Here is a 144179-nt window from a genome sequence, read left to right as displayed (position 1 = left end):
CTGTCACTCTTCAAAGTGGGCCCCACCCAGCTGCCTCGCCCCACCTCGCCCCGCGCGTGCGCACAATGGCCCGTTCGCAGGGGGCGGGGCCTGAATGAGCTGAGCGCTCAAGCCTCGCCAGGAGTTGCGAGGCGAAGCAAGTGCCGCCTAGGCCGCGACAGTTGGCCTCCCGCTGGCCCGGCCCAGACCACGGTTACCGAGTAGAGAACACGAGCACCGCCGGGCTCACCTGCGAGCTCCCAAGCGGGCGCCCCAGCCTCTCAAGGACGGCCGAGCGACGGTTACCCTGGAGAGCTCGACCCACGGGTGAGTGGGCGCGCTGCCGTCCGGCCGCCTCCTGCCGACCCCGCCCCGCCGCCCAGGCCCCGCCGGTCCCTCGCCTCCGCCGCTGGATGGGTCCCGGGGTTTGCCCGCCTCGCTCATCTTTTTTCTCGTTTCCTCTTTTTAGGAAGGGTATTTCATTTTGATTCTCTGTAGTTTCTGGGCGGCCCCGCGCGCCCTTTGGCTGTAGGGACTCCTTTCCGAGATCCTCCCGAGGGCCAATCATTTGATCCCGTTTTTAGGACACTTTGTGCATCTCAGCCTTCTCTAAGAGGACTTTACCTTGCAGGCGCGATTGATGATTTCTGGCAGGGAAAAAAAAAAGTTTGATGGACCGGAGAAGCCTTGTTAATCAACTTGTGGGGTCCCAGAAAGGAGTGGTTTATGCTGCACAGATGCCGACCGACACACCTGGACCGTGGACCACAAAGGCCTATTTTGGGAACCAATTTTGTTTTTCAACTAAACACCCAAAATCTTTGGGAAGGGAAGTGTGAGAACTTTAGACTGTCTAATGAGACCTTTTCACAGTTCAGGAAACGGAGACCCGGGTTACCTGCTAGTTAAAGTGCTTCTCTGCCATACCCTGCTGTGCCTAGGAACAGAAAAAAATTAAATGGGGAAAGAAATGGGAGACTAGGCATACTGATACCCTTGGGGTTTTAATACCACTATAAAAGTAAAGGTACTTTTCAGAGAGAGAAGAAGGTGACAAATTTTTGCATAGAAGGGCGTTTGAGATGGCAGGTTACATCTTCTGTTAGATTAGAACCTCAGACTCTCAGGAATTTGATACTGGTGGGATTTTTTAATACCCATATAAACCCTAATACTGTTTAATAAAATTTGATTTCTGCAAATTAGAGAGTAAGGCATTGCCGTTTCTTTTTGTTACAGATACAGCTTAGGAGTACAGAGGTCAAATATATTTTATATTAATTTTTTTGCCACAACTATCATTAAAGAAATAACTACATTTCAAAGTGCTGAAGGTTACTAGCAGAAACAGTGCTGCCACTGAATTTCCTCAAATCACTGAAATACTTAACCAAGAAATTTTGAGTTGATCTTTCCTATTTTTAGTTTCATTCTGTTTTTAATCAATAGTAAGTTGTAAGAGAGACCAAAATAAAAAACAGGGGGGTGGAATTTGCGTCACCACCAGATAGTATAGCCACTAGGGTTCCTAAAAGGGTGAAAATGCATTCATGTTCCTTTAGGTATTTTGGGAGAGTTTTGAAATGCCTGATGTGCCTAGAGTATGCATATTTCTCCTGAGAAAAATGGCGATTTCCCCATTCAGTTCAACTGAATGCAGAATATTTTCTGCTCTATTAAATGTAGCATTTTTATATTTATAGTTGACATGATTGTTTTGTTTGAAAGTGACAAAAGGTTACATAGGTAACATTCACGAACATACTCTTTGAATGAATATGAGTAAATAAAAGTATTTTATTATATATCAAAAAGCCAAGCCTAAAGCAGAAATGGCTTCAGTAAAACAAAAGTTAAGATTATACCACTGCTCTTAGAAAATTGGAAAAGCAGTATTAAGTACTACATCCATTAAATTCACATAAAAACATGGCTGATTTTAAAACTATTTTTAATATAGTAAATTTGCGCTTTCTTCTTTCATGTTTCTCCATGTCATTTTTTTTCTGTGGAATATGTATATATATATATAATGTATAATTATATATGTTAATGGATTATCAGGCTGTACCACATACATCCAACTCACTCATTGGTCATAATTAGTATATTGTGCAGCAGTGAAGCAGTGAAACTTCCATTAAAATCGATGAAACTGGAAGACAAAGCTTTCACTGAAATGTGGCTTATGTATTGTTTTGTCAGGTATTCCAAATTTTACATAAATTTATGCAATAGTATAATGACATACTGCCTTAAAATGCAACATGAGCCTCAACTTAAATGAATAAATAAGCATCAAAGTTTTAAAAAAGTCAAATATTAACAATACCTTAATTTACTTCGGTCTAGTCAATATATATGTTGGCATGCACGTGGGAGAAATGCAAACAATGGGAAATCCATTCAGGTAATTGCTATTGTCATCAGAGTGAGAGCTGTATGACTCAAGTAACTTCATTTAAATATGGAGCTAAGTCCAAACTACTGTGGAAATCATGATTTCCAAATAGAACTGTAAATGCGATAACCCTTAGAATGTTGCTTAAGTAATGAAACAAAAACCTAGAGGAGGTAGGAGGCAGCATAGGACCTTATTTTTCATAGAACTAAGTAAATCAGATTTACACATAGACTTGAAACAAATGACTCTGAGCCTCCTAACAGTCTCCATTATCTTTTTTTTAAATTAATATTTAGGGAATTTGGGGGCTACATCTCTCATCTTGAAGAAACATTTTTCTGAAATTCTGTCAATTTTATTTCCATCTCCTATTTTTTTCTCCTGGTAAATCTAGGTAAAGCTAAATTTATTACTGTTGCAAAAGCATTTATTATGGTTCCTTTTTGTAAAACTTTTAAGTCTGTTCTCCAAACTCATCATTTGGTTGGGGTGGTGTTCACCGGATGTTAAGGATGGATATTTCTAATTGATGTGACGATTATTTTGCCTTTTCCTATTTGTACTTTAATGCTTTGCTTGACTTCTTTAACATAATAAGCATTTGTCATTATAATTGAAAACATTAAAAAATATGAATTCATTTACAGGGTCTACTTTGTGAGGTCCGATTTTAATGTATTTCAGCCTATAGAAACATATTTAAATAGAAGAATGAATTCAAGGGATCATGGTGAAAATTCTGGGCACTTTATTTTAATAAATGACTATAATATATATTAATGTGTAATAATTATATAATATAAGATATATAATATAAACATGTTATGTATTATATATAATATGTAAAATATAATAATATATAATAATAAATGTTAAATGAGTGATATAGTTTGGCAATAAAAGAAGAAGTCCGAGAAAACAAGTGCTAGATTATGTCTTCGAAAAACTGGCTGTACAGGTTACATGAAGTAGAGCTGAAAATTGAATTTCAAGGACTACATTGTTTTAAAATCAGTGACTCAGGATCACAACAGCCAGTTTCCACTGATTGCATCATTAGCCCATCTCCTCACCTTGGACCACAGTGATCCCAGTTCATGACCTGCAATGATTGCATGTCTCCAAGCAGTTAAGAAAAGGCAAAAAGGAAAACCATTGCTTCACAGCAAGAAGGAAAGGAAGACAGTGAGAAGACTGATTTTAAATTCCCCTTTTTAGGGAAAAAAAAAAAGACAACATTCTGATGATGATGAAATAGTGGTGGGATATTTTGACAATCTACTGAGCAGTTACAAATAAGAGTGTGATTTCAGAAACGTGTCAACTCCTGAAATCCCAGAATTAGTATGCAGTGCTTAGGTATCAGTCCATAACTCCAAATTTGATGAAGAAGTAAGCAATTTTCTATATCACTTTCAGGTTTTATTTTATTTTATTTCCACAATAGAGCATGAATCCTTCTCCATCTTGGAATTGAATGTTTAAAATGTGATTATATTTAATGAGATTCTCAACTTTAATTTTTTTTAAATGCTGGCTTTGTTTGTTTTTAAAGGGCCTTTTGAAACTGTCACTGTTATGTTATCTATTAATGTTGTTTTAACATCTTTCAGGAATAAGTGGTAATAAGACCTCAGTAGCCATGGCTAGTTGTGACGTGAAACCAAAATCAGTAAGTCATGCCAAAAAGTGGTCAGAAGAGATAGAAAATCTGTACAGATTTCAACAAGCAGGATATCGAGATGAAGCTGAATATAAACAAGTGAAACAAGTTTCTATGGTAAGAGTTATGCCTCTACAAACCTGAACTCAACGTGAGTTTGTTAGATGGCAAAAAGCATTGAAACAACACAAAACAAAACAAACCACCAGTGACAAAGAATCAGAGAATACCGAAAGGGACTTCTGCTCCAGTCCTCTCATTTTGTTGATAGGAGACTGAGGCCCAGGAGAAGGATTTTCAGGCAGACTGGGGCAAGAGGTAGTTCCTCAGCACAGAAACATTAGTAATTTTCTCGCTTTTGCAGAGCAACTGGGCTGTGTCAATTAAATCTTTTATGGTTAGACCATAAAAGCAGAGTCTTTCCCCTTTACTGGGTAATTTTGTTATCACATATTCAGTTTGCTGTGTCACTATTATTTCTTTCCTGTTTCTTTTTAATTTTAACCACGAATTAGAAAGGGGTTAAATCCTGTTTTCAGTGACAAAAATCTTAGTGATGAACTCCTGACTTTGGTTGTGTATTCCAGGCTTTTTTGAGAGATGAGAGACATGGTTTTGCTTTTCAAAGACTAGACAGAATTCTAGACATGGCGTCATTTATAATGTCTTTTTAAAAATTCATTTATTCTACTAAATATTAGGAGGCTGACTTTTTAAGAACATTACACAATATGACATAGTATTCATAATTTAATTTGTATTTATTTTATTTTTTTTGTTTGTTTTTGGGGGATGGGTAATTAGGTTTATTTATTTGTTTATTTGTTGTTGTTGTTGTTTTCAATGGAGGTACTGGGGATTGAACCCAGGACCTTGTGCAAGCTAAGCATGCCCTCTACCAGTGAGCTATTCTGTCCCCACTGTGTTTCAATTTTTAGATTGAGGCTATAACAAAGTGTTTATTATTAACTGGGTTTTTAAAATTTTTTAAATTTATTAATAACTCACTGTTTTTCACAGACTTAATTCATGTGTGGGTTTTCCATATCTCAATAAATTCTTTCTCTTCCTTCATTTGACTCTTTGATCTCTACCTGATACTCAAAAAAGTAGACAGGAAAAAGAGTGGAGCCAATAACAGAGGTGAAATGTAATAGACGCTTTCATTTAATGGATGTTAGCTTAACAGATTATTAGAGTTGGTGAGGAATGAAATTAAAAATACTTATCAAATGAAAGATTTGATTGATGACCATGACTTTCATATATCAGTTTTCTCATGTCTACTAGCATTTTACTCTTTGGTCCCTGTTAGCAAGAAGTAGTTTTGTATTACTCTATCGTCCGTGGCTTTTAAATAGGTAAAACAGAAATTAGCACTTTAAAGCTGTTAAAAAATAAGCTTTATACACCTTGCCTTAAGTTTGGGATGCCCCTAAAAGATGTCTGAGAACCAGGGTCATAGAGGCAAGGTCATCATACAGGCACTGCTGCACCCCAACCCCAACCCCAACTGTCAACTGACATAAGATCAGATGTAAGGGGACGCAAAGAACGTTTTAAAAGGGGAAGTCCCCAAGAGCACCTGAGAGGGGTGTGTGTGTGTAATGAAGGGAAGAGCAACCTTATCCACTGTATGACTTGATAATTAGAGACATTTTGCTTTTTATTTCTGTGCATATTTACTGGGTTCCTACCACATCCAAATTTCTTTGCCAGGTGCTTTAAGAAGATAAATACATAAGCAGGTGCCTGACCTCAAGAAATTTAGTGGGCCACTGGGAAGAGTACAGGATTTGAAGTCAGTCTTCCCAGGCTTTGCATCCTGGCTCCCTTCCTTGGCTGGGTAACCCTGAACAAGTTTTGTAACCCTCACTGAGCTCAACAGTGCCTACTTTAGAAAATTGTCATAGGAATTAAATGAAAGAATGTGTTGAAAGTGCCTGATATTGTCTTGCTCAACAGTCATTTGTCAGGTGAATGAATGGTGTTTGGTGAATGATAGCTTTTATTATTCTTACATATTGGAGTGGAAAAGATTAAAAAGGACAAGAACAGTAAAACCATAGGCAAGTGAAAATAGATGCCAAAAAAATGAAAGAAGATAAAATTGCTTCCTTTGGGGACAATCCTCCGAAAAGGCTTTATGCCCCCAGAGGCATTTTCTGTGAACTTCATAGGAGGGACAGAATGATAGCTGAAGGCTTGCCTTGATGGGCAGTGGCCTGAAGGGTCTGAGCGACATTCTTTGTCCTTACCTGAAACATGTGTTCTTACAGACGCTGTTAGTGCTTACTGACCTCCCTGCCTGAGGAGACTCAGCTTGAGGACCGTATCCCCCTTCCACCATTCTCTAAGGAAAGAAGGTTTCCTCAGCTGGATGGGAGTGATGGAGTAGAAAGCCAAGAAGGAAAAATTATGAAACAGCAAAGGGGGTTATAAAAAGAAAAAAGTCTAGAGGGTGATGAGACAGAAACAGTGTAGCTGTTTGGAGCCCTCCACCCCCGGCTCTCACACACACACACACACACACACACACACACACACACACACACACACACACACACACATACACACATTAAGTGGCTGTAAGTCCCCTGAAAAAGCAGCAGGTGTACAGTTTCTTCACTGACTGAAGTGGTTTTGGGGGCCCGAGTAAGTGAAAGAGCCTGCTGTTGGCACCAAGAGGAAGACAGTGGTCATGGTTTCCTGAGAGTATCTTCTCTCTGCCGAGGGTAATGGAAGCAAAAGGAGGCAGGTTCGACCTAAGGGATGGAAAGCATCGCTTCTTTCCCTGACACACATGTCGGCGAGCCTGCTGAGGTCTGTCAGATATGCCACTATCCGTTTTTGCTAATTCCTAAACAAAGGAGGCGACAGAAGAAAGAGCAAGTGTGTTGTTAGAAAATAAAGGATGTGTATTCTTTTGTATTCATGGCATTTTCATAGTCCAGCTTGGAAGCTTTTGATTTATCAGTGGGGAGTTGGAGGATGCAGAGCTGCCCGTAGGAATGGTGTCAAAGAACAGGACTTGACTGATGTTCATGGCATGAATACAAAGTCTGAACAGTAGGTTGTTGGCAGTGGTAGAGTACCTCTCACAAAATCCAGAAGAAACATACCTAACCACAGCAGCGATGCAGTGACCTGATCAAAAAGGTATAATTCATGAATCGGAGGAGAATGTCCAAACTAGATCAAGCCAAACGATCATGTAAGCAAACCAATATGGCAGGAGAAGGACTAGTGGGGAGAAGGTAAGAAGAGATTGCTGAGGCATGTATTCATGACCTTGAGTTTCCATCATAAATTGAGCTTCAAGGTATGAACTTGAAATACAGACTTGAGAAAATACATACGCACCTTTAGGTATCTCTAGCCTAGCTGCTTCCTTCTGTCACTCCTGTGGCATCAACCACCAGTAGTAGGTTTTTTCAGAATGAGCCCTGGGCCGAGTTCCTCCTTGGGTATTATTTTTAGAATTTAGTAAGTAATAAGGCTTAAAATCGTTTGTAACCGTAAGAAGAATAAAGTTGACTTTGAATGGTTTATCTTGGTCACAGAGTAGAAATTCTAGAAATTGGGATCTCAGAAAAAGCACTGAAACTGTTGTTTGGCAGGATAAGGTTGCAACCTAGTGTGGTGTGTGTGTGTGTGTGTGTGTAGATGTCTCTAAGAGACCAAGTATTTTTAAATTTAATTTCTACTTTAATTTTTTGATGTGGTTGTACTTTTAACTGTTTGATAGTAAAATATTACATAAAAGTAAAACCGGTCTTACAGTATTTGTATTCTGGTTTTTGATACACAGGTAGATCGTTGGCCAGAGACAGGCTACGTGAAGAAACTTCAGAGAAGGGACAATACTTACTATTACTACAACAAACAGAGGGAGTGTGATGACAAGGATGTCCACAAAGTGAAAATTTATGCTTACTAGTCCTTCCTCTTTGTATTACTTGACAGTTTCTTTTCAAAATGCATTGCTTCATTCCGTGTCATGTCAGTGTTCCTCATTTCACAAAATACTCCAAAATGCAGACTTCAGTGGAATGTTTGCGACACAAAAACCGTGGAACTTGGTGTCTCTTAATCATCCTTTTCCGTTCTAGCCGGTCATGCCCGCCTGGGTCTGGTTCTCCCTGGTTTAAGGATAGCGCACAGCTGCGACACAGGGGAAGGAAGAGCCCTTTGTGAAGCCTTTCCAGGGGTTGTAAAGACGTTCTGTAGAGGTTCACAGTCCCCCTACCCCAGCCGTCACATCTTCACCTTGAACCTCTGATCTACAGTTTGTGGCCTGAGGGCTTTCTCTTGCCTCTGGAGTCCTTTTCCTGTTGCTAAGTTGCCTGGAAACACCAAGGAATGATAGCGCCTGGGGCAGACGGTCATCAGATCTGACCCCTGCCACCCCATACCCCAGGAGGAATCAGCCTGACACTTATCTTGTCACAGGCAGCAGCGTCTCACTGGCTGACAAAGTCTGTTGCTTGTCTCCGTTCCTTGCTCCTCCTCCCACTTCCCTGCCAGGGCTTCATTCCCTTCTGAATCACCTCCTTGCACTTGAAGCCGCATCCTGGGGTCAGCACCTGCCCCCCCCACAATGAACAACACGTTCCAGTGCTGCCTAGACTCACTGCAGAAACAGCCCAAATGCTCACAGGCAAGGAAGCTGATAATTAACCTGTGAGACTTGTGAAGTCACCCCAAATTCGAGAGTCTTGAGGGCTTGGAGATTAAATGGATGAAAGATACCTCTTTTTTTTTTTGTCACTTTTTTGGTCACTCTTAAGACTTTTTATTTATTACTATTTATTACTTTAAATAGATTGGGGGGTAGGGGCTCATATCCGTCAATTCATTCAACTTCAGATCCCATTTTCCAGAACTGTCTGCACCGTGAAGCTCCATTAGTTTTTCCCAGCTCAAAGTTGTGCTTTTGTTAGAGCAGGCAGATAGCTAGATATGAGCAGAGAAAGGGGGACACAAGCCAAATGGCAGGAATTGGGCAAAAAAGGAGGGGCACAAAATGCAGGAAGCCATACATCACGTAAGCAACAGGCACCCCTGGGCAGACAAAAGCAGGAATCTCTGGGCTGATAAAAATCACACGTTCCATGGTGACAAGTGGCCCAGAGGCTGAAGAAGGTGGGGAAAGATAGGAATCTCCAGTGTCCAAATGTAACCTTTTGCTCATCATGCCCTCATTTCAATAAAATTAGCCTTGCAGATCAGAAGTGCCCATCATGCACCGACGCCAGGACACTCCCCATCCAGACTGAGTAAGGACAGAGATCCCTCCTGCCCTCAGGAAGGTGGAGCTGGGATGGAAATTAGGGAGTAAGACCCCCAAACCCTGCTCTCTGCAGTGGATATTCCGCCCATTCATTTTTACACCCTGTATAACCAACTTGGCCAAGGAAACTCAGGGCAGCTGCTCACCTGAGTCTGCCCGCTCTCTCCTTGAGAGTGTACTATCTGACACTTACTAAATCCTCACTTTACTTTCTTGAGATCCGTGTCTGTTCCCTAAATTCTTTCTGTGATGAGACAAGAACCTGATCCCTGGCTACATGTTTTCAGAGCAGGCGCGTCGTGGAATGGATGAGGAGACTGGCAAGCCTCTCTCAGGTCTTTCCCAGTGCCGCCTGGGATCATCTTATTTACTACTTCTTTCAAGACATTTATTTTTCTGCACCTCTCTGGCCATGATTTCTATCACCATCTTCTGGGTTGGCAGATGACTAGGAGTGAGTATAAGAGGTCTTCTGAACCAGCTGATGCTTTTAAAAAGAAATCTACTGTGATGAAAGGATTGCCCCCAAAGACAGCCATGTCCTTACCCCCGGGACCTGTGGCTGTGGTACCTTACATGGCTAAAGAAACATGGCTAGTGTCATTTAGTTAAAGAACTGGAGATGGGGAATTTATCCTGGAAAACCTGGGTGGGCCCAGTGTAATCACCGGGGTCCTTAAATAGGGCAGCAGGCAAGTCAGAGAAGGAGATGTGATGATGGAAGCAGAGGTCTGGGGGGTGCAAGGAAGGAGCCACAAGCCAAAGAACACATCCAGCCTCCAGAAGCCGGAAGAGGCCAAAAAATGGATTCACCCCATAGAGTCTCCAGAAGGAAACAGGGTCCTGCCAACACCTTGGTTTTACCAGATGACACCCATTTCAGACCGCCGGCTTCCAGATCTGTAAGAGAGTAAAATCGTGCTGTTTTACAGCACTCAGTGCATGGTGACTGTCACAGCAGCAGAGGGCATGACAGTCCTACAAAGACAAAGACAAGATGGACAGGCGAGCATCCACGGTCGTGAAGTCAACGTGAGCATCAGTCATGCCTGCCAGTTTCCCCCCCATTTTTTAAATTGAAGTATAGTCAGTCTACCACACTGCGTCAGTCTCCAGTGCACAGCACAATGTCCCAGCCACACGTAAACACACATACATCCCCCCCACACTCTCTGTCACCACAGGCTAAAAGATGCTGAATACAGTTCCCTGTGCTACACAGTACAAACCGGCTGCTTATCCACTTTATACATAGTAGTTAGTATCTGCAAATCTCAGACTCACAATCTATCCCCTTCCTTCCCCACCACCCACTACCCTGACAACCACAAGTCTGCCCTCTATGTCTGTGAGTCTGCCCCTGCCCTGCAAATAAGTTCATTTGTTTCTCCCCTCTAGATTCTGCATGTGACATCACACAGTGTTCCCCTTTCTCTCTCTGGTGCATCCCACCCAGAACCACAACCTCGAAGTCCATGCACATGGCAAACCACACCATTCTACCCTTTTCATGGCTGAGCAGCATTCCAGTGCACAGATACGCCGCAACTTCCTCATCTTGTCATCCATTGACAGACATTCAGGTTGCCTCCCTGTCCCGGCTACTGTAAATACTGCTTCTATGAACACTGGGGTGCATGCATCCCCTCAAATCAGATTCCCTCCAGACGCATGCCCAGAAGTGGGTCTGCCAGATCACGTGGCAAGTCTGTTCTTAGTTTTCCAAGGCATCTCCACACCGTCCTCTGTAGCAGCTGCACCAAACCACATTCCCAGCAACCCGGTCGGAGGGCTCCCTCCCCTCCACGCCCTCTCCCGCATTCCTTGCCCGTGGACTTTTTAACGTTCGGCTTGCCGTTTTTGACCACGGATGTTGGTCAGGCAGTTGTTGCCTAGAACGCTCTCAGTAATTAGCGCGAATGTTCTAAATGCCATCGTATCTTTCTGCAGTAAGACTCACTTCAGAAACATGGCCCTTGGGCCCACAAGATGCAGTTTTGGCTCACTGAGTCCCCGTGACGAGTGTCTTCCCAGTGTGCCTCATGGTGAGCGTAGCTGGTTCTTTCACGCTTTGCCAGCTTCTCTCAGAAAACAGATCAGCCACTTTCTTCTCGGCTCCTTTCTGGGCCACTTTCCCTAAATGCGTGTTACCACCACGGTGTGGCTGACAGTGCTGTCTGCAGTCGTCGTAGAACGTCTGTTGGGTGGTGGGACTCGGTCCACGAGGCCATCAGCCTCCCTGTCAAGAGAATGCCAGTCCTGCTCCCTGCTAGACGCTGGGGCCCGGCTTCAGGAGTAGCTGTTCTACCCAGAACACGCGGTCGCCAGTTCCAGACTGCAGACTGAAGCAGCAAGGGGGCCAGGCCGTCAAGCTTGGCTCTGGCTTCCGCAGTCCCAGCGATCACTGTGGAGAACCCCTCTCCCCCGGGGATCGGGGATCGGGGATCGGAAACCTCTTTGGATTCTTCCATTAAATTGCACATGACAATGCTTGCCAAGAAGCTGCTGCTCACCCACGAACCCTGTGAGCTGCTCTTGCGAATTAATCAAAGCCAAGGAGGGGGCTGTCGGAAGCTCCAACCTATACTCAGTTGCTCAGAGCCCTGCTGTGAGTCTCCCCACCCTGAGTCTCTTACGTCTCACACAAAACACTTCTGCTCACCATATTCATGGAAGTTCTATCCCCCACACTGAGCAACTTTCTGTGACACCAGCTGGGTGTCATACACTTGAACTCAATCCTGACACTGTCTACCCAGACTGTTCCCCACCCCCACCACATACACTTCACATGCCAGTCACAAGTCTGTGCTTCTGGAAGGTGACATATGTTTCTCAATTGGAATTGAATTCAAGACTCAACACCTTGATGTGCTGCCAGTAAGTCTGGTAAGGAGAAGGTCTTTTCCAACAAGACTTAAGTGCCGTTTTTTTTTTTTTCCAGTAACTTTTCCACCCACGGGGTGGCTTCCCATTGTCCTCAGGGCACCCATTCCAGTCCAAACAATTTAGTTTGGTCCTTGATTCAGAAGGACAGCCAAAGACAATTCTGAATAGTTTTGCTGGTTCATGACTTTAGTTCATCAGCCTCACAGACGGGACAGCACATCTACATGGGAAGGGCAGAGCCTGCTCCAGGGCCTCAGTGAGCCCACAGCCCACTTAACTTTGGAGGAGCCACGGACAGCGATGGGTGCTAATCAGGGCTATTATGGTGATCACTTTGCAATGTATACAAATGTCAAGTCATTATATTGTCCACCTAAAATCGACATAATGTTCTATGTCAAGTTTTATTTCAATTTTTTTAAAAATGAAAATAAAAATAAAGAATGCACACATGAGGACTGAGTTGTGGTATGAAATATATTTCTTCCTGACCTATCTGTCAAGTAAAAAATATTGAAAGTCACAGCTTGATCTCAGCCAACCACACCCTGATTTGATTTTATTTTTAAAATTTTTTCTTTTTTTTCTTGAGGGGGAAGTAATTAGGTTTATTTCTTATATTTTTTGATGAGGGTCCTGGGGATTGAACCCAGGACCTCGTGCATGTTAAGCACACACTCTACCACTGAGCTACCCTCTCCCCACACTCTGGGACTTATCTGCAGTATGTATTCAACCCACCCTTTACCAAGAGCACAAGAAAAATCCTTAAGACAAACCAAAAGTCTCTCTTAGCAGCCCAAAGAGTCTTCCTGTGATTTATTTATAGAAGAACTTCCTCATGATTATCTTAATCCAAAAGGAATCAAAAACAAACCTGCATTCTTTCACTTTGATGTGAGTAGGGGCATAATAAGAAGTCCCTCTTTGGGGACTTATTATTAATATGTCATTTGAATGTTATCTTAAATGTGTTTCTTCTTTCCTCTCAGGAAGGTTCAGTTGCCTGGGCCCCACAACTAAGGGTCATTTTTGATTCCATAATCTTCCTTGCCTTCCAAATGCTAGTGATTGTCACCAAAGAGGATATGTCTCCAAACTCCCCACGATTTCCATCTCCACTGTGACCAAGAGAGGCAATTAGGCAGGCTTACTGACCTTGGCTGATTAACAAGGGGAAAATGTGTCAGGCTGTTTAAAAAAAAAACAGATTGCTTCTCTTATCCCACAGCTGGCTCCTTGGGATACAGTCCTTGGGATACAGCTGACACAGTCCTACAACAGGACGACTTGTGTCCCACAACTACAGCATCAATCCCAGGGACATACCCCAGTGTCTCTTTGTTCCCTTTCTTCCCCAGGAAGTTCCTGTCTTAGGGCTGAGCTCCGCGGGAGGAAAGAGCCCTTAATAGAAGATGACTGGCAGCACCCGAATGAAGATAAGGATGGCAGAGCTTTCCAATAAAAGACCCCTCCACCTGATTAGGGCTGGAGTTGTCTCCACTGGCCAACTGGCTGATGGCTCCTTGCTTGAGTGTTTTCTTTTTTGCTTTTTCCCTCCCTTTCTCTCTCTAAGCAATAAAGCAGCTCTCTTTTCACTTTCTTCCTCTGCCTCTACTGAAAATTCTTTCTCAATTGGCAGGCAAGGACCCACAAGTTTGGGGTCCCCCTCTCTGCTAACATCACCACCCTCAGCCGGGCGCATCTCTTCCTCTCAGCGCTGTCACAACTTTCATGCTGGGGTCCCAGCCCCTACTCTTGTCCCTTCTGACCCATTATCCTCACTGCCCCTAGAGTGAGCTTTCTAAACTGCAATTCTGAAACCTCACTCACAAAACTCTTCCAAAGATCCCTATCATTCTTTTTTTTTTAAAAAATTCTTGTATAATTCCTTTTATTGAAGTAGAACTCTAATTCAAAAAGACACATGCACCCCAATGTTCATAGTGGCACTATTTACAAAAATGAAGACATGGAAGCAACCTAAATGTCGATCGAAATAAACCCACAAATGTTTGGTCGATTAATCTTTGACAAAGGAGGCAAGAACATACAATGGAGTAAAGACAGTCTCTTCAGCAAATGGTGTTGGGAAAACTGGACAGCAGCAGGTAAATCAATGAAGTTAGAACACTCCCTCACACCATACACAAAAATAAACTCAAAATGGATTAAGGACTTAAACATAAGACAAAACACTATAAACCTCTTAGAAGAAATCATAGGTAAAGCATTATCTGACGTAAATCTCAGCAATGTTCTCCTAGGGCAGTCTACCCAGGCAATAGAAATAAAAGCAAAAATAAACAAATGAGGCCCTATTAAACTTATAAGCTTTTGCACAGCAAAGGAAACCATGAGCAAAACAAAAAGACACCTTACAGAATGAGAGAAAATACTTGCAAAAGATAAGACTGAAAGGGGCTTAATTTCTACAATATATAAACAGCTCATACAACTTAATAAGAAGAAAAACAAACAACCCAAATCCAACAATGGGAAAAAGACCTAAACAAGCAATTCTCCAAGGAAGAAATACAAATGGCCAATAGGCACATGCAAAAATTATCAATATTGCTAAATATCAGAGAAATGAAAATCAAAACTACAATGAAGCATCACCTCATAGCAGTCAGAATGGCCATCATTCAAAAGTTCACAAATGATAAATTCTGGAGAGGCTGTGGAGAAAAGGGAACCCACCTTCACTGTTGGTGGGAATGTAGTTTGGTGCAGTCATTATGGAAAACAGTATGGAGAGTCTTCAAAAGACTAAAAAGAGACTTACCATATGATCCAGCAATCCCACTCCTGGGCATATATCCAGAGGGAACCCTAATTCAAAAAGATACATGCACCCTAATGTTCATAGCAGCACTATTTACAACAGCCAAGACATAGAAACAACCTAAATGTCTATCAACAGATGACTGGATAAAGAAGTTGTGGTATAGTTATACAATGGAATACTACTCAGCCATAAAAAATAACAAAGTAATACCATTTGCAGCAACATGGATGTTCCTGGAGAATGTCATTCTAAGTGAAGTAAGCCAGAAAGAGAAAGAAAAATACAATATTATATCACTCATATGTGGAATCTAGAAAAAAGATAAACAAACTTATTTATAAAACAGAAACAGACTCACAGACATTAAAAAAATCTTATGATTGCCAAGGGAGGAAGATGTGGAAAAGGATAAATTGGGAGTTCAAGATGTGTAGATACTAACTAATATATATAAAATAGATAAACAATAAGTTTATGCTATATAGCACAGGGAACTATATTTAAGATCTTGTAGTAACTTATGGTGAAAAAGAATATGATAACAAATATATGTATGTTCACATATGACTGAAGCATTGTGCTGTTCACCACAAATTGATGCAACATTGTAAACTGACTATACTTCAATAAAAATACATATATTAAAAAATGTCCATCAACAGATAACTGGATAAAGAAGTTGTGATAAATATATACAGTGGAATACTACTCAGCCATAAAAAAGAATGAAATGTCATTTGCTGCAACATGGTTGGATCTGGAGATTGCCGTTCTAAATGAAGTAAGCATATTATTCTTAGAATGAAGCGTAAATGCCGTCCAGTGCTCTGCATAGCCCTCTTTTCCCTTCTGACTTGGATTTATTAAGAGATAACTAAAGAAAATTGGGATACCAATATTACCATATAATAAGACTTCTCAGAGCACTGCTTCTATGTATTACAACCTGATTAAAAAAGAACAGATGTGATGAATTTTTCTTCTTTTATTAAAAATTAGATAATTAAAAACTAGATACTTTATTGTAATCTAAATTCAAAACAATTTTAAAAATTGAAGTATAATCAGTTAACAATGTTGTGTTAATTTCTGGTGTATAGCATGGTGGTCCAGCTCTACATATACATGCCCTTTATGACCTTGTCCTTGTTTATTCCTCGGGTTTCTCCTCTGACAGCTTCCGACCTCCACACCTAACTGATCTTTTATCAGATTGTTATAACATCTCATTGGCTGCCTCCCACTCTCAGCACAAGTCACCCTGATGCTCTTTTTCTGCTCCAGCTCTTCCTTGTCTGCTCAACTTGGCCATGCTTCAGAGGAAGCCTTTCCTCACTTTCTCCTCCCCCTCCAATCTGGGTTAAGTGTCTTTCCCCTGACGTGTTCTTATAGTACTTTTATTTCAACACTTGCCACACTCTATTCCAAAAATCTGTTTCCCTATGCTCCTTGCCTGCATATAAGACTATAAACTCAAGGAGGCAGAGCCTACAGTGTTCACCTGTCTTTGTGTCTCTTAGCCCTGTAGTTCCAATATGAATGGGCAGGTAGACAGATGAGTAGATAATACTAATACAAAACAAACTTGTAGCAATAATACTAATGACTAATAACTAACAAAATAGAATTCTACTATTAAATCTCAAATTGAGCCCTATGATATAAAGGTAGGAATAAGTTATTACCAGAATAAATTGGAGATATTGGAAAATGGAATCCAAGTGGATTCCAAAATGGAAACACTGGATAAATTTCTTTGTCTTTTTTCATTTAAAAAAAAAGTGATACATGTTCTTTAAAGGACATTTAGGAAATCTTGAGTAGGAAAAATTAAGCCACTCCTGGTTTCATGATTAAACACAGAATATATTACAAGTTTGGTGTAGTTCTTTCAAATCAAAAAGACCACAGCTAACATTTGAGATTCACAAATTATCACTGTAACCCTAACTTAATATGGCAAAGACTCAAATAGCTAGCCACAGGTCACAGAGCTGGTTAAATGGTAGGGCCAGGCGATGAACCAGATGTCTTGGCCCAAAGCCCTCACTAAATCTTTCTTTTTGTTCTAAACTATAGCTACCTATATGGTTTGCACTGAGGAACATGAATTTTAATTATGCTTAAATTATCTTGTTATTTTATGTCTTTCACAGAATGATTTTTAGTGGTTCACGCAAGTTCCTTTTGTTACTATGTATAATCTATAAAACAAGGATGAAAACTCTTTCACAAGAAGGGCCATGAGAGTCATCTGGGCCCCCACGTCTGGCTACAGCCTAGTATCTTTACTCTATTGCCTTATTGCTCATAGGTTAACAGGCAGTTTGCAAATACGCTAGCATAATGCTTCTTGATCAGAAGACAGATAAATCATGCAAGTGAAAACTACCCCACACCAAATTTTGTGACTTGCTGGTCAAAATGCCAGATGCATTAGGCTTCTCACTACTGCCGTTTCTAGCCTGGGAAGGGATTTCTGAAGTGATTCTCCAAAGGCAAGAAAGTCAACATGTTTCTCTTTTTTTTTTTTTTAACATTTTTTTTTATTGAGTTATAGTCATTTTACAATGTTGTGTCAAATTCCAATGTAGAGCACAATTTTTCAGTTATACATGAACATACATATATTCACTGTCACATTTTTTTTCCACTGTGAGCTACCACAAGATCTTGTATAAAATTTCCCCGTAATATACAGTATAATCTTGTTTATCTATTCTGCATATGCATGTCAGTATCTACAAATTTTGAAATCTCAGTCTGTCCCTTCCCACCCCTCTCCCTCTTGGCAACCACAGTTTCTATTCTATGTCTATGAGTCTGTTTCTGTTTTGTATTTATGTTCTGTTTTTTTTTTTTTAGATTCCACATCAACATGTTCTTAAATTCAGAAAAGTGGAAACTAAGTCTGGCTCTACATTTCTATCTCATGTGAAAAACAGCTGGTATCCACCCTTCGTCCTGGTACTATCAAGGAAGGAAAGCATTGAATTCATTCAGCATTTTTACTGACTCTGGATTTTTGTATTAAGCCAGAATGATTGGTAGAAATCAGAGGTTCCTAAATTTTTCAAGTTCATAAATTCAGATTTCTGGACATATTTTATCAAGAGAACAGGTGGCTGTAAAGGTGAAATCCTTTCCTGGGTTAAAATTTAGGAATATGAGCATGTCGGATTTGAATCCACTAAGGAAGCACCGCAGATGGACCCTTCAAGAGGCCCTGGTCCAGAGGCTGACTAACTGTACATTTAAGTCACATCCCTGTCTTTGTGTTTAATTACAGTTACAGCTGTTCCCTGGATGTCAAATACCCTAAGTATTATGACAAGAAAGAGTAATTCATGACTAGCTATCAGTGCAACTATTTGGGCAGGGGGTCTACACAGGCGGGACTCATATCCTGGTGGCCTCCAGCAATACACAGCCCACTCCTCCTGAGCTGTCCACGGGCCATGGAGCATCTGAATGGGGCAGAGGGAGAGTACGGGAATCTTGCATCCCTCAACCCCTGGGCCCACAGTCCCTACATCTGGGAGGCAATGACTCAAGTGGCCTCATCATTGTAAGTGCTGTTCTTCATTCTGTTTGACAGCAACTTTGCCCAAGAGCAAGACTTCTCCCTGCTGTCCTCTATACAGCCAATGCAAAGGGCCAAAGGCCCGGAACACAGCTGGGATGGATTAGGAGAGGCTATGCCCAAGCCCTTGGGGAGACCAGCAGATGTAGGAGTCTTGGGCATCTTGAGTGGTACTGCAGAGATTGCAGGAGAAAGCACCCAAAGTCACTAGGAGGGGATATGGAGGGAACTTTGAAAGGTAGGTTCTCAGAGAATTCACTAATCTAATGTGTCTTCAGCACGACCACCCTGCACTCGCAAAAATGGTCAGCTCATAAAAAAGCTGGAGTCAAATATCTCCCTGTAAAGTTGCACTTGTAGGTGATTTTCTTAGACACTCATCCAATGCCGTCCTTCTGAGACTGTGTCTGCACCCCTTGTTCAGAGTGTGGGGAGCTTACAAAGGGGCCTCTTCCCGGGCCCTCTTGCTCACTTTATACATAGTAGTTTGTATCTCTCTGTCTCAGTAATTTCACTAAGCATAATATTCTCTAGATCCATTCATGTTGCTGCAAATGGCAGAATTTCATAATTGTTCGTGGCTGAGTAATATTCCATCGTGTACATCACATCTTCTTTATCCATTCATCTTTTGCTGGGCACTTGAGATGCTTCCATGTCTTGTCTATTGTGAAGAGTGCCGCTATTAATATTGGGCACATGTATCTTTTCCAATTAGTGTTTTCATTTTTCCAGATATATCACTGGATCATATGGTACTTGTATTTTTAGTTTTTGAGGAACCTACATACTGTTTTCCATAGTGAAATGTATATTGCCATCAATAGTATACAAGGGCTCCCTTTTCTCTACATCTATGCCAACTTTCGTTATTTGTAGACTTTTTGATGACAACCATTTTGACCACATTCCATTGTTGTGAGATGTGAAGTGATATCCCACTGTTGTTTTGATTTGCAATTCTCTAATAATTGGTGATGCTGAGCATCTTTTCATGTTCCTGTTAGCCATCTGTATGTCTTTCTTTGGAAAAATGTCTATTCAGGTCTTCTGTCCAGTTTTTAATTGTTCTCTTTTAATACTGATTTGCATGAGCTATTTATATATTTTGTCTATTAACTCCTTGCTGGTCACATCATTTGCAAATATTTTCTCCCATTCCATAGATTATCTTTTCATTTTGTCAATGGTTTCCTTTGCTGTGCAAACATGTTTAAGTTTTATTAGATCTAATTTGTTTATTTTTGTTTTACTTCTTTTGCTTTAGGAGATACATCCAAAAATTATTGCTATGATTTATTTAAAAAGTGTTATGCATATGTTTTCTTCTAGGACTTTTATAGTTTCAGGTCTTAAATTTAGGTCATTGAACCATCCTGAGTTCATTTTTGTATATAGTATGAGGGAGTGTTCTAATCTCATTGTTTTATAGGTAGCTGTCCAGTTTCCCCAGCACCACATGTTGAAGAGACTGTCTTTTCTCCCTTGTGTATTCTTGCCTCTTTTGTCATAGATCAATTGACCATAGATGCATGGGTTCATTCCAGGCTGTCTATTTGGTTCCATTGATCTATATGTATGTTTTTGTGCCAGTTCCATACTGTTTTGATTACTGTAGCTTTGCAGTATAGTTTGAAGTCTGGGAGAGTATTACCTTCAGCTTTGTTCTTTTTTCCTAAAGATTGCTTTGGCAATTCAGGATCTTTTGTGGTTCCTTATGAATGTTGCAATTATTTGTTCTAGTCCTATGAAAAATGTCACGGGTGTTTTAATAGAGATTGCATTGAATTTGTAGATTGCTTTGGGTAGTATGAGCATTTTAACAATATTAATTATTCCAATCCAAGTGCATGGGCTATCTTTCCATTACTTTGTATTAGCTTCAATTTCCTTCATCAAAGTTTTATAGTTTTTAGAGTATAAGTCTTTCAACTCCTCAGTTAGGTTTATTCCTAGGTATTATATTCTTTCTGATGTGATTTTAAATGAGATTTTTAAACTTTCTCTTTCTGATATTTCATTATTAGTGCATAGAAATACAACAGATTTCCATATATTAATCTTGTATTTTGCAACCTTGCTGAGTTCATTTATTAGTTCTAATAGTTTTTGGGTAGAGGCTTTAGGGTTTTCTACATGAAGTATCATGTCATCTGCAAATAGTGAGATTTTTACCTCTTCCCTTCCAATTTGAATACTTTTATTTCTTTTTCTTGTCTGATTTCTGTGGCTGGTATTCTAATACTATGTTAAACAGAAATGGCAAGAGTGGGCATCCTTGTCTTGTTCCTGAATTAGTGGGAAGACTTTCAGCTTTTCACTGTTAGCTATGTCATAAGTGGCATTTATTATGTTGAGATATGTCTCCTTTATTTCCACTTTGATGAGAAATTTTTAATCATAAAGGGATGTTGAATTTTGTCAAATGCTTTTTCTGTGTCTATTGAGATGATCATATAATTTTTATCCCTCCTTTTGTTAATGTCGTGTGTCACATTGATTGGTTTGGGAATGTTGAACCATCCTTGTGACCCTGGAATAAATCCAACTTGATCATGATGTATGATCTTTTTTATATATTGCTGGGTTTGATTTGCTAATATTTTGATGAGGACTTTTGCATCTATATTCATCAAAGATATTGGCCTGTAATTTTCTTTTTTGATAGTGTCTGTCTGGTTTCAGTATCAGGATAACAGTCGCCTTGTAGAAGGAATTTGAGGGCGTTCTCTCCCCTCCAATTTTTTGGAATAATTTGGGAAGGATAGGTATTAGTTCTTTATAAGTTTGGTAGCCCCTTTTAAGCCATCCAATCTTGGACTTTTGCCTGCTGGGAGTTTTTTTTATTATTACAAGTTCAAATTCACTTCTAGTGATAAATCTGTTCAAATTGTAGCCAAACCATTGTGGTTTGATGATTTTCTTTAGAAGTATGCTTGGGTTCTTTTCTTTTTTGTTTTCTGTGTATCTATTGTAGGTTTGATTTGTGGTTGCCGGGGGGTTCATATACATTGACCCATAATTATATCTATCTGTTTTAAACTGGTAGTCATTTAAATTCCACAACTTTCTAGAAGATGTGCATTTTCCCTCCCCTTCATTTTGTGTTTTTGATGTCATATTTTACACCTTCATACTTATCCCTTAACTGTTTATTGTAGTTATAGTTCCTTCTACAATTTTTTGTCCTTTAATTTTCATACTGGGTTATTTAAGTAACCTTCAGTCCTTACTATCCATCTGCCTTCCCCAGAAAGATTTTTTTCCTTCCTATAGAGTCTTACTTCTTTTCCACTTAGAGAAGACCCTTCAACATTTCTTTAAGGGTCAGTTTAGTATTGATGAATTGTTACAGTTTTTACTTGTCTGAGAAGTTCTTTATCTCTCCTATTCTAAATGATAATCTTGCTGGGTGGAGTACCCTGGGTTGTAGGCTTTCCCTTTCAGCACTTTGAATATGCAATACCGCTCTCTTCTGGCCTGCAAAGTTCTGCAGTGAAATCAGTCAGCCATAATTTCTTCAAATACATTTAAATCCTTTTCTCTCTCTCCTCTTTCTGGAACCTCTGTAATACAAATGTTGGCATGTTTAATGCTTTCCCAAAGATGTCATATATTTCTTTCATTTTTAAAATGTGTCTTTCTTTCTGCTGTTCTGATTTAGTGATTTCCATTATTCTATCCTCCAGATCACTTATGTATTCTTCTGTATTACCTAGTCTGCCATTCATTCCTTCTAGAGTGTTTTTTTTTTTAATCTCAGGTATTGAATTATCTATTTTCAATTGGATCTTTTTTATATTTTCTAATTCTTTGTTAAAATGATCAATATTTAGGTCAATCCTTTCCCCTAATTCAGTTAACATTTTTATTACCAATATTTTGAATTCTTTATCTGGTAAAATCTTTATTTCTGTTTCATTATTTTTTGCAGGAGTTTTCACTTGCTCTTTCAATTAACAGTAGTTCCTCTGCCTTTTTACCTTACTTAATTTTCTCTGTCTCTGTGAATTTAGGTGAAACAGTTACCTCTTTTGGTCTTGAGGGAGTGTTCTTATGGGGGAGTGTCCCTGTGCAGACTGCATGAGCCCAATGCCTTTGGTGGGAGGGCTGGATGTTATGAGGCCATCAGTCTTCTTTCCTCAAGGTGTGCTGGCAGGTATCACCTCAGTAGTGGGTGTGGCTAGAGATGGAGGAGTTAGAGCCTGCACAGGGTGTGAGGCAGGGGTTCCTCTCTGCTCGGTGGCTATCACTGCCTGTCAGGGTGGGGTCTGCTCCCAAGTTGCTGGCACAGGAGCCCTGTAACCAGGTTCAGGCTGGCTCTATTCCTTTCAAGTTATGTTTTTCCTTCTCCCCACACTGTGACCTTTTCCCCAAAGAAGGAGAGTGCTGAAGCAAGTGGGCCTTTACATGGGTCCCATGCTTTCCCTGTGTAGGTGTGCACATTCCACACAGATGCAGTCCATGGTGGCATCTTTTCCCCAGGTGTGGCCACCCCAGATCTAATCCCATGCTGTGGTGTGGAGTGGGCGAGGCTGAGGCATTCACTCCACTCAGGCTGGGGAGGGCAGCAAGGTGGTCATGGGAAAGCCAGCGGCCACTAGAGCAGGCCTCCCTCCACCCTCCCATGGGGCAAGCCAGGACCTGTGCACTCCTCACAAGTGGAGTCCAGGCTTCTCCAGCCTTTCAACCTGTCCCAGCAGTTCACCAGCCAGGCAAGGGGGCTTGTCTTCTCCACGTGGGACATCCAGTCTGTGACTCGCCCTGCTCACTTCCCAGGGCAGGTGTCCACACGTCCAATTTCCCTTTCCCTCTGAGTCCCCTCCGAGGGGCACAGGTCCCCACTTGATACTTTCCTTCCCATCCTACCTGATTATGTGTGTATCTCTCCTACAGCCTTGTTTGTACCAGAGTCCTTCTGCTGGTTTCCAGTTAGTTTTCAGTGACTATTGTTCCACAGCTAGATGCATTTTTCATGTACTCACTGGGGGAAATGAGCTCCAAATTCCTTTGCTACACGATCTTGATCTCTCTCAAGCCTGATTATTCTATTTTTTCACTGTTCAAGAGCTTTGAGAATTGTAATTTGCAGTCTTTTAGCACCTGAAGAGATTATAATATTCTTTTCCACCTTTCTGTCAGTCTAACTGCTACTCCCTCCAAGATAATAGTCCATCCCCACTTTTTCCTCGCCCCCCTCAGCTGCTTTTATTATTTGTCCTTTGTCTGCCTGTCTTTGTCTGTTTCCCAGTTTCATCCAAATGAACCTATATGTAGATTCGTTTCTTTTCAATCTATTCTGCTAGGAATCTGCTGGGCATCTTTTATCTTTGGACTGGTATTATGTGTCAGTTCCAGAAAAATCTAAGCTGAACCTCTCGAACATTGCCTCTATCCAATTCCTTCTCTGGGACTGTAATCAAATAGATGCTTCTAGTGGTTTTCTCTTGAGGGCAGAGTCACAATTATTTCTACTTGACTGTCAGCCGAGGGAGGCTGATGTGGGGTTTTAGGAGGTGAGAGGCCCAAACGAACAAATGCACGAGGAGGTGCCATACTGCTGGGCAGACTTCAGCCGGAGACACCATAGGGTTAACAACACTTTATTGCCACAGGGAGGTGTGCCTATGATGCACCTGTCCTGCTTTTTTCTGTTTTCTGTCAGCACATGCGCAGTCTGAGTTTCTTTGTTCTAAATCTTATGTAATCGACGCATGCGTGGAAATTATTTACTGCATACTACAAACATGCTCTGATCATGGCCTTGGGTCCCACGGCCTTAGCTCATCTCAATGCTCCGATCATGGCCTTGGGTCCCACGGCCTTAACTCATCTCAACACCAGCTCACATTCCACCCCCAAGGTCATGGGAATCTTAGCCCACAGGGCGAAACATTGTGCCCAAAGACCACAACAATAATACAGAGTACAGCATCCTACCAATACACAGACAGCAACAATAGCCAGGACAGTTAGGCTGCATCTCCAGGAGGACGTCAAGGATGACCACCAATTCTTAAGGGGGTTTTGAGTTATGTGATCCAATTCCTGATCTATTTTATGCAGTGCCTTAGCTACTTCCTTCTGGGGATCTGGTATATAGATACAACATTTAATATGTAACATAGCACATGTGCCACCCTGGCTTGCAGTGAGAATATCTAATGCCATTCTATTTTGTAAGACTACCTTTTGCATCTGGGTAGTCTCGTCTAACAACTTCTCTATAGCTCTTTTAGTAACATTTAGTACAGCTGATATGTGCTGAGCTAAAGCTTTTACCTCCAATTCAACACTGATGGTCCCAGCACTAGGCAGGAACAGGGCCATAGGATAAAACCACCAAGCTGCATGCTTCCCCTGCTGCCACCGGGTGTGCAGTGGGTCCCAATTTGTGGGGCACTCTGTTAAAGTGGGCCGGGTATGTCCGGGCAAGTAAGCTGTACCCCAAGCATAGCACCCTGTCCATTTAGCTGGGAGATAAGACCATCCGTGGGTGTCACATACCCACAGATACCCTGGTGGCAGGAAATCAGTGGGTTTTGTGCCAATTAGAGGTCGTCCATCGCACCAGGAGGAGGCATTTACATTATAAGAAATTCTGGCACACAGCTCTTCTGGGAGCCACCCCACTGTGCGATTTGGAGCCTCGTGTTCAAACCGCTGCTCAATACAGAGGGGGCTTAAATTTTTCACTTTTATATGAACACTATTCATTTATCCCCACCCATTCCATACAGTTCTTTTAATTGGGGGGGGGGGGCATTGCCCCGCTCACATTGGAGTATTTCTTCAATAGTCTGCCGCCGCAAGTCCCAGGGCGATCTCTCTGTTCTGTTGGCATTCCATCGAAACAAGGTGCTCCAATTAGCTCTGGACGCGGGGTGGAGGTGCCACGGCAGTCCATCTCCTGCGTCTACAGGAACTTCAGTACAGACCCAACAGTGAGAGACGTTGTGGACTCACGCAAATGTGTGTGCCCAGGAGAACATGGTATTTGCTGTTACCCTGGACGGAAGGACAGAGCAGAGGTGGACACCATGATTGGCAAATCTCTCCCTTCTGGGAGGATGCAAGCCACTTTCTCATCCTGTGAGAGTACTGTGGCAGGAAGGGCTGTTCGCCCTGGGCAGTGGTACCATACCAACCCTCCCACACTAGGTTGGTTACACTCTGAGAGAGCTTCAGGAGCTATCAGTGGAATTGCCCAAAGCCATAGGGCTTCTGCTCCTTTAAGTAGGGACACTCCTGTTTTCTCTAGAGTAACCTGCACATCAAAAGGCCATTCCCCCACTCATGGGGTTACCTGCAGGGCTTTCTCTAGCCCATCGCCCCATGGTTCCAAAAGGACTAGCCAGGGGCCTTCAGTCTGGACCTAATTCTTCCATGTCCAGGTGTCCTGTTTTCCTGAGTTCAACACCCTGGGGGTGCATAATATTAATGCATGCCCCATTATTGAGACATCGGAGGCATCCTGCATAGGCCTAATTTTGAGCCTCCGAATAGTCCCTTGCAATAACTTTTTCAGTGGGCTCATACCTATACGGCGAGTTTGTTCATTTAAAAGACGTACCGCCTGCAGCAAGACACTGTTCCAGCCTCACCCTTGTGGTTTGAGAGCCCTCAGTTTGTCCTTTAATAGGCCATTGTACCGTTCAATCATTTTTGTTGCTTGAGGATGGTAAGGCACATGTAATATCCAGTTAATATCATTGTTTTGGCCCATTTCTGGGTCTCTTGGGCAGTGAAAGGGGTCCCTCTATTACTTTGTATTTCTAAGGGAGTCCCATAGAAGGCCTGTAAAACTTCCAGTGCTCTAATAGTAGAGTCTTGTGTAGCTCGGGGCACATGGTGAGCAAAACCTAGTCCAGTAGCGGTGTCTACCTCTGTCAGCCGGTACCGCAAGCCCGTACTCGAAGCAAAGGGACCCATGTAATCTATTTGCCATACCTGCAGTGGCTGAATTCCCCGTGCAATCTTCCCCATCTGTTGGGGCCATCGCCGCCGGTGCGGGTGGTGCTTAGCACACCATAGACACTGCCGCACGGCATCTTTGGCTTCACTGTGGCTCAGATGCAGGCCCCACCGGTCGGCTACCTGCCTCATTGTGTATGAGCCAACATGTCCAAGTTTCTTATGGAGCCAGGGACCTATATCGGGTCCTGGGACCATAGCCTGTACAGGGCGGAGTTGGGCTAGCGCGTCAGCAGCATCATTGCCTGGTGCCAGGGCTGGGCGGTGCCCTGGTATGTGGTATCTGTTTTCTGTCAGCACATGCGCAGTCTGAGTTTCTTTGTTCATTAGGCTTACAGAATATCTCTAGCACATGCGTACTTCTATTTTCTTTGTTCTAAATCTTATATAATTGGCGCATGTGTGGAGCAATTATTTACTGCATACTACAAACATGCTCAGGTCGTGGCCTTGGGTCCCACGGCCTTAACTCATCTCAACACCAGCTCACACTGACTATACCTCCTATGTTGAGAAATGGCTCCGGACTTTAATGATGGGCCCTCAAGAAATGCCTGTTGAGTAAATTTAAACAGTGGGTAAATGATTACTCCTCCCAAGTATAATTGAGCACAAGGTGTGCCAGTGAAAAGTAAGACAGCAACAGAAAGAGCAAGTTGTACCAATTTCAGTTAGAAAGAGCTGGAGAAATTTAGTCTAATTTTATTGAAATTTTGTAGCCCTCAATAACAGCCTTAAGTTGTAAACACTGAAAATGTGTATCCACTTCTGAAACTGCCTATTTTTCTTAGTAGAAGCATTCATCTTCTCCTGCATTTTTTAAATCATCACCTAAGAATTCAGTGGCTCCTCTGAGGATTTAGGATGACTCCAGGCCATCCTTCCTATGAAAACACTCTGGGTGACAAGAGGATTCCTTGCTCTCTGTGAACTTTATTCCTCTAGTTAAGCAAGTCTTTCTGGTCCTGAAAAGTCGGGAGGCTGATGGATCAGCCTGGGCTCCCAGGAACACTTCTGAGATTCCCAGCTGAGTATCTGGGCCCTTGACACAATTCAAGGAGCTTCTAGGAAGTAAAAGGATAAAAGCCACTATAAATGACAGATTTGGGGGTAATTATTTTCCATTTCTTTTCTGAATATGTGCAGCTTGCAGAATTGGAAGTTTAGCACAGCAGTAATGTCTTTCTTAGACTCCCTCATGCTTCCTTAAGATTTAAAATTTTATAAATATCTAGACAAATTAAAATTTTATAAATATCTAGACAATCCATATTTGAAAAGCAAGCATCCTCTCTGACCCCAGTAGGTATTGGGTGTTTCTGCTTGGTTTGGCTGCAGGGTTGTTTACTTGCTAGAGTTTAGAAATGTTGCACTTTGTCTTTCTGTGTAACTGCTAGAGGTTCAGTTAATGGGAGCACTTACTGGTAACTGAATGTGAACAGAGGTAGGCAACTCCACAGTCTTGAGTTACATCTGTTACATTGTTTCTTCTTCCTTCTTCTTCTCCTCCTCCTCCTTCCTCTTCTTTTAAGCAGGGGTTGCAGCAGTAAATACAGCCAACAGATTTAAAAGTATGCACAAGGCTGACCTGAAGTTTCATACCCAAAGAGGTAGTGAATCTGGCATTGGCCAAAAGGTTGCTGAGACCAGCAATTTTGCACCATCTCCTCATGGAATGGAGAGAAGAGACAAAGCTGAGGCAGCCAGGTATGTCACTCTCTGTGCCACCTGGTTCTTCCCCGCCCCAGGTGCCCCATACTCTGCCTCTGGAAGTTTCCTTTTTCTATTGAAAGGAGCTTCTTAGAGAAACTTCACTTGGTAGGCAATGCCTCGAGTGCAAGGTTTTATAAATGGCACTAACAACTCACTATGTGAAATGGTGTTGACTTGGTGGTGATTTTAAAGTGAAACTGTAAATCCATGACTTGGCCAAAGCACTTGTGTGGATTAGGAGAGGTGAAGGCACTTCAATTTACACCCCAAAGTAGAGGAGTTTCTGTCCCCAACTCTCTAGCCCAAAGCTTCCCAGATATGTTGTCTACTCCCTGCAGCTCAGTGGTCCACTTGCATGTTGATGCTGAGAATACGGGAAAAGGGTTAAGTGGAGAAGTAGCTTCTATGATTAATAGGATTTGAGTTCTAATTCCTGATTTGTCACTAACTGGCTTGGTGACCTTGGGAAGGGGATCTCTCTCAGTCTCAGCTTCTTCAACCACCAAATAAGGAATAATAGGTAATATTCATTTTTGTTTAGCATGTGCCCAAGACCATGCTAAGCATTTTTAATATATTTAATCAAAACACAAGGAAGACACAACTATTATCCTCCTTTTACAGATGAGGGCATTGAGACTTTAAATCACTCAAGTCATTTGCCTAATGTCACATCGACAGGTGTAGCTAGGATTTGAACTTGGATCTCTGTTTCCACAGCCTTAGCCACCAGGATGTAACAGTGGGTTAAATGATTACTCTGATCCCTCTCAACTCTAAAGTCCTAGGATTTTATGATTTAAGTCAAAAATGAAGAAGAGGGAGGTAAAGAGCAGGCAAGTTCAGGTAGAAGGCTTCTACCCAGAGGGTTGGCTGGATGATGTTTAGCTTCTGTTGGTCTTTGGTTCTTCCTCTAGGTAGACACAGGAGGTGGGATGGATGGGAGATAGGTGACAGCCCAGAAGGAGAGGGTTCTACTAACGGTCTAGGCTCGGTAGCAATGAGCCCTCCCCTCCCAGACTTGACCTTCTCATGAGATCTTGATCATGAGCTAACTTTGTAGTGTAGGTACCCCATCCAAATGGATTCTAAGGATCCACTGGGACTGGCATGGCATGACATAAGTACAAAGGCAGCTCCTACCCTCATTCTCATCCCCAACCCAAAGGAAGATGGTTTTACCTTGAAACTAATGATCAAAGGGTCCACACCTAATTTCATATTCATAGCTTGGTATTCTCTTCTTAAAGAACTCCCCTATTCCCGCAAATTACACAACTGCAGCTATGGAAAACCACTCTTGTTCTAACACTAGTTTTTTGTTAATCAGAATGCAGGTAATTTAAATAGACTGCAGTAGAGCTTCTTGATTTTAAAAATAGGGAATTGTTCTAAAGAAACGTTGAATTTGAGTAATCTTCCTAGACTCTTCAATAGCCCAAGAGGTAAGGTTCAGAAAATCACCCATTTATTTGCTATGTAGTTTTTACCACACTGTGGTAGGCTCTGTGGGACGCTTTTGTATTTCTAAAACAAAACAAAACAAAACAAAACAAAACAAAACAAAACAAAACAAAACTCCAGCATTCTTCCAGAAAATAATAGATACCCTGGAAGCTCTCATTTAGGGCTGATCCATTGTTAGTCAATTTGCTGATGATCAGATTGGTTACTAGGAACTTGGCTTTGAGTACCAATGTTCTTCAAAAGACAAAAACCAGTACTTTTAATTTTTATCTTTAAATTAGCAATTATTAACATAAGTGCCCAGATACAAGGCAAAGAGTTTTTCTTCAAAAGTTATCTTTCCCCCAAGAACAGTTTTAACTTGTGCTTCAGTTTGTATAAAGTTTCTCATATTTTTAGTGTTCTCTCCATTATTTTATTATGAAAAACAAAGTCCTCTTTCGAGAACACGTGTGAACCTGAAAAAACCTCAGTCTTTGTTAGTTTTGGATGCTTGTAGAGATCAACTGAAAAAAACTGGCACTTCTTGAAAAAAAAAAAAAAGGAGTCAAAACAGATTTAATCATAATACTAGGGTTGATAATCTCACATTTGGAAAAACTACATATCTATGTTAACAATTTAATGATTAATTTGAAAATTTTATAGGAAACGTTTACCTTATGGAGAATATAAGTATCTATTATATGTAATAGATATATTCAATATATATATTGCTTTTTTTTTAAGACAAGAAATTATCCTAATACTAGGTGACTGGATACTTGGATCCTGGGGTAAAATTTCCAGAGACAACATTAAATGCAGATGCAAAAAGTTGCTTTTATCTAACTTTCAGAAGGGAGTGAAAATTATGTGTTCTGGAAAACTTACAGATGACTTGAAAAGTTGCTCCAGACATCATTAAGACACTGAGATAAAACTGCTTAGATAAAACTAGAATAGAAACATGTGGTTGCTTGGGGGAGGGGGTGGGAAGGGACAGACTGGGAGTTCAAAATTTGTAGATACTGATGGGCATATTCAGAGTAGATAAACAAAATTATACTGTATAGCACAGGGAAATATATATAAGATCTTGTGGTAGCTCACAGTGAAAGAAAAATGTGACAATGAATATATGTATGCTCATGAATAACTGAAAAATGTGCTCTACACTGGAATTTGACACAACATTGTAAAATGACTGTAACTGAATAAAAAATGTTAAAGAAAAAAGCTATTCCCTAAATTGTGAAAAATGTGATTTCTAAACTAACATTTCTATTGCTTTAAGTGTGCATATGAAACATACTTCATAAATGTTACATACAGATACCTGATGACAATTTCACTTATACCCTTATAAGTTTATATATTCTAATCGTCAAAAACAAAACCTATAAAAGCCTTTTTGGCCTTTCTTGTTGGAAAAATTGGCAATCACTTTATATTGGAACATATAATTAATAAAAATTTCCATTAAAACACACCAAATTCAGTTCAGACAGGTTAAGTGATTTACATCATATTAAATATATCTGAATTTTCCCCTAGGATTGAAAAAGTTGTGAACTGCTTATACAAAAACTCCAATGCACTTTTTATGCTGGTTTGCTTTCCCAGTCAGGAGGTGGCTCCACTTATTTTGCCAGATGGGGCAAAAAGTTTCCTAATTCAATAGAAGGTATGTTAACTACCATCATCATCTAAGTGATTTATCAGGTCAGATGATATGTACTTAAAGGAATTTGAAGCACAATAAAGCTTTTCCTTATGGGAAGATTATTAATACTAACAGGAATTCCAGATTGCTCTTCAAGAAGGTGATTTTTATATTTGTAAAGTAAGAAATTATTTTTTTTAATATTTTTTATTGATTTATAATCATTTTACAATGTTGTGTCAAATTCCAGTGTACAGCACAATTTTTCAGTTATACATGAACACAGATATATTCATTGTCACATTTTTTTCTCTGTGAGCTACCATAAGATCTTGTGTATATTTCCCTGTGCTATACAGTATAATCTTGTTTATCTATTCTACAATTTTGAAATCCCTGTGTATCCTTTCCCACCCTCCACCCCCCTGGCAACACAAGTTTGTATTCTATGTCTATGAGTCTATTTTTGTTTTGTTATTTATGCTTTGGTTTTTGTTTTTTAGATTCCACATATGAGCAATCTTATATGGTATTTTTCTTTCTCTTTCTGGCTTACTTCACTTAGAATGACATTCTCCAGGAACATCCATGTTGCTGCAAATGGCGTTATGTTGTTGGTTTTTAATGGCTGAATACTATTCCATTGTATAACTATACCACTTCTTCTTTATCCAGTCACCTGTTGATGGACATTTAGGCTGTTTCCATGTCTTGGCTATTGTAAATAGTGCTGCTATGAACATTGGGGTGCAGGTGTCATCCTGAAGTAGGGTTCCTTCTGGATATAAGCCCAGGGTCATACAGTTAAGTCTATTCCTAGTCTTTTGAGGAATCTCCATACTGTTTTCCACAGTGGCTGCACCAAACTGCATTTCCACCAGCAGTGTAGGAGGGTTTCCTTTTCTCCACAGCCTCTCCAGCATTTGTTATTTGTGGACTCTAGAATGATGGCCATTCTGACTGGTGTGAGGTGATACCTCATTGTAGTTTTGATTTGCATTTCTCTGATAATTAGTGATATGCAGCATTTTTTCATGTGCCTATTGGTCATTCGTATGTCTTCCTTGGAAAATTGCTTGTTTAGGTCTTCTGCCCATCTTTGGATTGGGTTGTTCGGTTGTTTCTTATTGAGTCGTATGAGCTGCTTATATATTCTGTAAATCAAGCCTTTGTCGGTTTCATTTGCAAAAATTTTCTCCCATTCCGTAGGTTGTCTTTTTGTTTTACTTATGGTTTCCTTTGCTGTGCAGAAGCTTGTAAGTTTAATTAGTTCCCATTTGTTTATTCTTGCTTTTATTTCTTCAAGGAGAAAATTTTTGAGATGTATGTCAGATGATGTTTTGCCTATATTTTCCTCTAGGAGGTTTATTGTATCTTGTCTTATGTTTAAGTCTTTGATCCATTTTGAGTTGATTTTTGTGTATGGTGTAAGGGAGTGTTCTAGCTTCATTGCTTTACATGCTGCTGTCCAGTTTTCCCAACACCATTTGCTGAAGAGACTGTCTTTATTCCATTGTATATTCCTGCCTCCTTTGTCGAAGATTAGTTGACCAAAATTTTGTGGGTTCATTTCTGGGCTCTCTATTCTGTTCCATTGGTCCATATGTCTGTTTTTGTACCAATACCATGCTGCCTTGATGACTGTAGCTCTATAGTATTGTCTGAAGTCTGGGAGAGTTATTTCTCCAGCCTCTTTCTTTCTCTTCAGTAATGCTGTGGCAATTCTAGGTCTTTGATGGTTCCATATAAATTTTGTTATGATTTGTTCTAGTTCTGTGAAATATGTCCTGGGTAAATTGATAGGGATTGCATTAAATCTGTAGATTGCCTTGGGCAGTGTGACCATTTTAACAATATTGATTCTTCCAATCCAGGAGCATGGGGGTATCTTTCCATGTTTTAAAGTCTTCTTTAATTTCCTTCATCAATGGTTTATAGTTTTCTGTGTATAATTCTTTCACCTCCTTGGTTAGATTTATTCCCAGATATTTTATTACTTTGGGTGCTATTTTAAAGGGGATTGTTTCTTTACTTTCTTTTTCTCGTTAGTGTAAAGAAATGCAACTGATTTTTGAACGTTACTCTTGTAACCTGCTATCTTGCTGAATTCTTCAATCAGTTCTAGTAGTTTTTGTGTGGACTTTTTAGGGTTTTCTATGTATAGTAACATGTCGTGGGCATATAGTGACACTTTCACCTCTTCTTTTCCAATTTGGATCCCTTTTATTTCTCTGCTTGTGGCTAGGACTTCCAAGACTATGTTGAATAGGAGTGGTAATAGTGGGCAGCCTTGTCTTGTCCCAGATTTTAGTGGGAAGCTTTTGACATTTTCACTGTTGAGTACTATGCTGGCTGTAGATTTGTCATTATAGCTTTTATTATGTTGAGATATGTCCCCTCTATACCCACTTTGGTGAGAGTTTTTATCATAAATGGGTGTTGAATTTTATCAAATGCTTTTTCTGCATCTATTGAGATGATATGTGGTTTTTGTCCTTTCTCTTGTTGATGTGGTGTATTACATTGATTGATTTGCATATGTTGAATCACCCTTGTGTCCCTGGGATGAACCCCACTTGGTCATGATGTGTAATCTTTTTTATGTGTTGTTGGATTCTATTTGCTAGTATTTTGGTGAGGATTTTGGCGTCTATGTTCATCAGTGATATTGCTCTGTAATTCTCTTTTTTGGTAGTGTCTTTGCCTGGTTTTGGTATCAGGGTGATGGTGGCTTCATAGAATGAGTTTGGGAGTATTCCCTCCTTTTCAATCTTCTGGAAGAGTTTGAGAAGGACTGGTATCAGTTCTTCTTTGTATGTTTGGCAGAATTCCCCTGTGAAGCCGTCCAGTCCTGGACTTTTATTTGTAGGGAGGTTTTTTATTGCTATTTCAATTTCATTTCTAGTGATCGGTTTGTCAAGTGGTCAGTTTCTTATTGATTCAGTCTTGGTGGACAGTATGTTTCTAGAAACTTGTCCATCTCCTCTAGGTTATCCATTTTGGTTCCATATAGTTTTTCATAATATTCTTGTATGATATACTGTATTTCTATTTTATTTGTTGTAATTTCTCCATTATCCTTTCTTATTTTGCTAATTTGTGCTCTCTCTCTTTTCTTCTTTGTGAGTTTGGCCAGAGGATTGTCGATTTTATTTACTTTTTCAGAAAACCAGCTTTTGGTTTGATTGATTTTTTTCCTATGGTCTTTTTAATCTGTATTTTATTTATTTCCTCCCTAATCTTTATAATTTCCTTCCTTCTGCTGCCTTTTGGGGTTTTTTGTTCTTCTTTTTCTAGTTCATTCAGTTGGTGGGTTAAATTGTTTATTTGAGATTGTTCTTCTTTTTTGAGGAAGGCCTGTATCACTATAAACTTCCCTCTTAGCACTGTCTTTGCTGTGCCCCATAAATTTTGTGTGGTTGTGTCTAAAGTAAGAAATTCTGTTACCCATTTAAACAAGTTAGTTGATATCATCCAACAGGTCACAGACTGTTCAGTTTTTTTTTTTTTTTTCAGTGGAGGTACTGGGGATTGAATTGAACCTGGGACCTCACGCATGCTAAGCATGTGCTCTCTCAGTGAGCTATTACCCTCCCCTTCTCTGTTCAGTTTTTTAAACCCCTTTTCTCTCTGTGCTTCAGTCTACATTTATTTCCCTATCTGTCCTAGGATCTTCCTTGTTGCTGGATGGGGAATGGAGATCGATCATGGCATGTAATTTCTGATTGCCTTTGCAGCACTGTCTTCCCATTTTTATCTCTCTGGCTCTGTGGGAATGCAAATAGCTCTGCTGGTTCTTGGCCTCTGAGAAGCAAGCCTCAGCCTGGAGTCTAGAACTCAGGACACCTAGCAAGTAACTGATACATCTCCACAGTGGGAAAGTGCCTGGAGGAATCTCAGTCCCCTTCTCCGGAGTTCTCTCTGCAGGGAAGTCCTGGTGGCCTCAGCGGTTCTCTAATGGCTTCAAACAGATCGTGCACACGTATGTGTCTTTGTGTGCCTGTGTGTGTGTGTGTTTTATTCACCTTTATCTATTTGTTCAATGAGAGGGTTCCTCCACTGCAAGATGCTTTTTCACAACCAAAACTAGAAAGCTGGTTCAACAGAGTAATGTAACAAACCATCTGTATCAACTATTCCCTGCCCTTTCCATATGACTATTTCAACATACTTGCTTCAGAATTTTTTTTAACTTGTGATTGAGATCGCCATTTATTTTTCAAAACACGGCTATTTTAAAAATAGCTTTAGATATATATAAACTTTGCAAAGATTGCTCTCACCCAGTTTCCTCTAGAGTTAAAATCTTTCAATGCACAGTTTCATGTCTTATTTGATTTCAGGCAAGTCTGCATGGATCATAATTTCAAATAGTAGTTCTTTTCCAGTATTTTATTTTGTTTACATTTTCTCGAGAGTATTTATTCCTATGCTGAAACTCTTTCCACCTTTTATGATTATACTTCCTTTTGGGATCTTTTCCTTCTTTGTCTTCCTGTTTATAGCTCTTTTATTCTCATCCTCCGCATCCTTTTAAATACTTTGCATCAGTTACCACATGGACAACTTTCAGTCATTTTTGAAATAATTTGTCTTTTTATTCCATTTCTTTCCAGTATTCTGTCAGCTCTTTTCACAATCATTTGTCTGTTTCTGGTCAGAATTTTAGATTCATGGAGTTACAGTGTTGTTTCATTCCTGCAATTTCTCATTTAGTGAAATTTGATTCATGTTGGGGTGTCGGTATTTTCTTCGGCTTGCTGAGTTTTTTAAAAAAGCATTTTCATTTGCTGAAAAAGTTTAATACATATTCTCTGTGTGTTGTGTGTATTTCTGTTCCGGATGAAGTCTGTTGGATTTTCCTGACCCAGAAAACAGGTCATTCTACTGGGGGCCAAGGCGGCTAGGTGCTTACTTTGCTTCTTAGTTCACGAGCGCCCTCTTCTGCCACTATAGTGAAGTGCAGTTTAGAAATTAGTAACTGCACGGTTGGCGGTTCCTCATTGTTCTGATTCTTTGATACCACGTGGTATATGTAGGGCTCTTCTCTTAAGCCGTTTCCTTCCTTTCTTTTTTTGTGCCATCAGGCCTTCAAGAGATGCTTCCCCCTTTCGAAGGTGCCTTTCTCTCCCCTGGAAATGTGCCTTCCGAGCACTACACCTCTCTGGTCCCTCCTGCTTCCGCAGCCCCTTCCCTGCCACTTACCAGTCACCACGACTCCGCCATGGAGGTCTCAAAAAAAAAAAAAAAAAAAAATCCATTCACTGGGAGAAGAGAGCCCTGTTGCTAATGTATAAATGTATTTTTAGAACTTGTTGGAAGCACTTTCATACGAGATTTTTAATCAACAACGGATGGTTCAATACACTCACTTAAGTGCTGCTCATTTAAATAAATTTTTAAATACTTGATATATAACAGTGTCTAAGAAATAATACCACAAAGTTAACCATTCCTACTGTTCCCCTTAAAGAATAAAATGGCACAGCTGAACACAAACCAGGCTACTTGTACTCCTCGCCAACTGTGTCTGCTCTCTCCTCTTCAGGTTTCCTCACATACACACAAGATATAGTATCGTTTTACATATTTCTAACTTTACATAACTTTACATAAATAAAGCACTTGTTGTGTCCTCTATTTTTTGAGATTCATCATGTGGATATGTGTTTCTCTACTTCATTGATTTTAACTATTATATATTATTCCACTGTGTGACTATAATACAATTATGTGTCTATTCTCTTTATAGGCATTAAAATTTCTTTCTTTCTTTGCTATTAGTAACAATTTCTGTAAGCATTCTCATATACAGTTGACCCTTAAACAACACGGGTTGGGGCGCTGACCTTCTGCACAGTCGAAGATCCACGTACAACTTACAGCCAGCCCTCCGTACCTGTGGTTGAGCACCTGTGGGTTTGATCAGCTGTCTTTTACATAGTGCTGTAGTATTTCTCATTGAAAAATGCACATAAATGGACCTTGTAGTTCAAACTCTTGTCCAGGGGGAAACTGCACATGTTCCTGCGTGCATGGGTAAGAGTCTACCTCTAGGAGTGGAATTTCTGGGTGGTGGAATATGAATGTCTTCAACTATAGGAGATATTGTCAAACTGTTCTCCAAAGAAACTGTAATGATTCACTCTGCCAAAGCAGGACATGGGAATTCTTATTGCTCTATCTCCTTGATGAAATGATTGCTAAGGTTTTTGATTTTTTGCCAATCTATGCATGAAATTATTGTGACTGTGTTCTGTTTTTTTCCAGTTTTACTGAAATACAATTGATGAAACATTGTACAAGTTTAAGGTGAACAACATAATGATGTGACATCTATTGCAAAATGGTCACCACCACAAGTTAGCATCCATCACCTCGCAGTTATGGCTTTTTTTCCTATGATAACTTAAAGACCTACTCTCTTAGCAACTTTCAAATATACATACAGTACTGTTAACTATAGTCATCATGCTGTACATTACGTCCCCAGAACTTATTCACAGTAATCAAAACTATGCTACTTGCATAAAAACAGACACATAGACAAATGGAACAGAATCAAAAGCTCAGATGTAAACCCCAGAATATACAACCAACTAATATTTAAGACAGGTGGAATACTCAGGGGAGAAAAGACAGTTTCTTCAGTAAATGGTGCAGGTAAAACAGATATTCACATGTAAAAGAATGAAACTAGACCCATCTCGTCACTCACAAAAATTAACTCAAACTGAATTAAAGAGTTAAATGTAAGGCCAAGAATTATAAAAGTCCTAGAAGGAAACAAAGAGAAACCTCCTTGACATAAATCTCTGTGATGCTTTTTGGATACAACACCGAAAGCACAAACACAAAAGCAAAATAAACAAGAGGGATGATGCAAAACTAAAAAGCTTCTGCACAGAAAAAGAAACAGCCAACAAAACAAAAAGGCCAAGTGGGAGAAAATATTTGCAAATAACGCATCTAAGAAGGGGTTAATACCTAAACTATATAAGTACCTCATACAACACAGTACCAAAAAAAAAAAAACCAATCTGATTTTAAAATGGGCAGAGAAATTGAATAAAGATTATTCCAAACATAACTTACCAATGGCCAACTGGTACATGAAAAGGTGCTCAATATCACTGTCTGGAAAATGCAAATCCAAACCATGAGGTAGCACCTCATACCTGTTAAAATGGCTATTTTCAAAATGACGAGAGGGAACAAGCATTGGCGAGGATGTGGAGAAAAGGGAACCCTTGTGCACTGTTGGTGGAAATGTAAATTGGTGGAGCCATCGTGGAAAACAGTACAGAGGTTCCTCAAAAAATTAAGAATAGAACTACCACATGATCCAGCAATCCCATGTCTGGGTATATAACCAAAGGAAACCAAATTGGTATCTTGAAGAGACATCTGTACCCCTTCCCATGTTCACTGCAGCATTACTTACAATAGCGAAGACATGGGAACAATCTAAGTATTCATCTACAGATGAATGATATACAAAGTGTGGTATCTCGATAGGTCAATAGATAGTGAAATATCACCCAGCCATAAAAAAGGAAATCCTGACATCAAGGATGGAACTTGAGGGCATCATGCGAGGTGAAATAAGTCAGACAGTGAAAGACAAATACTGTATGCTATCACTTAGATGTAGAATCCAAAAAAACGAACTCAGAGAACAGAAGTGGGGATGGAGGAAATGGGGGAAGGTGGTCAAAAGCTACAACTTCCCATTATAGGATAAAGAAGTTATTCTGATTTTAAACTCAATAACCCTTATTATAGGCGAGACCGGGCACCTTTTCATATATGTATTGCTATTTATGTCTTCTTTCCTGTTAGTTTCTTGTTGGCATCTTATGCCCACTTTTCCATTTGATTCCAGTTTTTATTAGCATGTGGAAATTCTTTACATATTCTTGACCCTGCCTGTTCTACATTTTGTGGGTTAAAGTGTCTTTCCCAGTCTGTGCCACTTCTTTATGTTGTGTCTTTTGATTCATAGAATTTTTAAGTTTTAATATAATAAAGTTTATCACTTTTTTGTCTTATATGATTTTAAATTGAAGTACAGTCAGTTTACGATGTGTCAGTTTCTGGTGTGCAGCATAATGTTGCAGTCATGCATGTACATACATATCATTGTTTTCATGTTCTTTTTCATTACAGGTCACTACAAGATATTGCATGTAGTTTTCTGTGTTCTACAGAAGAAACTTGTTGCTTATCACTCTTAAAGTTTGTATTTGTTATGGCTTGCTTTAAAAGTATACCCTAAAAAATAAGGATTCCCTAACCCTCAGTCACAAAGTTATTTCCCTATGTTGTCTTGTCTTCTGTCAGTTCTTAAGTATTATCTAAGCTAGAACTGACTTTTGTATATGGTGTAGGAGCCAGGTATCCAATTGTATTTATTCCACCTGAATAACTAGTTGACTTGGCAGCATTTAGCAGAGGTCTACACCCTTTTCCCACTGATTTTTAAATGAGTTCATTTATAAATTGAGTTTCCAGATACGTGGGATGTATTTCTCAGCTCTCTATTCTGTTCCACTAGTCTGTTGCCTCTGTCACGAGTTTAAAGCACTCCAAAGCCCTGTCTCTCTCAGCCACTCTTGACACCCTATTTTTAATTTTCCTGATATACGCGGCTGACAGCCATTCCATTAGCACACGCTGACTACTAGAATTTCAGTTCCCTCTTATTTTTTTTCCTTCTAGGTGTTCCCTTATCTTATTGTGAGCCAAACTCTATGTATGTGATTCATCTAGTATTTCTAGGTGTTTTTTAGTTGGAGAGGGTTTTTTTCAGATATTTAGTCATCTGTATCTTGTTCTCTTTTTATTAACAAATTCCCAAAGTTTTCTCTCCTTAGAATTGGCCTTTATTACTCAGTTCTTTGAAACTGTTCACATCATGATGACATAAGCCCTTTCCTAGCGTCACAGAATCTCTCTCGCCGTCCGCATGTATTAGATGTCTTTCTCCAACTCCAGCACACGCCATAAGGCTTGCTGGATGAGAAAGTCCGCTTGAGGAATCTTTTGCAAGTGACATCTACCAGGTTGTTGATGAAATTACCTATGCGCTACTGCCAGTCCTCCAGAGTAAAACATTTTCATTTTTTGGCCATAGGTATTTGACATCTGTTTTGAAAGACAGCTGGGGAGTTTCTTCAATCACAAACCCACGGTTCATGTTGCTTGCCTTTGTTTGGGTGACATTGCTTCCTCCCTGCTTAAAAGAATGATTGATGAAATATGGTTACAGCTGTTCTCAAGAGCATCAGACTGAGAAGAGCTCTGCAGTAGGGGCCATAAGCATGCAAATGTCAGGTGATGAGATCAGCTGAAATCTTTCTTTGAGGGGGGGCGGGGTGTAAGTGCAAGGCTTTTCTGGCCTCTTCCCTTTTGAAACTAGTCCCAGCATGTTGGGTAGTTGTGACCAGCCACAATTCTCACAAATGGGCAGCCTGTAGGGTCATTTTACCTTTGTAAGATCAAGACTCTAGCAGCAACTTACAGCCCATTTAGTTTTAAAATTTAAAAAAGTTCTATAAATAGTATTTGTTTCATAATTTACGCTGTAGAATTTTGAGGTTAGTCCATGAACTCTGGAGTTGTGATAACCTCTTACCCAATTTGACCTTTCGCAATTTCCTTAGGTTTCTGAACTAGTTTCCTTCTCTGTAAAGCTGAATGATACTGGTTCCTATTTGTGAGAATTAAATGAATGATAATGATAAATTACTTAGTATATGGCAAGGATGGAATACATTTTGGCTTCTATATTATATAATATTTATAGAGATGGTCAAGCAAAAAATAACAAAGTATCCATCATCCCAGAATTGTGATGGCATTTTTACTTGATGAAATCTACTTTCTATTTTTTCCTGATTTTCCCCCTTACTTACTATTGCTGTGGAAATCTTTGACTGCTCTAAGATTACATTGCTTCAAGACATTTTTGCCCATCTCTTCTTGTGGATATATGAGGTACTTCTATCTTTTTCTGTTATGAAAACACTTCAATGAGCATTTTTGTAGAAAATTTAGTGTACAAGTCTTCTAGGTTTCTTAAGGGTACATTTCCAGAATTTAGGCTAATGATATGCACATGAATAAAGCTCTTGATATATATTTCCAAATTACCTGCAACTTATACACACTCCATCCTCGGTGAACAGAGGACTGAGTTCCCCTTTCTTCATCCTCCTAAAATATTTACAAAAAATTATCTCTGGCAATAACATCTACAAAATATATCCCAAGTATGTCTACAGCAGTTCATACGCTTTTTGGTTGCAACATTGCTTTAATACTTCTAAAAAGCATTGAGGTCCTGTGTGATTTATCTGCCAATACTTACCATGTTAGAAATTAAAACTACAAAACTTTAAAGCTTTTTAACTTATCTTGACATTAATAAACCCCTTATATGTTGACATAAAGCGTATATATTTTACATCAAAGATTCTATTTTCCCCAAAAAACATGGCAACAAGAGTGGCATTGTTTGACACTTCGGCAAATCTGTCCAATGTCTGGATTATCAGAAGGCAGCTAGAGTCCCACTGCTGCTTGTGTTCTCACTGTGGCAAAATCCCATGCCACACATGGGGTATGGAAACTCATGAAAAAGTGAAAGTTCAAGAGGCAAATGATATTTTAGAATTATCCTGAAAATCACCTTAACCTCATAGGCCACCTGGAAAGTTCTCAGGAATTCCTGAGAGTGCCCAGACTCTACTTTGAGAACCACCGACCAATACTGTTAAAGATATAGTGGTATCTGTCTTTCAAGGAAAAGAGCAAATTTAACTTCAAGATGTTGTGGAAATCAATACGAAATCTTAGTTTGAATTACCGAGGATGCCTTTAAACACTTTTTATGCTGATATAAATCACTGAAAATATACCTTTTACAACTAAAGTAGTTATTACTCAGCTAACTGAGGCGTTTCTTTGGACTGTTTCGTGACTATTGCTGTGCTGATGACACTTGTTTTCATGAACTTTTTTGATGGATTGTCATTGGTTTTGTTGAACAGGTACCATGTTTTTCTTCCCCAAATGTAGCATGGGGCCCATCCTGTGTTCCTGATGGCGCTTCACCGAAAAGGAAAGTATGAGCTGCACCCAGTGCAGTCATTTGTGTCAAGTGCAATGCCCCTCATGTAAGTAGCTTCCTTAGGTGGGCGGTGGGAAGGAGGGAAACTGGAGGGAAGAACATCAAGTCGTTATCCTCCGGCTGGTGAACTCTGGTCCAGCACAGGGACAACAGTAGAGATACTGTCAGTTCAAGAACACACTCACACACCCCTTTCGATATCCTCCTCTCTCCCTTCCTCCGAGATGTGCTTAAACTGTTTCCAGCTCGGTGCCTGCACGGCCCTGGCATCTCCCAGCTAATACGGACCATGAGTGCATTTTCTTTCATCCCGAGTCACCTGGGAACTTAACATTCAGCAAACCAACCGGATCAGAGAGTCTTTGTAATCACCAAAAGGGAGCGTGGGTAGCATTAAATGAAGTGTTAGGCTTATGTTGTTAATGTTTCAAATCAAAGATCCGGATTTGCATCCCTGAAGCTGACAGTTTGTCAAAAGAGCAAGTTGTCTGTTTCATAAAGGATTTTGGAGGCATTCCCAATGAACTTATTGATGACAGGGAACTTTTACGACAATGTAGTCCCAAAGTGCTGGCAGATGCACACAGTGCTAGTAATTACATGTAGGCAACCAAGGTTTGTTTTTTTTTTAATGTATCATAGTCTGTGGAAATGGTAGATGGGCAGTTCTCAGAGCCTTCTTACCCAAGAGGGCAGAGTTTCACTTCTTTTCCTTTGAGGCTCACCTGTGAGATTTTTACTGAATTAGGATGGAGCCTGGACACAGAACTTGTATCAATGAAGGATGAATAGGGTATATTTTTCTTAAAAAAACATATATATGGTTCAATATGCATGTTTTAGGGATGGTATAGCTCATGATAGAGTGTGTCCTTTGCATGCACGAGGTCCTAGGTTCAATCCCCAGTATCTCAGTTAAAAATAATAATAAATAAACCTAGTTACCCCCCCCCACAAATATGCATGTTGTATCACACAAGAAATACTTGTTTAATAAATTGATGCCATCGGATCCTCATCTTCTGAGGGGGTCAGCAGATGTGGACCGTGACTTCCTAAGTATGGAGGTTAACTGGGTCGGGGGGAGTGCTGGCTGTTTTGTGAATTTTGCTCCAGGGCACTTAATCACGTTCTGCCTCCTGAGACGTCTCTAATGACACTTGGTTCTTCTGATAGGACTGAAGTCCTAACATTCTAGATGCTGACCTCAGGGATGTGAACCCACAAATGGCTCTTCCTAGCCTAACTTTCTCATAGCAGGTACAGTGGGCCAGCTTTTGGCCCTTAGTCACCATCATATACGGTCATGCATGTCTTCTGTTGTGCCTGGGCTCTGTCTCCTCTGCGCAGGTTACCTGAAGCCAGGTGCTTGGGCGTGTGTTTTATTTCCTGTACAAAGTTTGGAACTGAGTCTAGGGCTGCAACAGGCAGCACCTGCAACTAGAAATTTACACAAATAGCAAAAAAAAAAAAAAAGTGGAGCCAACTTCCAGCAACTTCAGAGACAATCCTGTTTATCTCTGCCACATCACTGCACTCAGTGACCACCATCAATCCATCACTAAGTCCACCATCTGCCTCCCAGTTCTATCCGTCCATCTCTCTCCTTTTCTACCCCAACCATCTGAGCAAGTGTGACCCTTGCAGGGCTGAACGGTCTCTGTTTCTGGCTTAGCAGAGAGTCAGAATCAAAGAAACATCAGTCCGACATCTGCCCCACATGGAAAAGTAATACAAACCACTGTGGATGTGAAATCATGTATGCAAAAGCTACATTTTAATAATTAAGCCTTGCACAACAGTGAATTAAGTGTGCCATCTACAGAGTCTGCTTCCCAGGATCCAAGCCAGTGGCTGACTAGCTGTGAGGCTGGGAGCAGGGGTCTCGTCTGCGGCTCATCTGTCTGCTGTGGTGAGGGTTAAACAGGGTCGCGTGTAGTAAACGGTCTGGCACGTAACAAACCACATGCGATTTTTACAAACAAAACACAACCAAAAAAAGTTCACTTACCCAAGGCTCTCATGACTTCGTTAAATTAACACTTGTTAAGAAGAACCCCGAGTGTTAGAGAGGGAGCTGAGGTTCAGCAACAGATCACAAGAGAAACTGAAATAGAGAAGTTCATGATTCACAGGTCCTGGGGGACGTCCACAGCACACCTGAGGGGCCCCACGGGGAGGTCAAGGCCAGGGTACAGGCAGAGAGGTGGTAGGACCCGAGGCACCTGCCTTTATTAAGGGGTGCTTTATGCATGAGTGGAGGGATGGGGGACGGTCCCGGGCTAAGGCCAGATTGGTCAATTCAAACTGCAAAGAGTAGGTTTTGGTTAGCTTCATGGGAGTCATCTAAGGGACACATGAAGGAAGGCTCTGGGAGGTCGGGAGGAACCTATCACGAGGGCTGTTGGGAGGGTCGTATAAGCAGCTCACCCTTGCTGGTGATTCTGCGTGTGGTTGCAGGAGGGGTACTGTCAGTTCAAGGCTCCCACTGGCCAACTGGCCACACTGTGTAGATGCCAGGCAGCAACATTATACAGTTTTTCAACTAAACTCTCAAAAGTTCTCAAAAGGAATCTCAAAACCAGACATAAAAGAGAAATCACTCACAGGGATATTCCACTCACAGAATCCAACCCCCCCCACCCCCCAAAAAACCCTTACATTCTCACCCTCTCCCCAGTGAATCAAATCACAGTCACTACCCACATCCATTGATTTCCGGTCTCCAGATCCCAAGCATTCTCCCCAAACCCTGCTCTCCGGATTCTCCTCCTCCCTTTGCCCCTGCCCTGTCCCCTTTCTCAGTCTATTCTCTCTTCGCCTCTCTGTAGCTCTCAGTGCTTTCCAATAAAAATGAAACCAGGCCTGACAAAGCCTCTCACCCCTCTCCTTCCCCGCCGCTACCGCCACACTCGGAGCCTGGCAGCCAGACTGAAAGCCGCCCCCAGCTTGCCCAGGCTGCCTCCTCTCTTGCCTGGACTGTTGTGCTGCTCTCTGCTCTCCTTCTGGGGCCCTGACCACACACATACACCAGACTGTTTGATATTGTCCCCTGGCTCTCAGATGTTCTGTCTTTTTCAGACTCTTTTGTTCTTTGTGTTTCAGTTGGATAATTTCTATCAACCATCTTCAAGTTCACTGATTCTTTCCTCAGCTGTGTCAGATCTACTGATGAGACTGTCAAAGGAATTCCTCATTGTTGCTGCTTATTTCTAGAGTTTCTTTTGGACTCTTTCTCACAGCCTTCACCTCTCTAATGAACTTCCTCATTTGTTCATGTATGTTGTCCACCTTTTCCATGAACTCCTTTGACATGTCAGTCATAGAAGCTGTAAGGTCCCTGCCTGATGGTTCTAACATCTGGGTCTTATCTGAGCCTGATTCTTTTGATTGCTTTGCCTCTTGACAATGGAGTTATTATTTGCTTCCTTGTGTGTCTGATAATTTTTTTTTATTGAAAGCAAGATATCGTGTATAAAACAGAGACTGATATAAATATTTTTCACACCTGGACTTGAGCACATCTCCTCTTCTGCCTAATGTGTGTGGAGATGAGTCAGTTGACGCTGGAGATGAGCTATGCTTGGGTTTTGTTGCTACTGTGGTTACTTCAGGGCAACTGCTCCCAAGTTACTGTGAGTTTACTGTGGAGACTGGGTTGCTGGAGAACTTTTCTCAATTTTTCAGTCTTCCCTGCACCTCACAGAAGAGTCTCCAGGTTCTCCTCAGTGACAGACAGCTGTTGCTTGTCACCCTGTGTGTGATGCTGCCTCCAGGGGGACACGGGGAAGTCTTGGACATCCTATTTAGTCCTGAGCTTCTATCTCAGGTGGGCCTTCTGTGCCTGAGCCTCCCGGGTGGGACTTTCTCAGCGTGCCTGCTCCTTCTCCTTGTGTGTGGTTGGTTTGGGGTAGAACTTCCCAGGTCCTCCCCAGAAGTAGAGGACTTCTTCTTGGTTTTTGTATAGAGTTGTGGGCCCAAGGCCATTTCCTATTCCTTTTCCAAGGGTTGGGGGTTAATGCTCCTATCACCCACCGTGGGTCTTCACGTGTGCCCAGGGGGTGGAAGTGTCTGATGCCCCTCCTCCAGCAGCTGCGTTTTTGCTCAGCAGGAAGGAGGGACTTGGGCAAGGGGCAGGGTTAGTGCCCATCTCATGGTCACTAATTTCCTGCTGCCCACCTGCCCCACACAGAGGGCTCTTTCTGGCCTCCTGCCTTTGTCCCAGTCTTTCCTGTGAACCCCTAGAGGAGGCCCAACACTGCACTTCAGTGACGAGCCCGTGAGTGAGCGTGAATTCCATCTGACACACCACCTCACGCTGGGTCTCCAGCATTTGAACGTCTGAGCTGATTTCTTCTTATCCGCATGAACAGCAGACACCCCCTCCTCCCATGCGCTGCCTACGTGAGCCAGTCCACACATCCCGCCTCTCCTTAGAGAGGCCTGACCCTCCTTGGAATTCGGTGTCTAGTTTGCCTTGCAAACTCAGCTCTCTGATGAGTTCAAGGAAAAGTTATGATTCTGCAGTTTGTTGGACTTCTGTTCCTTGCTAGGCTGGGAGTGGCGCTCCTAGTTTTCTGTATTCTGGGCAGAAGTGGGAATTCTTGCCTGGACTATTGAAAGAACCACTGAACCAGTCTTCTCGTAGACACTTTGTCTCCCTCAATCCATTCCCCGCATTAAACCCAAAGGGGTAACAGTCAGGTTTGGTCAGGACATGCTTTACCTTCAGTCCTCGTGGTGGCTTCCTGGCTCTCTTATGATGACTAAAGTCCTTCATGAAGCCTAGATGTGGCCCTGGCTTACTTTCTCTACCTCAGTTTGTCTCAACATCCCATTCGCTCTTGGAACAACAGCCACTGGTTTGTGCTCATTCTATTTCTTCCTCCCCGCATTGCTGCTCTTGCCTTCGCCAAGTCTTTCCTGTTCATTCAGATCTCAGACCCCACTCCATTTCCCAGGGAGACCCTGCCTGACGCGACCCACCCCCCGCACTCCCATCAGGTGTTCACAGACCACCCTGAACTTGGTTCCACATCTCTCTAGTTGTCAAATTACTTCACTAATGTCTGTCTCCCCAGCTGCCAGGAGGAAAGGGACTGTGTAAATGTATCCAAGTGTCCCTAGCAGCTAACTCAGCACCCAGAACCTAGCTCAGTCAATGTTTGCTACTGCTGTGATTAAACTGAGAACAGGTGGAACCAACTCAGGGGCCCTGCTTCCATGAACCTGCTTTTGTTCTGTACATAGCAACCCTCAGCCAGACAATGGAGGGCTGGGAAATAGAGACGTAGTCATATCTGGGGAACGACAGTTAGAGATGCTGAATATAACCAGCCTCACCCCGAGCTGGGCTGGGTGCTCAGGTGCCATCTTGCTGCCACCAGCAGTTTTAGAAGCTAGTTGAGCTTAGAAAATAGCCTGGACCAGAGTGGTTCTCAGACAGGTGCTGACTGGGAGAAGTACCATGGGTAAAAAAAAGTATTCCTGCAAATAGCAAAATGGAAAGAAGTGAGGACACACCACATTTAATTTAAATGAAGTTATTAACAGGAAAAGATTCTGGGGTGTAAATTATAAAGTTACCTTTTATGTTTGCAGCTTTGATACACCCTCGGAGATTGTTCTGTCTTGTGACTTAACACGCTCCACTGGATCTGAAGATACAGTAAAGGATATGCAAGGTGAAGCTGTTTTATGGTTTGGGGTATTTTATGGAAATATTTGTTTGATGATTTTCAGCTAATGTCAACTAGCAATTACTGCAGTGAGGAGAAAATTGGCCCAAGTATTTTTTGAGCATTGATGGAGAGATGTGGGTTGTGTGTAGTAAAATGAAAGAAGGCAGGTGATACCACTGTATCCTGACAGGTCTCAGAGAAATGAAAAATGAAGGATATGCAGAACGTGAGAACTTGGACGTAACTCTACCACTGGCATCAGCTCCTAGAAAAGTTATCTGGAAATAAATCTTTTGTTGTTGGTGGTGTTATTTGTTATTAAATATAATTTTGTTTACTTTTAGCCTGAAAGATGTAACCAGTGGAAGCTTTGACACTCATGTACTTCCAGGACACCACTTCCATCTCGTGCAACCTTCCAATGAGACCTTCCTCACGAACTACATAATCTAGTGTCTGGAACTACTGATGCTCAACTGTTAGGTGTTCTCCCTTCTGGTCTTAAAATAACCCCAATGATCATTTGATACTCTTCTTCAGTTTTCAGTAGTACCTCATGAGTTTTATTCCAAGATTGGAACATGATACATTGGCTTCTGTCTGGGTGATTTGTTATTTACAAATGTCTTTCTCCAAAGAGCACTGAAATATCTGGGGACAAAGGACAAATGGGTCAACAGTATTTCTGGGAGGGTCCTTTGTCTCATTTGAGTCTCATCCTTGTTAAATTTGTCAACAAAAATTCCTGCTTGATCAGTTATCCATTTCTTCCCTTCAATTACCTGGACGTTGAAAATGACAGACAGGGAGAGGCTTGAAAGGATCGCTTCATTAACACACTGTGGCTCACACGTGTTATCATTTTTTGAAATATAGTGTTATCCTATTTAATGAAGAACTATAACCTACCTCTCTGTTAAAATACGAGAGTCCTGAACAATCACTGCCACCCGTCCTGGCAGGTTCTCAGAACTCCCTTGCCCTGGCCCTCTTCTAAGGGGCTCCTCGGACACGGATGACTGAGGCTCTGTGCAGCCCTGCTGCTGCTCTGGTAATGACCCAGGGTGAGCCTCCCATGGACAGCCACTTGAGAGCCTGGCCCCTGGTGGATGGAGGGGTCAAGCTCAAAGGCCACACCCGACAGGCTGTCTCAGCCTCGCGTGATGACAACTAGAATTAGACGTGGGGAGAAAGCGGAACTGCTGGAAACAGATAAAGGAACAAAAAGGAAAAGAAGCAGAAATCGGAAAATGAGCTGAGTTGGAGTAACAGCAGAACACTCCAAATGGGATTCACAGATGCCCACTGATGGGAGTGAAGAGGCACCGTGTCCCCAGTGCTGCGTGGATCCTGTGATCTCTGGCAAATCCCAAATTCCCCCACAATGTGTGTCTCTTGGAATCCTGGCTGTCCAATCAGATATCTTGATTTGTTATCTCCCGCGATCTTCACAACAAACTCCCCTACTTGATGCAAGTGGTGTCTCTTCCTGTGGCTTCAACTGCTTAACACAGCATTATATACTGAAATGTCACCTTTTAAAGTACTGATATGTTTAGGATCATGTAATGTGGGTTCATGTTTTTGTTACAATTTAAAAATAATAGTCTCAATGAATAAGACTAAGGGAAATGCACAAAGGTATTTTTCAGAATGTATCATTCATTTTTAACAAAGCATAAATAATATAAAGCCCATTAAGGGGGGAGGGCTTTGAGTTGGAATTCACCTAATTTGGGTGAAAAGTGACCTCCAGCAAATTACGTTAAACGTTTTAGACTAAAGTTACATCATACACACACAGACACAACATTACCCTTGGAAGAGTGAGGACATGCCACAAAATTCCCCTACTTTCATTTTACTTTGCTTGCCAATTATCATGAAGAAAGTCACTTTGTTAAGAACCTGTAGAGAGCTTGTCTTTCACAAGGGAATTTTAATCATACACCCTATTTAACTATCTCATTAATTTCAACTGTGCAAAATCAACAACCCAGAAACGTGAAATCTATACATGGTAGAGCCGTCAGACCAATCATTTCTGCCAAATGTGGTTTAAACTGAAATCACTTTCCCTAAAAAGCCTGAGCCATCTTCTTTGCATACTAGCACTTTTTAAAATATCATATTCTCGGTTTTATAAGGCTGTTAGCAGAAGCAGCTTTTCTCACTGCTTCACAGATACTCTGTTTTCTCAAGAGATTTCTTATGAGCACTTGCATAGACAATGTTTGAAAGTCTCATGTTTTTGCAAAGTATACTATTTTGTGATGTGTTTTATATTTTGTTTCTCTCATAATTATTTAAAAAAAATTCTTTGCGGGGAGGTAGTTGGGTTTATTTACTTATTTAAACGGAGGTACTGAGGATTGAACCCAGGTAGAGTGCAGAGCTATGCCCTCCCTCCATATTTTGTTGAAAACTCTGTCCACAGTGGTCAAGAAGAAGATACAAATATTGCCTCACACAGATGTACTTGCCAGCATAACTTTGCCTAAGAAATAAAATAACTAAATGTTAAAAAAAAAAGTTGAGTACATGCTGTGCTTTATTCTTTGGTAGGATACAATTTCCAGGGGCACCCTCTGGTGCTAAAGTAATGTGGATTTGTGATTATTCATTCAAACAATTTTCAGTTAAGAGAGTCCACAAATGGGAATCTCACAATGTAGCCAATGCCAGGCTTCTGGGCTGGAGGTGAGGAACACGAGGGAACACCTGGAACTTTCCAAGCCCTCGGTGTATCTCTGCTAATGCCTTCTCTTTGTTGGACATGGGTGTTGACTTCATCATGGAAGACTTCTGACTGTCTTTACGCAAAACTTAGTAAGAGATGAGAATCATCTTTACTTTTTAAAGTTTTCCAGGTGAGAAATCAAGTGAGACCTGTTTTTAATTAAAATTTTTATTTTGAGATAACTGTAGATTCACAGGTGTTTCTAAGAAACGATACAAGTTTCCCCTAATGGCAACATCTTGCAAAACTCTAGTGTAATATCACAGCCGAAGATGACACAGATAGTCAGAATACAGAACATTCCATCACCACTGGATCCCCTCCTCTCACCCCCAATCCTCCTCCTCCCTGGCCATCACTATTCAGTCCTCTTTGTGTATAATTTTGCCATTTCAAGAATGTTACATAAATGGGATCATACAGTGCGTAACCTTTCGGGGTTGACTTTTTTCACTCATTATAATTCCCTGGCAATTCATCTAGTCCATCCAGACTTTTTAAAAAAGTCATATGAAATCAATCTATCCCTCTGGTCATATGACACCAAGTCTGAATCCTTATTCAGGGAATAGAGGTACACAGTTCGAAGGGATTTTTAGCCAGTGGAATCTTAAATAGATTTTAGGACCGTGTAAATGAGATTACCTTTTTTTCAGAGACCATGTGTACAGGCACGTCAGATTGAGAACTGGTCCAGTATGATATTTCAGACTCTGCATTTTTCACTCTGATAAAACTGGATGTAAGAAGCACAGCCACTGTACACTTTATCATCACTAGCTTCTACATTTCAGCTTGATTTTTCTATTTGACAGAAAGGTAAAAATTCAAAGACAAATAGTTGATATTCCCATGATGGCTTTTTTCTTTCTTTGAAGGGCTTCAGATAGACTCGCAAGTTTATTTTTAAAAACTTTGTTGCTTACTGTTACGCTTTATACAGGATATGCTTTAAAATGACGGTAGGATAATCGGTTATCTCATTCCATTCTCACAGCCCTGGGAGACTGATTTTTTCCCCCTTACTCTACAGATGAGGCTAACCAAGCCTAGTGATTTGCCTCAGGTTATCTGGTAAAGACATCACAGGAAGAGGGCTGGAACCAGGAATGTCCGTGACTGCCAAGGCCCTGTGACAGTGGAAACCTCAAAGCTTCATGTGCAACGAGGAAGAGTCTTGTTACTGGTTTTTAATCAGCTGCTTTGATCACACCAGTAAGAACAGCTCACTGAAGAAAAACAGATGAGCTAGAAGAACCAACCAATGTTAATGTTTCTGTGCACATGCGACCAGAGCAATACTTCTGTAAAACAACTTTTAAAACTTGCCTGGTTTTAGCAAGTAAAATTTCACTAAATATGTAGTTTCAGCATACCTCTAGTTAAGAACTGCAATTCGTGTTAATAGCAAAAATACTCATGATACGGAAAGAGTTAATGGCATGTCCCTTCCCTAAATCTTAGGTCATGATACCATTACGAAGGCTCCGAAAAGGGAAATTTTCTCACGCGCTGAATTCTAGATTCCGTATTTTTCTATCAGCTCTTTTGCTTTAGAAATATAGGCACTCATGGCATCATCCTTCGATAATCCTAGAAAGATACAAAAAGACTGTTTCACAGACTGATGTGCTGGGAAATGAGGAAGGTTTGTTTAACTTATTTAAAAATTAACCACTTTTGAAATAATGCTGTTTGCAGCAACATGGGTGGACCTAGAGATTATCATACTAAGTGAAGTCAGGCAAAGACAAGTATCATATGATTATTACTCCCATGTGTAATCCAAAAAATGACAGAAATGAACTTATTCACAAAACAGAAAGAGGCTCACAGAGAAAGCAAACTATGGTTACCAAAGGGGAAAGAGAAAGGGAGGGATAAACTGGGAGTCTGGAAATAGAAGATACTAACCACTATGTACAAAATAATCAACAAGGACCTATTGTATAGCATGGGGAATTATATTCAATAACTTGCAATAACGTATAATGAAAAAGAATGTGTCCATATATATATATAAAGCTGAATCACTATACTGTACACCAGAGACTAACACAACACTGTAAACCAACTATACACCAATTAAAAAAATATTAAGCACCTTTTTGGAGGTTCCAGGCTTCCCATTTAGCCTTGCCTTTTAGATCTAACACTCCTGGACATTCTGCCAAAAGAAGGATAAATGTATCTTCAGGTTTCCTTTTTACCCTATGCTTCTAGAAACACCATTAACAAAGTGCATTGTTACTTTTAAACGACAGCATAATACCAATATCCACGTCTCCCACTACAGACTGTTTGTAGAGCCCGTAGAGGACTTTCAGTTCCTCATCGTCTGGCCTGGTTTTCAGCTTCCTCACGTCGTCAGCTGCCTTATCAAAATCACCCTAATGGAAAAAGAAAAAAAGGCACCCAGTGCACTTGCTGACTTTAAAGAGGAGGGAGGTTTTGTTTCCACCAGAATTATCCTTAGTTTAATTCATGGACACTTCCCCTGGTCCTTACCTGTTGCATACACAGTGTATCTGTGTATTAGATACGGAGAACCAAATAAAATTTTTTTAAACTTTTTTTTATTGAGTTATAGTTATTTTACAATGTTGTATCAAATTCCAGTGTAGAGCACAATTTTTCAGTTATACATGAACATACATGTATTTATTGTCACATTTTTTTTCACTGTGAGCTACCACAAGATCTTGTACATATTTTCCTGTGCTACACAATATAATCTTGTTTATCTATTCTGCATATGCCTGTCAGTATCTACAAATTTTGAAATCCCAGTCTGCCCCTTCCCACCCCTGCCCCCTTGGCAACCACAAGTTTGTATTCTATTTCTATGAGTCTATTTCTGTTTTGTATTTATGTTCTTTTTTTTTTCTTCAGATTCCACATATGAGCGATTTCATATGGTATTTTTCTTTCTTTCTGGCTTATTTCACTTAGAATGACATTCTCCAGGAACATCCACGTTGCTGCAAATGGTGTTATGTTGTCAGTTTTATGGCTGAATAGTATTCCATTGTATAAATATACCACTTCTTCTCTATCCAGTCATCTGTTGATGGACATTTAGGCTGTTTCCATGTCTTGGCTATTGTAAATAGTGCTGCTATGAACACTGAGGTGCAGGTATCATTTTGAAGTAGGGTCCCTTTTGGATATATGCCCAGGAGTGGGATTCCTGGGTCAAATGGTAAGCCTATTCCTAGTTTTTTGAGGAATCTCCATACTGTTTTCCACAGTGGCTGCATCAAACTGCATTTCCACCAGCAGTGTAGGAGGGTTCCCTTTTCTCCACAGCCTCTCCAGCAGTTGTCATTTGTGGACTTTTGAATGATGGCCATTCCGACTGGTGTGAGGTGGTACCTCATTGTAGTTTTGATTTGCATTTCTCTGATAATTAGTGATATTGAGCATTTTTTATGTGCCTATTGATCATTTGTATGTCCTCCTTGGAGAATTGCTTGTTTAGGTCTTCTGCTCATTTTTGGATTGGGTTTTTTTTTTATTAAGTCATATGAGCTGTTTATATATTCTGGAGATCAAGCCTTTGTCGGTTTCATTGTTTGCAAAAATTTTCTCCAATTCCGTAGGTTGTCTTTTTGTTTTACTTATGGTTTCCTTTGCTGTGCAGAAGCTTGTAAGTTTAATTAATTCCCATTTGTTTATTATTGCTTTTATTTCTATTGCTAGACTGCCCTAGGAGACCAAAGAAAATTAATATTGAAAATGTTCAATTTATCTACATTTAAAAACTGAAGACACAAATAAGTGGAAAGACACTCCATGTTCATGGATAGGAAGAATTAATAGTGTTAAAAAGATCATCCTACCCAAAGCCATCTACAAATTCAATGCAATCCCTATCAAAATTCCAGTGGCATTTTTCACAGAAATAGAAAAAGCAACCTAAAATGTACATGCAGCCACAGAAGACCCTGAATAGGTCAAACCAATCTAGAGAAAGAAGAACAAAGCTGGAAGCATCACATGTCCTGATTTTGAACATCACAAGCGATTACAAACAAACCAATATGGCTGTCATAAAAACAGACACACAGATCAATGGAATAGAATTGTGAGCCCAGAAATAAACCCATGCATATTAGTTTATGACAAAGGGGCCAAGAATGTACAATGGGGAAAGAAAAGTCTCTACAATAAATGGTACTGGGAAAACTGGATGGCACACGCAAAACAATGAAACTGAACTTCCTCTCACACTATATACAAAAATCAGCTCAAAATGAATTAAAGATTTGAATGTAAAGCTTGAAACTGTAAAACAACTAGAAAAAGATGGAGGGAGTTGGCATCTTGACACTGATCTTACCAACGACTTTTTGGATTTGACACCAAAAGCAAAAGCAGCTAAAGCAAAGTTAAACAAGAGGGACTACATCAAACAGAAAAGCTTCTGCACAGCAAGGAAACCAACAACAAAACGAAAAGACAACCTACTGAACGGGAGAAAATACTTGCAAATCAGAAAATATTTGCAAAATATTTGTAAACTGATAAGGGGCTAATATTCAAAATATATAAAGAACTCATATGGCTCAAGAACAAACAAAACAAAACAATATGATTTAAAAATGGCTGGAAGATTTGAAGAGATATTTTTCCACAGAAGACATACAGATGGCCTGAAAAGATCACTAATCTTTTATTTTATATTTTACTTTATATTTTAATCTCCACATCATTAATCATCAGGGAAATGGAAGTTAAAACAACAATGAGATATCACCTCACACCTGTTGGAATGGTGATTACAAAAAGATAAGAAACAACAAGCGCTGGTGAGGATGTGGAGAAAAAGGACTCCTTGTACACTGATGATGGGAATGTAAACTGGTGTAGCCACTGTGGGGAACAGTATGAAGTTTCTTCAAAAAAATTTTAAAAAGAACTACCATACGATCTAGCAATCCCACTTCTAGGTATTTATCCAAAGGAAATGAAATTGCTTTCTTGAAGAGATATGTGCACGCCTGTGTTCACTGCAGCTTTATTTATAATAGCCAAGGCATAGAAGCTACCTAACTGTCCACTGATGGAAAATATGGGGTGTGTGGGTGTGTGTGTGTGTGTAACAGAATATTAATCAGCCATTAAAAAGAAGGAGCTCCTGATACTTGTAACAACATGGACAGACCTTGAGAGTATTGTGCTAAGTGAAATAAGTCAGAGAAAGACAAATACTATATGATCTCACTTATATGTGGAATCTTAAAAAAAAAAACAACCTAGTAGAAACAGAGAGCTTTGCTATTTATTTTCCTTAATAAAATTTTTTCCATTCTTCTTCTTTTTTTTTTAAATAAATGGTATTTTATCTTGTGCTATTTGTTTGAAATCAGGAGTAAGCAAGAATTGTCAGCAGCCTGAGTATCAAATAAGAGATGCTCAAAGAGGCATTCTATCCCTGCCCCCTAATTTCTTTCTCTAAAGCCAGACTTCCCCTTTTATCCAAAGATCTGGCAGAGAAAGTGGAGAGCCCACTGTAACATCAGAACCCCAGTGATCTCAGCAGAGTTGCTGGATAAAATTTCCATCTAGCGCCAAAGACAGGGCAGAGCACAACTAGAACAGTTGTTTTGTGATGAACAAATTCACTTGTAAGCCAGAGGCCAGGATCTCTACACTAAATATCCTTGAATATAGCCCAGCCACATGACCAGTCCCTGGAGGGGTCTCAGAAGCATGGGTGCACGTGGCCAGGATGAAGGACAGACTCTCTGCCTCATCTTTCTGAGTTATTTTCTAGGAAACTCTCAGCTGCTTTATAACGTTATGGTTAAGAACACAGGCTTTGGAGCTAGACTGCCTTGGTTTGACTCTCAGCTTCACCACTTACGAGCTGTGTGATCTTGGGCAGGTTACTTAACGTCTCTGTGTCTGTTTCTTCATCTGAAAAATGAGACAATATGAGACAGTAACACTACCCATCCACATGTAAAACTTATCTATGAGGATATAAGTTAACAACATACATAAAATATTTTAAATAATGCCTGGCACATAATGAATACCCAAGAAAGTTTAGCTGCTATTATTTTTATTGTAAGGGTTTTTAGGGGAAAAAAAAACTAGTTTTAGAAAAAACTGGAAAAAAAAGTACTTGCACTGAAGCAAGACATGAAAAATACTTTTTATGATTTAACAAAGAATATGACATTGTTGGTATATACTCAACTTTTAGAAAAATAAAGACTAGAAAGAAATATACTAAAACTGTCAGTACTAATTGTCTCTGATTATTGGTCAGTTTTCTAATTTTTAAAAATACTTTCTATACTCTCCAAATTTTCTGTAATGTGCACTTGTTTGTCTATAATAAGGAGAAAATTAAAAATTTTACATCAGTGCCCCAGGCTTCCTAAGGGCAGGGAAGTGTTAGGCTATTCAGGGAGGAGTGCTGGCAGGTGGTATGATCCCATCTGAGCCCTGTACCTCCTTGTTGAATGAATGAATGAATATGTGAGTGGATATTAGGAGGGTCTGAAAGTTATCATAGGTGAGAAACACTCTGAAATACACAGCTGTTTACACTTAAGGCCAAAGCATTCTGGGCCCAAGGGAAAGCCTGATGATGTTTCTGAGCTGCTGTAAAGCTGGGCTCACTGCTTCTGGTGAGGAATTTCGGCCTCTGTTGAGCTGCTTCTCTGGGAGCTGTGTCCAGGAGTGTGCACATGATTCTCCCCAGCCCCATCAACTGCGCTGGAGGGACTTCAAAACAACTGCCTTAAGGCATCTCCTGAGACCCTCTCCTGTTCATGTTTTCACCACTAGGCCCCCTGACCCCAATTCTGCTGTAGCAGTGACCACAGCGTCAGCAGCAACACTCACACTGGGTGCCTCCTGCCATGCATTCAATGCTCGACATTTAAAAACATATTTCAGAATATTGAGTGATGAGAAACCGTTCAAAATACAAAATGAAAAGAGCAAAACTGTATATAAATAGCAGGATCGGTGGGTTATAAACACGCACATACACATCTGTATGTGCACATCCACGTTTCTAGAACATACGAGAAACTGACCCATTATGTTAGCGTGGTTATCACCTGAGTGAAGGAATTCGATGGTTTTACTTTACATTTGTTCTCTTTCCCCCGAATTCTCACTTGAACATACTCCCCACCCCCACCCCCTTCCCAGATCAGAAAAACGGTGATTTTTATTCATGGTTTTATAGACCTCTGCACTTACTTAGAGAGCCCCTGGACGTACCAAGGATCAAGGGGCGGGGTGAGACCCAACCACCCTTTCCAGGAAGGAAAAAACAGGCGGAGCAGGGACCCTGTGGTCCTCCCGGGGCAACCTGGCGTCCGCCCTCCCCAGGGCCCGTGCCTACTTTGCATCTAACCAGTCCCCGGGGTTCACTAGAGTTTCCATAGGGAACCCAGCGCGCAGTCAACAGGTGGCCCCTGTGCGGACTACCCGCAATAGGAAGGCGCTCCGACGGGGTGGGAGTTTCCCGGGGTGGGGCGAGGACCACCCGCATCAACCGCTCCAAGCGCGGGGTCCGCGCCCGCCACCAGAGGGCCGTCACACTGGCTCCAGGCCCTACTCGTCTTTCCTCCTCCCCAGGAGCACGTCCCACCCATCACAGCCGGCACAGCCCAGGCTCACCTGCAGGGACATGGTGACGGCACTCAACTGCGGCCACACTCCCGGCGCTGGATTCCCCAGATCCCGCCTCCCTCCGCGTATTTAACAGCAACGCGCCACCTCCCATAGGCTCCCATTGGTTGCGCTCCCGGGCCTGGCTGGCTTTCATTGGCAGCTGGCTGTGGGGGGCGGGGCTGGGCGGTGAGTGGCACCCGCTCTGGCCGCGGCGCCTGTGCGGGTGCCCTAGGGCCCTCCTGAGGGTTGTCCGCTGCCAGCCCGGTTGCAACTGGCAAGGCGAAAGGCAAGGAATTTAAATGAGTTCCCCTCAGTCCTTGGCTCGCTCCCCGATTCTTTCTCAAGAAATTGTTTGCAGGAAATCCAGAGAGGTCTCCCCAGGGCACGGACCTCACTTGGGATTCCTTTATATAAATACCTCTGTCTTCCGTATGATTGCTAGAAAGCTGGACGGAAGACAGCATTTACTCAGACCTCACTCTTCCGACCCGTCTCTAGGCGCAGCCCATTGGGAACGGTAAAAGCTGGTAATTTGTATCTCTTCTTTCTAAAAGCAAGACCACTTAACGTTCTGAACACGTGGGGCAACCACCCGAACTCGTTCGCAATTAGAGTAAGGCACAGGACTACTCTCCTATTCAACTTGACCCCGTTCTCCAGGGGAAGAAAACTCAATGTCTCTCCTAGTCTGCAGACACAGAATGGGGTGAGGATTCTTTATTTTAAATGCAAGGCCTCGTGGAGCAAGATGACTGGAAGAAATGGCAAAGTCAATTTTAAGAAAGTTACTGATTTGACAGTAAAAATGCAACAACGTGTAAGCAATTCAAGGCCCCCATTTTAATTTGCTTTTGCGTAAAATTATTTTAAAAACGTATTTGCTACTTTTTCATATACATCCCTTGGTGTTTTATTTTCTTCTAAAAAATATTTTCATGGTGAAATCAGTGAGTTCCCAACCAAAGAACAAAAAGCAAGTATTAGAAAAATGCACTGGGCAGGATTTTTTTTTTCCCCATACGATGGGAAATGCATTGTTAGGCACAAAAGCAAATGACAGCTTCAAAACAGTGAATATTCTGTCTGCTGGAGAGAGCCCCGTTTATCCGTGTGTCATCAGAGAAATACTGCAGTGAGGTCCAATGTTCTTGTGTATCTGCGACTGAGACATTTTGGCATTATAGTCATTATGAGAAATCAGGAGAAGAGAGGGAAGTCACACTGCTCTGTTTTATTCTCTAAGTCTAGAATGTTCTTTTAAGAACACTTTTCAAAACATGTTCTTCTCTTGAGTTGCATCCCCCGACTGAATACCAGAGCCATGGGTGTCCTGTCTCCAGAGCATAAAAAGAAGAAACAATGGAAACTTGTCCTCTATTCAGTGCTAATAATATATTAGATCTAGTGAAAACTTGGCTTTGTGGAACCCTTAGGGAGTGAGTCAAGTTGAACCATCAAGTTATTTTTCATTGTATTATTAAATATCGATTATGTACATATGCATGTAAAATTTTGAAAATAAAGGGCACATTTATGAACATGCCACCAGTTTAAGAAATAGAACATTCCCTTTAGCTTTGTGACTCTCCTGGTTCCATTCCATCCTATCCTCCTTATTCGCTCACTCATTCACTTATTCATTCATTCATTCAAATAGTTACTGAGTGCCAAAATGAGCCAGGCACTCTTCCAGGTTTTTGAGAAACATCAATCAACAAGACAAACAAAAATCCCTATCCTTGTGTTACATTCTGATAGGGGATGACAAATAATAGACACATATAATAAGCAAATTATATAGTCTATTTAAAGATTTTAGGTGATAGGTACTATTTTCAAAAAGAGCAGAGCAAAGGATGGAGAATCTTGTGTATGTGGAGTGGAGGATGTGACTTGATATTATAAATACAGTGATCAGGGTAAGTCTCTTAGGAAGATGACATTTGAGTCAAAATTGAAAGAGGCGAGGGGACTGGCCAGGAAGATCCCTGGGGAAGGGCTTCCCTTGCAAAGGCAGCATTCAGTACAAAGGCCCTAAGGAATAAGCTTCCCTGGCAGGTGTGAAGTAAGGAGTCAGTGTGGTTGGAGCAGAGTGGTGAGAGAGGAGGTCAGAGGATAGGAGATGGAGACCAGATCACAGAAGGCCTTGCACAAAGGCACTTGGCTATAAGCAGGAGTGAAACAGGACCATTGAAAGGTTTTGAATGAGGACTGACATGATCTGACTTGCTTTTTAAAAGGATCACTCTTGTTGCTATAACCTCGAAGAAAAAGATTGGAAGCAAGATTCTTACTGTAATAATAACCCAGGGAAGAATTTATCACCTGAGTCTGCAACTCAGGTGATAGCAGTAGAGGGAGTGAGTAGTAGTTTGGATTCTGGATATATATTGAAAGTAGAGTCAATAGGAGTCCCTGGTAGATTCTACATGGGATGTGGAAGAAAGAGAAGGCAGGATAACTCCAAGATGCTTGGATACTTGGCCTGAGTAACTGAGGTTTGGTGGGGTGGCCAAGGTCAGAGGTTCAGTTCTGGACACGCTATGTTTGAGATACTGGATATCTAAGTGGGGATGCCAAATAGCTGGTTGGATATCCAAGCTTCATCTGGGCTGGGTACATAAATTAGGGACTCATGGTCATAGAGATGGTGTCTAAAACCTTGAGACTGGATGGCCCTAGGAATTGAACGTATGTAGAGGAGAAAAGGAAAGAAGGCTGAAGATTGGGCCATGGGAAATTGCAACATTAGGAGTTTGAGGAGAAGAGGAAGAGAGAGTAAAGTGATTATTGAGGTAAGAGAAAAACCGAAAGAATGTGCTGTTGAGAAAGCATAATAAGGAGAGGGTTTGGTTAGATGAGGACTGAGAATTAACAACTGGATTTGGGTCATTGTCAAGATTATCCATGACCTGAAAAGAAGTTTTAATGCAGTCATTGTGGGGGTGGGGGTCAAGCCTGATTAGAGTGGCTTTAGGAGAAAATGCGAGGAGCAATACAGAATAGTTAGAGTCGTTTTTTGGGCTCTGCACTTGTTTATTCCTCCACCTACATCACACTGTCTTAATCATTGAATCCTCCAAGTTTTGTTCTTCTTCAGGGAGGATTGTCTTAGGCACTCTTCTATATATTATTTTAACATCCATGAGTTTCCATAGAAGAAAATTCTTGAATTTTTCTTGGCATCGCATTGAAACTCCATATCAGTTTGGGGGGAGGAGGGGGAGGCTGATATCTTTAAGCCAAAGTTTTTTTGTTTTTAATTGAAGTACAGTCAGTTTACAATGTTGTGTCAATTTCTGGTGTACAGCTTCAGTCATACACAAATACACATATATTTGTTTTCATATTCTTTTTCACTGTAAGCTACTATAAGATATTGAATATAGTTCTCTGTGCTATACAGTATAAACTTGTTTAACTATTTTGTATATACCAGTCAGTATCTGCAAATCTCGAACTCCCAGTTTATCCTTTCCCACCCCCTTCCCCCCAGACCCTGGTAACCATAAGTTTGTTTTCTATGTCTGTGAGTCTGTTTCTGTTTTGTAAATAATTTTATCTGTCTTTTTTTTTTTTTAAGATTCCACATATAAGTGATATCATATGGTATTTTTCTTTCTCTTTCTGGCTTACTTCACTTAGAATGACAATCTCTAGGTCTGTCCACGTTGCTGCAAATGGCATTATTTTATTATTTTTTATAGCTGAGTAGTATTCCATTGTATGAATATACCACAACTTCTTTATCCAGTCATGTGTTGATGGACATTTAGGTTGTTTCCATGTCTTGGCTATTGTAAATAGTGCTGCTTATGAACACTGGGGTGCAGGTATCTTTTTGAATTAAGGTTCCCTGTGGATATATGCCCAGGAGTGGGACTGCTGGATCATATGGTAAGTCTATTTTTAGTCTTTTGAGGAATCTCCATACTGTTTTCCACAATTAAGCCAAAGTTTTACTATTCATGACTTCCACATATCTTTTTCAATTCATTGTCTTATTATTTAGAGAATATGCTCTAATTTTCCCCAATTGAAAGTCTTGCACATCTTTTGTAGATTTATTTCTAAATAACTTTATAACTTTTGATGTTACAGGTGGCATCTTTTAAAAAATTTCTTTAGCTGTTTGAAACTGATATAGAGGAAGGGAATTGATTTTTGTACCTTGACTCTACCTAGCAGCCTTGATAAATCTTTTTAATTTTAATGATTTTTCAGTAAGTTATTTTGGGTTTTCTCTATAGCAAACATACAATCTATGAATAAATGACAGTTTCATGCCTTCCTTTCTAGTCCTCACACCTTTCTTTCTTTTCACCGCCTCTCTGCGCAAGCTGGGGCCTGTACTATAATACCAAACACTATCATAATAATAGTAATGATATAACTATAATATAATAATGGTCACTCTGATCTTGTTCCTTTGTATAAATATACCACAAATTCTTTCCCCAGTCAGAATGTTCTTTTTCTGATTTTTAGTATCATCATTATGCTAGAACATAAAACAAGTTGAGAAATCATCCTCCCGTTTTTGTATTCTGGACTAAATTGTGTAGAATGAAAAAAAATTACAAACCAGAGGTCACCCAGTAGCCAATGACATTTGAGCTGATTTTTTTGCTTGCTGCCTCCCTCACTTTCAACCCCTTGGTGTTAAAGCCCACTTTAAAAGCACATGGGAAACTCAGTTGTTTATCCCATTGATTCTCCAACCTGTAGCCAGAGTCAGTGTCCTATAATACAAAGGGCACCTGGTTACACGACCTGCTGCTTGCACCTTGCAGGGACACCCCAGCTCTCTTATGATAAACTCCAAACTCTTTTTGGCATAGAGATGGCTCTAATGCTATTGAGGCCCTCAGTAAAAGTCACCTATGGGTTGTCCCAGAAAGAATCCGTTAAGGGTTCTGATACGTTACCTAACTACCGTCCAGCAACACCCACCCACCACCCCAACAAGCGCGGAAGAGCGGGCCCCCTGCTGCAGATGAAGGTCCTGGCGCAAACGTCCAGGTGGGGTGCGGCGGCTCTCTTGTCTCCCTGGAGGCTCCAGGCCTCCTTTTGAAGGTTAAGCTGCAGTGATTTGAAAAGCAGTGTTCTCTAAGCCCGGAGAGGTGCGGCTGCCCACTGAAAAGGAACTCCGTCGAGAGACGGCCCCGACCGTTTGTGCCTCTCCATCCTCCACCGCGGATGCAAGTTTCCTCTTGGCCGGGATGCTCGACATTCAGAACAGAGCAGATTTCCTGTTCAGCTCGCACTGACCGCTGTTTGCTTCTAGCACCTGGCCGATCTCCTGCGCATTCTTATTGGGCTCCATGAAGTTCATGATCTTCAGACTCCATGTCAGTACAGTGAGCGAGGCCTGGCGTCCCCACAGTTTTTCTTTTTCACTGCCTCGGCTGCCACTCCAAGAGGCGTGAGTGGCTCCCATAGGCTTCTGCTTTCAGGTTCCTCCTGGCAAACCTGAAACGTAGATGTCTCAGTATGAACTTGAACTTGAACATGGCGAAGAGGCCACCAGTGGCCCCTGCGGGTCCTGGCTGGTTATCAGAGGGAAGACTGGCGAGGTGGCGCTTATTCTTCTGAGTGTGCCCAGGTGGATGGAGTTTCCTCTGGACACATCCTGCGGGAAACTGGTTCCTTCTGTGGCTCTGCCACTACTTTCTGATGTGCAGGTGGCCAAAGGACCCAAAGGGACCCACTTGGGAGTCTGTGCTGGGCTGGAGACACGTCCCGGGTTCCCTCTGTGGGGCACAGCCCCGAGGCCTGCTTGAGCTGCACCGCTTGGATCCCCGGTGTCAGCGTGGTCTTGTCGGGGACACTGGGGTGTGGAGGGCTGCGGACGCTGTGGAGGCCCCGCCCCTGGCACCATTAGGCTGTTTGCCCTTCTGCATGGAGGACTGGCCAAGGCTGGCCCCCTTCCAAAGCAGGCAATTCCAGCATTGATTTATGCTGATGGCTGACAGTGACTTGGTCGCTGTTACTGGTAGTGAGATGCCCTCTTACTCTCCAGCCGGTGGAGGGACCGGCAGGTTCCTTGGTTTTGCTGCTGCCCTCCCATCCTGACATCGGAGCCTCCTGAGGTGGTTTATGTTCTGAGTTGCTCCTCTGAGTATTCTCAGAGGGGGAATTAGCGGTGGGGGAAGCCAGCTCACTGACGCCGCCCTGCTGTATGTTGGTGGAAACTCCACGTGGGTGCTCCGTTTGCTGCTGTTGGCTTCATCCGCTGAAGCCTGGGGTTTCAGGGCGAAGATGTGCCCCTCCACCTTGGCTCTCTTGCACCTCAGAAGCAAACCGATGGCCATCATTTGGTTGTCCTTCTGGCCATCAGTGAGCCTTGGATCTCTCCCCTATGTCACATGGAAACCTTCCACTCAGTCAGCCAGGGTTCCTGGGAGACAGACAGTGGCTCCACACAAGCTCCACTTTGTCTTCATGACCTGTATTCACCCACAGATCTTTCCTGATGGGCTCTAAGGTGCCTCTCTTGCTGGGATTGAGAATGAAAAATTTCTGGAGCAGTTTTTCCACATTTCCTGGACATGTGAAAGGATATATGGTATATTTCACTGAGTATCCACTCCTGCAGCTCCCTAAAGGCAGGAGTCCATCAAAAGGTGTGGGGGTCTGCTGACCAGTATATATCAGATGACCTGCAGATTCCACACATCTACTGCAGATCCGTCTTATTTGGACCTGGAAGAGTTCCAGGGTGGCACAAAGGGGGTACCAAAGAAGGTATCCAGCTTATTGCCAAAGGTGAATCGTTGGTGAAGCCAAAGTCTTCAAACTTGATTTTCATATAAACATCCAAAAGCAGGTGTTCTGTCTTTAACTTGATGAACAGTGCACACCCTGTGACAGGACTCCCCTGATGGAATTTGCCAGGACCTCTTTTCTTGAGGACTTCTGTGAACTACTAAGTACTCAAACGCATCTCTTCCATTGAGTACTTCCTGACGAGGCAGAGTGGATCACTACAAATAATTGTTTTGGGATGGTTCAAATCCTTCGTGATTCTTACTTTAAGGAACCATCTGTGGTATTTGGACGAGTGTCCTAAGTCTTGTCGATGGTCTTCATGACTTCCTCTTTCCCAGCTCAGGATGTACTGAGCCGACTTCAGCTTGGTCAAGTTGCCCGTGGCAATGGTCTTGAGAACTAGTGGTTGTCAAAATGGGTGTCCTTCTCAGCAGAGATGACTGAGATGCCTAGAGCATGTTGGACTCATTGCTGACCTGGGAGTCAAGGTGTCCTAAGGTCAACTTAAAATTGGGAAAAGCTGATCAGAAACTTGACCCAAATCACCTCAAAAAAAAAAAAAATCACTTCCATACTTCTCCTGATGAGCTGATTTTATAACAGAGTCAAAACACAGTGCCACACATACAAATAAACAAAAACAAATACTAACAAATGAAATAAAAGGAAAAAATACAAAAAGAATCTAAAAATGGGGGACATGAGAAAAAGAAAAAAGTAAAGAAAAGATGAAAATGAGAAAAGAAAAAGAAGAGTAAAGAAAAATGAAAGAAAAAGAACAAAGAAAAAAATGGGGAAAAAGAAGTAAAAATTAGTAATAGACAAAATAGAGAAAAATCCTGCAATGTCAATGAGAAACATTGGTCAGGGTTCTCCAGGACACTGAAAACCAGCTTCTTGAGTTACAAGAACTGAAAAGCCAGGAAGTTAGAAGCTTGATGTTTCATAAGAATGGCTTCTTGCAAGGCCATAACAAGAAATCAGGCCATCAAAGCTGGTCATCATCTACAGTGGTTTTCTCACTTTGGGGATTCTAGACCACTTGTTTCTTTTAAGCAAATTATTGAGGACTCCAAAATGCTTTTTGCTTAATGGGTTATGGCTCTCAACATTTAACTTATTAAAATTAAAATCTGTGGCTTTTTCATTTCTAGTTTGAAAAGCTATAATGATTTTTGGCTTTGAAGAGCTCATACTGGCTACACTGGAAAATAAAATTTATATATGAAGCAAACTGCATTTTCAAAGATTTTCTTTTAAACATAAGATGAAAATTTTCCACCCATTTAATTTTCCTGCTTTGTTACATTTTCTGTGATGAGTTTAATCTATTTTACTAGTCACTAATCAGAAATAGTAGCTTTTTCCCCATAAATGTAAGTGGTTTTAAATGTTACATTAACTACTAAAATATGGCTATTTCTGATACATGGTTTTGTGTGATTGGTTCAATTTGTTCACAGTCTGGTTGGTCTAAATATTTGTCAATGATGAATATTTACAAGTATGGAAGTGAAAAGACTTATATTTGTGTTGTGTATATGAAATGAGTCTGTTAGTACTATCGAATTTGTTACAAACAAATTTGATCCATAGGGAGAAAATTAAAACAGAGTTCCTAATACCTTCCAACTAAGCAACTGGGTCCAATCACTTTTAAACTAGTAAAGTTATAAAGTCAGTGATGTCCTAACACTGGATTAGCGATTATGGTGCATGTGACTATGTCACAACTTTAGATGAATAAATCATTTCCTACAATAAACATTTTAATACATATAACTTCCTGAAGCAACAAACAATGAATACAATTTCCCCAAATGAACAACTAAGTAGACATCACCTAGGCATGGAAAGTTATGTTTCCTGTCATTTTAAAGTTAGGGTATTTTTAAGAGAACTCCTTGCAAAAAATTAACCAAGATGTTATCACTGTAACAAGTTTCAGAGAAAGAATATATCTGACCATATGCATTTTTATCTTCATTTAGTTTAATATTTATATTTTAGAGTTTTCAAAGTGAAAGTTCATAAATATCTTCCACTTTTTACCCAACCTATTAAGATACAATGGTAGCTCAGGGCTTTATCTTCTCAAGGCACCACTGCCAACCACTTTCCATTTGTGTTGTTTCAATGATCATACATAGACAGGGCTGAATTAAAGTACCCATGGCTCATAATTTTGTTCCCCACCATTTAGTGATAATATTGTATGTGTTTTACATGTTAATATCCAATTAACATACTCTTCAACTGAACACCCTTAAACCAAAGGTCTCCCTACTGGGGATACCATTGGTTTCCCACCTAGCAGCCATTTCCCCCTTCATTTTTGTCAACAGTCCTACTTCTGTTTAGTTATGGAGCCATCAGATGCTCAGGGACCATTTCCAGGAGAAGGCTTACAACTGGTCTAAGCCAGTCTTGTTTGATTCATTCATCTCTGCCAGTGACTAGTGTAGGTGTGGGCATGTTAGCAATTGTGTCCAATAAGCCACAAAAGGAAGCCTGTTAGGGCTTCTCAGAAGGATTTTTCTTGCTGATAGAAAGAAAAAAATGCATGAGGGAAAACTTCCTGCCATCCAGTATCACTGGGTAGGATGTGATGATCTACTTCATTTCTTTTAGGAGTGAGTAGTATTCCCTTATATGTATTTATCACATTTTATATATTCATCCACTGATGGATGTTTGAATTGTTTCCATCTTTTGGCTATTGTGGATAATGCTGCTATGAACACTGGTTTACAAGTATCTGTTGAGCCTCTGCTTTCAGTTCTTTTGGGTATGTACCCAGGAGTGTAATTGCTGGGTCATAGTGTAATTCTATGTTTAACTTTTAGAAGAAATTCTATTCCACGGCAGCTGCACCAGTTTTATTCCAACCATCAGTGTAAAAGGGTTCTGACTTCTCAATATCGTCATCAAAACTTATTTTCTGTTATTTTAATAATAGCCATCCTTGTGAAGTGGTATCTCATTATGGTTTTGAGTTGCATGTCCCTATTGACAAAGGATGCTGAGTATCTTTTCAAGTACTTACTAGACATGTGTTTTTTTCTTTGGAGAAACATCTATTCAAGTCCTTTGCCTATTTTTGAATTCGTTTTTTTGTTGTCGAGTTTTCCCTTATATATTCTGTTTCTTTATGTGCTCTGAATTTTAATCCCTTATTCAGATATATGATTTGTAAATATTTTCTCCCATTTTGTGGGTTGTCTTTTCAGTCTCTTTGATAGTGTTGTTTAACAAACAAAATTTTAATTTTGATGAAAACCCAATTTACTTTTTCTTTTGTTGCCTGTGCTTTTGGTATCATATCCAACTTATGACTGCCAAATGCATTTTGAAATGAAGATTTACTCCTATGCTTTCTTTTAAGAGTTTTACAGTGTTCGCTCCTAAGTTCAGGTATTTGAGCCATTCTGAGTTAATTTTTGTATAAAGTGTAAGTAAAGATTCAACTTCATTCTTTGGCACTGGATATCCAGTTTTTCCAGCATCTTTTGTTGAAAAGACAGTCCATTCCCCTTTGAAGGGCCTTGGCTCTCTTGTCAAAAAATAATTCACCACATATATGAGGGTTTATTTCTGGTTTCTGTATTCCACTAGTTTATGTGTCTGTCTTTTTGGAAATACCACATTGGTTTGGTTTATATTGATTTATAGCTTTTTAGTAAGTTTTTAAAATTGGGAAGTGTAAACATTCCAATTTTGCTCTTAATTTTCAACACTGACTTGATTCTTCACGGTCCCTTGAGATCCCATGTGAATTTTAGGATGGGTTTTTCTATCTCAGTAAATAATACCCACTGGGATTTTGATAGGAATCACACTGAAGCTTTAGGTCGCTGTGGATATTACTGTCGAGATGAGCACTTCTGAACTCTGGCTGCGAGTTCAATCATCTGGAGGAAAAATACAAACACAAACCAGATGCCTAATTCCTACCACCAGAGATTTCCAATTTCAAGGTTGTGGAGTAAGAAGTAACCATCCTCAGGAGTGATGCAGCCAGGCTGGAGATCTATTGTCTGAAATGATAACTTGGCTCGCCTCAGAAGAGCCACTGATTAATATATGTGGTGGTCCATGATCTCACTGCTCTCCTTCCCCACAAGCACACACACCCTCTCCCAGGTACGCTGAACTACTATACATCCCCTTTTCTCCAGGTGTCTGAAGAGCTGCTGCTTGTCCACCGTCTGGGGTGCCCTTCCCCTACCTTCTTACCTGACCAATTCCTCTTTTAAGATTCGGCCTAGAGGGTACCTCCTCCAGGAAGCCTTCAGGACAAGAAGTATCTCTAGTCTGATCTACAGCCTGTAGCCACTTCCTCTCTCCTCTCCTCATCTTCTCTCACAGGGTTCCCCCTGCATGGGGCCTCCTTGCTGTTCTAATAGGTCAAGCACCATCTTGCCTGAGGGTCCTCACCTCTGAACACTGTTCCCTGGGTTTCTGCACACCTTGGTCCTTCCCCTCCTCAGGTCTTTGCTCAAATGTCACTACTCAGTGAGGCCTTTTATCACCCCATCCCAGTACCCTCTTCCTTCTTTCTCTGCTTTCTTTCTTTTCATAGCATGTAATCATCTGACATATATATATATGTATATGTATACACATATGTATATTGTCTGTCTCCTCCCTCAGAATTTTGGTTCACTGCTTTATCCTCAACACTTAGAATTCAATAAATATTGCTTTCTGTTGAAAAAAGGAAGGGAGGTAGAAAAGAAAGAGCAATGGTTTCTTCAGTCCTACATAGCAAGCAGCTAGAACATTGCCTAACACATAAAAGAGGCTCAAGAAATATTGTTGCACAAAGTGAAATGTTATTTATATTTTTTTCATCTAATACATATACAGAGACACAGGTGCTCATTTCTATCTTAAAAGTGCTTCTTGACCACTTGCTCTCATACTGTTTCAAAAAGAATCCGGTGATCATTTAATTCACATAAATATCTATACTTTAAATAATTCTAGAAGTATAGGGCCTGTTTATGTATGTCTATGGCTTATTTTGAACAGATTCTTGAAGCCCATTTTCTATCATTTCCACAGTTGATGCTGGTTCTTTAGGACCTAGGGAAAATCTAAAATCTAGCATCTTATCACACTAGGACCCTTCCTTTAGAAATACAAGCTCTAAAAAAATAAAATTTATTAAAAAAATCCCAGACTAACTTTGCGGCCATCTGATTTAAGGTCTTCCAAATTTCTCATTTTTAATAGAAGGACTGCTCTGCCTAGGCCCTCTGACAACCTCACATGTCTCCCCATGACCACGTGGGCCAGGCTTGACTGCAGTCTGACCTGGGTCTTGGCCTAAAGCCTGGCGATTCCTCCTGGGGCAAGGCCTCCGTATCTGATGGGAGACACCCGTAAAAGCATCTCCACTCCATTGTCCTAGTTTCTGGTGAGAGTAGAGTTTGTTGATATATCTCCTACTGGTTCTACTTCTCATCCTGGCAAGCATATAAATCTAACCATAGTCCAATTCTAGAGTGAACATGAAAAGAGTGCTTTATTATTCAAAGATTAAATTGAAGATTTGTAGGGTAAAATAACTGTTAACAGTATCATTAAAAAGTAAACTGATCATTCAGTATAGGATACCAAATACGTAAGAGTTAAAGCGATAACTTGAAGTCTCTGAGAAACATGGAAGAAAAATGCCTACATGGAAAGAAAATCAGAAAACAAAATTTAATCCCTATTATTATTTTAACAATGTAAATACACATTTAAATATGGAACAAGTTAAAAGGGAACACTGAAAGAAAATGTGTTTAGAGGTAACTGGGACGTAGAATTTTCTTCTTTTTCCTTTTTTGCTGCAATGTTTGTGTGGTACAAATGGGAGGACATTATTCATTTTAGTAAAATTCATATTGCTCGTCTTAGAACAGAAGCACTAAAATCATAGGGGCCACAGTTAATTTTTAGTAACCTAATTCTTAATTCAGATCTCACTGGATTCATCAGTTATATTTATTAAACACTTTGTACATGCCAAGCATTTTAAGTAGATTATTTCTTCTAATCCTCAGAACAGGTTCCTATTTTTATCACTTCATAGACAGGGTTAATTAGTTTGCTTTAGAGTCATGTGACTGGATAGTGATGAAGTTAGGATTTCAACCTTAGCTGGTCTTGCTCCAGAGGCGTGAATACTGTGGCTGTGAATCTTCATAGGGCAAATATAAACTGAGATCATGCTCAAGCTATAAATCGGAAACCTTAGGGGAATGAAAACTTACACATATTTCTTTCCCGCTGCTCTAGCATTTCAATCAGACATGTTTCTATTTGTCTTACAGCTTAAAAGTGAGATCTGAGTCTTCTTTTTTTTTTGATATTAAGATATTTATTGGATTATTTTTAAAGATTCACAAATATTTCATTCTTTTAAAATGATAAATAATTACCTTCCACTTTGAATAATTTCTCATCTTTTTAATCCAAAAGTTTTTACTGAGAACTTTAAAGATGTATTTGGTGGCACCACATAAAATGTGATTTATGCTTATCATTATTTAACCTTTGAAATGATACTTTATTAATTCTTAAGTCAGTGTGGGTTCACTGAAGAAGGTTTGAGAGGCACTCTGTAGGACTAAGTCATTAACCTGTAATTTTACAATAGATGAAGTACTATATTTTCATTACTTTGAAAAAAAAATGACCTTGCAATGACTCTTATACTTAACATTTTATTTAATCTCAGCTGTACCACCATTAAACATGACTATTTGCATTGATCCTGTAAGAAGCCAGAAAAAAATCACTGGGCCCAGGTAATCTAACTCAGTATAAATCTAACAAAGATAGCCATACTTAGCAATTTACCAAATCAAAGGCCAAAGTTAAGTTACATTCAAAACTGCGTCCATTTGAGAGTAATTAGCCTTTACTTTGAAAACATTATTTGAGGGGTGGGTGCTGAAGCTCTTTCAAGAGTTTATTAGATGGTACCTAATACTTTTCAAGGGTTGGATGATTTATGAAGTCTAAGCTATTATGAAACATAGCCAGCACTGTTGTTGTACCTACTGTCTTTATAAATCTTATTTCACTTGATTTGCCTTAGGGCATAGGGTTACAGCCTTTAACAGTGGTAGTAATAAAGGCTAGTCCCCACCAAAAATTTTGAGTATTTTATCAAAAAAACCCACAAGACACGATCTTCTTGCCTTTCAATGCCCAAAATGCCCATCTTGTTTCTAAAGAGTAAGGCGGCAGGCATGATAGAAAACAGGGCAAAGCTGAATTGAGAGGGTAAGTGACATTTCAAGAACAGAATTTTGTTGGACATTGAGGGCTTGCTGCCCTCAAAATTCTTTGTGATCTGAGACTACCCTAGAACTGCCATGTTTGCAGTTTATCATGATGATGGTTTGTCACTATTCTTTTTATGAAACAAAAGCCTGTTGTTACACTCAAAGTTGTTGTAAATTTGTTCTTTTTAATTTTTCTAATTGTGATTAAAAAAAATCACATTGTACTTTACCCTGTGTAACCTGCAACACTCTTTGCCCACACACAATAGTTTTGTTTCTTTCTATGGCCAGTCAGGTACTATGTAGGTGATGAAAACTGAAAATATAGAAACTAGATCAAAGAATGGGAAACAAAACGAGCAGTGAAGAGACTGAGAAAAGGATGAAGATGTTCAGAAGAAGTAAAAAAAAATGCTAAATTAGACTGGAAAAGAAAAAGAAAGGGGCTGGGGAGGGAGAAGGCTCACTGAGTCAGAAACAACCTACGGTCTTGGTCTTTCAAGCTCTCACCAAGGGTAAATCAACAGATTCAGATCCCTCACCTTGAAAATGTTCTTCAGCCCACGACTTCCCAGCGACTCCGTAACCATTAAAGTCTCCACTGGCTGGAGTAGCCACTGTGGACGTTTGGGGGAGTTTTCGGAACTGCTGGAGCAGGACTCAAGGAAGCCTTTACAAAATTCCTCTTTCTAGGGGCTCACGGTCGCCTACAGTGTTCCCTCAATCCACTCTCCTATCCCCCATTCATCTTGATTTCCATCGGTGCCGGAGATTCGGCAGGGACTTGGTGATGGAGGCATTGGGTAGGGGTTTTGCGTCCGTCAGGCAAGTCAAAAACAACAGCGGGAGGGGCCTGGATTCTTGCAGGCGCTAAAAGGTAGAAACTCAGTTAAGAGGGAGCGCCGTGAGGCGAGACAACCAACCTCTAGGCGGCTAAGCGAAGCCGACTGGTCCCCAGACCCCGCCCCAGATAACAGGGAGCCGGTTATCCAGCAACGGGAGGTCTCGCGAGACAGATGTTGCGCCTGCGCACTGCAGCTGGAGGGCCTTGTCCGGAGCCTTCCTGTACCGCCCACTCCTCCCCTCACTTTCCCCACCCCTCTCACTCCTTCCCCCAACCCTCCCCATCCCCGCTTCTAAACTTAGGGTTTTTAGAGATCGGGCCTCGCTCTGTCCCGACGCCCTGGTCCGACTCTCGCGTTTGGGAGTGGACCAACGCAGAAGGAGGAAACGAGACGCACTCAGCCTTTCCGCCTCGTCCCGCATCTGAAGGCGGGGCTGGAGAAGGCGCGGGCTCTGCGCACGCGCCACGCGGCCCACGTGTAGCCTGTGCAGCGGCAGTTGTGAGTGGGGGTCCGTGCCGGGGTCTGTTTTTCGGAGGGGTATCCCTGGAAGGATCGGGCCTGGAACTCGGCTGGGTGCGCGCCTGTGATCCCGCTGCCTGGGGCCGCTCCATCCGGATCTGTGTTATTTTCCTGCGTCCCAGCCTTGGCTCACGCTCCGCTGTCTGCCTGAATTGAGCGTATCTTGGATACGAGAAATATCCAGATAAAGCCCCGCCCTGGCCTTTCTGTACTCCGCAGTCTAGAAATGGAGGTGGACAAGAAAATAACTCCAGTTGCCTGTGCTAAATAGTAATGTAGGTAGACACTAGCTAGAGAGGCGGCAGACAGTAGGGAGGATTTAACTCTGGGTCAGAAATGCAGCCACGGGAGATGGGCTGTCATCCACTCGGCTACCAGATCCAGAACCCCAGAGTCCTCTCTAAGTCCTTCCTTTGCTTTACCACCAGTCGATCACTAAGTCGAGCAGCTTGTGTCTTTTAACTATTTCAACATCCCCTTTGCAGCGACTCTCATGCAGGCCACCATCGTTTCTTACCAGGACGACTCCGGAGCCTCTTTGCTGGATCTACTCTTGGCAAAGGACCCCCTCCTGGCCCCAGTCGACAAAGATCTTTCTGTAATGCCTTTCTAACCATACCACTCCCCTTCTTTGAACGTTTCAGTCGCTTTCCACTGTAAGACTTGCAAGAGTCTCCACCATATGGACCTTTCCTGCCTTCCTCAGTATCTCACCACTCTCTCTAGAATCTCTGCCCTGGTGTTACTACATTATTTCCTTTAATGCTGTTCCCTGGGATGCTCTTCCTAATAGGCACTCCCTTTGATAGGTATTTTTCAGATGTAGGTTAAAAGGTCACTTCCTCCAGGAAGCCCTCCTGACCCCCTCCTGCTTAGGATCCTGTAGATCCCTGACCTTAATGTGCATCACATCTTAACATTATTACCTACTGTAAGTCTTCCTCCTAGTTTCTAGGCCCAGTGAGTCCAGTGACTGTTTTTGCTTTAATTCGTAATCTTTCTGGCTTGGTGTGTCATGGATAATCTATCAATACTTGTTCAAGTAAGATAGGTGGTGATGGGGCTGAGGGCAGGAGTTTTCCAGGCAGAGGAAACCATGTATACATGTGTGTAAAGCTGTGTAGGAGAGGAACTGGGGCCCTCATTTGACAGTCTGGTCCAGTAGTGGGGAGTGGGGAGAAAGAAAGGCTTATGGGGAGATGGGGGACAGAGTGCGGAGGGCCTGGGATACCACCTTGATGAGTTTACACTTGACCTTGTGGGCAGTAGAGGCCTCCAAGGGCACCTCAGCAAGGCTTTGCTAATTTTCTCTTCCTCCAAAGCTGTTACTTATTCTACTTTGGCTTTGGATTATATCCCGTGAGAGTCTGCTTATCTGAAGCCTTTGGCTCTTGTCGCCCTTACTGGATTCTGAAGACAGGAGGACCTGAGGCCCAGAGCACTTCACTGTAAGTATTTATTCCATGTTGTTTGAATGCTGAGGCACATTAACTGGAGTTTGTAGTTTGGGGAGAGCTCTGTTAGAGCACCCTGATCGTTGGTCACTTCCTGACCACCTTCAGTCTGGTGCCAGCCTCTGCCAGTCACTTCACTGGAACTGGATAAGCTGCCTCCTAATGCCTGAGCTGGAGGGGCGTGTGGAATGACAGGAATGGGGAGGGCTGCAGGGCAGGGCTGGGTGAAGGAAGCAGCTTAGGCAGATACCAGATTGCTAGCAGTGGGCAGCACTGACAAGGTCTGAGCTCTCACCCCAAGGAGCTGAATTTGGTTTTCTGTGCAAAGGTGATGTAGGAGGAACATCGGAGGCCAGTAGCGGTCAGACTGTTTCTCAGGCCCGTCCAGTGCGGAAAGGCCCTCTGTCCTATACTGGCGGTTCCCAGCCCCGGTTCTGTATCACATTCACCTGGACAGCCTTTTACAAGAACAGGTGCCCTACCATGTTCTCAGGAATTCCAAGTTAGTAGATCTGGGGTTAAGACCAAGCACCTACACATTTAAAAAAGTCACAGGTTATTTCTGAGGTGCAGCCAGGAGTGAAAGGGCATCAGATTTGGATTTGGGAAACCAGTTGTGACTTGGGCAAGGTTAAATATCTGAATCTGTTTCCTCATCCACATGTTGGGCAGTTACACAGGAATCGTGGGAGAATCAGATACTTCATGGGGAAAGTGCCTCCTGCATTCTGACCCCTTCCGCGGGGACACTTGCTCTTCAATATCAGCAGCCAGGCTCGTAGGTGGGAGTTTAATTGATGAGATTTCATTAATCCTGCCTGGAGCACTTTGGGGAGGGCAGGCATCAGTGGGATGAATGATCTGGAAGGAGAAAATGTGGTTACCTGAAATGAGAGACAGTTCCAAACTCCAGTCTTCTCCAGAGCCGGTTTGTTTAACTTCCTTCAGTTTTGCAACATGCGTCCCTATAGCTCCCTACGGAGCCCAGGAAGAAAATGCAGGAGAAAATTGAGGGAAGAAAGAGAAATATACATTTGCCTCTGGGCAGGATAAACAGGATGTGCTCCCCAGAAGAGTGGTTTATAACATTTCCCCAGTAAGGATTCTTCTTACTATTTTGCCTTAATGGAGTAGTATCTTTCAGTTTCATTACAAAATTCCCCTAGTTTTCATCACACATACATCACCTTTCATCACACTGTCAGCGGGAGGAACAGCCAGCTCAGAATGACTGAGGGAAGGCGGAATCTGTATACTAGTGTTTTAGGAAGGATGTGTAAGAAACTTAGGGGTCCAGGGAGGGAGGCTTACAGAAGGGCACAAAATGAAAGTATCATTTGAGTTTTTAGTCAAGTGTGTACATTACTGTTCCAATTCTTAAAAAAAAAAATCACACCTGATTAAATCCGAATGGCAGAGGTGTCCAGGGTGCTCACAGACTGTGTGCTGCGGGCTGGTGGAAGCAGAGGCTCATGGAGGTGGATGTGGGCACTTGTTCAAGGCTGAACCCCAGTGTCTACAACCCCAGGTTGGAGGTGCTCAGTGAGTATTTGCTGAATGGAAGAATGGAAGCCTAACTAGAGAGCAATTTAGAAAATCAGATTAACACTGTGGATCCTTGAGAAGATAATTCTGAACAAGTAGAAACCTGGAACATTTTTAATAAGTGAAATAAACAAATAGAATTTCACTGTGACTGCAGTAACACAAAACATTGAGAAATTGCCTGTATGTGAATGAAGACTTAAGTCCTAGGGAAATGGAGAAAATAAATGACCAAAGTAGATACATGTCCTATATAAGCAGGCTTATGATAGCTTTTCAAGAATCAGAAAGAGCACAACCAAGATATTCTTGAGACGTGTGTTCCTAGTTAACACAAATCTTCCTTTGTCATTTTGCCTCTGAAGGATCTTCAGGATGGCCGCAGCCCCCCAAGCACCAGGGAGGGGCTCTGTGCGGAAGACGAGACCTTTACCTGTGAAGACGTCACTCAACAACCCATACGTCACCTGCTGGGGTGTCCTGGAGAGAGAGGATATGCACTTCATACTACAGACGCTCGAAGACAGATTTAAATCTCTTGGGCTTCAGAAGATTGAGGACAGGAGGAGAAAGAAAAAGCAGCCCCCTTTACAAAAACAGAGCGGAGACACATGGAGCATGGACATGGACACTGGTGAGGACTTGAAGGAGAAAAAGCTGGAAGATAACCAACAGGCCTCAGGGTGGACCCCTGCCCACATCAGGAAGCAGCTGGCAATCGGAGTCAATGAGGTCACCAGGGCTCTGGAAAGGAACGAGCTGCTCTTAGCCTTGGTGTGCAAGTCTGCCAAGCCTGCCATCATCACCGCACACCTGGTCCAGCTGAGTGTGAGCAGGACTGTCCCCGCCTGCCAGGTCCCCCGGCTCAGTGAGAGGATCGCTCCCGTCATTGGCCTCAAGTGCGTCCTGGCCCTGGGGTTCAGAAAAAACACCGCCGCCTTTGTTGAGGAGGTGAAGGCCATCATTCCCAGAGTCCCCAGCCTGAGTGTTCCTTGGCTTCCAGACAGACTTGAAGACCCCAAGGAGAACCCAGAGACTGAATCCTTGGAAAGCCAAGACAAAGAGATTTTGGAAACATCCTTTGAAGATCTCTCTAAACACAAGAGAAAGCTCGCTGACCGTCAGGAGGCTGTCGTGTTACAACCCCTGAGAATAAAGAAACTGATTCCAAACCCCAACAAGATAAGGAAACCACCCAAAAGTAAAAAAACAACTTGAAAGTCATCTTGTGTAAACTTGTCACTTCATAGTTGTAAAACGACAGCTCGTAAAGAAGCCTTGACATGAATAAAATGAGTTACTCTTACGTGTATTCTTGGGACACTGTTTAGTACCGTTCCGCTAGAAGGTGTGGCTGTAGAACAGAGCTAGGACTGAGGCTTAAACGCTGGGTGAGGACAGCATTGAGGCCTGTGAGTAACAAAACAAAGGTGTACTGAAAGAGATGTCCGTGCTTGTGTGAATTCACCTTTTAAAAGGCTAGTACAGTGCTTGTAAGCAAGGACATCTGTATCCTCAACTCCTAGCTCGTTCCTTCCCAGCAAGGAGTTTTTCTGTCACACTTGGAGAATGTGCCACAGTAAACCTGGTTCTGGTTGGTGGGGAAGATGAAACTGGACTGCATCAGTTTTAAAGGGAAAAGACTAAATGCCGTGTGATACACTGTCTTCAGAAACAATACATTATTTTTTTTTACTTTTGTCAGTTTGCCTTTCTTTGTAGGTAGGCTAAGGACGGGCTTGGGAGAAAGGTTAATGTTTATAGTAAATGCCAAATGAGGTATTTTTGACTAGTTAGACTTCATCCCTTTACATGGTTAACTTACTCCCTTGAAACTTTAACATATGTAAATAGTATGATGGTAACTGGGTGAAATGAGGCAGGAAGAGAAAAAAAAAAATCCCTGAGGAGCTTGGATGCTCAGAGACGGGCCTGCCACGATAGGGGTCCTTCGTGTTGGGAAGTAGAGAATAATCAATGCTCTGTCAAAGTGCCTGCAGTTTACAGCGTGTGCTTGGAAAAGGCACTTTCTGTGATTTATGAGGAAGATCCTGGATTGCCAAGCGTTATTTTCAGCCTGTATTCAGGTTGATCTATGGATTATGTCACCTCCATTCATTTAAATTTACTGAATACCACTTTGACCAAAAAAAGTGGGGTGGGGGGTGAAGGATACCTGGTAGACTAGAGCATTTCCACTACGGACAGAGGACGCAGGATGGTGTGTTTTCCTGAACCTATAAAAACACTATATATTGCATTGAAATTTAGTTCTCACAGCTACTTTATAAACACAAGCAGCTTTACTGATTTTCTGTTTTAAAATGTTCATTGGTAAAGTGCTTAAATGATAGGCTTCACAGAGAAGCAAATGAGCTAGTCATTTATTAATCATTGTATTTAAAAATGAGTAAAAGAGGGTGAACTCTGTGACAGGAATTATGTAAATGAGTAAGGAACAGCCCCAGTTTCATCGTGAGGTGAGCCTGTGGCAGAATCTGAGGGGCAATCCTGCAGTTGCTGGAAAACCTGCAGCTTATGAAACTGCACTATGAAAATGAGTGAACGCAATTCCCAGCCAGAGCCTTGATCCCAGATTAAATGAAAATCCCGTTTACTTAATTTCGGACTTTAACTGGAATGGTTCACTTTTGCTCCTGGAGCCATCCTCCCTGTGTTAGGAAGAAAGTGGCAAGGCAGTTGGGTTGGAATCATCCTATAGACAAGTCTCGCCTTGGGTCTTCCAGAAGGGAACAGCGCTGTCCTAACTGATGGGTGACTTTGGGGCCTGCACGCCCCCCCCCCCCCCGAAGGAAGCCACTGCTGTGGGTCAGTGCCTTCAGGATGCGGGCAGGCTACACAGAGTGGCTTTCAGCTCCTTAGTGGAAACCAGGGGAGACGCGTGTTTCTTCCGCAAAGGGCCAGGCTGTACACATGTTAGGCCTTGTGGTCCATGGTCCCTGCTGGGACAGTGCCACTCTGCCTTCTGTGCTGTGAAGCAGGCAACACATAAATGATTGAAAGTGGCTGTGTTCCCATAAAACTTTATTTGTGGATGCTGAAATCTGAATTTCCTACAATTTTCATGTCATAAAACGTTACTCATTTGATTTGTTTTCTCCTCAACCCATTCAGAAATGTGAAGACCATTCTTAGCTGGTAGGCCGTACAAAAAAGGGTGGTGGGTTGGCTTTAGCTCATGGGCCATAGTGCGAGGTCCTGCCGGGCAGAAGGGATGACTGGTTTCCTTTGACTACTTGTCACATGAAGGAAGGGCATCGTGTTGTCTAAGGTAGTGAGATTTTCTGGACTGAACGGCCTAGGCACTGGTGCAGTAAAGCCAGGGAAGAAGTATTTACTCTGTGGTGTCGGAGTTGAGGCCAGTTTACATGGCCTCATCCAGCATCTTTTCCCCCCCGGGTTACTGGCAATATATACGTATCTCTGTAAACTGAGAGACATGGTTTTTCAAATCCTAGATAAAAACATCATCAGTAACAAAATTATGATACTTATTTACAAATAAGACATCTTTCTATCGCATGACAGCTTTTATGATAAATTAGAGTCAGCATAAAGGAGTATGTGCAATTCTGCATAAGTAATAACATTCCGACCACCACTGTCCTGATAGCGCTGACAGATCCCACTGGGCGTGTCTTCTGACTTGAGAGCTTTTATTTTCTTTTCCTCACATCTCCTGGCGGTTGCTGAGAAGCAGCAAAAGTCCGTGCAGGACCAGAAAAGTCTAATTCATCATGGGTGCATACTCAGCTCAGAGCCTTGCTTTTCAACCAATCCACCGACCTGTTGGAGATGAAAGCACACATCTGTGTGTTTACTGATTTGGCAACTTCGCTCCTTGAGAAACACATAGTCACCAGTCCATTTCTATCTCACTCTTGAACATCCACTGCTCATCACTGAGTCACAGAGGTGCTGGTTCCACAGACATTCCCGATGAGGTCACGTGAGGTCATGTAAGTAGACACTTTCCGAATGGCTGCTTTATTCTGCTCCGTGGACCAACAGACCGACACTTAATAAACAGAAAGGTCGCAGTTTATCTCCACACGAGGGCAGAGATCTCCTTACGTTATTCTGTGACTACTGTTCAGTCCACAGACCAGCAGTCCCGTTTCTAGAGAGTGGAAAAAATAGCTTCTCTTCATCAAGAGACAACGGAAGGTTGAAAATGACAGGAATGTGCTCTTTGTACCTTCCTTCCATTTCCCACAAATGGGTAAACAGTGAAAGAAAAGGGTGAGTGTTAATGTCCTAGCTAGGAATGTTTTCTGTTGGTCGCGAAGGGGTGCTTTTTCACCTTTTCTGTTACTGACTACTTCGATTTCATTTCTGTTGTGCTTTTATTCTTCTTTGGAATGACAGTTCTAGGAATCACGAACTAGAATATTAATGAGTGATGATGTTAGAGTTCTCGAAATAGAAATATCCATCTATTGTAATACAAGCCCAACCTAAAGGGAGGGAAGAAATGGAATAGTATGAACAAGTCAGCAAGAAAAATTAAACTATAATGTCGTACAATAGACCTGTATTTTTAGAAAGCTACTAAAAAAAAAGTCTCAACAATCTGAAGAGAAGAAAGCATGGGGTTTTCTAAGTAAATTTATCACGTCTACAAAGGGTTTATGATAACAACTTCACGTACCTTTTCAGACTCTGTTCCTGGACACCTCCAATTGTACAAGTAATACTGTAAATTGCCATCTCCTATGCCAAACTTGAGTTTTTCCAAAAATGTCTTATTTTCCATCAAATCTAGTGCATTGAATACATCAAATCCTTTCTGCCAATGTAAAAAAATTAAAAAAATTAAAGTACCAAAGGATTAGTGTTTTCTATATTATATATTTCAGTATCTCATCTAATTTCCCTACTAACCAGCTTGAATGTGCATTTATAATAAGGTTTAATGTCTGTAATATATCATATAAGTTAGGAATTCGGTTCAGAACTATCTTATTAAATGAGTAGCAAGCACTGAATCTGATGGAGTCAGCAAGATTATCCAGAAATGCTGAATCAAAAAATACTGCAGGATGGCTAACACTAACAAAAAATAATCTATTAAGATTTCAGAAAATACTTTGTCCCTGTTTTCAAAGGAAACAGTTGCCTGGATGACCCCATTACCAGAACTGTTACTGGCTTCTAAGTTCTGACTTACCTGAACCTACAGCCAAGAAGCCAAACCTGCAAAGACTGTAAATCATGTATCTGCCTTGGGCTGATGCTGAGGAATAAATTTAGTACCACTTTAATAATAAAAATAGAATTTTAAAATGTTAGATAATACTATGCAAAATGTGATATAGATGAAGCACCTACATGTCTTTCTCAGGGTTTTTACCTTAAAATACCTTATTACTGGCCTTTTTGGGAAGTCATTGAAAATGAGCTATAAGATCAAAGAATCAAAGGAGAATGCTGATTTTGGGATCCACATATAACAGATTAAGAAAAAAGTTTCCAATGATCAAATACTGGAGGAATATAAGGAAGACACTTTTGATGTGCTGCTCCCAATTTCTCATGAACAATATATTCTCATTCAGTAATTACATCAAAATGTCCTTGTCAGCTGATTTCAATTTCTTCTTAAAGGAAAATGTTTATTTGTAGCAAGAATTTAACAATTATCCTAACTACTACACTGAGATAATAGAAAGATAATGGAAATATATAATAAGGCATATTTTGAGTTTAATTCTTTTCATTTTAAGTCCTTTAATAATATAATTTTAATAATTACATTTCTTTAATTTTAAAATTCAGAGACTAGCTGAATGAAGAAAATTATCGTTGCGAATGATTCACTGCAACACAAACAGCCCTATTTTCCCCATCCAGTCAGATCTCGTTTTATTGCGCATCACAGATAACTGTGGTGGTGGTGGTTTTTTTAAACACACTGGAGGTCTGTGGCAACCCTGCACTGAACAAGCCTATCAGAGCCATTTCCCAACAGCATTTGCTCACTACGTGTCTCTGTGTTCTATTTTGGTAATTCTTGTAGTACTTCAAAACTTTCATTATTATATTTGCTATGGTGATCTGTCATCTCTGATGTTACGACTACAACTTGCTGAAGGCTCAGATGATGGTCAGCATTTTTTAGCAATAAAATATTTTAAATTAAGGTATGTACATTGTTTACATGTGCCACACATGTAAAGACTACATTGCAGTGTAAAGATAACTTTTATATGCTCCAGGAAACCAAAAAGTTCATGTGGCCCACTTGATCACGATACTTGCTTTACTGTGGTGATCTGGAACTGTCTGGAACCGAACCTGCAGTAGCCCAAGGTATGCCTGCATTGTGGGATCGTGTATTTTTATTACATTCCTTATATTTTGAACATTACATACTCTTATGTAAGGGTGAAAAGTTTCTGATTTGTACAAAACGTCTTTTTGGTTAAGTTACAATAAAATTAATGAAGAAAACAGCCAAGAAAGTTTAAAAAAAAAGTTATCAAAATTCTCCCTTAGACAGATGGTCAACAGTAAAAATCTCTTGAATGAATCCCCCTGTGTGGAAGAAAACACAAGATGTCTTTCATACTCGGACATACATACTTAGAGACATACACAGGACAGAAAGCGGCAAGTCGCCTACCAGCTTGGCGAGGATGAGCGCGTCGGTCATGAGGTCCAGCAGCGGCGTCTCGGTGTGGATGTTGTAGAAGGAGTAGGCGGCTTTGAGGCTCTTGTGAGCCGGGTGGTGCATGACTGTGGAGGGGAGTGTGTAGAAGCTCAGGAAGTCAGTTGGCTTACCACTGGCGTTCTAAAGGACAAAGGTAACGTCAGGTAAATACCTCCCTGAACAAGTCTCGTCCAGCATGTAAGCTCACTTCCTGATCTCTCACTCGCGCCAGAGCTCTCCGTGAGAATGAAGGACAACTCATACTCCTCTCTCCAAGTCTGAGTTGGAGCCCCTTATGGTAAGCTGGGTGGAGGCTGCAGAAGAGTGTGGAGGTGGACCTCAGCCTAAGTGCTTGTCGGTGATTTGCATAAAGTTCTTAGTAAGTAGGACATTCTAAAAGGAACGCTTCTCTCTGGTTGACTGATGAGTCTCTCCAGACTCGTGGGGCAGTGGTAAAAGTAAAACTGTTTTTGCAGGAATAAGAGCACAAAGGATTAGAACTAAAAGATACTGTATAATATCGAACATCTTCTTGGCCCAAGACAGAAATTTTATCAGCTTAAAGTGAAGTTGGTTTGGAAGCTGTTTTTTTAGAAGCTTGTAAAAGGCACTGGTACTGCACCCAAATATATGTGTATGAGTAACAGAAAATCTAAAGCTATCAAAAATCAAAAGGGACGCAAAAGATGGTGCTCGTTTCTTCATCACTGGTAGATCTTTCAGTACAAGAAATTAGCCAATATTGTTTGGCTTGTAGCTATGGTGGCCTAAGCCAGTCTGCATATAATTCCAAGTATGATCTGTTTGAATTACAGGAGGAGGCTAGACCACATGTGCCATTGCTACTGTTTGTTTTAGAAGCAAAGACAATTCCAGAGGGATGGATTATCCAATCATCAATGCTTCTGATTCATTAAACCTTTTTTTCAAATATTATAAAATTAAAGATGTTAAGCTAAACTGAGTCTCTACTGCTCTGTATCAGGAGCTCAGTATCAGAGATGACTTAAAGCCCCAAATGTTAAGCTTTATTAAGGACTTTCCACTTGAAAAATACCATAGCAGAAATTAGAGGGAAAAAAAAGTCACTGGATGGGCTCAACAGTAGAGTGGAGATGACAGACATCAGAATCACTCTACTTGAATCCAGTTGAATTTACCCAATCTGGACAACAGAGGGAAAGCACACTGGGACAAAAAAAAAAAAAAAAGGATTAAGCTTCAGGTGTCTCTGGGGCAGTAACAAAAGATCCCCTATTCATATTATTGGAGTCCCAGAAGGAAAGAAGAAAATTTTGGATGGAAAAAGATAATGGCTTTGGGGGGAGGACATAGCTCAAGTGGTAGAGCACATGCTTAGCATACACAAGGTCCTGGGTTCAATCCGCAGTACTACCTCTAAAAATAAAAAATAAGTAAACCGATTACCTTCCCCACAAAATTTAAAAAAAAGGAAAAAAAAAAAAGAAAACAAAGAGAAAGGTAATGGCTGAAAACTTCTCAAACTTGGCAAAATACACACAATAGATTCAAGAAGCTGAGTGAACTCTAACAGGATAAACCCCCCAAAAATCCACACCAAGACACATCATGATTAAATTTCCAAAAACTAAAGGCAGGCAGAAACCTTGAAAATAGCCACAGAGAAACAATGCATTACCTACAGAGGAATACCACTTAAAATGACAGCAGACTGTGTGCCTGAAACCAGAGGCCAGAAGCGAGTGGTCCAAGAGATGAAAGAAAATCCCCACCAACTATGAATTCTGTATCTGGTGAAACTTCCTTCAGGAATGAAGGGGAAATAAGGACATTCTCAGACAAATGAAAACTAAAAGAATTTGTTGCTAGCAGACATACCTTTAAGATTGGCCAGAGGATATTCTTCAAATAGAAAAGAAATCATAAAAGAAGGCATGTTGGAGCATCAGGAAGGAAGGAAGGAAGGAAGGAAGGAAGGAAGGAAGGAGGCAGAAATTTGGGTACATTCCTTGGGCTATGCATCTGTTCTCGTGAGTTTTGTTTAAAAGTTCAGGAAGTAAAGAGACCTCCATGGAAATCAGGTCACTTACCACTTTGAAGTGGCAAGATGACTGTGATGGATAAAGTATTCCACTGCAAAACCCAGAGCATCACAGAAACGACACAAATATACTCAAATACACCATAAATAAATCAAAACAGAACCAAAAAACGTTCAAGGGATAGGAAGGCAAAGAAAAAGAAACAGGGACAAGAACCAGAAGAAACGAACTAAAAAATAAAAACATGGTAGACTTAAACACTAACATACCCATAATCATCAAATGTAAATGGTCAAAATACATCAACTCAACTGAAAGATGGGCAGAGTGGATAAGGAAACATGGCTCAATACACCCTGTTTACAAGAAATTCACTTCAAATTCAGTGATATAGCTGGGTAGAAAGTAAAAGGACTGAAAATCATATGCCATGGAAACATGAATTTTAAAAAAGCAGGAGTGGCAATACAGGCACACCTTGGAGATTTTGCGGGTTTGGTTCCAGACCTCCTCAATAAAGTTGCAATAAAGTGAGTCACAAAAATTTTTTTGTTTTCCCAGTTTACATAAAAGTTGCAGTTATAAAAAAGTGCACCCTATATGGTACTCTATTAAGTGTGCAGTGGCCTTATGTCCAGAAAACAATGTAAGTACCTTAATGAAAAAATACTTTATTGCTAAAAATGCTGTCATTTGAACTTTCAACAAGTAGAAGCCTTAACATCAAAGATCACCATAACAAATATAATCATAATGAAAAAGTTTGAAATACTATAAGAATTACCATAATGTGACACAGAGAAACAAAGTGAGCAAATGCTGTTGGAAAAATGGTGCTAACAGACATGCTAGATGCCAGGTTGTCACAAACTTTCAATTTGTAAAAAAAATGCAGAATCTCCTTAGTACAGTTAAGTGCAGGGCAATAAAATGAGGTCTGCCTGTATTAATATACAATGAAGCAGACTTCGGAGAAAAGGTAATTAGTAGACAGAAAGAGGGTTATTACGTGATGACAAAAAGATTAATCTACTTGGAAGTCACGAAGGTCCTACATGTATAAGTACCAAACAAGACCCTTAGGACACATCAAGAAAAGCTGACAGAGCTGGAAGGAGAAACAGACAAGTCCACAGTTACAGCTGGGGACTTCCACACCCCTCTCATCGACAGACAGAACTACCAGAATTAAAGAAGGGATCTGACTACAGTTTCTGTACCCATTAAAAGGGAATACTATGAACAACTTTATTCTTAAAAAATTGACAATTTAGAAAAAATAGACCAATTCCTCAAAACCCACAAAATTACAGTTGACCCTTGAAAAACATGGGGGTTGGGGGGACCCCAAGCGCAATCAAAACTCCAAGTATAACATTACAGTTGGCCCTCCATATCCTCAGATTCAACCAACCCCGGATCATGTAGTTCTGTAGTATTTATTGAAAATGCCTAAGTGGACCCACACAATTCAAACCTATGATGTTCAAGGGTCAACTGTACTAAAATTCAATCAGGATGAAATAGATCATCTGAACAATCCTGTAACCCATAACCATTAAAGAAACTGAATCCATTATTTTAACAGAGAACAATTCTCTAAGGTCAGAATGTTTCAACTGGAGAATTCTAGAGCTATTTAAGGAATTAACCAATTCTATATAATTTCTTCTAGAAAACAGAAGAGGAAGTCATAACCACTTTATGAGGCCAGTAGTATCCTGATACCAAAACCAAACAAAGACAGGACAAAAAGAGAAACTGCAGACCAATATCCCTCATGGACCCAGAAAATACTCTACAAAATATTAGCACTCCACATCCAGTAATGTATAAAAAGCATTATACACCATAACCAAGTAGATAATTTTTCTAGGTGTGCAAGGGTGGTCAAACATATGAAAATCAATTAACAAATATACCATATCAACAGACTGAAGAAGAAAAATCATGTGATTGTATCAATTGAAGCAGAAAAAGCACTGGACAAAATCCAACACCCATTTATGATAAGAACTCTCAGCAAGTTGGGCATTTTCTTAAATTCATAAAGGAGTATCTACAAAAACCCTACAGCTAACATCGTGGTGTAAGACTCACAGGGTAAGACTGAATGCTTTTCCTCAATATCAAGAACCAGGCAAGGATGCCAACCTTCACCACTCTTACTCAGCAAAGTACTAGAAGATCTAGACTCTGCAATAAGGCAAGAGAAAGAAAATAAAGGTATACAGATGGGAAAAGAAGAAATAAAACTGACCCTATTTGTAGGTGACATAATTGTCTGTGTAGAAATTCCAAGAAATCTCCAAATAAACCCCTAGAACTAATACGTGATTTCAGCAAGGTTGCAGGATACAAGAGCAACACAGAAAAGCAATTACATTTCTACATACTAACAACGAACACATGGAAACCAAAATTAAAAACACAATGCCATTCACAAGTGCTCCAAGGAAATGAAGTATTTAAGCACACACTTAAAAAAAAAAGTTACAGAATTTGGATGCTGAAAATTATAGACAGATGATAAAATAAATTTTAAAAGACCTTAATTAATAGAGACATACCATGTTCATGGATTAGAAGACTTGTTAATTCTCCCTAAATTAATTTATGGATTTACTGTAATTCTTACCAAAATCCCAGCAAGGTCTTTTGTAGATAAAGACAAGCTTATTCTAAAATTTATATGCAAAGGCAAAGGAACTAGATTAGCTAAGACAATCCTAACAAAGAAGAGTAAGGTGAGAGGAATCACTCTACCTGATATTAAGGCTTACTACAGAGCTCCAGTAATGAAGGCAGTGTGGTAGTGGTGGGGGAATAGACAAAAAAATAAAATTGTTTGCTAAAGCAAAACAGTATTAAACTCTGGGACACATCCATCTCAGATGAGGTCATCCAAACTGGCCTTTTCAAAACTGAGAAAAGCAATTAATCATACAGGTGACAACCAAGTGGTATCCTGATTTCCCATTAATGAGTAGTAACAGTGTGCTTTTATCCAGGAATGGACACTGTGAGAACATCTGGTTCTAGCAGGGTGAGCAGAAATCTGGTCCAGGAGTAGTGAGTCATGGAGGCAGAAGAAGGAGATGGGCACTCCATGATCTTTCTGGAAAATGGACTCTACCTCACAGGATTTTCACACTCCTCTGTACTATCTTATCACCTTATCTTTACCTCCACTACAAAAGTGTCAATGATGTGCTCTTGGGGGAGGAACCAGTGGGCTACTTCCTCTTCATCCATCACCGGGGCTAAATGAAATTGCTTCAGGTAACTGTTGGTTAGTTCTTGAACGGCTTTGATATCTCTTGGTTCCATCGGCCTCAAGCCTGCAGTTTTTGTAACCTGTTACAGTGAAAACAGAACAAATTGGGAGGTTTAAAGAAGAGGAGTAAACAAACTTGGCACCAAAGCATGGTCCCCAGACCAGCAGTATTAGCATCCCATGGGAGCTTGTTAGAACTGCAGAATCTTAAAAAACACAAAACAAAAAAAAAACCAAACAATGAATGAATGAATGAATTTTTTAAATAGAAGTATAGTCCGTTTACAATGTTGTGTCAATTTCTGGCGTATAGCATAATGCCTCAGTCATACATGAACATACAAATATTCATTTTTATATTCTTTTTCATTATAGGTTACTATAAGATATTGAATATAGTTCCCTGTGCTATATAGTAGAAACTTGTTGTTTTATCTATTTTATATTCAGTAGTTAGTATCTGCAAATCCCGAACTTACAATTTATCCCTTCCCACCCCGTTTCCCGTATGGTAACCATAAGTTTGTTTTCTATGTATGTGCATCTGTTTCTGTTTGGTAAGTAAGTTCATTTGTGTCTTTTTTTTTTTTTTTTCAGATTCTACTTTTAAGTGATATCATATGGTATTTTTCTTTCTCTTTCTGGAACTGCAAAATCTTGGGGCTGCACCGGACCTACCAAGTCAGAAGGTGCAATTTCATAAGATCCCCTGGTGCTTTGTTTACACACAAAGTTTGAAAAGCACTGGGTTAGAATATAAGCTACACAGTGTGATCTATCTTCTTATCTCCATGTACCAGGTCTTGAGTCAGTGTTGCCTTTGACTCAAACAAAGCCAACAGGAACACTACAAGTTGATCTATATACCAATGCCAAGAATTTTAACAGCCTACACGACAGGGCAGAGTAATCTTAGCATGTTTTACACTTCAAGATTGCCACGTCTGACATTTTGAAAACACAGTTGAAAATGACTGAGAAACATATTTTGTTCAACAGCCTGTGAAAAAGATGTAGCTATTTTGTTCTCAAGAGCAACAAAAATGAAAGAAGAGTGAATCATATTGGTCAGTAGGGGAAGGCAAGCATTTTAACAGCCAAGGACGAATGGCTGGTTGCCAAGTCCTGGCCCTGGTCTCTCATGCCATCTTTTGATTAAAAGGTGATCAGAACAGGCATCTGAATCCACCATTCTAGAATGTCACAATATTTACATTAGGCCTTAGGAATAGCAAACCCTCACGGTGAGGACATGTCCCCATTTGGATTTGTTCAAGTGCTTTTTCTTAAAGGGGCTCCAGACATCCACTACAGGAAGCGTCCAGACATCAGCACACCTGACACTAGGAGCAGGAAGGCCCACTCTACATGTTTGTTTGTACAACAAAAAATTCAATACTTACAAATATAACCTCAATTTTCCAGTTAATTTGATATTTTTTTTCTTGAAGAAATACTGGTTAAATTCTAAGCGACAAGTATCCTGTATCTAAATAGTGCTATTCTATCTTTTCTGTCCTAAATTATTTCTAAGGACTTTCAAATTAAAAACTGCCTCTAAAATTAGACCGTCACAATTCCTACATGCCCCCAGACCAGTGGGAGGGGAGAAACCCGAGGTGGAAAATGGGTGTTCATCTTGAGTGCTGGTTCTGACAGATGCTAGTCGTCATGCTGAGGTCTCTAAGGTTCAGGGACAAAGAATGCTGCTGGATTACTGATTAGCGTTGGGAGGGGACAGGAGATGTGTTCTCCCTGTTTACAGACCCAGCAGTCCTTAGCTGAGTATTTACTATGTGCCACTCAGTTCAGATTTCTTTAATCTGTAAAGACACAGTAATGCAGCTAAAATAGTTTGATATCCTAAAATGAGAGAATTGAAGTCCTTGACTAATAGAGAACTCAATACTTTCTGTCTTTCGGTGGGTCTCAAAGCCAAAGGACCAGAAATATCCAGGTTTCCATCCAAGGCTTAACCCTTGGTTACTAATGGCCTGAATTGGTGTTGAATCAATGAATTAATTCCTAGGTTTTGTACCAGTCATTTACCCAGTAAGGTGAGGTGAAGGCTGAAGACACAGAAAATGTCACTGTCAGCTCTGAGGAGATGACATGTCCGTGGTCTGGCATCTGAGTGCAAGCCAAGCGTGAAGCGGTATTCTCCTCTGTCTCCCTAAGCCAGTTCTAGTTACGTGGAGCACTTCTATATTGCAGTTTGTGGGAGGAGGGAGCCTGCACGATTTCTAAACAGTGTGAAATGAAACAAATACACATTTCTAAATGCTGGTGGAAGACCAAAATCATACCACATGTATACTGCTGTCATTTGAAAAGGTTATTTTTTGCTATGAGGATGACCTGGATAAATTTTAAATAGCCCTTCTCAATATCAGACTGTTTTTTTCTTCTGTTACTGATTCAGTAACAATCAAGCAGTAATATCAAGCAGTTAGATTAACTAATGAAAGCAACAGGAAACATGGGATCTGTTGACAGAGACCATTCATAAATGAAGACTAAAGTCTGCTGACAACTTTCTATAGTAAAACAGGCTTCTTCAGCACAGTTCTTATTCACTGAGTATTCATCCTGTGAAATCACTGAAGTCAACATCTTTTTGCCCAGCAGACATCCTTAAAGCAGCAGTTCTCAAGTATCTTGGTCTGGGGCTTTGTTATGCTCTTAAAAATGATTCAGTGCTCCCAAAGAGCTTTGCTAATGTGGGTTATATTCATCCATATTTATCATATTAGAAGTGAACTTAAAAATTTTAAAACAAAAGAACATATAAGCTCACATTCCATACAGCCTCTGGATGACTTCCCAGTGCACCTGTAGTAAGATAATAAAAGTGAAAAATGTAAATTATCTTTTTGTGTTATAAAAACTTTGACTTCACGGGCCCCCTGAAGGGCTGTGGGAAGTTCCACGGGTCCCTGGACCAGACTGTGAGAACTGCTATGTGAAGTCTCTGAAGGTCAGAAAAATGGGTAGTAGAATTTAGAATAGGAAAGCTCAGTGAAACAGTATGTCTTGGTGAAAAGGCAGGGAGAAAGATAAACTCGGCAGTTTATAAGCACTTCAGACAAATCTTTACAGGAGCATTAAAGCAAAAGAGAACATCAGACTGTATCCAGCTATAAAAAATATAAGGTATTAGAAACAGGAGAAGAGTATTTACTTTTGCTCACTAACAACTGCTTATTATCTCCAAGCCCACACTTATTTCCTTCTAATGTCATGGAGTCACATACTCTCCAAAATCTATAGAAGCATAAATTTTAAGATAAATTTTAAAATGTTTAAACAAACACTCCAATTATAGCTGTTGTCTTCAGGAAGAAGTGGGGAAAATGTTATGCCTAGATAAAAATGGTAAGCTTTGGTATAATCCAAAAGAGGAAAGTGTCGATGTTTTCTGAAAGTTCAATAAACAGCAAAAACAAACAAACCAACAAAAACCCCCAAACATTTCCAGTAACTGAGGAAAATCTTAAAATTCACAAGCAAATTCTATTTCTGAATCAGATATACTTTCCCACAGTCTAACTCATACTCATTGTACATAAATTGAAATCTCTGTAAAATCTGCTCATACACAAGGAAATGGAGTTCTATTAAAAACCAGAAGCAGAGCTGTTCTCTGTCAAATCTGTGGTGTGAACTGTTTTGGAGTCAAGATTCCAAGGTAGAGATGTAAGCAATGATTACGGTTATTTATTTGATTTAAGAAGGAGTAGGACATTAAACACTAAAAAAAAAAAAAAATCCACAGCTACTACATCTAGAACATCTCCTGTGTCTTAGCACGTCTTCACATGCGAAAACTTCTTGCATCGCACTGTAAAGATGCTGGGAGAGTAACCTGACTCCTGCTTTTCATCTACTTCAAATTCCTTCTTCACCTTTAAGAGCACTGATGAAAAAAAAAAATCCAACGTCGTTTGGAAATTCTCAACACCAAATTAAAAACAAACCAACATTTAAAGGGTAGGAATCTGTGTTACTCTTGGTCTTTTAGGTAACAGTGGCTCATGGGGTGGGCTCTGGGGATGGTTCTGTCCTGATCAGAAGGCTCTGAACAAACCCATCTGATTTTTCAGTGTCCACTTCTGTGACTGAGGACAATGACCTGTCCTCTATGATTGTTATGAATAATAAAGGGGATTATGGATGTTAACTGTTTAGCATAATGCTTGTCATAATAAATGTGAACCCCTCCAGTCAGAAGTCTGCGGAGAAGACCTACAGCAGGCCCGGTAAGAGAAACGGCCATGGTGAATGAGAACATGAGACTGAGTCATAAAGCAAAGGCCGTATTCAGTAAGCTTCTTCTCTTTCTGCTTAATGGTACAAAAATGTTCTTTTTTTTTTAATGGAGGTCCTGGGAATTGAACCCAGGACCTGATGCATGCTAAGCACAAACTCTACCACTAAGCTAGACCCTGCCCCCAATACAAAAATGTTCTAAAATGCTGCTGTTGCTAGCAGTGGCCTCACCCATCTGGGCCACTGGGAGAGAAGGAGGTGGTCTGGTTTATGTTGCCTCATCCAGCTTCTAAGTGAGGTGGCTGCTGTCGACACCTTCCAATTTTCCAATATCTCTATTTCCATCTCTTCTGTCTTCTCTGTTTTTCATGAATTTACTCTTTAGTTTTCTTTCCTTCCCTATGACTTAAAAGGGGGAAGGGAGGCTGGAACACGCCAACAAAAGCTGCTTAGACCTTGACAGCCATCCTTTCCTGCCTCACCCTGGTCTCTAATGATGGCACAAGGAGACATCTGGTGGGACTGGGCCTTGGTGCCACGACAGCGGGTGTGTTAGAGGTGACAGTGGAGGCAAAGGGACCTCACAGGAGAAAAAAAAAAACACAGAAGTCTGGGGCCCGCACACTATGTCCTCCACTTATTAGTGACAGGCTCTTGTCTAAGCTTCAAACTTCAAAAGCCTCAGTCTTTCCATCTGTACAATGGGGATAAGAATACCAACTTCAAAAGGTCACAGGGAGAGTATGCTGAATATATGTGAGAGTACTTTACAACTTCAACTTACCAGGGAAGACAACAGGCAGTCACCACAGCACCACGGCTAGAAGAGGACCGCTCTACCAAGGAACCTAAGTTAACTACAACTAGGAAGCCAAAGTTTGGTTTCACCACCAATTCCCAACCAGTGATTTATCACCAACTTGTCAAAACTTTGATACCTGTGAGTTGACTGATGCTTGTACAAAAATGTGAAGGCTGATGGACAAAGTCAAGTCAAAAATAACTTTCAGCACCTCAAATTCTAATCATCCCAAAGAAACCAATGACAGGTACTAAAATTCCTTACCTTTCATTCCATTTTATGCAACTGTATTTAAAGGGGTGCTTTCCTTGCACACAAGCTCAACAGATTTAGGTTCAAGAAACTGAAATTTGGGGAGACCAAGGCAGAACGGCATTAGCCTCCAGTGAAAAAAGGCATCTTTTGGGTTCTTATTTCAACCCCTATACAGCAAAATATTTAAAAACTGACAAAGAAGGATGCCAGACTCAACGGTGCACTGCACCCCTTTGTTCTCACTGTCACATGTGCCTCTACGTGACTCTGTCCCTCTCGGTCGCTCTGGGTCTTGGCCATTAGCAGAAAGGATTTCTAGCTGATCAGGAAATACTGATGGTCCCGTTGATGGCGTGGCCTCTCTGAGCATCTTCCCACATCTCAGTTTCAGGGCATGTACCTCTGTACACTCCCCCAGCTTGAGGGGCCTGGTTCTTCTTCCCCAGGTTGTGTGGACCCTCCTTCGTCACATCCCCTGTGCTTTTCATTTCCTTCTGTTCTGATCCACATTCCCTCTTCCCTCCTTGGCCTCACAGACAGGTGGTGAGCTCATTAGTTCCAGCCTCGCTGTCTGCAACTACAGCTTAGACAGAGGGGAGACCAGGCCTCCAGTCCCTCTGCCGGCTGGTGAAGCCCCAGAATGATGACTCCTGGTCTCCTGCACCACTGCTTCTCTCCTTGTTAAATTCTGCCCAGGTCAGAAATTAGTTGATTCTGGTCCGTCATTGGAACAGACATCAGTTCATGCAGCTGCTGATCACGTGCGTTTGGTAAACACACAACTGGCAAAAGACAAAAAGAGCTGCACCCTCCTAAGGTGAAGTCTTCACCATGTTCGGGGGAACGTGGCTACATTCCACATGAATCCCTCAGTCAGGTTTAAATATCTACTATAATGCCAAAGAAAGAACAGCTCTGATGAAATCAAAGCTTCACACAAAAGGTCCCATCTGTGGCGGACAGATTCCAAGATGGCCCCAGTGATGCCTTCTTCCTGGTGTTCACGCCTTTGCGATCCACTCGCCTTGAGTGTGGGTGGGGCCTGTGACCAGCTTCTAACCAAGGACATATGGCAACAGTGATTCCACTTGGTGAACTGATTATGATGACATAGGGTTCTAACTTGCATCTTGCTGGCAGATTCTCTGTCGACTCTCCTCACTGACTTTGATGAAGTAAGTGGCCGTGTTGGGAGCTACTCCACAGAAATTCCCAGCCAACAGGGAACTGAAGACCCAGTTCAACTGCCTACAAGGCTGCCAAGAGCCACATGAGCTTGGAAGCAGACCCAACCCCAGTCAAGTTTTCAGATGAGACCCCGGCTCTGGCTGACACCTTGATGTCACCTTCATGAGAAACCCAGAAGCAGAGGCCTCAGCTAAGCTGTGCCTTGACTCCTGACCCACAGAACCCAAGGGATGGTACGTGTGTCTGTTGAAGCTTCCATGTGGAGATCTGGCACATAGCAATAGGTAACTAATTCATCATCTGAGCCCCAAATAAAGCCAAGATGGGTAAGCACATTTAAATTTCCCCTTTTAAGAGACAATTTTTCATACTGGGAATTTACTAGTTTAAAAAGATGCTAATTTAATGAGACATTATTTCCTCTCCCCGGGTCTCTCCTTAGTTCCATTTGTTAAGATATCACAAGCTTGAATTTTTCTTCCCTCTTACTGAACAGAACAGAAATACTCAAAAGTTCAAAACTTACATGTCTTGAGTTCAATCCTATCCAACTTCAAAGTGAAGAACTTTAAAAAGCATTAAAAAAGCCACCTGGTATTTCCAAATGAACTCCCCTCCTTTTCCTGGACCTGGGGCTCTATGTAGTCTTTTTAGCTGCATATTCACATCCTCAGACATGTGAGCCAGTTTTTAGCTTCCTGCAAATAATTTTTTTCTACATTAAAGCTTAATTGTTAACAGCTTCGAAAAACTGCAAATCATTCTTACTTACATCCGGAAGTCTGTATAGCTTCATTGTTCTCTGCAAAGTCATATTTCTACTCAAGTGAGAAAATTTGACTTCTACCAGCTTTCTGGGGTTGAGTGATCGATGCCAGTATCTGGAATACAATAAAGGTTTTACGATCTGATTGATCTCCCTCTCCAAGGTTTTACTCTGTCTCAGCTCAGCTGCTACAGACGCCTTCAAGAAACACTTATCTTGTGCCTAGTGCAGAGCTGGAAGCCGGCCCTTTTCTCATGTAATTATTTTATCAGTCATTTTTTTACCTCTAAATCATGTCCAGTTATGTTCGTTTGTCATTTGTAACCTTTCATCTCTTTTAGGAAAATTGCAAATGATATATTGATGACATCCAGTTTGTAAGTATTTAATGATCATCACAGATTCTAAGAAGGCAAACCAAAACATTTAAAAACATGAAAATACTCCCCTGAAGTTAGTAACCTTCACGTTTATATAACGTACACCAAAGAAAACAACTATTTGAGAAATGAGCTTGAATTTCTTAAGTGATTCCAGTTTAGGGACTGGGATGAATGACTGTATTAAAATACACCTGTGCAGTCTTATTTATTCTGTTTATTTATGAATAATGTAATAGGACAGAGTCATTTTACAGTTTTGTCTTTTGTACTGTTTTCCTGAAGTTTTATCTTATTTGAGTCGATAAAAATAGCAGAGGGAGATAAAACTCTTTCTGATGCTCTAGAAACTGGTTAGTTCAGTGACAACATGATAAGCAATTTTCTTAGTGGATTGACCTTCAAAAGCCTGAGAAGAGTAGGTAAGTCATAAAAAGAGAGCTTTAGCCTTCTTCTTACTCTTAGCCAACGAACATGTCTGGGCTTTTCTGATGATGTTAATCAAGCTTTTGGAGTCGTTCCTGACAGCACTGGTATAACACTGAGTGTCAGAGAGGAGGGAGAAGATGGTCCTACAAGGACATCTCAAGATCCTGACGCCCTGGGTTTCCCTGAGGGAGAGACTAGTCTGTCAAACGGAGGAGACAGAAGTGGCGATACAGCACTGTGCAGGAGCGCTGGCCCAGTGCTGCCTGGTTCTGTCTCCGTCTCTGCTGCCAACCACCCACATCATCACCAAATCCCTCTGGGTTACAAGAGCAGAGAACACCTGGAGCAACAGGCAGGAGGCTCACAGCATTAGGTACAGGTGACACGCAAGACAGAGGTGCCAAGCTATTACCTGCACGTGGCCACTGGCTTAGGAAGAACCACACCAGCAGTATAAACGGCCTGGAAAATCCCTTCCAGGTTCACTCTTCTGGTTATTTCTCGAATCAACACCGGGGCTACACGTTTCGATCTCAATTTCTTATGCACACAGAGAAAGTTGATTTCGACCATCTTCTTCACGCTAAGACACAAAGATGTCAAAACTTAGAGCCCATGTAAGAGGAAAACATTTAAAAAAACAAGACAACACCCATCACATCTCAAAGAATGAGAAACTGAAAGGCCTCCTTTAACATCATATTTAAGAAAAATACACCATCATTCAGATCCTTCACAAATTCAGAGAGACACCCTCTTCCGCAGACTCCCCCACCAAAAGGACCATAACTCTGGAGATGCAAACCCTCTTGTCCTAAATACATCTGAGAACTTCGGTCTTTTATAAGTTTTCGGTTTAAAACTGGATCAGATGTGCCTCAAAGTTTCTAGATCTGTTTGTCCTGTAATGTACCCAATTACGCCAGTAACTGGGTCACCTGGATGCAGAATCTGATAAGGCGTTGCTTCCGAATATAATGCAATCCCCAGGACCCCTGGATAGTGCCTTGACCAGGCCAGAGCTGGTGCCTTTCTGAGCGCCACGAAACCTTCCGGAGCTTCAAAGCTCATCCTCTGCTCTGTTTCCAGATATGCAGGTATTTCATTTGGCACAAAATACCCCTTGAGATCAAATGCTTTTTAGCAGTAAATAAGCTCACCCAGTATACTGAAAGATGAACAGACCGGTTATGCATTAGATCTTTGAGGTTCATAGCTGCATCTCTGACTTTCTGGGCTGGAGACCCAGAGCAAAAATGGAGCATACATATCCTACAGATAGAAAGATTTAAAAAAAACCCTCAAGTAGTTTTTTCCCCAGAATCAAATCCCCTACTTCTAGCTGTGTACCCATATACATACCCGTGTGTGTGCATGGATGAGACTAAGAGGCAGAGAGAGAAAGAGAGAGAAAAGGACAGCTGTCCTCATCACAACCCAGTGTAGGACAGGCTTTAACATGTACCTTTCGTAGATCCGGATGCTTGCAGGGATAGCACTAATGAACCCCACTAGTTTTCTGTTCGAAGATACCCTGACCCCACAGTGCCACTGAGGGAGCCAGCCTGGGGGACGCAGAGCCCTGCAGTCAGCGCCGGCAAGGAAAACAGGTACCAGTTAGTGTCCAAGAAAACATGGACAGACAGAGACAGGCCAGCCCAGCTGCTGCCCCCTCCCCACCAGGCACACAGGACTGGCCAGACTGACCACAACAGGAACTCGGGCGAATAGTCAAACCGGAACATGTTGTCATTGTCTTCCACGTAATTCTCATTCAGCAGGGTGTACAACTCCCTGAGCTGCAAGACCAAACACGTGTCCTACCTCTGGGGCTCAGGACCAAGGCAGAAGCCACACATGCCAACGCAGGTCCTGAACGCCAGAGTTTTACTCACCACTTCGGCGTTACCCAGATCTAAAGTGTCCCACATAAAACCCTGTGGCAAGGAATACGGTTCCTGACGCACGTTTTCTTTATCAGCCTCAATTGCACCATGAGATGTTATTACTTCATCTGGAGATGGGGATGATGAGAAAAAGAAAGACAAGAAGAGACGATTCCATTACAAAGTATTCTGACTATCCAAAATGGTCAGTGATGTGAAACAAAATCAGGTGTAGGGCTCTTGGGTTTAGCATATATAGTAGTTTAGTATAATATAGTATTGTTTCAGCTACCTCGAGAGTGACATGGGGTAGTTACGTACTGGGGGAGAGTAACTATATTTCACCAATTAAATAAAAGGAGGAATCCTTGGTCATTCGAAGACACGCTGGACATTACGAAACGATAGGGATTTCTCCGTCTCAACCCCTAGATGTCAGCACCACTGCCAGCAACACAGATTTGAAATGACAGACAGCCTTAGAGATGTTATATTTTTAACTCTGCTTTTCAACAAACGGTGGGGAAAGGGCTGCAGGGACCTCTGACCCTTCTCAGCAAAACCCAAAATTAATTTCAGGACTGTTTCCATCTATTTGGACTCCTGGCAGCACAGTTCAAGCCATCAGTGTTTCCAGCGATTCCCACAAAGGTGCCCTTTTCCAGTTCCTTCTCTGGAGCTTTCTGAAGTGGCTGGGATAAAATCCAGGCCCTTGACTGTGGCCGCTGCCTGCCTGGTGACCCTCGTTACGTCCACCCGGCCCTGCTCCCAAGGCTTCAGCCCTACTGACCTCCCTCAGGTCCATCGCCTGTCCTTTACACGGCTGGCTGCTGGCATTTTTTTCAGATATAAGTTTATACATCGCTTCTTCTTAGCATCCTTCCCCAACTAAAACTTCTTCCCTGGCAGAGTACGTCCTCCCTGCCCGACCACCATTCATCCTTCTTTCCTATCACTGTTTCCCAGGTCTGTGTCCCAGTGCGTGGCATTTAGTGACAGACACACAAGTATCTGCTGAATAGATGCCCTCCAGGTGTAGACCTTTTTACAGGTGGAAGTCACAGGGTCTGCACCACCCCCAAGGGGCTTCCCTTTCTCTTCTTCCCGACCCCTGACTTTGCAGTTTCATCTAACTCCATTCTGCCAGCTCCTCTTCATGTGAATACCTCAGCTCGCTTGGGTCAGCCCTGGTGGCCAGATTCCCAGCTGCTCCCTTGGGGTTCCCTGTGAGTTGCTTAGGGTTTGGCTAATCCACACAACATCAGGGGACTATCCCATTCAAGCTGCTCCAAACAGCTGGGTGTGTTGGGCTGAACTGGGACACGGCTCTGGAGAGAAACGAAGAGGCAAAGTCTCCCTGACCTTGAAATGTTTTCCTTGATCTCAGGCCCCCCTCCCGTACTAACCTGGCACTGCCTTAATTGAGGTGCAAAGGGAGGGTTCTAGGAACCCGAGAACCCTCCGAGGATTTAGGGCAGGGGCCAAAATGAGCTGAGCAGTGGGGCTGCCTTCCTAAAGAATTTGCACTGGGGTTAAGTGCCAGCTGGAAGCCTCCTTCTCCCCTGGGCAGTGACCCAAAAGTCACCAGCAGCATTCAGCCCAACCCAATACATTCAGATCAATGCATCTATATCCCTTTAGCTAACGGTCACGCAACTCAATGTTATTTAAAATCCTGTAAATTCATTTCAGAGAGTCTTCCTCCACTACCAGATGTGTTTCTAGAGGCTGGAATAAAAAAAAAACAACAAGATAGTTTCTTTTTTCTTTCACACTCTGAAGCTCTTGCTTTTTAAAGCTCCTTGGGGTGGGCGTGGGCAGGAAGGGAACGGGCACTTTAAAAAGCCTGAAACCCATTATTTGAAGGCACATTGAAGGATTGTGCCCTGCCTTATATGTGATAAAACTGATCATCTGTACATAACTGGGCCAAGAAGAGTTTGGGATGGCAAAGAATACCTTCTTATCATACAGATTCTAGAACTGAAACCAGCAAGGAAGAGAAATACAGAAATAATTATATGATATCTACCTTCACAGAACATAAGACAAAGTGGCAGGTCTAGCTGGTGACACATTTATAAACATTTTTATGGCATTTATATCATCTTTTTTTTCTTGCATAATGTGAAAGAGTAACAATGAAATCATGTTTTCCAGAAATGTTAACTGGTAAAAGTTTAAGTGAAATGTGACGGAGCAGGCCAAGCGCTGAGGGAGGAGGCCTATTAGAGAGAATGTTACATGACCCAGAGCACTTACAATGGCCTTGACGAGGTGACCCGATTCCCTTTTTATACTGGAATGTTATCTCATTGGTAATAATGGACACCAAGGGTGAGAGTTCAGAATCCTATTGTTTAAACAGCAGCATTTTCCATTTCAGCAAGATTTAATAGGGCAAATTTTATGTGTCTTATGTGATAACTGAGATGTGAGACTGTTAAAAATTTATGTAGAGGGAAAACAACTCCATGAAGCTCAGAACCAAAAAATATGGGGTGGGGGAGACCCCTCTTTTATACATATATATAATACATATATGTATAATTATAATATATATATGTGTGTGTGTGTGTGTATATATATATATACATATATATATAAATACATGAATGTTTCAAGTTTGGGGAAACTGTATTTTTTTTTATAGGGACAGGAATTACACTAAAATTTTGTTACTGAAAGCCAGTGTTGCCACCCAGTATTTATTTTAAGAAGGAAAATATGACTTTAGTGTAAATTTTGAATTGTGGCATGAAACAAATCATATAGGTGAAGTAAAGTCTCTTTTGTGTTTTTTGTCTGTTGTTAACCCAGCTTTGTTTTGAGGGGAGGGGAAGGGACGGCAGAAAAGCTTACTTAGTTTGGGTACCGGCTGAGTGTCCCAAAACTGGTATCTGTGTTTGGCAGCCTCATCAATGTTCCTGGCGGGGCCCTGGCAGGCAGATAACAGCTCCATTGCCCTCTGGATATCCTGCAACTTCTGCATTGGAATGGTGGGATTCTACAACAGCAAAGACACACAGACACAAAGTATGAGGAAGCTGCCACTGCTCCCAATCCTATATGTGCTCCTGCCTTGGAGACCAGAGCGTTTGCTGGGAAAATGCGTGATCCTCCTCTAAGCCTGGCCTTGGGGCTCAGGTATGCTAACATATTAAAATATAAGCAAACATATTAGGTTAAAGGCAACAACAGTTCTACAGTTTTAATGGGGCTCAGACAGTCTGGGAAATCGAAAGTAAATCGAACCACTCTTTGCTTCAGTTTCCCACCCACTGGCAAACAGTCCTCACCATCAGTTACTCATGTGGCCCGAGCAACAAAAAGGGGGACAAGCAATGCAAAGTCACTATCACACAGAAGCCAGTCAGCCTCTGGCCTTGGTGTCACTGTTGGGGTTAATGCTGGACAGTAGCAACATGGGGACAAAAGAAGTAACTTCAAAGCAGAAACCGGGCAGACGAGGGAAATTTCAGTTCGTGAAAAGAAAGAGAGAGATCTGAACTTAGTGCTGGGCTGGGAAGGAAGTTCATCAAGAAAGGACTCTCTAACGGCTGTTCTCCTCCTGGACCACACCCCACCCTCTCCTGACTGTGATGCTTCTCCAGAGATGGACCTTTCAACAAGCATGAGCCGTCTGCTCCATGGATTCAGAGCCTTTCATGACTACAGCCTGTCCTCCCTAATCCAAGGGTCGTGAAGAACCTCCCTTGTAAGTAAAACATATTCTCAGTCTACAAAATGGACCATTCCTTTTAATTTTAAAGTTCCTTCCTCAAAACCATATTTCTGCCATCTCTGAAGATTCCCCAGATCTTCTTTTTTCTTTTTTGGAAAATCTCTCAAATAATGTAATGTGGAAAATGAGACAATACTTGAAATGAGAGAGTGGTAGGTAGGACTGAATATGGAAATTGGTGAGGTTTTTCAATGAGTGAAGTTATTAATTAGTATCAGAATTTCAATGCCATACAGAGAATGCTCCTCACTGTGGTTCAGAAGTGATTGGAAGGAATCTCACAGCCCTTTGGTTTCCCTATATGCCAATACCATGGGTACCAAGGAAAGGTACCACCAATCTTCAATGGTTTACCGACAGCAGCTCTGGACTTCTGTTCAATTTTGAATCTGAAGTCTGTGGTCTGGAGCAAATCCTTTAATCTGGGAAGCTTCTTTGTTTGACCCAGTACAAAATGGGGTTTATTCAATACAGACCATCCTGTGCTTGACTCACTGGGTTTCTTTAAGGTTCTTGCCACAAAAATGATTCCAAGACACAAAGTGCCAGAGTCTAACTGGAGGTAGGTTGAAGTCTAAATGTCTCCACTTAGAAGTCTAACAGCATTACCCAGGACAGCCACAAATTTTATCAGCTCTTTATCTCATATTCCCATTGAGGTTTAGATCATAAGGGTCATATGTCAATGACACATAACCATTTAACAAAATAATTTTCTTGTTCTAATTTATTTCATTTTCAGATTTATTTTGTTTGGGTCTCTTTTGAACTTCCCACACAAAAGTAACTAATTTCTAGCAACATGAAATGTGCATCCATCTGAACTCCCAGTAACACAATCAATTAGGAGACCTACAACTCAAATAGGAAGTGAGAGCCCATAATGTTTTGACTAATAATGCTTCAACACGCACTGGTTCGGTTTATCTTAAGATAAGCCAAGCAGAACCTAGTCTTAAAAGAATATACCTACAGCGTCTGAATCGAATTTGCTGTAGTTAATTCTTCTTTCCTGCTATTTGAGTTAAATCCTCTAACACAAATGTACCAAACTCCAACCATTTTGTAACACACATGCAATCAGCATCTTTGTTCCAAAGGAGCCAATAGTGATATCCCCTCTTCATGAAGAAGCCCTCAGAATGGTTTCTGCCTCAGCAAGTTGACCAGCAGTCTACACGTGAAATCACCATTCATGAAATATTCACATCCCAATGCTCAATATTAAATGCTTTCCTTTTTTTTTTCCTTGTATTGAAGTCTAGTTGATTTACAATATTATATTAGTTTCAGGTGTATACCACAGTGATTCAATATTTATATAGGGGATACTCTTAAGTGCTTTCTTAAAGTAGATTTAAGTAAGCACAGCCTCCAAATCCATGGTGACAGAGCAGTGAGGAAAACTCAGCTACGATAAATTCTTAAACCTCCGCACTCACGTTCCACAGTGGCACCAAATGAGGTGTTAGGAAAGGTGAGAATGTGTATCCACCCCATTATTATATTCCCATTAAGAGCCAGACACTCCTCTTTTACTCTTTGCCCATTATTTTCCAAATTTAATACTTGGGAAAAAAAATCCAAGTCCTTTACCACTAAGAAGTATAGAAAAATCCAGACAAATGTCATTTTAGTCTGGTTCTTGGGCACGAACCATAATATTCTCAAAACATAGTTCAATTCATAGTGTTATTTTGAGCTGGCATCTAAAGAGAAAGGAGCCCCAAGTTTTAAAAATGCAATGAAAAGCCCACAATAAAACAATTCTGATTTATTTTTCATTAAAAAAGGAAAGAACTTCTCCACTATATCATGCCAGCAGTTCCTCCTGCCTTGGCTGGCTGTACTTCCTTACAAGTGACCAGAGGCAGGGGAAGGGCTCAAAATCATCAGGGATACAGAGACGGGTGGCAGCTGATAATGATGACAGAAGCAATAAGGAGTTGGTCACAACTGCATGTAAGTAACACCACACTCGTCTAAGGAAGCCACATTGAGAAAAAGAAAAAATATCTTATAAGCATATGGTGTCCCTTATATGAGCTACCTCGGAACTTACCATTATTCATTACACAAAAACAAGCTGAAAAACTAGGGAGGGAGACACCACTTTCTTCTTGCCCCAGAAAGGCAGTTGGGAAAATGTGGGGAGATTTTCCTTCTCGGTGATTCCTGATCCTTATGTGTTAAACAGGCAACAACAACAAAAAAGCAATCTCCAAGGCTCACTCAACGCCACACAATGTAAACTTTGTGCGAGAAAAAGAGTTTAGACCCCATAAAACTTGCATAATCGTAACAACTGCCACGTATAGTGCTTTGCAGGATAAAAACCATTCAATAAAGGCGGTCTCACTGTAACCTCCTAACAGCCTTGGGAGTCGGGAAGAAGGCACTGTTCCCACTTTGCAGGTGAAATGAGCTGGAGGAGGTGCAGAGCCTGCAGACACACAGCTGAGGGCCCTGGGGCCGCGACTCAGCTCTGCTGAGAGCCACACGCCATCCAACCTACATGGAGCCACAATCATCAGCTACTCTGTGTTGTTACATTTCTAACTCTACCCTTTTCACTGTGAGTTTCTGGTATGGGGGAGCTGTGTGCTCCCTCGGGCCCAGGACACAAGGTCTCTGTTCATTGCCAGGGTGACCATGGTGGCCCTGGGGAAGGGGCACTGGGCATTGGCACCTCCGAGGCACATGAGACAGGCCATCTGCCCAGGCAGGGCACTGCCAGGCAACTTCTGGTTTGGTCTCAAATGGGCGCATCTCCCCAGGGAAGGTTAAGAGCTGTTTCCCACCCTTGGCAACAGAATTAAGAATGGCCGCTGCAGACTGGTCCAGTTCAAAGTCGGCGTTAGACTTACCCGTGGTGGCTCCCACCGGAATCTGCTGCCAGATGGTGTTGTGCTATTCAGGTAATTAGACAGACACCCAGAAAAATTAAAATGTGAATTATCTCCTGAAGTAAAAGGAATCAAGTATTAAGTGTAACTTCAAAAAACAAAAACAAAAAGCAAAAACCTAACAAGGTCACACTGAGACTTTCTTCTATGACTGCAATTTATGTGCTAATTTGCTGAGAAAGGGGGAAAACACAGGCAGAATACATACACACACACACACAGAAGCACAGTACAAACCTCTCAGTTATCTGGGTGCCAACGGCAGCTTCAGGAAGGCTGTGAACACCCTCCGGTTACCACCACTGTTCAGTCCACAGTCACAACAGTACCCTAACAGCACCTCTGATCCAACAGGGCACTCGCCTAAGCTGCATGAACCCACGTTCACATGCATGAGACACCACAGAGGCTAAGATAAAAACACGGCTCTCACTTTTGAAGGCTGCTGAATTTTAATCTCCTGGGAATCAGATGCTGAGTCTGACTTGGTGCCGCCAGAATTTGGTTTCTCCTTTTTTCTCTTCTGTTTCTTCTTTTTCTTTTTGGCACCCAAATCCCCTCCGGGACTTCTGTTAGGAAATTCACAGAGTTCATAAAACAACAACAGGTCATAACGCAAAACTTGAAATTGCATGCAATTAATCGTTTAGGAAAAACAATGTTATACACAGGAGGAAAAAAGTATGGTAGGATGTGTGACACTGTGATTAATAAGGAATATATACATTCAGATAACCAAATATATATTTTTCATGTATATTTGGTCTTCATCCATGGTTCCTGGCTCACAGCTCCTAAAACCCGAGGAATTTCCTAAGAGATGAGAACTTAAAGGTGTCCCTTATGGTAGGTTAAAGAGGTGGCTTTAGGAAGCACTTAAGGGTGGGGGCTGGTTGCCAGGGGAACCAACCATGTAATTAGAGAGTTGGAACTTTCAATTCCACCCTCCTGACCTCAGGGATTGAAGAAGCTGAATCAAGTATCAACGAGCAATGAGTTAATCAATCATGCATATGTAAGGAAGCCTCCAAAGAAATCCAAAAGGAGGGGGTTCTGAGAGCTTTGGGTTGGTGAACACATGGTGCTTCGGGGACAGTGACACCTGGAGAAGGTATGGAAGCCCCGTGCCCCTTCCCCATACTTTGTTATCTGCATCTCTTCCATATGGCTGTTCCTGAGTTACATCCTTTCATAATAAACAGGTGATCTAGTAAGTAAATGTTCCTCTGAGTTCTGTGAGCTGCTCTAACAAGTGAATGGAACCTAAGGAGGGGGCCTTTGGAACTTCCAATCTGCAGCCCAGTCAGAAACACAGTCTGCTATTTGTGATGCCTGGAGGGGTAGGGGAGCAGTCTTACAGGAATGAGCCCCTAACCAGTGGAAATGGATACTGTCTCTGAGCCGAACTGTAGGACACCCAGCTGGTGTCTGAGAATTGCTTGGTGTTACGTGGGAAGGCCCCTCCCCTGGCCACCTCCCCACTGCAACTGTCTCCAGGAACCCAGGAGAGTATTAGTCTACAATCAGTCACTCTGCAGGATGTGATGTAAGCAGGAAAATTACAGGTATCAACTACACTTTACCACAGAAGCCAAAAAGCTTCCACAGTTACCACTGCTCCACTAATTTGCTTTTTAGTTAGCATTTTAAGGGAGAGAGACATGTTGTAAAATATTCCATTATAAACATCTCTTGGGTATAACACACCACTAATCTCAACAAAACAGAACCAAGGAAAGGGCTTCCCTGAAGAGGGGGACATTTTTCCTGATAAAGATTTTTATTAGAAGGATTCTACATGAAAAAAAAATTCACTGGTAAAACACTTCTGGTTTGGAACCCTTGTCATCTTAGAGTCTCACCTTCTGAAAGAGCAAGAGACACAAGGGGATTTAAAATGTCCATTTCTGGGGCTTATTCTACCACAGACAAATTCAAATTTAGAGTCAGAGATTATTACTGCATTATCGCCTGATGTAGGGAAAGTTGTAGAAATAATCAGTTCTGTTCTATGTCTTCATGGGTTCTATCTGACACATTTTCTTTTCTTGAATTTTTACTTATTTACCAAAAACATATTCATTATATAAGACATAAATGTCACTAATATGTTTAAGAGCCTTATAACAGTGTCCCTCAAAGGCAACCAATAGTTTTTCTGGTATAAATTCTTCTAAAATAGTCTTTCTTCTCTAAGCATGCCTTCATTTTCAACATGAGTAAATTTTAAACAAAAATCAAATCTTACATACTATTTTGAAACTTGGCCTTTTTTTGGTCTCCTTCCACTTAACAATGTATCTTGGACTTCTTCTTTTTTCCACATCAGGATAAATGAAGCTGCCTCATTTCTTTTTAGCAACTGGACAGCATCCACTGTGTAAGTGTATCCTATTTTATGTAACCATGATTAAAATTATTAAAAATTAAAAATTCTGTTGCAAAAAAATATTCTGGTACTTACATCTTGGTGTTTTCCTGCTAGCATGTCCACAGGTGGAAATGCCAGGTCAAAGGGCATGCACATTTTTTGTTTTAGTGGATAATTAAGCCTGCTTTACTAAATACCATACCAATTTCCACTCCACCAACAATAAATGACACAGTTTCTGGTTCTGCATGTAAGGAGCTTGGATGTCACCACTCCATCCTAGCAGACTGAAAAATCAACAATTTTCCTGAGATCCATAAGGGAGGCAAGGATACAAGACAAACTGCTTCCCATCCCCCCACACCTCACCACCCTGTTACCAAAGGCCTATGTATAGCAGTTCCTTCAACCCAGTACATCATATATGGCTATCAAGAAAAACATCACAAGGCATACCAAAAAGCCAAAAACACAGCTGGAAAAGATGGGCAAGCATCAGAACCAGACATGGCAGGGATGGTGGAACTACCAGACCAGGAATTTGAAACAACTATCACTGAAACGATAAAGGCTCAGGTGGGCACAGCAGACAGCAGGCGAATAGACTGGCAGTGTGGCAGGGATGGAAACCCCGGGAAAGAACCAAGATGGATCAGGAACACTGTGACAGAAATGAAGAATGTCTTTTATGGACTTATTTGGAGACTGGACACAGCTGAGGAAAGAACCTCTGGGCTTGAGGATATAGCATTGGAAGCCTTAACAGAAACCCCTCCAACAATGAACAAAGAGAGCAAAGATGGGAAAAACAGAACATCCAACGACTGTGGGACAACTACAGAAAGTGTAATGTACGTGTAATGGGAGTACCAGAAAGAGAGGAAAGAAAGAAACAGAAGAAGCACTTGGAACAACCATGTCTGGGGAGTTCCCCAAAGCAACATCAGGCACTAACCCATAGATCCAAGAAGCTCAGAGAACACCAAGCAGAACAAACGCCAAAACCCCTGCACCTTGGCACATCATTATCAAACTGCAGAAAGCCAGAGATGCAAGAAGCCTTTGAGGAACAAAGGACAGAACAGTAAGAACATCAGTTTCCCTACGTCTTTGCCAGCACTGACATATTACCATTCTTTTTCATCCTCAACAGTCTGATAGGTAGAAAAAAATCTCACTGTGGGTTTAATGTTCCTTTATTTAATCTGGAGCAAGACTATACATTTTCATATGTTTATAGACCATTTATATTTTTCCATAAATAGCTCATTCATATCCTTTTTCTACTAGTCATCTTTTTATAAAAATGATTTGTAGGTACACTTTATAAAAGCATGGACAGAACCTATCATTTTTAAAGAATTTTTACTTTGGGGACCTTAATCTCATTTAATCCTCACAACAGCCCTATGAGAGCAATAGCTAGCTCATGCTTATATTCCATTGCCTCGTTTCTTGCCTACCTTTTACACTGCAAATACTTTACCCAGTTTAGTTTTTAGTTTTCAGCTTTATTTGTGGTATTTTTTCCCTGTACAGACACAAAATTTTTAGAGGGTCTAATATTTAAAACGTTTCCCTTGTGGCTTTTCCGCTTTTTAGTCTTGCTTAGAAAGAACTTCCCTATTCCAAAATTACATAAATATCCTTCTATAACCTTTCCTCTTTTAACTTTATGACTTTAAGGAAAAAATATTTAGCTTTCTAATTCATCTGGAATAAAATGCATACAGTGTGATGTATCATGTTCCTACTTTTCAAAAATACATTTTAAATACAAGAAAGCCCCATTATAACATAACTTGTTATTACAGGGGTCACACTGCATCGCTCAAAGACTAACGGGCAGACATAGTAAGCGAAGAGGACCTGTCTACTCATTGGAGACAGTCACAAAGCAAGGTCCTCTTTTTGCCAGATGCTGCTCCAGGTGCAGGCAGTTTCAAACATGTCTGCAAATTCTTTGATACGTCTCCTGTCGAGAGGTGGGGGTCTCTTTCCTTCCCCTTAAATCTGGGCAGGATTGTCTCTTGCTAGTAAAGCAGTGGAAGTGACCCTATGTGACTTCTGAGGCTAGGTCACGAAAGGCCATGCAGTTCCCACCTGGCTGTCTTGGGATGCTCAACTCTGGGGGCCACATAAGAGGTCCCACTGCCCTGAGACCAGCGGGCTGGCGGTGTGGAAGACGGCGCAGCTGGACCCAGGACACCACGGAAGGGAGCCCTCATGAATGCCCAGCTCAGCTCAGTCAAGTCTGCATGACTCCAGCGCAAGGCAATGTCTGTCTGCAAGTGCAGGAGAGACCCCCAGGGAGGAACTGCCCTTCCCCAGCTTCTCCTCACCCACAGGGCCTGCAAATGTAATAAAGCACGTTGTTTTGTGTTGCCAGGCTTGCGATGATCTGGCATGCAGCAACCACAACTGGTTCAGACATGTGGGATATCTAAGTGGAGGGCTGCTGGGACAGAACCCTAGAACATAGTGGCCCTGGCTTTCAGACCAGCTAGAAAGATCCTGGGGCGACTGTTAAACGAAACCTGCCAGTGCCGAGGAGGCTGGTGGTGAGGACTTGGGAAAATAAGGGAAATGGTGTTGGAAGCCTGAGGGAAGGGGTCCTTGTAATGTAGTGGAGGCACATTTATAAAAATGCTGCCAGGGATAACGTGGAAAACAGAAAGTGTACCTAATGAGTGTGAAAATCTAACTAAAAAGGCTTCTGGGCAGAAGGTTGAAAACACCCTGGCTTTTCCCAGATGCCTATAAAGGAAATGAGAGCAGGGAGAGATTAACTCCAGGGCGAGACACTCAGCGTCTGAGTGGGAGTTAGAGAATACATAAACCCAGGCAGAACTTGTTAGACTCAAAATTCAACTGGTCTTCAACCCCAGCATCTCCAGAAGGCAAAGGCTTCGCGTATTAAGAAACGGCCTTAGGACGGTCACACCTGGGATGGAGCTGCCTGACCCTCGGTGAGGACTTCAGAAAGCCCTAAGGTAGTATCCCACTGACCATTCCAAACAGAATGCTTTTTTGTTTTTTGTTTTTGTTCTTGTTTGGAAAAGGCTGTGCTTTAGTACATGAATAATTACAAATCTCTGCTAAGTGAAAAACGTATAAAGCATCTGAACTTCAGTCACACAGAGAAAGGGACAATCCCATTAACCCTTCCGCCAGTGTCCATCCCAACACCTTTAGCATGACTGCCTCCATTTCTTACAGTTTGCACAGCACTTACTTATCAAAGCACTTTCCTTTTGTGGTCTGTTTATCCTCACAACAACCCTGTGAGATAGGTAGGGCGATTAACACCATCCCCATTTTGCAGATGGGAACACTGAAGCACAAAGCGGTTCCAATATTGAGGCCAGTTAGCAGAAGCATCCAGGTCTCCTAACTCCCCAACCCACATCTTCCTTTTTAGACTTGACCCTGGAGCAGAATGATGGGCACAGTGAGCCACAGCTCTGGTACAGGCTGGCCTCTGAACAGGGACCAACCTCTCTAAAAGTCAGAATAAAGCTAAGAAGGTATGACTAAAGGGTTGGCAACACTCAGATATATAATTGCTCTGAACGGCTCAGCATCAAACTTCCTGTGGAAACTCAGGAAAGAAGGCTTCAGTTTTCAAAGGATGTGCCTCGTCCATCCTCTTCTAAACAGCACAGCTTCTAAGAACCTACGGGGCATCCAGCCTCACAGAGAGAGAACAGGTAGGGAAGAGCGTATCTCGAAGGAGAGATCTTTGGCTGTGACTTCTGCCTAATGGAAAGGATTACCAATTGAAACTGGGAGCCCAGAACATTTTTTTCTTTAAAGAATTCCACCAGCTTGAGAAGAGAGGGCAGAACAAAATGTAAAAGAGGTTTTGGACTCTCAGCCTTTTACAGGCAGGAAGCAGATGTAGAGGGTCCCTCACTCAGATGCAAAGTAAAATTTTCTTCTGGACGGATGACTTACAGGGCAGAACCCAGAGCCCGGAGGACAGGGGCCAGAGCCACGGAGAGCAGCTCTTGGAGATTAGGACCAAACTCAAACTGAGGGACTGGCCACCCACCCTGGCTGGATTTCAGAACTGCTGTGGATCACTGACTGTGCTGTGCTAGTTTCCCCTTTTTGAGTGGGAACAGCCAGCATGCCCCCCCTTTACCTGTCCACCCTCCCACGATGGGCGTGCGGGGAGCGGACAACATACCTGCTCAGTTCACCAGTACTGACACGGACCTAGAGGGGCCTGATCCACACCCAGACTTGGTCTAGGTGACGAGACCCTAGATTTTGAGCCTGAGCCTCATATCTAACCCAAAACATGGTATGATTTTGGAGAGGGCCTCAGGGAAGGGATAATGTAAACAATTTTTGGCCAGAAGATGGACCATGATAGTTTTCAACATGTCTTCAAATGTTTTAAAGCCTCCTCCCCATGAAAGCTGGAATTGAGTTCCCCTCCCCTTGTATATGGACAAGTTTATGACTCACAAGTAATTACTCCCCACAAATGTGTCAACATGTGACTTCCAAGTCTAGGCGAGAAAGGGACACGCAGCTTCCACTCACTTCTAGAATGTTCTCTCCCTCTTACCACCTTGATATCTGCGTACTGGGGAGGCCATGCGCAGGCATGGCGGGTGAGCTGTGGTCAACTGCCAGCTCCGACGGTCACCCACGTGAGTGCACCGCCCCAGGCGCGGTGGAGCCTTCGGTGGACAGAAGCCCCAGCCCGGTGAGGCCCACACCCACCCCCCAGCCAGAACTCCCTTGAACTGTGCCGTTTCCAACATCCCAACCCACAGGATCTGGGAGCATCATAAAATGCTCGCTGGCTTATTAAACAGCAAGAGTTACTGGCACATAAAGACACAGCAATGAACAAAGCAATGTCCTGTCCTATGGAGCACACATTTTTTTTTAACCTTTTTTTTTTTTTAAATTGAAGTATAGTCAGTTTACAATGTTGCGTCAATTTCTGGTGTACAGCATAATGCTCCAGTCATACATGAACATACACATACTCCTTTTCATATTCTTTTTCATTATAGGTTACTACAAGATATTGAATACAGTTCCCTGTGCTCTACAGTATAAGCTTATCGTTTATCTAGTTTATGTATAGTAGTTAGTATCTGCAAAGCCTGAACTCCCAATTTATCCCTTCCCACCCTCTTTCCACCCAGTAACCCTAAGCTTGTTCTCTATGTCCGTGAGTCTGTTTCTCTTTTGTAAATAGTTCATTTGTGTCTTTTTAAAAATATTCCACATATAAGTATGAGATATTTTTCTTCCTCTTTCTGTGGAGCATATATTCTTAAGGCAACAAATAACAAACTAACGGGAGGCCGACGGGAAACTCACTGAGTGGCTGGCATGGAGTAAGCTATCCAACAAGCGACAGGTACTGCTACTACTCCACACCTCGGCATGCTGCCTCCTCCTCCAGGACACACTTCTCTCCTTCACTTTCTGACAGATTGCTTGCCATTCAAGACTTAGGTCAAGTATCACCTCTTCTGAGAAACCTTCTTTCTCCTTCCTAATCTGAAACAGGTGCCCCTAACTCAGTGATCCTTCTGCCATCTGAGTACCCTCCCCTCAAGCACACTCGAAACCTGGTGTTCTCACCTGCTTTTCCCACTAGAGTGTAAGCTCCTTGAGAACAGAAGTTCTCTCATGTCTCTAAAAAATTTGTGAAGTAAGAGAGAAGAATAAGCATTGGTCTTTGACCCCTGCTCCTGGCACAGAGCTCCTAAAGCCCTTGGAATTCCCTGGGTGACAGCAGTGTCTTTTGTTCTGATGAGGTGACTCTGGGTGGGCTCCTGGAGGGGGCTGGTCACCACAAAGACCAGGCCATGATCAGAAGATCATGAAAATTTTCAGCTCCATCCCCAATTCTCCAAAGAGGGGGCAGGGGCTAGAAATGGAGTTAATGATTGACCATAAGCCTTCCTAACACCCCCAAAAGTACAGGGTTTAGAGAGCTTCTGGGTAGTGAATATGTGGAGGTGCTGGGAGGGTGGTGCCTGGAAAGAGCATGGAAGCTCCATGTGTTGCCATACATACCTCACCCCACACATCTCGTCTACCTGGGTGCTCATCTGTATCCTTCTTTTGTTTTTTTTTTGTAATTGACATGTATTTTATTTTGCATGTTTTCTCTAGGTTCATTGTTAGTTTTTTTTTTTAATTTTATTGAAGTGTAGTTGATGTACAATGTTAGTTTCAGGTTTACAGCAAAGTGATTCAGTTATACATACATACAAATATCTTTTGTTTTCAGATTCTCTTCCATTATATGTTATTACAAGAAATTGAACATAGTTCCCTGTGCTCTACAGTAGGACCTTGTTGATTACCTATTTTATATATAGTAATGTGTGTCTGTTAATCCCAAACTCCTAATCTATCCCTCCCCCTGACCCTTTTCTCCTTTGGTAACCATAGTTTGTTTTCTCTGTATGTGAGTCTGTTTTTGGTTTATAAATATAATTTGTATCTTTTTTTTAAGATTCCACATATTCCATTTGTCTTTGTCTGACTTACTTCACTCAATATGATAATCTCTAGATCCATCCATATGGCTGCAAATGGCATTATTTCATTCTTTTCTATGGTTGAGTAATACTCCATTATATAAATATACCACATCTTTATCCAATCTTCTGTCAATGGACATTTAGGTTGTTTCCATGTCTTGGCTATTGTAAATAGTGCTGCTATGGACACTGGGGTGCACGTGTTTTTCAAATTAGAGCTTTCTCCAGATATATGCCCAGGAGTGGGATTGCTGGATCATAGGGTAAGTCTATTTTTAATTTTTTAAGGAACTGACGTACTGTCTTCCATAGTGGCTACACCAATTTACATTCTCACTAACAGTGTGGGAGGGTTCCTTTTTCTCCACACCCTCTCCAGCATTTATTATTTTTAGACTTTTTAATGATGGAGTATCCTTTATCATATCCTTTTATGACCAACTGGCAAACAGTAAAGAGTATTCTCTTGAGTTCTGTGAATTCAAGTTAATTGAACCCGAGGAGGGGACTGTGGGAACCTCCCATTTGTAGACGGTCAGTCAGAAGCACAGGCGACAACCTGCACTGCAACCTGTGGGATCTAACATATCTCCAGGTAGACAGTGTCAGCATCCAGTTAAATGGTAGGATGCCCAGGTGGTGCCGCTGACTGGCTTGGTGGGAGACACCCCCACATCTGGTGTCAGAAGTGCTGAGTGGGACAGCAGTCTGAGAGTAAGGAGAAGACAGGAGGAGAACTGGGTCTTCCCTACTCAGGTGTCTGCTAAACACTATCTGCGCTCACGGTATGCCTGACCCTCCCCTCCTATGGACCACCCCCCTCCACTGGAAGTTAGAAAGTTAGGCACGAGCAGGCTGTTTGCTGAGCCAATGGAAGATGAGCTGTAACAGATGCTGCTCCCAGGTGAGAGCAGCTGAGGGCCGTTACACCTTCTCCTGGCTGACTTCCCCTCCCAGCGAGGCCTGCAGCCTTGTCGAGGTGATGCATGGGGAGGCGATGGGCCCTGTAAGGAGGAAGGGTCCCCGCTTGCCTCAGGTAGCAGCCGGTAGGAGACAAACGTTCGTTGACTTATGCAACAGAATCATGGGGCTGGTCTTTACCACTTAGGGTAACATAACAGGTCCCAAGTGCTAACCTTGTCACCCAGTATCCAGATCACAAAGGGACCCCTCTTTCCAGCAGCTACGCCTGCATTAAAATCATCGACTTTTTAAAGTGGATAATTTATTCATCTGCAGAGTCGAAGTATGAAAGGGATGTTCAACAGTGAGGAAAGTGTTTTAAAAAAGACAAGCACGTGAGCCAGAGATTCCTGTTTCCCTGTTCCTAATCCTGGGCAGAAACTAGTGCCCATTTTTAGAGATACATTAAGACCGCCACCAAATGGCACCCTGGGGGTCTAAAAGTACCAATGTGTTCCCACCCAAAAATGAGCAGTTTGTTTTCATCAGTAGAATCAAATCTGCACTATTGCGATGTTTATGTTTGAAATCATCTAGTAGTTAAGGATTTCCATAAATATCTGACTAGCAACTGGGCTTAAACAAACATATTGCAGCCAGATACTGGAGCTAGAAATCTGCCATGGGTGGTATGGCTTTGTACATTCTGCAATTTGGAGTCTGACTATATCGGGCTTTCCTCCCTCCATGTTCCCATGGTTGGCACCTTGTAAAGCGGTGAACTTGCTGTGCTGTGGTTATGTGATTTATGTGTGCATTCATGTCGGTGTGTGGAGGGTACAGAAGAAAGCTATTCCTAGTTGAATTCCTGAGACTGCTAATGCCTTAAAGCCTCAATGCCCAACACTAGTAGATTTTGATAACAGATACTTGTTGAATGAATGAGTGCATAATTCTGGCTCTTGGGGTAGCTCCAATCATATATTGCCAGGAGGCAAAATACCTCTAAAAGCAGTTCTCCCTACCTTCACGGTAAGGTTGATTGCAGCCTATTATCACATATTTACTATGCACCTACTAAGTGCTCAGCAATGTGCTGACTGCAGGGGGAGCATGGTAGGGGTCTAGCCTCAAGCTGACTAGAATTTGGAAATCAGAGCTGACAAGCCTACCACTTGATACCCACTATGACAACTGTAACCAAAAAAGATAATAGCCAGTGTTGGTGAGGACGTGGAGAAACCAGAACCCTCATACACTGCTGGCGGGAATGTAAAATGGTGCAGGCACTTTGAGAAACAGGCTGGCAGCCCCTCAAAAGGCTAAACAAATATTAACCACCTGACCCAGAGATTCCAACTCCTAGGTACACGACCAAAAGAAATGAAACATTTGTGCAAACAGAAACTTGTATACAAATGTTCACAGCAGCATTATTCATAACAGCCAAAAAATGGAAACCACCCAAATATCCATTAACAGATGAATGAATAAAGAAAATGTGGTCTATCCATACAATGGAATATTATTCAGTAAAAAAAAATGAAGTACCAATACATGCTACAACATAGAGGAACTGTGAAAACATTATGCTAAATGAAGGAAGCCAGCCACAAAGGGCCACACAATGCATGATTCCATTTATATAAAATGTCTAGAATGGGCAAATCTAGACATAGAGAAAATAGATTAGTGGTTGTCAGGGGCTAGGAGGAGGAAGAGGATTGGGGGTATGGGGTTTCAGTTTGGGGTGATGAAAATGCTCCAAATTTGATTTTGGTCATAGTTGTATAGCTCTGAATATCCTAAAAGCCCCTGGATTGTGTATTTTAAATGGGTGAATTGCAGGGTATGTGGATTTTATTTCAGCAAACCTGTTAAAAAAAAAATAGAGGGTGAAATTCCTAGTCCTGGGGTGGGGTGGTAACATGCTATGAAGCTTTCAGGATAACAGAGGAAAATCCCTGCATGAAGAGACTTCTTGGAAAAAACCCAACAAGGAAAAACAGATTCAGACTCTCAGGTGTCTGAGGTTGATGACTGAGTCACAGGTATTTATCCACAAACATCATGCAGCCCTTCTATAAAGATCTCTCGCATCTTCAAGAACAGAAGTTCCATTTCTCACTTCTTCAGGAATTCATATGGAAGATCCAAAAGGAAAAGCCTGTCAGTTTTGTGACCCCAGGAAGGACAGCGAGAACCTTGGGCACATTCAAACTCCAAATGTAAACCAGTGAACTCCTTCTCAGCCACAGAAATGTCAAACATTTAATAAGCACATCCAGCAAATCTCTTGGAAGAAGTATTCAAGGACTTCGCAGACAGTACTTAATGGGATGACAAAGGAACACACTGTACATAAACTAAACGTTTTACAGGTGCTCCAGGAGAAACAAGCAAGGCAGAGGCTGCCAGCTCCCCACAAAAACCCACCCCGCTTCCTGGAGGAGCTCACAGTTAGACTACATTTCCCAGGTGCTGGCAGTCAGGGAAGGCCATGTGGCCAATGGGATGGGAACGGAATGCCTGCCACATCCTGCCAGCCCTGAGGCCCTCCTGGGTGTGCCCCTCCACACTCTCCCATCCCCTGTGCTGACCAGAGGCAGGTACAGGATGAGACAGGAGAGGATGGCAGGGCTGCAAGCCCCTGACTGACTGAATGAAGGGAAGCCCCCTCATTGTCCATCTGAACACCTGTCTGGAACTGTCACATCAACAAGAAAAAATAAAACTTCCATTATGTTGAGCAATTACACCTTAGGGTCTACTCATTACAGCAGCTTAGCCTATGTATTAAATAACTAATACATTAATTAAATAAGTAACACATTAATAGAGAGCCCAGAAATGAACCCACAAACTTTTGGTCAACTCACCTTCGACAAAGGAGGCAAGAATATACAATGGAATAAAGACAGTCTCTTCAGCAAATGGTGTTGGGAAAACTGGACAGCAGCATGTAAAACAATGAAGCTAGAACACACCCTTACACCATATACAAAAATCAACTCAAAATGGATTAAAGACTTAAACATAAGACAAGATACAATAAACCTCCTAGAGGAAAACATAGGCAAAACATTATCTGACATACATTTCAAAAATTTTCTCCTAGAAGAAATAAAAGCAAGAATAAACAAATGGGACCTAATGAAACTTACAAGCTTCTGCAGAGCAAAGGAAACCAGAGATAAAACAAGAAGAAAACCTACGGAATGGGAGAAAATTTTTGCAAGTGAAACTGACAAAGGCTTGATCTCCAAAATATATAAGCAGCTCATACGACTCAATAAGAAAAAAATAAACAACCCAATCCAAAAATGGGCAGAAGACCTAAACAAGCAATTCGCCAAGGAAGACATACAAATGATCAAAAAATACATGAAAAAATGTTCAATATCACTAATTATCAGAGAAATGCAAATCAAAACTACAATGAGGTATCACCTCACACCAGTCAGAATGGCCGTCATTCAAAAATCCAAAAATGACAAATGCTGGAGAGGCTGTGGAGAAAGGGGAACCCTCCTACACTGCTGGTGGGAATGCAGTTTGGTGCAGCCACTATGGAAAACAGTGTGGCGATTCCTCAAAAGACTAGGAATAGACTTACCATATGACCCAGGAATCCCACTCCTGGGCTTGTACCCAGAAGGAAATCTACTTCAGGATGACACCTGCACCCCAATGTTCATAGCAGCACTATTTACAATAGCCAAAACATGGAAACAACCTAAATGTCCATCAACAGGTGACTGGATAAAGAAGATGTGGTATATTTATACAATGGAATACTACTCAGCCATAAAAACCGACAACATAATGCCATTTGCAGCGACATGGATGCTCCTAGAGAATGTCATTCTAAGTGAAGTAAGCCAGAAAGAGAAAGAAAAATACCACATGAGATCGCTCATATGTGGAATCTAAAAAACAAAAACAAACAAACAAACAAAAACAAAGCATAAATACAGGACAGAAATGGACTCATGGACAGAGAATACAGACTTGTGGTTACCGGGCGGGGGGGGGGGGCGGGGTAGAGGGTGGGAAGGGATAGACTGGGATTTCAAAATTGTAGAACAGATAAACAAGATTACACTGTATAGCACAGGGAAATATACACAAAATGTTATGATAAATCACAGAGAAAAAAATGTGACAATGAGTGTGTATATGTCCATGTATGACTGAAAAATTGTACTGAACACTGGAATTTGACACAACACTGTAAAATGATTATGAATCAATAAAAATGTAAAAAAAAAATAAGTAACACATTAATTAAATAACTAGTATATTAATTTTAAAAGCTCTGTATAGTGTATGTGAATCCCAAAGACAAACAATTTTAGATTTCACAGGATGCCACTAGAGAGATCACTTAGCTCCTCCCCATGAGAACCGTTAGTTGTTTGATATTGTAATTACTTAATAATTTCTCCTCTTTGTTTCCAATTTCCTGCGTAGAAAGTGGTGGGATTATAGGTGATTTTAATCACTGCTGTATTTTCATGCATTTTCTAAATTGTCTCTAGTAATCACAATGCCTCCATGACTAAAGCATTATTAAAATATAACAGAGCTCAAGAATAGATACACAGATCGATGAAATGGAATAGGCAGGCCAATAACCACCCATGGCATACAGAACATGCTATATGATAATAATTGCACCCTAAATCATGGAACAGGAACTTATTTAATAAACAGAATCAGAAAAACTGACTTCCTACATAGAGAAAAATTAAATTAGTTTACTACACCCCAGAAACTACAAAACCAAATTCCAAGTGAGTTAAAGACCCAAATTTGGGAAAACAAAACTTTAAAACTGAAGGCCATATAGATAAACAACAAGGTCCTCCTGTAGAGCACAGGGAACTATATTCAATAACTCGTGTTAACCTATAGTGAAAAAGAATATGAAAAATATGTGTGTGTGTATATATATGTATACAATTGAATCACTGTGCTGTATACCAGAAAGTAACACAACATTGTAAATCAACTATACTTCATTAAAAAAAAACTATAGGCAGTGATTTTTATTGGTTTTGTTAACACCTTTCCATGCCTAGAACCCTGTATGGCATATAGTAGATGCTCGAGTAAACACCTGTTGAATGAATAAGTGAAAGAAGAAGAAGAAAACTTCAGGGAAAGGGTATAGCTCAAGTGGTAGAGCATATGCTCAGAAACCAAGAGGTCAGAGGTTCAATCCCCAGTACCTCCTCCAAGTGGAAATCAATGAAGAAACCTAATTACCTCCCCCTCATAGAAAAGAAGATAACTTCATGTCAGTGAAGAAAGCAATTCCTTACAAAAGGGCCCAAAAGTACAAGCTGTAAGATAAAAAGGGGTAACCTGATCACATCAAAGTTAAACATTTTGTGGCAAAGTGATTTAAAAAAGAAATTTAAAAGTGCAGAATGAGGCAAGGTATTGATAAAATGCATGACAAAATATTAAGTCAGAACATATAAAAAGCTCTTTACTCCTTCACATTTTATCTCCAGCACAGTACAGAGAGGCAACATAATACCCCAGTCAGGACCACAGGCATTAGCTAGAGTCCTAGTTTTGAATCCTGGCTCCACCACCTCCTAGCTGCGTGACTTGGAGCATATTACTTAACCTCTCTGTGCTTCAGTTTCCATACCTGAAAAAGGATGAAGCTTTCAATGAATGGTCTTACAAAACTTGTGAGGATGAAATGAGTGAATACATTAGTATTTGCAGTCGGCACAGGGAAATCACTCAATCCATTGTGATTATTTTCCTTTACTTTTCTTCCTATAACTCACTGTTAGCTAAAAATGCATTATTTATTTATTTATCTTCCACTGACTAGAACATGAGATCCATAAAACAGCCTTTTCCATAGTATTCTTAGCACCTAAAACAATGTCTGAGGTATAAAATAAATATTTGCTGGATGAATGAGAAATCAATATAAAAATCAATAAGAAGACAAAAGTCTGACAGAAGAGTGGGCTGAGGATGTGAATCAGTGATTCACAGAAGAGGAAACCCTAACAACCAATAAATCTATGAAAGGATGCTCAACTTCACCAGCAGTAAGGGGACTGAAAGTGAAACCACCTCAGATTCTACTTTTTATCCAAGGATTTGTCAAACATTTTCAAGTCTAACAGTATCAGAGGAATGTGCGGAAAGGGAAGGGTCACGTAATGCTAGAGAAATGCAAAGTGATACAAACACTTTGGGAACACTCCGGCATCTCCACCACCACTACCATCACCATCACCACCACCGTCACTGTCGTTGTGATGGTCGTTGTGATAGCCGCTAACGCTTTAGTGCACTCACTGTGGAAGCACCTTACAGATGTCAGCCTTGTTGGGAGGTTAAGTTCTTGTGAGGTTAAGTCCTATGATTATAGTTATTCCCATTTTACACAAGAGGAAATTGCAATACAGAGAGGCTAAGTAACTTGCTGAAAATGACAACTAAATAACGGCAGAGTCAAGGACGCCAATTAGCCAGTCGGGCTCCAAAATCCAGGTAATTCTTACACTATATCAGCCCAGTTTATGCATCTCTACTTATGAATATCTCTTTCAGATATTTATTGGCAATTCTGAGGTCCTTTGGGAACGACCTCTTCTTTCATGAACATTTTTTATTAACCTAGTTGTCTCTTGTCAAATAGTAACAGATCTTCAGTGTATGTGTGCGTACAGGTGTGTAGCTGTGTTTCGTCTGGGACACTAAATCACTTCACGTAGAGGGAAAGCACTACACGGGAGGAAACAGACGAGGTGATTTTGCCACTGTTTACGAAAAACGTAAAGGGAACTCAAAGCAGCATCGTGGTGTCCGGCTAATGGAAGAGCACGCGCAGCCACAACTGCGGGGGGGGGGGGGGAGGCAGACCAACTCTCCAGTGTACTGGTCGCAGGCTGCACTCATGCCTGCTGGATGGGGCGCCCACCTGACACAGGCTGATTACCTGGCCACCCCATTCAACAGCTGATTTTATGTACAATTAGGGCTCTTCAAGAAGTCCCACGAGTTGGACAGAGAATACAGACTTGTGGTTGCCAGGGGGGCGGAGGGTGGGAAGGGATAGACTGGGATTTCAAAATTGGAGAATAGATAAACAAGATTACACTGTATAGCACAGGGAAATATACACAAAATATTATGATAACTCACAGAGAAAAAAATGGGACAATGAGTGTGTATATGTCCATGAATGACTGAAAAATTGAATTTGACACAACATTGTAAAGTGATTATAAATCAATAAAAAATGTTAAAAAAAAAAAAAAGAAGTCCCATGAGTGACTGTTTTTGTCAGTGGCTCTTCTGTGAGATTCCGGGAACGACTTTTTCACCCACTGCCTCCCCAAGTGTGACGCACAGTCCGGAGCCGCCAACCTTGCAGCTGTCTTCACCTGGCTTCATCGTGGCCTCACCTCCGGCAAGATTTCAGCCACCTCATCTCCTTGGGAGCTTCATCAGTCTCTTAGCACGTTCCTCCCCGTCCTGGGACTGATGGAGGACACACTTGTCAGAGGTTCTGCAAAGCCACATCATCTTTGGTCAAAGCAGTAAGTCACAGAGAAGCCCTTGGAAGCTCTGGGCTCAAAGCTGCCCTAGAAGTTTATGGCCAGTGAAAGGCAGAAACCTGACAGAGACTTTTATCATTATGAAGGTCAGCCAAGGAGGCAGGCAGCTGGAACTACTGAGGCTGAAGTGTTGGAAAGAGGTCACAGTGGGACCAGCCAACAATTTCACCCTTTACATGGGTGTTGGCAGCAGAGGGGGGCTGGCTCTGGGCAGGGGCTGACCAGCAAGCCCCGGGCACTCCTGGCCCAGCTGGAGTAAAACTTGGATGATTCCCTTTGCAAGTTTCTGGCCTACAGTTTGTTAACCAATTTCTCTTCTTTAGATATCAGGTTGTTCCCAAATTTTGAGTACTTTTCATTCTTGCAATAAACTAAAGTGGAAAAATACGTCCTGTCTCATCAGCCTTCTCTTTCCACGATTATTTCATTATTATCAAACACATTTGGTGCCTACTTCCTGTAAGAACCCAATTCTAGTAAGAGTGAAGGTTAAAATCATCATTCAATTTTATCCATACTCATGGGCCAGAAATTAGTCTAGCATGAAGTTTAGTTTGTGAAGTTAAGACCTGTCTTTGCTGATTATCGCAGATCAGAATAAAGGAGGAAGTATTTAAAATGTCCCCCAAAATCTGTTTATATATCTTTAAGATCATTACATATAATTGAAAAACTAAATACAAATTGGTCAGCTATTCCACAAACAAATTTCTTAAAGGCTTACTTCTTTGGGTAAAATTGTTCCTAAAGATGAAACGATGAACAAAACAAGTAGAAAAATCAAGTATTTTTAAAAAGCTTGAAGGTATTGACAGAGTATACCCTTCAAGATGTTCCAGATTAGTGAAAAATTACCCTGCTTCTTACAGCCTTTTCTCACCTATGCTCACAAATGTTTTTCTGATAGAACAGCCCATGCACACCAGCTCCTACTTATATGACTTTCCTCATTTCTGGGCCTTTCAGAGTTTACTAAAGGAAGACAGTTAACGAATTTTTTTTTCTTCTCTGGCTGTGATCCATTTCACTATTGTATTAGCACTGTTATATTTAATAAGATTAGCGTGTCAGCAAAGTTAACAATTTGATGTGTTTTTCAAATTATATTCCTATTTCTCAATTTCCTTGCTAGAGCCAATTTTCATTTTTTACTTCCTCTTTTGTACATCTCAATGCTGCTCACAGACCTACTCAATTCTCTCATTAAAGGAATGCACCATATCTTGATGAAATCCTTGGGGTTATAGAGTGTGGCAAAATATTGTGCTTTTCTTCCCCCAGAAAAATCTCATGAAGTCAGCAGCACGATGTGCGTGGCGGGGATGGAACATCGCTGTCTTGGGGAGGGGGGGTTCAGTCTGTGAGAAGGGGTGAGGAGGCTCCAACAGCAACCAGGGAATGGTAACTTCCTACTGATGAACATCCACAGTGCGAAAATGAAGGAGTCCCAGGGACCGAGGGCTCAGCAGGGGCAGAAACACTGGAACAGAGAAAACCCTAGCTCGACCCTGAGCAGAAGGGCAGAGTGATGAGTCTATGATACAAGACCCAGAGCAAAGGCCAGTAGTGGGATGGAGAGAAAATGTGATTTCAAGGGTCACAGTCAAGGGTCACAGGCCGAGCAGTGGCTGCGCGGGTGGCTCTCTTCACTGGGAATCACAAGGGTGAACTTGGAGTTCTTCAACACAGAGGATATAATCCCCCAGGTCCAGAAGGGAGCCAGGGGTCATGGTCCATTTTGGGACAGTAGAGAAAAAGAGACAAGGACATTTTATTTATTTATTTTTCTGGGTAACTTAAATTGTTTCTTTTGTTTTTTATTTGTTTGTTTTTGTCTTTTTTATTGAAGTATAGTCAGTTTACAATGTGTGTCAATTTCTGGTGTACAGCACAATGCTTCAGTCATATATGAATATACATATATTCACTACAGGTATCCTTTTGGATTAAGGAAATTTTTAATGGAGATACTGGGAATGGAACCAGGACCTCATGCATGCTGAGCATGTGCTTTACCACTGAGCTATGCCCTCCTCTTCTGAGAACATTTTAATAAAGCAAGGAAACAGCCCAGGGCTCAGAGAAAGTGCCTAAAAGAGAAGTGACAGGTGTTACATTAGCGTTCAGGTTGAGCTGTGTGAGCTAAGTCCCAAAATAACACCAGCACAAGACACAGAAGTGCACTTCCCTCTCACAGGAAAGCCTCAGCTTCCCTCAGTGGGGAAGCTCTGCTGGAAGAAGGGCCAGAACTCCTCCACCTGCTCTGGGACATCCCTATGACGTGCCTGGGCTCACCTGGTCCACAATGACTCCCCATCACAAGCACACCCCGGCTCAGGGAGTGGGATGTGGGGAGAAAGACACTCATGTGCTAAGGAAAAACAGGGCTCCTTTGGAAGACAGGCCCGCTAGCAGCCTCAGCTCCAGGGGCCCAACAACAGGAGTTAATGAGGATGGAATACCAGCCATTTCCTGTGACTCAGGAGAAGGCTATGGAGTGCCCTGGAAAGACGGTCCTGGCTCATCAAATGACAAACGGACGTTTCCAGGACCAGAGGAGCAGTGTTATTTGCATTTTTGTAAATATATATGAATAGGAAAGTGTATAAATGAATACACCAAGGCATTGTCTTTTGGCTTGGTGATATATTCTAATGCTCTATATTAGAAATGATGTGCTTTTGGAAAAAGATTTTTTTTAAATAAAATTTTCAATTGGAAAAACAAAAAAGTAACCCTGCTTTCACTGGTTCTTTTTTTTTTGGTTTTTAAAAAATGTTAATATATCCCCAAGGGTAGTGAAGAACAAGCATCTACCCCATCTGCAAATAGTAAATGAAGAAATTATGGGAAATTATCATGTTAACTGAGTCGCCATCTTTCCTGGGACAGTACTACATGAACTTGAACTCTGAGTGAACACAGACGTGGGAATAAAGGAGCCCGTATTTTGCTGGTGTGTGTGTTCAAGCCAGGCGTGCAACGTGCTAGCAAGCTAGAAATTGCAAAGGTAAAGTCCCAACTTTCTGTGGACACCCCCACCAGGTGACGTGTGCTGGGCTTTCTCGTGTGACAGACCACTAACTTTGTGGAGGCCTGAGTGACAGCAGTGGAGGGGGAAAGGATGCTGGCAGGTGTGAGGCTACACTGCAGCAGCCACAGAGCTTGAACCAGAAAGGAGACCAGATGGCCAGGAAAGAAGCACAAAAGAAGGAATTTATTGCAATTATTGATGCTATAATTAAAAGCAGTCCTTGAAGAGACCAAAAGACAAATTTGAAAGGGTTTTCTATAAACAAGGTGCAACGCCTTTTAAAACAAGCAAACGTATGCATTTATTTATTTTTGAATCCTCTGACATTTAGTATACCCGTTACACTAATGCTAGCAATCTATGACGGATGTAGAGACAAGCTTGAAACTCTATCAAACAAATTGCTCTTTATTGAGAGTCCATGAGACCCTGTAGTTAATGAAAAGGCAGGAACTGACAGACAGCAAGAACCTCCAGATCTAAGTTAGACTCTAAGCTGTATCCTGGGAAAGTTATTTAAACGTCAGTGTCCTTATCAGTTATTATAATGATTCAGTAAGAAAAAAAATGTATATACAAAGAAAGAAGCGCAGAGTAGGAGTTCAAAAGATGACGTATCAGTTTCCCATGCTGGGTCCCATGCAGCGCAGAACACAACTAAGAATGCTACAGTCCAAATCTTTCAAAATTAAAATTAGAAAAAGAAAATCCTCCACATCTTTCTAATGCACATAAGGGAACATTTTTAAAGTTAGAAGTTACCTTGTCAATGAAGATTAAGAACCACTGGAATCCACTCAACGAATCTTTATTAAGCTGCCGATGTGTGTGATGTCTTGGATCCTATGAGGATGGGAGTCTATGCTCCCAGCCCACCTCTAACCAGACAGGCAGACACATGGCATGTTTTGTAGACATATTTTGGAGTGCCAGCCTCATTTATTATCTCCTTCTCTGAAAACTACTTTGATCACAGGCCTCCCTGAAGGTGTGGCCCTAAATGGCCATGTTGTTCCACATGACGACCCCCCTCCCGCCACCTCCTACCCTTGGCCACTGCTGCTGGACCATGCCTGCTGGCCACAATCCAATGAGATCCTTTCTGGAGACTCTGAACTGAAAACAGACTCTCCAGGCTGTTAGCAGTTGACTGACAGAGGGAGGGACGGCTGGACACACTGACAGACCTGCCTGCCTGACCCTCTGGTCCTCGATTCTAATAAAATAAAACCTTCTTTTATGTGAGCCAGCGTGTACAAGATGTTACACATGCGTTAAACAACACACACCAAGAACTCTGTTCCTGGGTCAGGGAGGGTACAGCTCAGTGGTAGAGTGTGAGCTTAGCATGCATGAGGTCCTGGGTTCAATCCCCAGTACCTTCACTTTAAAATAACTAACTAACTAAATAAATCTAACCTCCCCCCGGCAAAAGAACTCTGTTCCTGCCTATGTACCATGCAACCCTGGACAAGTCACACGCCAACGAAACACAGCTTCTTTCCCCTAAACCAAGGGTCTGCCTGAGAAGGTGGCTGGCGACGGGTGGGTGTGACTCTTGGAAAGTCACCATGGGAAAGATACACTCAGTAAGGGGTTTTCATCCTCGGTTATAATGACTTTGGGAGGCTTCATGAAAAAAAGGGCACTGGACCTTAAACATGGAGAAGAGGCAGAGGTGGGACCATAAGAGACCATTCTCAGAGGGAAACTGTGGGGAGCTGTGGCCTGTGGAGGGGCACGGACACCAAGAAGTCCCTTTGGTGAACAATGGACGTCTAACACAGAATTTGAGGTTATTTTCTTCCCTGTGCTAAAATCAAACCTCTCCACTCATGATTCACAAAACCTCTAGTAAATGCTGTGCATAACAGCCCCACATTAGTGGTTCTTGGTGGGGGCACTGGAGAAAAGAGAGCCAACTGCAGTCCACCCCAGGTCAGAAAAATGCTACAGGACCTAACACATTAGAGAGTACTGATGGCGATGCCGGGGGCTGCATGGACCACGTGCTAGAGGACCACGAAGACTTCAGTCCCCATGAACCCCCGCCCACAAATATGTACGAGCTTGAGCCATTTTGTCAGATATTAAAGAAAAGAGTGATCCTGGAAGGGAAAAGGAGGTGGAAACCCTTGGGTTTTAGAACAATCAGGAGAAAATCCTATGAGCTTTCAGACTGAACACAAGTCAAAACAAAGAAAATGAATACAGTTACTTATAGAAGAAGGAGAAGCAGGTTGGCAGAGAAACATCTGTTCCACTAACTGCTAGAAGATAATAAAACACGTTTATGGAGTCTGAGGGAAAATGATGATCACAGAATTACACATGTACCTAGACTCTGGTTTATGCCTGAGGGTAAAAAAAAAAGGCATTTTCAGACATACATGGTGTTATAAAATACATCATCCGCATACTCAAATAAAAAAAATTGAATGAGAAAGTACTCACAGAAGAAAAGGAGAGAGTGTAGTTTGTAAGGAACAGTGGCAAGCAATGAAATCAGTCAAGCTGTCAGGAGAGTTTAGGAAGGTTTTGATACTATGGATGTGAATGTAACATAATAGTTAGGAAAACACTTTTAATATGATTTAAGGGCAAAGATAAAATAAGCCACATGAAGTGAAAATTCCAGATTATTTCAACAAAACCTAGGAAATGTAAAGGAAGGAGAAATCAAAACATTCTACAATTTGTCTTGTTTGGTGGTGGAATATTTAGGACACGGGTTAATTTTTGACCTTGACAGATCTCAGAGACATACAGATAAAAACATGCCTGTTAAATTTAACAATATTTCCCCAAAGAAGAAAAATAGGATCTAGAGCTCCTAAACCACTAGAGAAAAAAAGAGGAAGAATGAAAACTTGACATATTCTGCAAAAGACAAGAAAAAAATAAGAAAGTATTTTAACTACCAAGAAGGCTTACAAAATTCAAAAGATATGATCTGAGGGTCCAACACAACAGTCACAACCCCCACAGGGCTATTAAATTTAAATGAAATAAAATTGAATAAAATTTAAAATTCAGCTCCTAAGTCACACTCGTCACATTTCAAGTGGCCAGTGACCTCTGAATTCGACATTCTCATCATCACAGAAAGTTCTATAAGATAGCACACATGGTCAGTGCAAAATACAGGGTAACATGCTCATGTTAAATTAAAGTATGACCCTGTTTATGTTAAACATGCATATATATATAAATATATAAACACTAGTTGTTAATGAAAAATAAAAGATAACATGGGTCTATGTAAAGCATGGTCTTGTTTATGTAAATATATGTGTGTGTGTATCTATGTAGATATACAAAGACATAAATAAATGTGACTTGACTACACCGTCAGTAGTTGTATATCTAAGAAATAAGATGGCCGGGGGCTTCCACTCTCCATAAACTTCATTGTTTGCATTTTTAATAAGTATGTTTTACTTCTCTTTTTAACATTTTTTATTAAGTTATTGTCGTTTTACAATGTTGTGTCAATTTCCAGAGCACAAATTTTCAGTTATACATGAACATATATATATATTTATTGTCGCATTTTTTTCGCCGTAAGCTACTTTTACAATAAATGTCATTAACATACTTTTAATGGGAGTGACCACAACCAGTCAACCAACCTCTCTTTTGAACTTGCTAAAGAACTTGGTTCCGACCCCTGAGCTAACCCAGTAACTGACTTTAACTAGTGCGTATCTACTGTGAACACTCGGGGTAAAAACAATTTCAAGATGGCACAGTACACATCCTGTACTTAGAGATTTTCTGTAGTTTAGCTGAGCTCTGGAAGGATTTATGTTCTGGGCCCCAGGCTGATATCACCCTTTCAGATGTAAGCCTGAATGGACAACTGATAATTTTAAACACTATTTCCTAGATCGGGGGGCTCCTTGGGCAAAGTCTGTTAGCTTACCTTTCCATTTAGATTTATACAGTTGATAACAGATCAAATTTTAGAAATGGTAGCTTTGAATTATCACTGAAATTTTCCATGACAAGAAAAATCTCTTGAGAATTATAGTAATTTTTTGCATCTTCCCTTTGGTTCTATAGTTGACAAAGGAATAGTTCCTACTGCCCATCTCAGCAACAGATAAAGTCAGAACTAACAATCTAATGTACAGAAAAACTTCCATTTCCCTCCCCACTCTAAACTGGGGGTGGAAGAAGAGAGATTAAGGTCTCTGTTAAAAGAATTCCAAAGTTTAATCTTTCCCAAATAAATACTAGATCTTTAATTTTTCTTAGAAACATAATTTATTAACAATGTCTGGGAATAACCCTCAAATACCAAAACTATTTCAAAATATTTCAGATCTACCCCAGGGGATAATTTAGTCATTTATCCGCCAACAAAGGCATCTTCATATATGCTTACTTTATTCCCTATGTAAATATTCTTGGTAGCTGCCTCCTATTTCACCAGAGTGAATAATGAGGGAAAAAGCTCTCTGAGTGAAAAGCAGATGAAACACATCCATCTGTCTAGGAAACAGACATTTTGAAAGTCAGTGTTGGTAAAGCAAGGAGAGAGATTTGGTTCTGTTGCCAACTTAAATGCTAATTTCATTTGGGGCCAACTGTGTGATTCCGTTTCTACAACTGGGCAATAACCATGCTTACTGTGGGGTGGGCAGAATAAGAGACAATGACCAGGACCCAATCTATTTCTCAAATGGAGAAGACACACATCATTGGGAGAAGGCTGGGGGCGAAGTTAATTCTTATCTGTGCAGAGTGTCTCTGCTAAGAAAATAACAGTGGAAACAAAGTTACCTTAGAACTTTTAATCTGCTTGAAAGTTTTCAAGTTCATCAAACTCTTTACAAAGACATAGTTCCCCTAATTGTAAATCATGTGTTCAAGTAATATTTAAAGGATTTTTGCACATAATCCTTTGTTAGTCTAGCTCTAATTGCTGCACATTGTTTGAGGATAACAAAACTACATTTCTTTGAATGTAGTCTCCCTCATTAAAATGAACAATCCCCTCCCCCCACCCCATTTTTTGGAATTCGTGAAATTTGTATAGAGGGATGCCGCTTTCATACTTTGGTTTAACTAAAAAGTTAAACCAAAGGCACATTTTCCATGAAAAATAAGATATAAAGATGGTGAGATGCAAGTACTTTATAATATGTAGTCACTGCTTTTAATTGAACATAAATCATATTTCATTCATGGACTTTCAGCATCACCAACAAAATGAAATGCCCGGTTTAATCCATAAAAAAAAAAAATTCTAGAGGAGAAGCAAGATGGCGGAGTAGAAGGACGCTTGTAGCTCAACCTCTCCCACAAATACACAACATCTAAGGACCTACTTAGCCAACCAGAGCACCTGCCGAACTCTGACAGAACATCGCCCTCTTCGAAAGACAAAGATGCCAAAAATCTGGTAGGAGAAAAGGAAAAAAGAAAGATGAAAAAGCAAAACAGTGCGGGGCTGGTCCTGCAGGGAAGGAGCAGCAAAGGAGGACTGGCGCTCATTTGCTGGGTCTCCCCTCTCCAGCGGAGAGGCCAGAGGGACAGAGGGGGCGCCTCCGAGGCTCAGATCTGCCTTGAGCACCCCTTGACCAACAGAACTGAGTTAAATGGGCACAAAGGGTCCCTGCGACACCCAGCCCAAGACGCAAGCCAGCTGGGACAGGGAATGGCTGCCCGAGCCAGGTGGAGGACTGGGGTGGCTGCACTGAGGCAGCCCTGGGGGACTGTGGGGTGCTGTGCACCATGGCTGGGAGGTGATATGGAGCAGAACAACCTCAGTCCCCCATAAATTGTGGAAAAAGCAAAGCAACACAGCTGGTGTGCCCTGGGGGGAGGGGCGCCATAGCCTTTGTCTCCTCAGACCTGCCCCGCCATTACTGGCACTTCCCTTGAGAAGAGAGCGGGGTGCAGCTACAGCCGCCATCTCCTCTGTGCACAGTGCCCTGGGTGGGGGTGGGGGTGGGGCCGAGACCTGAATCCACACCCCAGGGCTCCGCAACCTCCTAAGCAGGACTGAGACTTGTTTACAGCCCAAGGCAGATAGGATCTTTCTGCCCTGGCACCTCAGAGAACTTGCACAGCCAAGACAAACAAGGAGCTGAGATCTGGCACAGAGCAGGGGCGGGGCCATTCCGCGGTCTTCCCTGAGCCCACCTTCCGAGCGCCGACCCCAACGTGGAGCGGGCAGCTGCACAGGGCAGCGGAGTGACCGGCGCTGGGAGAGGGCGGGCGGCCAACCGCCTTCCTGGCAGGAACGCAGCACCTGACCACAGTGCTGGGAGGAGTTGTGATCTGCCCACCTACCTCGCCCCAGCGCAGCATCTGCCTGCTGCATTGGGAGTGGGAGTGACCCGCCCGCCCACCAGGAAAGAGCTCAGCACCTGACCCAGTGTTGGGAGGGGGTGTGATCTGCTAGCTGACAGCCACTGGGAGCAGCACAGATGAGGGCACCAACAGAGGGCCTCCGGAAACAGCAAGCTGAGTTCGTGAAACAGGGCGAAGACACAAACACCTCTTGATAAAATCATTAAGAGCACACCGTCTCCAGGAGAACTAGATAACTGATACTCCTTAAGCCACAGTGCCAGAGAGATATGAGCAATATGAAGAAGAAAAGGAACCACTCTCAGTTAAAAGATCAAGAGAAATCCCCTGAAAGCACGATCAAGGAAATAGACGTTGATGGCCTACTAGATCAAGATTTCAAAAAAGGACTGATCAAAGTACTGAAGGAACTAAAAGAAATAGTGTTTAGAGAAATAAAACATGTCAAAAATGAAACAGAAGCTATAAAGAAGAACCAACTAGAATTAGTAAACTCATTTGCTGAGATGAGAGCTGATCTAAAGGCTGCACAAAGCAGGCTAGATAATGCAGAGGAACGAATAAGTGACCTAGAAGACAGGACAATAGAAAGCACCCAATCAGAACAGCTGAGAGAAAAACAAATAAAAAACAATGAAAACAATATAAGGGACCTATGGGATAATACAAAGCACGCCAATCTACGCATAACAGGGGTTCCAGAAGGGGAAGAAAGAACAAAGGGGATTGAAAAGGTATTTGAAGAAATCATGACTGAAAACTACCCAAACTTAAAGAAGGAATCAGATATCCAAGTACAGGAGGCTCAGAGGGTCCCAAATAGGAAGAACCCAAACAGACCCACACCAAGACATATAATCAAGATGGCCAGAGTCAAGGATAAAGAAATGATCCTAAAGGCAGCAAGAGAAAAACAAAGAGTGGGTTACAAGGGAACCCCCATAAGGCTCTCAGCTGATTTCTCTACACAAACATTACAGGCCAGAAGGGAGTGGCAAGACATATTCGAAGCCCTGAATGAAAAAAAGATGCAGCCTAGGATACTCTATCCAGCAAGGCTATCCTTTAGAATAGAGGGAGACATAAAGAATTTCACAGACAAGCAAAAACTAAAAGAGTTTAGCAACACTAAACCCATGCTAAAAGAAATACTGACAGGTCTACTCTAAATAGAAATGAAGCAGGATGCTGCAAAAATGAGAAACTCATAACTGGAAAGGAGATAACTGCCATGAATTGCAAAAAGGATAAACACAAAATTGTAAAAGAAGACATCTAAATCATTAAGAGTGGGAGAGGGAAGTAAGGAAAGCCACTGTGGAAAACTGTGGAGATTCCTCAAAAGACTAGGAATAGACTTATCTTGTGACCCAGGAATCCCGCTCCTGGGCATGTATCCAGAAGGAACCCTACTTCAAAATGACACCTGCACTCCAGTGTTCATAGCAGTACTATTTACAATAGCCAAGACATGGAAACAGCCTAAATGTCCATCAACAGATGACTGAATGAAGAAGCTGTAGTATATTTATACAATGGAATACTATTCAGCCACAAAAACCAACAACATAACACCATTTGCAGCAACATGGATGTTCCTGGAGAATGTTATTCTAAGTGAAGTAAGCCAGAAAGAGAAAGAAAAATACCATATGAGATCTCTCATATGTGGAATCTAAAACAAAACAAAACAAAACATAAATACAAAATAGAAACAGACTCATAGACATAGAATACAAACTTGTGGTTGCCAAGGGGGTGGGGGGTTGGAAGGGACAGACTGGGATTTTAAAATGTAGAATAGATAAACAAGATTATACTGTATGGCACAGGGAAATATATACAAGATCTTGTGGTAACTCATAGCGAAAAAAATGTGACAATTAATATATATATATGTTCATGTATAACTGAAAAATTGTGCTCTACACTAGAATTTGACACAACATTGTAAAATGACTTACTCAATAAAAAATGTAAAAAAAATTCTATGAAAATAGAAGAAAAGCATACACAGTAATATGTACATTGTGGGGGCAAAATAATCTAATTTTGTAATTTTCTTTTATCTGAGGCTTTAGTTGTAACATGTCTAAAACAACAAGTCAATACATTATATTCAATGATGGGGGTAAGTTAACCCTTTCAGGCCAGAAGGGTACTACTTAGTAAATAACTGCTTTTGTGCACCGACCCATACCTAGTGGCTGTAAGATAATTCACCTTTAAAAGGTGAAGCATTTATATACTCATTCCTCCAAAGCCTCTCTATTTGCCAATTAATTTAAATTGGTGGAGGATAAAGAGGCCAGGTGTAGAAAAGAGGAATCTTTCAAGTTTTAATATTTACAAACTTGAGCTACCTAAGAGGAAGAAAAAATCTAGGTTTCTACTGAGCCATATTACCAGTACTTGAGCCAGAAAAAACACAATCAGTCCTCCAAATTTGGCGCATTGTCTGAATTCTAATCCAAAAAAGCAGTCCAACTAGCACAGCAACTTGGATTTTTACTAGCCCCTTCACATTTTAATAGACTACAATAAACCCATTACATTAGTTTCTTCCTTGTAGAAGCTGAAATCACGTCATCTGCTCTTGCTTAAAAGGTTTCAGTCCATTGAGCGTCTCTAAATTTTGAGTAACTGTGCTAACATATAATTAATGTGCTGATGTACAAAACTGAACATCTCTGGAGAGGGCATGTAGATGCTTCTGGGTGCTAACCTGGGAACTTTGCACAGCCTCCTACAAGGCTCCTGGGGACAGGACTGGATCAGTGGGTACACAGATGAGTAATCCTATGTACCACGGACATTCTCGACTGTGTAAGCAAATAAGTACATAATCAAACCTTCAAAAGAACGAAGAATAATAAACAAATTACAGAGCAGAAGATAGATGTCCAGGGTCTTCCCAGAAAGACAATGGACAGGTGCTGAAGTTTTGGAGGTAACCCACTACATCTGGATCTGGGCTCATTTTTGTCACTGGTGCTATTATTTCAAAAACATCTCTATATTTAGCTATCTACCAAAGGCATATGATTCTACCTCTGCATAAACAGAACTTGGGCTCAGATGTCTGCAGAATTTCCTTTCCTCTCTTTCAAAAACATATTCTAGGCTAGAATTATAACATTCTGCACTTGCAGCTGCCACTGGAAAAAAATCCACACCAGTGAAAGATGCATTTAGTCAGCTTTTCTTTTTCTTGATCTCTTTTGATATTTTATAACACGTTAAAGCTCAAAGTTCCTTTCTTAAATAAATCTTCAAGCAGACGTTAAATAGAATGCAAATACTTTACATTTTAAATCATCAATCATTTAAAGAATCCTCTCCATGAACTGAATAAATAAGCCATCTGTGACGAAGGCCTCCCTATCATGTTTTTAAGCTGACCCACTTCTTCACCAGTCACCATGGTTTGCAAAATCTCACTTCTAAGGGGCGCCGTTGAGTGCTCCGTGCCAGCGCCCAGTTCGAATCCAACAGGGTGAAAGGGTAATGTAAATAAACACCAGCCTGGATTTAAAATGATCCCCCCATCCCGCCCATAAAAACTGAACTTCAATACTCCCCCTTCAAGAGAAGCAATCTTTTCTCCGACAGGAGAGCAAATCAAGTCTGCTGGGGTGAAAGAGAGCCAGTGAAAGGAGAAAGAAATCTGATGAGGTGTTGAAACGCATGGCTTTGGAGATCGCCAAGCAGGATCTGGTCCGGTCGGCGGGAGCTGCTCCCTACTCCCCACCCCAAACCTGAGCTGAAATCAGGGTTCGACTTGCTCTAGAGATGCAGACGCGCTCGCGAAACCGCGCGCCCCCAGAAGCCGGGCCGGGACCCCGGCGCCCCTTGCCCGGCTCCGAGCGGCGCAGGGCGGCCGGGCGGCGCAACTTTCCTCAGCTCCCCGCCAGCAGCGCCGATCGAGCAGGGGCAAATCTCAAACGGCTCCCCGGCCTCAGTAGCTCTCTTTCACCCTGGGTCTTGGTGGTGGCTGGGGGAGGGGTGGGAGGGTCGGGAAGGACTTAAGGAGAGGATGACAAGGAGCGGAGAGAGAAGGGCCACTTCCCACCAGCCAGGCTGCCACAAAGGGCAGGGCGCCGCGCCCCCCTCGATGCCAATGAGTCACACGCCGGCCGGGATGGGGACTGGCAAGGGCTGGCGGGCCGCGCGGCAGGTGACAGCGGCGTGGCGGGTCCTCGCGCCCCCCGGTCCACCCGGGCCTCGCCCAAGCCGATCGGCTCCCGGCGCGAGCCGCGCCCCCCGGACCTCCGGCCGCCCCGGAGCCGCGCGAGAGCCACGCGGGGGCCGCCCGCCGCTCCGCGCCGCCGCCTCCGCGCCCCGGAGCCGGCGTCCGCGCGGAGCCCCGGGAGCGCCTACCCTTTGGCGTGCTCCGTCTCCTCCTCATTGTCCCCGTCGATCCCGCACGTGTCCTGGTCGTCCAGCTCCAGGCTCTGCTGGCTGGCCGCGGACTCGCTGTCCTCCGCCATCGCGGCGGCGCGGGCTGGGAGGCGGCGCTCGCGGCCGCGGGCGTGGGGGGGCCGGCACGGCGAAGGCGGCGGCGGGAGCAGCTCCCTCTAGTGCCGCCCGCCGTCTCCTCGGAGGCGGGGCCCGGGGCTCCGCGCCCGCCCCACCCCGCCCCGCCCCGCCCAGACCCGGGGTGGCTTCGGGGGCGGTCCGCGCCCAGCTGTAGGAGGTCCCAGCGGGTGGCAGTGAGGGTTATTGCGACCCGGGCCGCACGCAGGGGCCGAGCCCTGGAACCCGAAGCCGATCCCGCGCCCTGAATAGCGCAACCTGCGGACTCCAAATCCTGTCTTCATGTTGGGAGCACAGGCAACGAGGTTTTACATCTCTGCAATATTAAGAAGAGCTTTTAACTCTTTGCAGGGAATTCTTACTCAGGGGTAGGCGGGCCAAGGCCACTGATTTCCAGAACCGCCCCTCTCCCCCACCCTGGCCGATTACAGACACGTTGTTAAAATTCCATTTCACATGTCTCTGTCTTTCCAATGTACTATGAAATAAAAATTAAAGTGAAAACAGAGTGCTTCCAGCCTTCCCAAGTCTCCATTCCAACCAGGCTCACAGCCCTAAAACTCTTGACGGAGTAAAATGTGGAGCTGCCCCTGTTTTTGCTGGACACCACAGACAATCGGCTTAGAGCAGAACAACCATCTTGGGGGAAGTGGGATTTGCCTGTGACGCTGGGGGACTGGACAGTGTCAGGGAGGCCACTCTGGCTTCAAGTGAGGGCTATGACCTAGACCTCCAATCAAAAGTGTGTGGCCTTCTGGGCTGAAATGGTCCTCTGTCTCTGCCTGTGAACGAAGGAGGGGAAGGAGGCACTTCATGGATTGCCAAATAAAAGGCAGGTGAAGTTCAGACTCTTATTTGCTGTTGCAGTCTGTACACTCCAGTCCTTTCCTTTGATTTCATGGGCAGAGTTCAAGGTCCCACTAGGTCACAGGAAGCCTACACGGTTTACAAAGTCACTGGAAAGATAGTTATTAGAAATGCTCCATGAGGAAAAGAGACTTTAAAAAGGCACCTGAGGAGGGAGCGTGTAGCTCAGTGGTAGAGTGTATGCCTAGCATGCATGAGATCCTGGGTTGAATCCACAGTACCATCATTAAAGATAAGTAAATAAATATAATTACCTCGCCCCACCCCCCCAAAAAAGCCATCTGAAATTTTTGGTGTGGGTCATTTTATGCAGAAGGTATTGGGAGCATTTTCTGTTTTTTTTTCCCCCACAAGGAAGACTGTGCCCTTAAAATACAAGACAGCAGTATCTAAAGACAAAAATTGCAGAGCGATTTCACAGTTCAGCAGCCTTTTATGACAGACTGAGGTTGAGCCAGCAAAGATTCTTTAAGTAGTGCAAAAGGGAGCCAAAACACGAAGGAAATACAATGCTATCTTTCACAATTGCGACGATTTCTGAGGCAGAAGGTCACACGTGGCTTCTGGCTTCAAAGTTTAGGCAAATATAGATCAGTGAATTTCCTGCGGCTCATCCCTGTGAACGTGATAAGTTAGATAACTGTAACCTGGCTGGGTAACCAGTATGATCCTGACCAGGAGCAAATCTATCAGATTAGTTGCTATAACCTATTGGAAGGGTTCTCTAAAATATTTTTTTAAATACAAAGCAAAGAGAACTCAGCAGATATGTATTTATCTGAATTCTCAAGAAGTTTTGACCAAGGATCTCTCAGAAAAGAATAAGAACACAAATAATCATGGAGAAATAAAATGAAGGCATCAAAAACCAGTTAAACACTAGAAAGCCATGACAAACAGGGAACATCTGTTCCCCAGAATGCAAAGAACTTGGCCCAGTCGTCTGTTAAGTACTGAATGGAGGTATTATATAATACAAATGTGTGTCATCATTAATCATTTGAAGGAGGATAGAGTTTGCAGATGACCCTGGAGATTCTTAAATCCTGTTGTTATACATAGAAACTTACTAGGTTTCTAAAAATTTTTGCTTCTTTCCCTGGTTTAATCCCAGAGTTTGGAGGATTGGAACCAAGTGGTATCTTCTAGAATCTCAGATCCAAGCTTTATTTGGGGGAAGAGAGTCCTGTACAGTGGTTACCAGTGTGTTAAAAGAGGCTCTGGGGAATTTCCTATCCTGCCTGACTCATCTCCTATTATAGATGTAAGATCATAGTTGTATAATTAGTCTTGTTTTATTTAAACTACTGTAACTTTTTGCTTTTTAAAAATTGCATTAAAATACACATAACGTAAAATTTACCATCTTGATCATTTCTAAGTATAAAGTTCATAATGTTAAGTATATTCACATTGTGCAAACAATCTCCAGAGTTTTTCAGTCTTGCAAAACCACAACTGTAACTATTAAACAAATCCCCATTTACCCTCTCCCCAGCCCCTGGCAATCACCATTCTACATTCTATGCCTATGAATTTGACTACTCTATATACCTCGCATAAATGGAATCATACAGTCTTTTTCTGATTGGCTTATTTCCCTTAGCAAAATGTCCTCAGAGTTCATCTCTGTTGTACCATACATCAGAACTTCCTTCCTTTCTAAGGCTGAATAATGTTTTATTGTACGTTTATACCACATTCTGTTTATCCACTTATCCTTTAATAGACACTTAAGTTACTTCCACCCCTTCGCTACTGTGAATAATGCTGCTATGAACATGGATGAAAAAAATACCTTTTTGAGTCACTACTTTCAGTTTTGTTTGATATATTCCCAAAATCGGAATTACTGGGTCATATGGTAATTCTATTTTTAATTTTTTGAGAAACTGCCATATTGTATTCCATAACAGCTGCACCATTTTTCATATCCACCAACAGTGCACAAGAGTTTCAACTTCCCCACGTCCCTACCAGCACTTGCTATTTCCTATTTTTTGGATAGTAACCATCCTTGTGGGTGTGAGGCCATAAAACCAAGGATTTATATGCAACCCTTGTTTCTGTTTACAAAATACATTCTTAGGCAAAACAATAAAAAATTTAAAAACCACATATAATACGATAGATTGAAGATAGATATTGTTACCTGTTAGAGAATATGTAGAGATGCCTTAATTACAATGAAAAAATTCTTTCATGAGTCAGTCTCTCATTGGAAGCATATGTGCATTATCTGTAAAGTAATACTACATACTACTTGACCTTGAGACATATTTGAATATTTCATCTTATTTTCATCTCTGTATATTATACTGTGAAGAGAAAATGGGCATGGGATAAGATTTTAGAAGGAAGAAATTAAGGGAATTTGACAATAGGGCTCCTGAGGAAAAGCAAAAAAAAAGCTTATGTTATTTATTCTAGAAATATAGAGGTTCATTTTGAAAGGATAGTATATGGAGGGCTCAACCTATTCTCCATTTCTTCAGAAAATAGTAAATTACTGATACAGCTAAGAAAGTATTTAGTGAATAAGCAGCCATTTTTCAGAAATAGTCCAGAAGCATCTCAGAGAAATAAAAAGATGGAATTTTCCTAAAGTTATGAGACGTGGGTGATAAAATAAAAAGGTTCAACATTTGTCTAACAAGAGTTCCAGAAGGAAATAATAAGTTTCAGAAGGAGAAATTTGGAAAGAAGGCAATATTTGAAGAGATAATGGAAATGAATTTTCCATGATTAAAGAAAAACAGGAACCTTCAGATTTATATATACCAAGTTCCTAGCAAGCTAAGTGTTTAAAAAATATGGGCACATTGTATTAGATTAGTTGAGAAAATGACCACAGTTCTCCACCTCTTCCTGTATTCCTGCCCTCGGCAATCTGGCTTTGCATCTCTTCCGCAAGAGCTCTTGAATTTGGGTTGGTTTTTGACTTGCTTTGGCCATTTGAATGTGATGTGATGGTGTGCCAACTCCAAGTCTAACCTCAAAAGGTTTTGTGTGGTTCCTTTCTCTTTCCCCTAGAATTGTGCCACTGAAACAAAATACAAGCCTAGATAGCCTCCTGGAAGGAGGAGACTACATGGACCACAGCTAGGTCTTCGAGACAAGGTCATCTAGGATCCATCAGCCAACCGCCAGCAAACTTGCCATCTGACTGTAGGTGCACATGTGAGCCCAGCTTAGATCAGCTGAACTCATCCTGAATCAGCAGAACCACCCAGGGGACCTATAGATTTGTGAGAAGTAATAAATGATGATGTCTTAAGACACTAAATTTTGTGGCATTTTCATGTGCAGCAATTGGTAACTGACACAGAAATTGGTACATAGAAGTGGGATGTTGCCACCTTCGATGTGTAGCATTGGATTTGCAATGAGACAGCAGGCAGAATATGGAAAAATGGCAATGAAACTAGAAAAGGCTGAAAAATACAGTGTCCCATGTTATGCAGTGTGAAAACGTCTGGGTAAATGTCTTGTTCTTAGCAACTTGTGAGATAAAAAATATATCTAATATACTTTCAGAGAAAGTATAACTTCCAGGTAGAATATCGCAAGCATTAACTGATTGCTCCTAAATGCATGTGATAGGTTTCAGCAAGAAAGAGATGGGCTAGGAAAGAACTGGCCAGTTTGCAAGCAGAATTGGAGGGAATAGAGAGGGACCAGAACTTGCCGGGTTGGAAAAATAAAGCTGCTTCTCATCTCTAATCTTCTCAGTCAGTAAATACGCATCACAGTGAAAGCAGGACTAAAGATAAAGATCAAATCAAGGCAGTGACTCTAAAAAACACCTAAAGAATTAATCTAGTACCTAACAGACCTCCTCAACTGGACAAAAGGTCTTTTAGGAATCTTTACTTTCCCCTTAATGGAGGCACTGGGGATTGAACCCAGGACCTCGTGCATGCCAAGCACATACTCTACCACTGAATTATAGCCCTCCAACCCTGGCTTCTAGGGTACAGTCCAACAGCAATATTAGAGAGAAGTCAGTTGAGAAAAGAATCAAGGGTGTGGCTTTTTTCAAATGCAGTGCATTATAATTAAATACACAGAAAACCCACAAAGTGTTTAAAGAGTGTTATACACACAAAAGTGTCACAAGCATGGACTTACTAGGACTGAGATTTATCAAGATATTTATCAAGTTTTAGGTCTCTGGTCTTAGAAACATAATGGGCAGGAGACAATCTGAGAAAATTCCTAAGCTGCCAATAAGATCCATTTCCTCAGAAGTAGGCAAGAAGTGGGATTGAAAAGAAAGGATGCCCCAGCTGGAGCCAAGCACCACTGAAAACAGTGAACTGTGGGGCTGTTTCCAGGGAGCAGACCCAAGGCCTAATCAAGGAGTGTTCCACACCCCTGGAATAGAGTGACCTGGACGAGAGAGTTCAGAATATTCTAGATCAGTGACTGCTATCTGTATCCTATTCCTCCCACTTTTGTATGTGAGTATTTGTGTGGTTTTCCTGTCCCTGGTTTGCCACTGGATGCTGCACGTTTAGGGCAGATCTCTTGTCTCCTTGAGTTCCTGAATTAAGAGGAGCCCTATCTTGGAGCTGCACCTGAATCTGCTGTAAATCATAAGATCCTGAACCTTGAGGCTGATGCTGTGATTTGGATGAAAAGTTGGGATATGGTGTGGAGGAGGGGAAGGATGTGAATATAAGATGGATATGATATAAGAAGGATGCAATAACTGGCCAGAAGCTAGATTGTTAGATTAATTGCAAAAGTATGGCCTCAAGTCTCCACCCCTGTCAGTGCAGCTCCTCCTATCAAGTGATGGAGCCGACGTCCCTACCACATGATTCTGGGATGACCAGCAAAATTTGGGAGAAGTGAGAATGTCGCAGACCCGGTACACAGAACATAAACTTTTGCTTTCTCTATCCCTTTACTTCCAGCAGGAAAGAAATTCTGATAATACAGGGTGTGTATCTAGAATATATCGTCTTTATTAATAAGAGAACTAATGAACTTTGGCCAAAGGGAAAGTTAAAGTGACACAGCCTCGGCTTGTGGGCCCTGCTCTGCCCAGTGGAATGCTTTCCCGCCATGGGCACGTGCCTGAGTTAGCCTACGGGCTGATGTGGAGCGAGCTGAGCTGTGCTGGCTTGGCCTCCTGGGCTCTCCAGTTCTTGATTAATCCCCCAGCTGATCACAGACACGTGAGTGAGCTCCGCTGAAACCGCCATAACCTTCCAGCTGACCTACAGACGTGTGACATAATCCATGGTCATCGTTTTAAGCCATGCAGTTGTGGAGTGTGTGTGTGTTTTAAGCAGCAGTAATTAATCAATGTACTGTAGAAAAGCAAAGACCGAAAGAAAATCTTAAAGATGGACTCATGCCTTATTGTCAACTGTGATAATTGTATATCAGAGTACACCTGAAAAAGACTCCTGCCAAGTCCGTCATTTGGACTTTTCATCTGGGCTTACAAAACCAATGCCCTTCACTTTTGCGTTGTGTTAACTCTTCCTGATGGCTGGTCATCTTCGCACTCAGGTTGACTTGATCTTATGTATCAAAAAATGGTGACTCCATTTCTAATTGCGGAGGAAGCTGTGGCTATGCTGAGCTGTTTGCAGTTGTGCATTTGAGAAGCACTTCTTGGTATCAGTCTGAGCATGATTTTCACCTCTTGCTGCTTATGATTCCGCTGAAAGGTTCTCACACCCGCTCAAGCCCACAGCGTGGTGCCACAGTGAGAACTGCAGACTAGCTGCACTGTGGAGCTTCATTGTTGCTGAGTCTGTCTTGCTCCCTGTAGGGCAAGGTAGGGTGTGTGGGGGATGCCGAGGAGACTGCCAGATGATGCAGAGATGATGCTCCAGCTTGTGCTAGAAGGTGCCTTAATTGGTTATCTTGAAACCTCCCTGCTTGCCAACTCCTTGAATTTATCCAGGCTTTGTCCACCAAGACATCACCGGATGATGTATTGCCAAAAATTATTAGTATTTTCCTTAAGACATATATTCCAGAAGCACACTCTTACCAGAATTTTTTACTAGAAGTACCAGAGGAGGCAAAGGAATCTATTGTAGCCTGTCCAGAATTCGGGTTTCCCAGTCCTTTCAGGAAGAAAGGATGGAGGAGAAAGCAAAAGAGTCAGGTAAGTGAGTAAGGTAAGGGGGAAGAAGGGAGGAGGGAAAAAGCAAGAAAGGGAAGCTGGTGGAGTACAGGGAGGCAAAGAAAGTCGAAAGGAATTGACTGCATGCAACCCAAAGGTCACAACAGCCTCCAAGATGAGAGGACTCTCTGCCTCCAGCCTCTACCTCATTTTAGACCCTTTTCAATGGTGCTACTCAAATGATCCCGGCAAACCCAGCACCTTTTGATGGTCTCTTTGCAGAAGCATTCAGTCAAAATTTCTTA

The 144179-nt window shown here is 41.7% G+C and overlaps 5 protein-coding genes and 2 long non-coding RNA genes across 12 annotated transcripts; 4 read left to right on the top strand and 3 right to left on the bottom strand.

The window, feature by feature from the left end:
- Positions 1 to 73: 73 nt before the first annotated feature.
- MEIG1 (meiosis/spermiogenesis associated 1) lies at positions 74 to 8047 on the top strand. The gene is made up of 3 exons (XM_072955031.1): positions 74 to 306; positions 3997 to 4163; positions 7858 to 8047. The coding sequence occupies exons 2-3, from the start codon at positions 4026 to 4028 to the stop codon at positions 7984 to 7986; spliced, it is 267 nt and encodes an 88-aa protein (XP_072811132.1). The 5' UTR covers positions 74 to 306; positions 3997 to 4025; the 3' UTR covers positions 7987 to 8047.
- A 20102-nt stretch (positions 8048 to 28149) lies between these two features.
- On the top strand, positions 28150 to 48699 carry OLAH (oleoyl-ACP hydrolase). Its single transcript, XM_072954961.1, is given in 7 exon segments — positions 28150 to 28283; positions 31293 to 31357; positions 31360 to 31422; positions 40399 to 40619; positions 42974 to 43137; positions 48137 to 48235; positions 48561 to 48699. Coding segments are annotated over 7 exon segments (885 nt in total).
- Positions 48700 to 51119: 2420 nt separating this feature from the next.
- ACBD7 (acyl-CoA binding domain containing 7) lies at positions 51120 to 58660 on the bottom strand. 2 transcript variants are annotated; one of them, XM_072955040.1, is made up of 4 exons: positions 58607 to 58660; positions 53208 to 53346; positions 53061 to 53123; positions 51120 to 52549 (listed from the first exon to the last, which is right to left on the bottom strand). In XM_072955040.1, the coding sequence occupies exons 1-4, from the start codon at positions 58616 to 58618 to the stop codon at positions 52476 to 52478; spliced, it is 288 nt and encodes a 95-aa protein (XP_072811141.1). In that variant the 5' UTR covers positions 58619 to 58660; the 3' UTR covers positions 51120 to 52475. The 2 variants fall into 2 exon arrangements, with proteins under 2 accessions (XP_072811141.1, XP_006211752.1); XM_006211690.4 differs by having other exon boundaries at positions 53229 to 53346.
- A 1155-nt stretch (positions 58661 to 59815) lies between these two features.
- Positions 59816 to 73921, bottom strand: LOC140691436 (uncharacterized). Its single transcript, XR_012067055.1, has 3 exons — positions 73800 to 73921; positions 73200 to 73527; positions 59816 to 65874 (listed from the first exon to the last, which is right to left on the bottom strand). It is a non-coding gene; the product is annotated as an uncharacterized lncRNA (long non-coding RNA).
- RPP38 (ribonuclease P/MRP subunit p38) lies at positions 73863 to 78326 on the top strand. 3 transcript variants are annotated; one of them, XM_015245612.3, is made up of 3 exons: positions 73863 to 74000; positions 75344 to 75469; positions 77386 to 78326. In XM_015245612.3, exon 3 carries the CDS (start codon positions 77396 to 77398, stop codon positions 78236 to 78238), a length of 843 nt encoding a protein of 280 aa, XP_015101098.1. In that variant the 5' UTR covers positions 73863 to 74000; positions 75344 to 75469; positions 77386 to 77395; the 3' UTR covers positions 78239 to 78326. The 3 variants fall into 3 exon arrangements, with proteins under 3 accessions (XP_015101098.1, XP_072811140.1, XP_072811139.1); XM_072955039.1 differs by lacking the exon at positions 73863 to 74000 and adding an exon at positions 74007 to 74296; XM_072955038.1 differs by lacking the exon at positions 73863 to 74000 and having other exon boundaries at positions 74007 to 75469.
- Positions 78327 to 80048: 1722 nt separating this feature from the next.
- NMT2 (N-myristoyltransferase 2) lies at positions 80049 to 136954 on the bottom strand. 2 transcript variants are annotated; one of them, XM_072955036.1, is made up of 12 exons: positions 136761 to 136954; positions 106054 to 106189; positions 101832 to 101976; positions 98979 to 99097; positions 98791 to 98882; positions 98549 to 98665; positions 97496 to 97666; positions 96281 to 96389; positions 88904 to 89074; positions 83667 to 83834; positions 81693 to 81830; positions 80049 to 81498 (listed from the first exon to the last, which is right to left on the bottom strand). In XM_072955036.1, exons 1-12 carry the CDS (start codon positions 136868 to 136870, stop codon positions 81478 to 81480), a joined length of 1497 nt encoding a protein of 498 aa, XP_072811137.1. In that variant the 5' UTR covers positions 136871 to 136954; the 3' UTR covers positions 80049 to 81477. The 2 variants fall into 2 exon arrangements, with proteins under 2 accessions (XP_072811137.1, XP_072811138.1); XM_072955037.1 differs by lacking the exon at positions 106054 to 106189 and having other exon boundaries at positions 136761 to 136895.
- On the top strand, positions 93224 to 103204 carry LOC140691437 (uncharacterized). Of its 2 annotated transcripts, XR_012067057.1 has the most exons (6): positions 95284 to 95834; positions 96438 to 96530; positions 96616 to 96651; positions 101130 to 101246; positions 101883 to 102116; positions 102584 to 103204. It is a non-coding gene; the product is annotated as an uncharacterized lncRNA (long non-coding RNA). The 2 variants fall into 2 exon arrangements; XR_012067056.1 differs by lacking the exons at positions 95284 to 95834; positions 96438 to 96530; positions 96616 to 96651 and adding an exon at positions 93224 to 93317.
- Positions 136955 to 144179: the final 7225 nt, after the last annotated feature.

This window comes from Vicugna pacos, chromosome 35 (genome assembly GCF_048564905.1).
Source record: "Vicugna pacos chromosome 35, VicPac4, whole genome shotgun sequence".
In the NCBI taxonomy this organism is placed as follows: Eukaryota; Metazoa; Chordata; class Mammalia; order Artiodactyla; family Camelidae; genus Vicugna; species Vicugna pacos.
The sequence above is the reverse complement of the archived record's forward strand: the minus strand, read 5'-3'. Positions and strand labels throughout refer to the sequence as shown.

What these genes read in the sequence shown, in the direction of transcription:
- MEIG1 (XM_072955031.1), top strand. Translation starts at nt 4,026, where the DNA reads ATGGCTAGTTGTGACGTGAAACCAAAATCAGTAAGTCATGCCAAAAAG. An exon ending in AAGTGAAACAAGTTTCTATG is followed by an intron (nt 4,164 to 7,857) that starts GTAAGAGTTATG and finishes TTTGATACACAG; the next exon opens with GTAGATCGTTGGCCAGAGAC.
- ACBD7 (XM_072955040.1), bottom strand. An exon ending in TATTATGCTGTCGTTTAAAA is followed by an intron (nt 53,124 to 53,207) that starts GTAACAATGCAC and finishes TTCTTTTGGCAG; the next exon opens with AATGTCCAGGAGTGTTAGAT. An exon ending in AGCCTGGAACCTCCAAAAAG is followed by an intron (nt 52,550 to 53,060) that starts GTGCTTAATATT and finishes GTATCTTTCTAG; the next exon opens with GATTATCGAAGGATGATGCC.
- RPP38 (XM_015245612.3), top strand. Translation starts at nt 77,396, where the DNA reads ATGGCCGCAGCCCCCCAAGCACCAGGGAGGGGCTCTGTGCGGAAGACG.
- NMT2 (XM_072955036.1), bottom strand. Translation starts at nt 136,870, where the DNA reads ATGGCGGAGGACAGCGAGTCCGCGGCCAGCCAGCAGAGCCTGGAGCTG. An exon ending in GAGACGGAGCACGCCAAAGG is followed by an intron (nt 106,190 to 136,760) that starts GTAGGCGCTCCC and finishes ATTTCCTAACAG; the next exon opens with AAGTCCCGGAGGGGATTTGG. An exon ending in CGCTCATCCTCGCCAAGCTG is followed by an intron (nt 81,831 to 83,666) that starts GTAGGCGACTTG and finishes TTACATTGGCAG; the next exon opens with AAAGGATTTGATGTATTCAA.